This window comes from Polypterus senegalus, chromosome 9, assembly GCF_016835505.1.
Source record: "Polypterus senegalus isolate Bchr_013 chromosome 9, ASM1683550v1, whole genome shotgun sequence".
NCBI lineage: Eukaryota > Metazoa > Chordata > Cladistia > Polypteriformes > Polypteridae > Polypterus > Polypterus senegalus.
Window position 1 is genome coordinate 168,626,883 of NC_053162.1, and position 133,356 is coordinate 168,760,238.

The 133,356-nt window shown below is 42.8% G+C and overlaps 2 protein-coding genes across 3 annotated transcripts; one reads left to right on the forward strand and one right to left on the reverse strand.

Annotated features, from left to right (window-relative positions):
• Nucleotides 1-10,211: 10,211 nt before the first annotated feature.
• Nucleotides 10,212-27,747, forward strand: LOC120535019 (uncharacterized protein CXorf65 homolog). Of its 2 annotated transcripts, XM_039762521.1 has the most exons (6): nucleotides 10,212-10,311; nucleotides 14,312-14,398; nucleotides 17,655-17,771; nucleotides 26,155-26,229; nucleotides 26,757-26,867; nucleotides 27,293-27,741. In XM_039762521.1, exons 1-6 carry the CDS (start codon nucleotides 10,287-10,289, stop codon nucleotides 27,364-27,366), a joined length of 489 nt encoding a protein of 162 aa, XP_039618455.1. In that variant the 5' UTR covers nucleotides 10,212-10,286; the 3' UTR covers nucleotides 27,367-27,741. The 2 variants fall into 2 exon arrangements, with proteins under 2 accessions (XP_039618455.1, XP_039618456.1); XM_039762522.1 differs by lacking the exon at nucleotides 26,155-26,229 and having other exon boundaries at nucleotides 27,293-27,747.
• Nucleotides 27,748-81,040: 53,293 nt separating this feature from the next.
• On the reverse strand, nucleotides 81,041-120,440 carry LOC120535954 (potassium-transporting ATPase alpha chain 2-like). The gene is made up of 18 exons (XM_039764187.1): nucleotides 120,246-120,440; nucleotides 119,857-119,970; nucleotides 112,965-113,099; nucleotides 112,766-112,883; nucleotides 112,323-112,591; nucleotides 105,231-105,429; nucleotides 104,963-105,072; nucleotides 104,474-104,608; nucleotides 97,600-97,792; nucleotides 97,055-97,230; nucleotides 89,248-89,384; nucleotides 88,893-89,043; nucleotides 87,357-87,525; nucleotides 86,403-86,557; nucleotides 84,846-84,969; nucleotides 84,556-84,701; nucleotides 83,040-83,173; nucleotides 81,041-81,146 (listed from the first exon to the last, which is right to left on the reverse strand). Exons 1-18 carry the CDS (start codon nucleotides 120,345-120,347, stop codon nucleotides 81,041-81,043), a joined length of 2,673 nt encoding a protein of 890 aa, XP_039620121.1. The 5' UTR covers nucleotides 120,348-120,440.
• Between the last annotated feature and the right edge of the window lie 12,916 nt (nucleotides 120,441-133,356).

Consider the following 133,356-nt stretch of genomic DNA (forward strand, 5'->3'; position numbering starts at 1 on the left):
AAAGGAAGCTACAATTGAAGAGCTCAGAATAAAAAGGAGCATAGCTATGATTCCTTAGTTAAAAGATCCCATCAAAGCCATCATCGGTTGGGCAGAAAGTGGCAGAACAAAGAGAGACTTCAAATGCTTCTTAAACACACCGAGGGAGCTGGCAGTTTGAAAGGAGGTGGCCAGATGGTTCAGCTAGTTAGGACCTACATGTGAAGAGTCTGGATTGAGGTTTGAAGGCATTCACTAGCAGACCTCAGTGGTGTAGAAGGTGCACAGGACCTCACAAGTATCTCCATATATACATAAATGGTGACCCATTCAGATCTGTAGTCAAACATCACGGATTTGAAGTTAATATGTGCCACTCTTGGAAGCCAATGTAATGATCTTCATAGGAGAAGTGACATGTGCCCACCTTACCTGGTTGAATGCCAGATGTGCTCAAAAAATAAGCAGAAAACACAGAGAAAATGAATGAAAAATCATCCCTGAAAACAATGATACGTTTATTAAAAGAAAATTCTGAAAGCAGTAATGATAGACGGTCTCAAAAGCTTTCGGTAACAATAGGAGAGCGGTGACGTAAATGGTCTTATCAGCAGTTGACTTGGCTTCCTTCTTGAAATCACACAAGAGCCGATAATGGAAGAATGTGAACTTTGTGATGTCAGAGGCTGACTTTAAAGCTGATTGGCTGTCTGATGCTCCTCCAGGAACACAAGAAACCTGATGCTATCAGATCATCAACTGTGTGATGGAAGAAGAGGCTCTGTGTTGGACTGCAGGGAAGGGACCAGCAGGCCCAGTGACAGTGACTGGGGGTCTCAGGGTGGAGAACTGCATAAAAGACAAGAGGGAGTGGAAAATGCTACCAAAGGGGCTTCAACAAAGTACTAAGTAAAGGGTCTGAAAACGTGTCAGTGGGATATTTCAGTTTTAAACGTTCAATAAATTTGCTCAGATTTCTAAAATTCATTTGCTTTGTCATTCTTGGGTATCGAGTGTTGCTTCATGAGGGATAAATGAATTTGAACGAATTTAAAATAAGGCTGCAACATAAAAAAAATGTGTAAAAAGTAAAAGGGTTTCAATACTGAGTATTCTGTGAAAGCTGGAACTGAAGATTACTGGCACAATATTTCGGTTTCATGCAATCTTTCCTCTGGAAGAATGAGAAAGGCAGAGGAGGAAGATGATAAACCCTAGCCATTACATTCATCATAAAAGAAATAAAAGAAATGTTCCGAGGGGACCTGCCAAGTGTCAGAGACTGGAGACAAATGGCACCCAATACGGCAGGCGCTGTCCAAGGTGCTGTCCTGAAGCAGAAGGGAGACTCGCTGCTTGCACTGATGAGCTTAAACTGCAGGCGCTCAGCGAGGATTTTGGGTTTTCGGAATATAATACAGTATGATATCATTTCATTATGGTACCAAACTCAAGTTTGGACCTCCTTAGGCGCTTTGGAGAGTGTGATATGATGTGATGTGGTGTGCTGCTACTTCGGTTGTAATGAGGTGGACTGATCTTCCTGTTCAAATGGTGAAAGGCAGCACTTGAAAAACACCGTCCTGAATTTTCTGAGCTGCAGACTAGGCGTTGTTTCACCATTTTTTTTAGTTCTTTATAAATGTAAAATTCAATGAAGACTGTCGCTCAGTGTGCTCAGACAGTGGCGCAATCCGTTGCTATAGTAACAAGCATCTGTTCGCTTGTACGCCTAAAATAAACAGGAGAAATGTCGGGGTGCTTTCTCCGTGAATTCTGCCTGCTTGAAATATGTAATCTCTAAAAATACACCTCTGCTTTGTAAAAGATCACACTGATTCCCCCCCACCCACAAAACCTCTCTCACTCCCTCCAGCCCTCCAGCCCCCGGATGTGTCGGCCTGTTTTGCTGTCCTAGATTTCTTCATGACAACCTCGTCTCGGCTTCTGTATTGCATTACCCTGATTTCACGCTGCGCTGTCCCTCAGAACAGCTCCATAGAAGGTTCTGGAGGGCCCGCCCCGTGTGAATTGAGAATTTAATGCACTTGATACCCACAGGACAGAAAATAGAAGCTGATAAAAACAGCAGATTATTGTTAGCAATTAAAGCGAGCGACTGCAAGTCTGCTGGTTGAGTAATCATTGAAATTGTTAGTCGATCTAATATGGATTGGACTCCAATCTGTTTATTTATTTATGTATTTATTTATTTATTTAATTTATTTACGTACTTACTTACTTACTTACTTATTGATTTATTTTCTTTAACATCACAGTTCCAGCTCCAGGACAGACGTTCACATTTAATGTAGATTCACGTGTCTCTAGATTTTCTGTTTGAGCTACTCCGCCCCCCAGTGGGTTCATTTGAAAGCACTACTTGTTATAAAGGGGGAAAAAAAATCTCCAGTTTAACGTCTGTAAAATCCCCGGAGGCAGGAAGCTTTCAAGTTAAGTGGAGCAAACAGATGCAGCCTGAAAAGCACCGACTATAGCTGTAGTAATAGTAGTAGTAGTAGTAGTAATAATAGAGCATTGTCACGTGGTCAGAGTACAATGAAATTCTTACTCACGTGTCTAATATGAAATAGTTTTGTGCTTGCGTGCAACACAGCAGAACTGGAAGTGTTAAATGAACTCATATACTGTAGTGTAAAAGTAACACTTTAAAGAGTATGGAAACGAAATTCCCATGCATACACTTTAAGGTGTTAATTTAACACTAGTAATTATTTGTGTAAATGTTAACAACTCCAATACTGGTTGGACCCTGGTAGCACAACTTGAGAACCAACAAACACTCATTTCCGACCTCACAAACTCTCTGGACCCCTTCACTTTCTGAACAGTTTAGTTGCAGATGTAATGTTAAATGGACACATTTGCCGTTGTTGCCAATCAATCTACATTTGATAACCCATAGTTACAAAGTGAAAAGGTGTTTTTAGAAAGGCTGTATTAAAAGTCAAAAATTTAACTCTCTCATTAATGGATACGTATTCAAAACCTCAATTCAGTGCTTTGTAAAAGCCCCTTTGGCAGCAATCCCAGCTTCAAGTCTTCTTAGGGTAAGTCTCTACAAGCTTTGCGCACCTTGATTTGGATACTTTATTTCATTCTTCCAAGGAGATTTTTTCAGGCTCTGTTAGAGTGGATGGGAAGCGTCTGTGAACTGCCATCTTCAGGTCACTCTCTAAGTCTGGCCTTTGGCTGGGTCACTCAAATACACTCAGCCACATGTCCCAAAGCCACCATTATCTTGGCTGCACATGCACTTCAGGTTACTGTCGTAATGAAAGATGAGCCATCCGCCCAGTCAGTGGGACTTCAAGGACCTCACTGTATTTGGTTGCATTCACTCTTCCCTCGATTCTATCAAGTCTCCAGGTCCGCACACTCTTAGAAATTAAAGTGCCAGTGTGGCTCTTCAGAGTGATCCTATAGGGCCACAATTTTTGGTTCCTAAAAGAAACATCCATGCGAAAGTTCCAGAAGGGGTCTTTAGATCTAAGGTTCCATAGATAGCCGTGAATACATGATAACAAGTCTGTGAAATACAAATGGGCTTCAGATTTTACAAGGACTCTTGCACTACAATCACACAGACTAAGTTCAGCTATGTCCAAATATTTGGAAGCTTTTCAGAGCCCAAAGAACCAATCTCATAACCACTCCACCCTTCCCAGAATAAAATGGTTCTTTGTCGATCGAAGGTTTTATAGGGAACCACAGAATCCAGAACATGTCATTAGAGAACCAATATGTTTAGAGTTCCTGATGCTGCCACCACCATGCTTCACCCAATATGGAAGGTATTAGGCAGGTGAGGAGCAGTGCCTGGTCTTCAGACGTGCTTGTTATTTGTTTTTAACAAGTTAGACAAAGTACGCCTGGCACAACGCAGCATTCCGTTGTGTTCTCGGGTTGGGTTAGCTGTTTTGAAAGTTTGCGGCTCATTTATGTTTTGTTTACTTCATCAAGAAGATGTTATATGTAATAAACAATGTTGTCACAATGTCGCAGTTTTGTGTATGTGTGTGTGACGCATCACTAAGATCGCGGCCCTGCTGGCTACACGTTCACGCTTAAGCCGCGGGCACGCGCATGAGACTCTTTGGCCGTTTCAGGAGCTCTGATGGACCACTGAGCCCATACACTGAGCACCTGCTTGCGATCTGACATGCAAAAGGCAAATACTGTGTACAAAATATACATGTTGAACTGACCGCCCTCGTGTTAAATATGAAACGGGAAACGAATCGGCATTTAAAGGCAGGATTAGGAACCGCATAGGCTCAAGGTTGTGTTGAAACTGAAAAGGCCCCCTCACCTCACCTAAACTGGCACACTCGAATATTATGAGCATCAGGTTCGTCAATAATACATCAGGTATAGCCATTGAATTAAAAAGCAAACTCAAAATCTTTGTGTCGGGTTTACTCCACCTTTCGTTGTGTTCGTTTGTGTATTTTAATAATAAATTGATTGATGAGTGCAGCACCGCATCTGCGGGAAAATTGTTAGCGCAGGTAGCAAGCATCAATTAAACGTTTTAAGGCTTATTCCAATTTCTGAAAAGGCGACATGCAACTGCACATTTTAGGTTTGCATATTAGATACAGTGGGATTCCTTCGTCCCATGTAGGTTGGTGTCATTTGCTGCGCCTCATCTCCTGCAGTGGCCCCACTGTTAGCCGCATTGTCGTCCACGTCCATGCCGCTGTTACCGGACTGGCTTTAGAACTGGCGACATTAGCCTGGTCCTGACTTGACTATCTACATTCCTTTTTTGAAGGTGCCAAAGCGGCTGTTCGGAGCGTTGCCATGGGAAAAAACATTTTGTTTTGCATCCCAAAAGACCCACCCACTTTAAGGCTCAAGTAAGAACCTTTATTTATTTAGATTCGTAACTGGTTTCATAAATAGCCATGAACAGATAACAGATCAGTCAAACACCGATTTGAATTTGAATACTTACGTTACTGAGGACGGGGCGGTGCAGTGGTAGCGCTGCTGCCTCGCAATAAGAAGCCCAGTGTTTGCGTCCCCGGTCATCCCTGTGTGGAGTGTGCATGTTCTCCCCGTGTTTGCCTGGTTTCTTTTGGGTGCTCCGATTTCTTCCAATGAATTGGCGACACTAATTAGACCCTAGTGGGAGTGTGTGTTCGTCCTGGGACGGACTGCCCCCCTGTCCACGGCTTGTTTCTACCTTGCGCTAGCTGGGATTGATTTCAGCAGACCCCGCGGCCCTGTTCAAGGCTAAGCGGCTTAGAAAATGACTGCCAAGTGCAAGTTTTCTTTACTGTGCATTAGAGAACTGTGTTTCGTCCATACGTTAGGATCTTTTTAAAAGTTCTAAAAATCAATTTCATTTGTGGAGAAGCCTTCACAAAATGAAATGTTTCGATCTCAAGCACTGAAGAGCCACACCGCCCAGTAAAGTGTCATTAATGATTCAGGATTTTTTAAGAGTGTGGGCACTCACGTTTCTCTTTTCCCATTTCTTTTTTACGTCATGGTAACACGTCCAATGTACGATGTCATGAAAGTGATCTCTTGGACATCAGCTATGATCATATATTCCCAACCGACCACAGTGTGATTTAAAAGCTTTTTAATGGAGGTCTGGTTGGACATGTTTATAATCGTGAGGGTCGAAGTGGCCTGAGGGGCTTCTGTGAGAGCTAGGACATTTCCAGTTATTCAACATTTTTTTTCCTCATGTTAAGGACCTTTTGCCAGTAAGACCCCAGGGTGGGCACCTGAGTCATTCAGTTGGTATAGGATGAATGTAATAAACATATTCTTTGGGTATTGGCATATTTCAGTATACAATTCATTTGTGAGCTATATAATAAATAAAAATAGGCTTAAGTGACCAGAACATAAAAATAAGCAAAATCATAAAAAAGCAAGAAAAAAGAACAATTAATGTGACACACACATGCTTGTTACATTGCCCTCCTAATTTAAAATGGGCTCAGCTGTAGACATGCGCAGCTCCACGAGACAGCCGCTCCGCTGGACAGCCAATTGGATTGCAGGTTATTGTCACATGGCTTCTTTGACTTGCTTCAGATAACAATAACCCTCCCGCCCGACCCTAATCTTAACCATAGTGTAACCAGGTGTTATCAGTGACGTATAAGCGACAACCACCTCAATTGAGTGGAGCTCTCTGGTGGTCCACAGCTAGCACATCCATTTTGTAATTTCTGGAATGACACAAAAAAGGCAGAAAGTGGGAAATGCCAGCTTGTTTAATAGAGGCAGGAGTCCAGGTTAAAGTATAAAGTGGTTGGGATGGCCTGCAGGACTGAACTCTTAGACCACTTAGTTAAGCCTTGTATTATGAATTAGCAAAATGAATGGAACCTTAAAGGAGAACACATTAGCCTACGTGTTATTTGTATATTTTTAGAGTCACAGCCACATTATAATGCCAAGTCAACTATAAATCGTATGTCATATAAAGTAGCAGCGTAACTGACATTTTATTTACAACACATTTAAAACTCGGGATGCGCTGTGGTAGCGCGACGTGCCTCCTGAGTTTGCGTCCCGGTCCTCCCTGCGTGGAGTTCGCATGATCTGCTCGTGTCTGAGGACATGCAGGTTATGAGTTGGGTATGTATACACCGCCGGTGTGTGTGTGTCGTGTGTGTGTCGTGTGTGCATGGCCGGCGTCACCATTAAGGCGAATAAGGGATTTCGGGGGTGGAAGCCGAACCAGTCGCACGGGTTAGCTACCGAACAGTCGCTTAGCGCATGCACTAATAAGGTTTGGCCTAGGGCGCAAAATAACCGGCCCTGAGTGTTTGCGTTCACCTTGTGAAGGAATGGCGCCCTCTCCAGTGTTGTTCTTTCATTGCACCTTAGGCTTGCTTGGGACTTCAGCCCCCACGGCCCTGCTTATAATTAAGCTATTTTAGAAAACAGTACTGTGCATTTGTAATTTTTGAAAAGTGCACAAGTTTTGTTAACGATATGGAAATGACAGAAAGTTTTTTTTTTTTTTTTTGCCTTGTACTTGTGGAAAAACAAACACGTTCTTAAGTTTAAAAAATACATCGTACACATGGCATAATATTCAGGTGTTTTGAAAGATATGCAGTTTAGGTCCCTGATATTTGTATGTGTGTGTGCTGACTATAAGAGGAGGTGGCATCCTGTCCAGGAGTTGTTCCTATTTGCGCCTAGTGCTTGGGTTAGGCTACCACTCTCCTACATAGCCGCTCAGGATTTATGGGCTTAGAAAATGGATGGACTCATGGAAAGATATTTTTTATTTATTTCGTCATAGAGGCATTTTGGTAACACTTTAGTTTGGGTACTGCAAAACTTCATCAATTACTCATTTACTCTTATATTAACAAGACCTTGAGAAAGGCTTCTTTTAGTCTTAATTACGGTTTTAAGGTGTCAGTCAATAGGTTATTCAGCTCTCTGAATTAGGCATTTGATATGATAGTAAAATTATACTTATTTGAAGGATTCACGGGTCTTTTATTAATGTATGTGATATCACATATGTTTCACTTAAGCCAATTCTGACCGCTTCGAAGTGAATTGATTTTAATAGGCCACATTGCATAGACAGAATAAACGCTTTAAGATGCCTTATGTCATTAACAACAAAAGCCTTTCATAAGGTCTTATTGAGAGTTAAAGGAATAAAAATGCGTGTTTACAGTCCCTAAACTAAAGTGGTACTGGCATTTTTGTTTGTTAAATATTTTACCACGTGTTTGTGTCCGATGTGGTTGAGGTGTTCTCAGATCGCCCCTGCATCTGCGGTTTGTACAGGCGGAACTTTCAAGCGTAAGATGCGCGGGCACGCGAATTGGGACCCGCGCGCGCGCGACTTTGTGGTCATTTAAATAGCCGCTTGAGGATTTGTTTGTCGACAGGATCAGCAATCAGACGTGTAAAAGAGGGAACTACTTTATAAATAATATACAAACTTCAAGTGGCCTGTCTTAAGTTAAATGTAATTAATTTTAACAAACCCGTAATTGGTGTGTAGTACAGAAAGCTTCTCTGTTGAAATTCAGGTGTTGCTTATAGGATGAATCAAGTTCGTATTTTTGATTATTACGTAAGGGAAAAACAATCTCATTATTATTATTATTATTATTATTATTATTATTATTATTATTATTATTATATCCAAGGCGGCTTTCACGCTTAAAAATCCTCGTTCTAATGGCACTTTATGGTTCTTCACTGCAGGGTTCTGTGGATCCTCATAGAGCCATTGCTTAACAAAGCGCTATTTCGCTCTGGATAGGGTTCTTTGAATAAGAAGTTGGATCTTTACACTTTGGAAAACTTCCTAACATGCAGAACAAAGGAAAAAATTACATTTTAATGTATAGTGGGCAAAACAGCAGGACACGAAAAGATTAAGAAAACCTGAACTTAGCAGAGTTAGTGTATGCAGCAAGAGTCCTTAAATGGTGACTCATTGGTCATTCCACAGATCGGTTACCATCTCTTGGTTATTTAGTGTGTAGAGCCTGTTATGGATCTAAATCAATAAAAGTTATAAAGCAATAAAAGGTTCTTCCTGGGACCTTCACGTTGATGGGTCTTTTGGGAAGCAAAAATGGCTCCCGTATGACATCGCTCTGAAGAAGCACTCTGGCACCGTAATTTTAAAGAGTGTGTAAAGCTGCGTTTCTCAACCTTTTAAGTATTTGCGACCCGAGTTTTCATAACAGTTTTAATCGCGGCCCCCCCTAACGTTTTTTTTTTTTTTAATGGAGCCCACTAATACTAATCTGTTCTTTTTAAATTAATGATATATCATAGATGCGTATTTTATTATACCTACTTAACTTTACTTAACTCTATATTTATTTTTCTACTATCAGAATGTAGTTTAAGTTAATTTGTTTTGGTTTCAATAGATTCATTTTTCATATTTTTGATTCTTGTTTTCTTTTTTTCACATCTTCGCGCCCCCCTTTTTGTTCCTTCGCGCCCCCCTAGGTGGGCCCGCCCATATTTTGAGAACAATTGGTAAAGCAAGTTTAAATGTATACAAGAATGAAGGTGCAAGCACAAAAACAACAGAGAAAACGATAAAAATGTGAGCACAAGGGACTAAAACCACTGCTGTATGTAACCACACGACTGAGCCAAACATCAGTACCTTTAACTCTTGCTGTCCTAAGCAGATAGAAGCTAAGCAGATCCAGTACTTTCATTGAAAAGACGCTTGTTCAAAAGACACAAGTAGATTGGGTGCAGTACAAACAAAAATGGTCCACGGCTTTGGAGCAACAACGGGGAAGTATTGTCCAGTCAATAAGAAGGGGAGGAAGGACAGTGGACAGGGCAGATGTATAGAAGGGACGTTGAGAGACCAAGGACTGGAGTCACTGAGGAGCTGAGCCGGCCAGAGAACTGCAGGTCAACACACGAGTTCAGTACAAGAAGCCAGGGGAGAGACCGAAGCAGAAGATCGAGTAGCAGGAGTGAGATTTATTTTATGAACAAACATACAGTGATTCCTCCTGGGGACCCCAATTAAAACTTGACCTGTGGACTTTTACTGACCATTCACCCTTTCAAACTTCGATTAAAATCAACTTTTTGGATATCGGTGGGGGTCTTAAGAGTAGTTTTGGAATTCTTGATATCAGTGTGAATTGGTAGACGCCCGTTACTCGTATCAATGAATTTCGTCATCTGAGATATATGGGGTGGGGGGCGGGGGGGGATTGTTTGTCAGGTTGAGGGGAGGCAGTGTAGACTGCCATTGTAGTGAGGTGGATTTTACCATGATGTCTTCATAAATGAGGATGAGGTCATGCATGGCGCTAACTTTTGAAGTATTTTGTTCCCATAGGCGCGTTATCTTAAATGAGTTGTCTTTCCTCATAAAACATTTAGCTCACGCCCCCTGATCGCTTACAAACAACATACCGAGGTCAAAACCTTTGCCATTGGGACTACAGCTCATAAAGCGTCCACCCAGAACCGTAAAGGATCCTCCCGCACGCGCTTCCACCTGCAGACGAGTCTGCCGACACCCCTCCACCAGCCTGCTGCCCTCAAAGGAGCGGGGTGCACAAAGCCAATGGACCCACTCAGCTGTGCTGGCGGGGCATTAATAAGTTATGGCGTACTTGGCCGGCCCCGAGTGAACAAACACAACTTGACTTTATTGATTCACGCTCCCTGAACAAGCCGGGTCTTGTGCGGCAATGTAAACAGTGGGAATGGCCGGGAGCGGCTGAAGCAGAGAAGCGCGGCCAGGTGGACCAGACTGGCGGTTACACGGAGGGGGTCCCACGATGTTTATTACGGTGCTGTACGGGGGTGAGTAAAGGGGGCAGCGCTCTGGAGATCTTAATCGCTTTACCGTGAACTTATCTTTTTTATCAGTATTCTGGGCGCCAGATTACTAGACAGCGCTACCTTTGAAGGGGTTCTGCTGGTTACTCATTACCCGATGGCAGCTAATGGCCGTCAAGTCCAGTTCGAACAGGAGAACCCTGTTGACAGGCGCTCCCATTTCAGGCTGCAGATAAGGATCAAGAGCAGTCTGGCATACCCTCGTGTAACGCTAGCTGACTGCTTCGTTTCTTCCTTGTTTGAGCAAATCCTCGAGGCCCTCAGCTCTTTTCATTTTTGATTTCTTCTAAATCCTCTGCGGTCGCCCGGCGCTGCAGCCACGTCAGATAGCCATTTCCCCGTTATCGCTTTTCCTCGAGGGATGTGCGGTCAGGGGAGGATCTCATGAAAAGTAAAAAAAATAAAAACCTAATAATGATAACATTAAATTAATTTGTGCACTGGTTTGTGCTATAAATTTATTTTCTATATGATTTCAATTGTTTTGATCATTTTAAAAGTCAAAATCGCCGAATTGGCGCATTTCCTGTTCAAATACAGGGGAGAAACGTGAGGTGCAGCAGCGATGGGCCTCACCTCACCTCGGACTGCGCTCTCCCTCACACACTGGCTTGATACAAGCAAATTGGCGCGTGCCTGTTGCTGTCTCTCTGTAAGTCGCCAATATAATGTTTGCAGACACGTTAATCATACTCTCCACAGTCTGGCTAACATCTTTAATGAATGTGTGTGACGTATTTATTCTTGCTGATCGGACATAAAACCGCAGTGAAAAGGCACAAGATGAGTGAGGCAAACCGGCGCTTGTTGCTGCTGTTCTTCTGCGCAAAGGCGCCAAGAAGTTAGCGACATCAGAAAGTCACGTGCACTGCAGCAGTCCGTTTATTTTTATTTTTTGTTCTGACTGACTGCCAAAACGGAAGATTATATATCTAAGCTTAAAAAATTTCTCAAAACTGGACTTTCAGTCACAACAGGAAGTGATAAATAACGGAAGACCAATGTCAGAGCTAAAAGGTTTGCTTCAAACTAAGGGACAATTACATTTTGACCTTAAATAAAATATTCTTTTGTTTTTCTTATCCTTTTCTTGAACAGTCTGCATTAAAATTGATTACGGCATCAGAATTAAACGCTTTTAAAAATAACTTATTTCAATTAAGGTCAAAATTGAAATCCGTTTTTTTTTTTTGTTTTTTTTTTGTACACCACTCTATACTTTCATTTGTATTGAATGAGTATGAATTGTGGAATTGCAACGGCAAATTTACAACACATGGAGGGTGAGGAGCAAATGCGCTCTCTCCGCTCTCTCTCGCCAGCCAAATACTGGATGTACCTTAACTATGTGTGTGTAAAGAATGCTCACGAGATATGAAACATAACCAGTAGTCAATGTGCTGGCTGCCAACTGAAGAGTGAATAAGCTACTCTTTTGGGTTCACATATTTGCAAATCTGATTCTGAAGGAGTCGGTGCCTCACCGCACGTCACTGGCTTCCTCCGATAACTCAAACGCTCAAATTTTCGGTTCCTTCTGAACTGGTGCCCCGTGAGTGTGTGACGGACTGGCACCCAGTCCAGCAAACTGGTTCATCCTTGATGGCGGGTTAAGGAGGTGTGTGAATGTTGTATCAAGTTAAATACCTTCTAATGGCAAATCAGGATGTGGACTGTAGTTTGGTTTTAGTGGGGTCTTCTTCAGGTTTTTCTTTTTTTTACCGCCCTCTGCTGGATGGGAAAGACATCTGTTTTACAATTGCAAGATTAATGAGAATGTGCAACTAAAAAAGTTGTGCAAAGACAGTCAATACCAGTAAGACATTAGGAGGCTGACCATCAGATTGGGTAGAACGCGATGCTGTTTTGTTCAGTAATTCGAGTTTACAAAGGGGGCGTTTTATGATATAATTTAAATAACAATAATCAAGTCAAGTCAAGTTGGGGAGCATGCACTGGTATAGTTTGTTGCCGCACCCAACACATGATTAAACAGTTTGTGATCCCGGTTGGCAACCCCCCCAGTCAGACATGCGGTCCAGTCTCACCCTCTGGAAATGACCCTCTATCTTCTACTGCCAATTGTTACGTGAGTGACCGCTTAGACCGGTCCAGCCACTTGGGTTCCCAACAATGAGGATCTTACAAGGTGGATCACCCTCAGGGAAACGCGCCACATGGCCATAGTCTGTAATTGATGCTACCTCACAATGCTGGTGATGTGCCTCATTCAGGACTCCATGAGCAACACAAAGTCAAACCAGTGGTACCCAAGGATTTTCCGAAGAGACACAGAACTGCAGGAGTCCAGTCTTCATCTCAGGTCACTGGACAGTGTCCATGTCTCACAACAGAACAAGACAGGAAGCACCAGGACTATAAAGACTTGGTCCTTTGTCCTTTATCATAGATATCAAGTGCATTACACACCCCTTTATAGAGACCTCATGACCCCCCATGCTCTCCCAATCCATCTACTGACTGAAGAGTCACCAGAGACATGAATGTCACTGCCAAGGTAAGTAAACCTCTTGACGAGGTCGACACTCTCTCTATGACAGACATACTGCTGATGGCCATGCCCAAGAGCTCATTAAAGGCCTGCATCTTTGGTTAAATAACAATAATGATAGAAGATAATAATGCAATTCCACAAGTAATGATGAGCAGATACTGGTATGGCAGAACGAAACACACTGGGCCGATGGGAACACATCAGTCTCTGAGGCGCCCATTCCTGCTTTACACCTACGATTCTGGATAGCCCAGTTGTTGAAATTCTCATGTCGTCTTTGGGAACAAATCAATTTCTTCACGACTTCAGCTTTTTTAAGCAAATGTACCCTCTTAGTAGGTGAAATGAACCCTTCGGGTTGGGAACTTCTGCTCTAGCCTAATGAAACCAGGATTGAACTGTCTTGCTTCGGTTCCAAGTATCATGCCTGGAAGAAATCAGGCCCAGCTGGTCACCTGCGTAATGTCACTCCAGTGGTGAAGCAAGGTTGGTGGCAGCATCAGTGACCAGGTGGCGTGGGATTCATAAAAGCAGTGCTAATGTTTGTGATGCACCATCTGTTGGAATGGCCAACCCTGTGCATTTTATTACTAAAAATATTTGTGATTTGCCATCTGTTGGAGTGGCAACAGATTGAGGGTTGAGGGAATGCAAAATACACATCCTTAATGAAAAGCTGAGCTTCGGACCTCAAACTGAAGGTTCATCCTGCCAACAAGACAAAGCAAAGACAACCCAAGAGTGGCTTAGGGACAGCCTTGCAAATCTCCTTGAGTGACCCAAACAGAGCCCAGACTTGAACATCTCTGGAGAGACCTGGAAATAGCTCTCCACCGACGGTCACCATCTCACTTCGCAGAGCGTGAGAAGATCTATGGAGAAGAACGGCAGAGCGTCCTCAACATTCATGTTCGTGAAGTCTGACACCTCAAACCCAACAAGACTCCCAAGGTGCTTCAAGTAAGTTGTGAGTCGAGGGCCTGAATGCTGGTGTCAGTACGATCTTTACGTTTCTCATTTTTGATACATTTGCTAACATATCTAAAATCCTGTTTTCTCTTTGTCATTCTGGAACATTGAGTGTTGCTTGATGAGAGAAAAAAGTAATTTAAAGAATTTTAGCACAAGGCTGCAAGAGATTCCGAATACTTTGTGGAGGCACTGGGCACCAGTTAACTTAGGGATTTGGGCAAAATAAACCCAGCAGGGCATGAGGACAATATGCAAAATTCCAATCAGAGTGGCCAGACTTTGAACCCGAGACTCTGGAGGCAAACCACAGTGACAGCTGACTCTGAATAATAAATAATTTAAAAAGGCTGTTGTTGTAGACGCCGCGCTGCGAGAGGAAACAAGCACAGCTGTCAAAGGTGCGGACGACTGGCTTCTGTTTGTCTGAGGAGTGTGTGAAGTTTGATGTTTCATCTGTAAAATGTTTCCTCCTTTCAGATAATGAACAGGCCCTCTTTAATATCCACTGCAAGGCCATCAGCCTGCTGGAGTGCATTAGGAGCAGCTGTCAGTGTCAAAATGAAGGTAAGCCCGAGGCACAGCTCTGGGGACAAGTGACAGCCAGGCCAGGCGCCAGCACTTTGAGCTTGTGTGTTGTTGTTTTTTTTTAATTGATTTTAAGCTAGTAAAAATAAGTAAATAGATACATTAATAAATGAACAAAGATAAAGGGAGGTAAAGAAGGAATAGAACCTGCTTCCTCAATTTAAATGCGTATTCTAAAATGTCATTGATTAGATCCTGCCAGGTTTTGAAAGAGTTCTGCACAGATCCTCTAAGTGTGAAGTTGAGTTTTTCCAATTTCAAATAGAATAAAACATCAGTTACCCTCTGACTTAGAATAGGAGAGCTAGGATTCTTCCAATGGAGCAAGATAAGTCTAAGTGCCAATAGTGTAGTGAAGGCCATTCCAGTGTGTTTGTCCTTCTCCACTTTAAGCCCATCTGGAAGCCCACCAAACACGGCTGTTAGTGGATTAGGAGGGATTGAGACACCAAGGCTGTCTGAAAGGCATTTCAAGATTTTGGTCCCCAATGATGTTGATTTGGTGCAGGCCCTGAACATGTGGCCCAGTGAGGCTGGAACTCGATTGCAACATTCACAGGTGAGATTTGCCCTGGAAACATTTTGGACAATTTTACATGAGAGTGATGCACTCGATATGTAATTTTAAGTTGAATAAATCTATGCTTTGCGCATATGGAGCTCAAGTGAATTCTGTGCATTGCTACCTTCCACTCCTTTTCTGAGCTGTTGAGTGAGAGATCCTTTTTCGCTGTACTCTGGGATCTTTGAAAGGGAGGGACTGTAAACTAGTTTAAAATATAACGGAAATGCTGTCTGAATCCTCGAGACTGAGCAAAATTTTTTCCGATATAGAAGTAGGTGGGAGGTGAGGAAAATCAGGAAGATTCTTTTTAACAAGTTCCTAATTTGAAGGTAGCGAAAGAAATGTGTTGCTGGAAAGTTAAATTTGGAGTGTAATTGTTCGTAGGATGCAAAGACGTTATCTATGTACAGATCTGTAAGTGATTTAATCCTGGATGTTTTCCAGACATTAAAAACTGTACATTTGATGTTTGTGACCCTGAAAGATGGTCGGGCCGGGATGGGTGGCTCGGGAATAAGGAAGAAGCGAGTCACAGATGGGATTCATTATAGCAATGTTAATGTTTGTGAGGCTCCATCTGTTGGAATGACAAAACCTATACATTTTATTAATAAAAATGTTTGTCATGTGCCATCTGTTGGAGTGACAAATGCAGTGTACATCTCTCTTATATGCTATTTGATGTGGGATTCATAACAACAAATGTTTGTGATGTACCACCTGTTGGAGTGACAAACGCAGTGCATTTTATTGCTAAAAATGTTTGTGATACACTATCTTTTGGAATATCAGAGATACAGCAACCAGACAATTGTCCTTTTATTAAGGTGATTGTTTTTGTGTCCTTGACATTATTTGGATTTAGAGATGTCTCAAGAGTGATCTTTTTTAAACATAATAAACACACAACTAAATACTTTATAATGCAAAGCCCATCAGAACCAAAAGTAAACGAGGGGTTGCTTTAAGTGTACACCACTAGCCACGCCCACCACCAGCCACTGTCCCCAGTTCTGCACTTAGCTTCATCTCCTGATAATTGAAGAATGTCATTACCTGCAGGAAACCTTTAAGAAATCATAACAAGAATGAAGACAGTCCTGCTGTTTGCGTCAAAACGATTTCTAAATGAGTTCGGGTGTGGATGGACACTCCACAGCTTGATAAAGTATATTTAATTGCTCTGCCTGGTGATGCAACAAAAGTTACACCATTTACGATTAGGTATTACATTTAGATGGGCAATTCATCTGAAGAAGTGACCATAATAAAAGATATAATAAGATCAACATGTTCATCTATGGGCGGCACGGTGGCGCAGTGGGTAGCGCTGCTGTCTCGCAGTTCGGAGACCCGGGTTCGCCTCCCTGCGTGAAGTTTGCATGTTCTGCCAGTTCAAAGACATGCAGGTTAGGTGCATTGGTGATTCTAAATTGTCCCTAGTGTGTGTGTGTGTGCACCCTGCGGTGGGCTGGTGCCCTGCCCGGAGTTTGCTTCCTGCCTTGCGCCCTGTGTTGGCTGGGACTGGCTCCGGCAGACCTCTGTGACCCTGTAGTTAGGATATAGTGGGTTGGATAATGGATGGATGGATGTACATCTATGTAATTTGGTATTATTTTACCCCACAGACTTACTTTATATATTATGAGGTTTTGGTGCCCCATCCAGGGTTTATTCCAGCTTGTCACTCAATTCTGCCAGGACAGCTTTCATTCCTCATGACGCCAAATCGGCTTTGAACAGGTTCCACAACTGGGTGGATACAAAAATATTTAATTACTTAAAAAAAAACACGGAGGGGGGTCAGGGAGTTCAATTTTAGGGGGTACAGGGCCACAAGTGTTTGTTGGGGTTGTGGTGGCAGTCTGGGTGTTATATATTTCAAGTGAAATGAATGTAAGAATGAATTTGAACTCTTCAAGTGCTCAGTTGCAGAACATAAATAAAAAAGAGGATTGTCGGAGGGAACCATCCTCTGCTCTACTAGCTTATCTGCTTTGTTTCCTTCAATTGTACACTTTGGGTCTTGTCACCCAGGCAGATTTAAAGATACACAATACTAAATGCATTCATAAATAAATACAATTTTGACATCATTGTATATCAGTGTCATGATCTATGCTATTTAAACTCGTAATGTTTCCAGAGCAAGACAATCCTGGTGCTGTTTGTTATTCAAGGTTCCTCTTTTGTTATTAGTGACTTTCCTTTCTGCTATGATAGCTTTAGTTTTTTTTTTTCCAATCAAGATTGGTTAGGTGATATCATCTTTATTGCTTTTTACATTTTTTTACACCATTACCAAATACTCAAACAAAGACATGTAGTGTTTTCACTGGAATTGAAAGGCTTAAATTAGTTCTGTGGCTTTCTCGAGCTGTCACTTCACTCCATTAACAAGTGGGAAGGCTGACACTCATGTGACTGAGATTTCCTTTCTCCCCAATGTGAGACTCTCAATAATCTGTCAAGACATAGTTATAAAAATCTCCAAAATGTGTGCATTAAACTGAACACTTGTTCACACACCCTGGACTGACCTTTCAAAATGGAACTTTGAATTCATTCAGTTGGTAAGCCTGCTTAGGCAGACCCCAAAGAAAGTGACAGGGTTTAGGAATTTGAGCTTCTTCTAAAACGTCTTTTATTTGCTTTCTTGTCTCTGCGCAGTTGAGATTGACCTAGCTGACGAGACTGGGCAGGTGAAGAACCTCCTGCAGAATGGACACCGGTACGCCTCTGAAATCCTCACTGAGCGCCAGGAGTTTGTGCTTGTCAGCATAAGCAGTGAGTATCTCAGCTGGTCAAGGACAGCACCTTGGACAGTACCTGTGGCTTTGGGTGCCAGGTGTCTCCTATCTCTGATACTTGGCATGGCCCCCTTTGAAATAAATGACTAAGGACTTCTTATCTTTGTCCTCTGCCTTACTCACTCTTCCTGTGGCATGATGGCATGAAACCTGACTATTGTGCCAGTAAACTTCAGTGGCCGCTCTAGCATTTCGACTACAACACCTCATCATTTTTGCACTTTAAAATCACATGATGTCCTGCGCTGTAAGCTCCACACTGACTCTCTGACTCATACTGGGAGAATTGAATGTTTCTGATTAACCCATTTAGGCCTGTAGGGGGCGTCTCAGAAACCCAAAACCCAGATACAGCCACACTCCAGGCAGTCCCGGCTTCAAAGGGCTGTTTTATTTTATAACATACAAGCCATCCTCTGCCGCTGAAAACAGGACAGTGAGGAGGGCCCTGCCACTCCTGACTTCATGCTTCCCACTCCCCTCGGCCTGCAGTCTCTGTCTCGGATTAGCACACATACAGTGGTGTGAAAAACTATTTGCCCCCTTCCTGATTTCTTATTCTTTTGCATGTTTGTCACACAAAATGTTTCTGATCATCAAACACATTTAACCATTAGTCAAATATAACACAAGTAAACACAAAATGCAGTTTTTAAATGATGGTTTTATTATTTAGGGAGAAAAAATCCAAACCTACATGGCCCTGTGTGAAAAAGTAATTGCCCCCTTGTTAAAAAATAACCTAACTGTGGTGTATCACACCTGAGTTGAATTTCCGTAGCCACCCCCAGGCCTGATTACTGCCACACTTGTTTCAATCAAGAAATCACTTAAATAGGAGCTGCCTGACACAGAGAAGTAGACCAAAAGCACCTCAAAAGCTAGACATCATGCCAAGATCCAAAGAAATTCAGGAACAAATGAGAACAGAAGTAATTGAGAGCTATCAGTCTGGTAAAGGTTATAAAGCCATTTCTAAAGCTTTGGGACTCCAGCGAACCACAGTGAGAGCCATTATCCACAAATGGCAAAAACATGGAACAGTGGTGAACCTTCCCAGGAGTGGCCGGCCGACCAAAATTACCCCAAGAGCGCAGAGACGACTCATCCGAGAGGTCACAAAAGACACCAGGACAACGTCTAAAGAACTGCAGGCCTCACTTGCCTCAATTAAGGTCGGTGTTCACGACTCCACCATAAGAAAGAGACTGGGCAAAATCAGCCTGCATGGCAGATTTCCAAGATGCAAACCACTGTTAAGCAAAAAGAACATTAGGGCTCGTCTCAATTTTGCTAAGAAACATCTCAATGATTGCCAAGACTTTTGGGAAAATACCTTGTGGACTGATGAGACAAAAGTTGAACTTTTGGAAGGCAAATGTCCCGTTACATCTGGCGTAAAAGGAACACAGCATTTCAGAAAAAGAACATCATACCAACAGTAAAATATGGTGGTGGTAGTGTGATGGTCTGGGGTTGTTTTGCTGCTTCAGGACCTGGAAGGCTTGCTGTGATAGATGGAACCATGAATTCTACTGTCTACCAAAAATCCTGAAGGAGAATGTCCGGCCATCTGTTCGTCAACTCAAGCTGAAGCGATCTTGGGTGCTGCAACAGGACAATGACCCAAAACACACCAGAAAATCCACCTCTGAATGGCTGAAGAAAAACAAAATGAAGACTTTGGAGTGGCCTAGTCAAAGTCCTGACCTGAATCCAATTGAGATGCTATGGCATGACCTTAAAAAGGCGGTTCATGCTAGAAAACCCTCAAATAAAGCTGAATTACAACAATTCTGCAAAGATGAGTGGGCCAAAAGTCCTCCAGAGCGCTGTAAAAGACTCACTGCAAGTTATCGCAAACGCTTGATTGCAGTTATTACTGCTAAGGGTGGCCCAACCAGTTATTAGGTTCAGGGGGCAATTACTTTTTCACACAGGGCCATGTAGGTTTGGAGTTTTTTTCTCCTAAATAGTAAAACCATCATTTAAAAACTGCATTTTTTGTTTACTTGTGTTATATTTGACTGATGGTTAAATGTGTTTGATGATCAGAAACATTTTGTGTGACAAACATGCAAAAGAATAAGAAATCAGGAAGGGGGCAAATAGTTTTTCACACCACTGTATATCAGTCCTGCAAGTGAACTATGATTCTTCAAACAAATTCTATAAAAAAAAAAAAATCTAAATCCATCAAGTAGTTCTCTCATTCGCTAGCTAAGTGGAGGTAAGAAACGCCCCGAGGCTGGCACGTGAGTGAGGATGGCCCCATCCCCTCCCCTCTGCCCACTGTGTGTCTCTCTGATTCGCACAAGTAAATTGGTACCGCAAGTGAACTTTGATATTTAGCACAATGAGAGAAGTCACAAATTATAGAAAAAAACCTGATCTAAATCTGTTAAGTAGTTCTCTCATGAAAAGTGGACAGACAGACAGACTGACGTTGGATTTTATATAGTGTCACGCTTGGGTCACAGATTTGCACAGAGACACAGAAGGTCGTAGAAAAAAAGAAGGATTTTTATTCAGACATCGCAAACACATGAGCTTAAACGTGCTCCATGACAAGTCAGATATAACAGTTCCGCTAGGAGCAGAGAGAGATAAAAGCAAACAATCAATTCCCAAACTGACAGGCGCTGCGCAAGGCTTATAAGTCGGCGGAGTACCGCGCGAGGCTTGTATTACGCATTATAGTGCAAGGATAAGGAGCAATGTGTAGTCAGTGTTTCAGGGTTTGTGGTTTTCCCAGGGGCGTCTGTCTCTATTTGGAGTGCGATCAGCCCTCCAGCTCACAATAGAGAGAGAAAATTTGCACAGCAGGCTTCATCCACAATCCATCCATCCATCCATCCATTATCCAACCCGCTATATCCTAACTACAGGGTCACGAGGGTCTGCTGGAGCCAATCCCAGCCAACACAGGGCACAAGGCAGGAAACAAACCCTGGGCAGGGCGCCAGCCTACCACAGGGCACGCACACACACACACACACACCAAGCACACACTAGGGTCAATTTATAATCATAATCAATAATACATTATTTTCCCTGTTGTGCCCTTTCTCATCTACTCCTACCCTGGCAGGCATTGTCCACCTCCTCTCCCGACTCCAACTCTATGAGTGAGGTAAAGTGTCAGTCAGTCATTGTCCAACCTGCTATATCCAACTACAGAGTCACGGGGGTCTACTGGAGCCAATCCCAGCCAGCACAGGGCACAAGGCAGGAACAAACCCCGGACAGGTCACACACACACGCACACACACACACACCAAGCACATACTAGGGACAATTTAGGATCGCCAATGCACGTAACCTGCATGTCTTTGGACTGTGGGAGCAAACCCACGCAGACACAGGGAGAACATGCAAACTCCATGCAGGGAGGACCCAGGAAGCAAACCCGGGTCACCAAACTGTGAGGCAGCAGCGCTACCACTGCACCACCATGCTGCCCATGTGAGGTGAAGTGGCTCCATTTATGGTGGACCTGGGAGTACTTCCAGCACCGTGACATTGAGCTGAAACTGCTTAGAATATGGGCATCTATTCTCAGGTGGTACCTCCCTCTGGTGGCACCCATGGCGCCTAGCAGTGCTGATCAAAGGGTCTACAATTCCCAGGTTATCCTTTGAGTGTGTAGTAAAGGGATGCTGCCACCTAGCGCACTGGAGGAGTTTACAGCCCTTATAGGCAGTCTACTCCATTGTTCACCTTGGAAAAGGACCGCTAGACGTCCTGGCCAGGCAAGGAGCCATCATTCCTAGTCTAATAATAATAATAATTCTTTGCATTTATATAGTGCTTTTCTCACTATTGAAAGCACTCCATCCCTGCCTTCCTTTACACCAGACATGAATTTGCAGGTCTTATTTGTATTGATCGCTTTTTTATCTGGGTGGAAATGGACAACAGCTGTTAGTACTACCGCCTCCAACATCCTGGGTTCTGATCCAACACCCAGCTGTTGTTTGTATGGAGTTTGCATGTTCTTCCCATAACTCACTAGCAGTGCTGTTTGAAGCCCATTTGTAGCCCTAAGTGGGGTGGGTTGAAGTCGCCCCTCTTCGTGACTCCTTAGTATCCACATCGCACGCCCCTTCTGTAGCACAAACGACACCTCTTTGTGTATACGGAGGACTTTAAGGCGCCCCCTGGTGTACGGAGCGGGGAGCGGGTGCAGTTTTATAAACTGCGTCCAGCACTCAGCATCATCAGGTGTCGATGACCGAGGGCCGGGATGTGCAACGCATACACCTTCAGTCACACAAATGGCTTCCCTTTGTGTATGTACTGAAGACTTTAAATAGCGCAAGCCCTTAAACTGTTGACGCCTCTGGCCCCACCTTTTGACGCTGATTGGTCATTTGAATAATTTTAGTTTTGGCGCGATAAGCGCTCGGTTTCGAATCGAAATGCAATACAAATGGAGCGACCAATTCAATACGTCTGCTTTGCTTTTAGTTATGACTCGTGATATATGAACATAAATTAAACGGGAATACGTTTTTGTATTGCATTTTAAACTGACAAAAAAAAAAAAAAAACTGTGCTCCATATTGAAAAACAATCGATTGTTCGGTTGATTTGTTTTACATTGTGAGAGGATAAAACCAACCGTGTAAAATGTAATGTCCTGTCTGCATATGTATTGCATTTCAACGTAACACCATATTAAATGGCACAAATAATCTTCCATAATTAACCGCATTACACAACTGCGGAAAAAAACGTAATACTTAGAACGAAAAGGTACATTTACACTTTGCCTATACGTATTAGGAATATTTAGGTCCAAATCTGATTTGTTTTTTTAATACCGGTTCTACTGAAACCGTTAAAAACTACTCCTGCTTCCAGAATGGGAGGTGAGCTCGTTATTTTGTTGGGACGAAAACTTTTTATCTCCTTTTCTAATATTAAATTAATTTGACAATAACTTTTTCAGGTTTATAGGATCGTTATGGTCGCACTCACATGCTGTTAATCAACATGTAACAAGACTGCACTCTAAAGTACCAGAAAAAAATGAAATTTCAAGCTCTACGCGTGTTTCCTAAACTATTTTAACATTATTTGCATTGCATTATTAAAGAAGTTAATTAAACCTGTGCTACAAATATTTGCAGGAATTTAGCATGGCAGGTCAGATTTCCCATTTGTTCCCATTTTGTCTTTTCTCGCCCTGCCAACCCCAAAGTGAACAACTGCGGCTACTCTCACTTTTAAATGAACTCCCATTAAAGTCATTTCTTGGGACCACTCAAAAACTTCCCACCCCAAAGACGTATGGGTTACGAGACCTGGTGAAGTCTAAACTGAGTAAGTGGGAGTGTGCCCTGCGATGGACGGACATCACATCGCGTGTTGCCTCTAGCCCTTCCCTGAACCGTTATATTATTTTGCTGTTATCTGCCTCTTTCGCCCGATCCCCTTAGCTAGCGATCGCTGACCCTTTATTAATAATTTTTAATTCATTTTAATAGCGCCTTTAAAAGCCACTGCACAGTAGCCAATGAAGCTATAAGCAGCACACACCGATCTTCAAGCTAAGATTAGCGGCAATCAAGCGCGATGGAACGGAGCGTGCGGCGCTAACGTTCACGAAGTGTTTGCAATGCTGGCTCATCTTGCGTCACGTTGCGTTAAGTCGATAGTCTCTCTGCAGTCAGGGGCTGTTGAGCTGCCTAACTTACAACATTTTAAGCCTGCGATAGCTGATCCATTCTAAACAAGACCCCAGTTTGCGATCTCAGCTGCAGCTTACATACAGCATAATAAAAGACCCTTTATGAAGGCAGCCTTAGCCACTTCCGTAACTGAGGGCTAAGTGTATAAGCATACGCTGCGAGAAGACCGACTGGGCAAAAATGCACATCGCTGCAACTGAATGAAACAAAAATTGCTTCAAGTGCTTTATTGTACGTTAACATTCCTCCAGGTTACCACCAGGGGGAGGCATAAATGATTTCTTTTTCGGAACCATGTTGCAGTGAATGTACGTACACATATGTTTTGTGTTTTCATTTTTACTGGTATTTTTAAGACATTTTATGCTGTATTGTATCAATAAGGGTTTAAAAATAAAAATGTTGAAGTTAATATAACGTGATGTTAGAGTGGATTAGGCCGGTTTGAGACTGTTATGTTAATGAGTCATTTCTGAGAACACAGGATCCGATTATATTGTTCATTAAAGATTACTTTATTGTTTTAAATATTTTGACTATCCTAAAAAAAATCAGGCTGAGAAATCTCAACCATAAATTAAGTTGTCTAATCTGAACTCTCTACTGTTGATCCCACCTTATCCACTTTCGCCAACTCTAACTCCCTGCACCCTCACCATTCCTCTGACCTCCTTCTCATTCGCACAGGCAAGACGCAGTAACGACGTGATCGTGATCGGCTAGCGGGGTAGATGGCGCATGTGCTGTGTGACGTATAGTGGCTAAGGATTTGGACTTCAAGTCCTGAAGTCGTGGGTTCAAATCGTTGTGTGGACCCTAAGCAAGTCACTTCACCTGCCTGGGCTACAGTCGGAAAAAAAACCAAAAGAAAAGTAACACATTGCGGGTCAGATGTTGTAAAGCGCCTTGTATAAATGCGACAGTCAAATAATAAGTAGTACTAAAAAAGATTAAATTAACCAGAAGTGTGCACCGGGCATAATACGAAAGTGAGGTTTAGACATAACAAGTAAGCGTAAGAAAAATCTTTGAAAGACAACTGATGGAAAACACCGATGAACAGACAGTCCTGAATAGAACACCGCGGCAAGTAAACGGATAACAACAGGAACACAAATCGTGCGAATATCAACGACAAACGTGTGTACACGAAGCCACGAGTGTGAGGTCAGGTTTATACTTCACGCGACGCCGGAGGCTACTGCTAGGTAAACGTTTTAAGGGTTATACTTGCGCGCGTACTTTACGTAAATCTGGAAGAATCCACCAGGTGTCAGTGCAAGATATTAACACGGTGAGAAAACATTCGGTTTCGCTGTGTTGTAAATTGCCTGGAACATCCATTAAATTACGAGGACACCTTGCCGCAATATCTCTGAAAAGGATGTTTAATGATTACATCCATCAATCCAGGTATGTGCCCATTCCAGCTAGCATTGGGCACGAGGCAGATGTCATCAGCTCATGGCAAGGTGTATACAAGCACTCACATACATTAGTGTCATTTTAGTGTCACCAAATCTGCATATCTTTGGAAGGAAACCGGAGCGCACTGTGGAAACCCAGCAGGAAAACATGCAAACTCCAAGCAGAGAATATCATCGAGGCGACTCCCTGAGAGACAGCAGCGCTATACCGCTCCGCCACTGTGTCACCCCATGTGTGTAATTATTAACAGTATCCATTATTTAAACGAAATTATCGATTTATCTGTAAAATGTAACGCACATACTTTAAAGCATTTAATAATGAAAGCGATATCAAGTGTAAATCTCGATTCTAAATATGCAAAGAGTTGAAATACCATAAATGTAATGTGTTCTGTGTGGTGATGCTGCTTGACTCTGCTGTCAGTTCAGGAGGAAACCCCAGAAGCACATAGCGATTAACAACTGGGCCAGTTTTAACATGACGTTTACGATGGTCTACTTTAATGATAAAGTAAACTACGAGATTAAAGTGCGTTTGCACTGCTTGTGTTTATGTGGTTGGACAACATTCAGATATCTATCTTAGGGAGAATTTGGAAAACCTCAGCGTTAACAACCAAACATCAAAGCACTTGTACTAAACACGAGCTGATTAGATCATTTGAAGAGCTTGGTTAGCCGACTCTGTCTGTCTATCTGTCTGTCATATAGTGCCTTTCACATCTATCTATCTATCTATCTATCTATCTATCTATCTATCTATCTATCTATCTATCTATCTATCATATAGTGCCTTTCACATCTATCTATCTATCTATCTATCTATCTATCTATCTATCTATCTATCTATCTATCATATAGTGCCTATCACATCTATCTATCTATCTATCTATCTATCTATCTATCTATCTATCTATCTATCATATAGTGCCTTTCACAAATATCTATCTATCTATCTATCTATCTATCTATCTATCTATCTATCTATCTATCTATCTATCTATCTATCTATCTATCTATCATATAGTGCCTTTCACATCTATCTATCTATCTATCTATCTATCTATCTATCTATCTATCTATCTATCTATCTATCTATCTATCTATCTATCTATTTGATTTCCTATTGATTTTTTCTTATTTTCTTCCACACATTCCACGTGTGTTTCCATCCTCTCCTCTTTGTAGGGTCTGCTCCTCCATTTTCACGACACTGAGTTGTTTTTCCCTTCAGGACCCCCTGGCTCTCCTCAGCCCGTCTACACCTCGCTGCTCAATGATGAGAGTGTCATCAGCGCCAAGTTCCTTGGTAAGTGGTCTCTTTTCGGTGATCTTCCAGCACCCCTTGGTCGATATCTCAAATTTGCTGTGTCCCGTGTGGCGCCTGCCTGATCTCCCTGTGCTCAAGTGGCAGGTCTCCACTTTGTCCCCATAACCCTGAACTTGTGTTTTAGGTTGTTTCAGCATCTCTGGGTTGAGCTGGCATAGACAGTTTGTGTCCGCTGGTCATAAGGGTGCTGTTCACACAGAACACTGAATGAGAACTTCTGGGGTCTCTCGTCTTGTATGGCTCTCTATTCATGGCCTGTGTTTTTATTCACTGGCTTCTCCTGCTGTCTTTAGCCCGTGGGAGATGTTCACGTAAGTGTGGTGTGTGGACACAGGACAGTAGACTACAATGTGGGGCTCCAATGGCCACCCAGAGTTCACTGGGCCTAAGCAGCTGCACCAATTGGGAGAGCAACCATATAGAGTGGCAGAGCTGTGGAGCCATGGACTGGACCTTCAAGAGGCTGCTGAGGTGGAAATTAAAGTGCTTGTGTGTTTTCATTTTAGCCAAACTGGGAAGTAAGAATGGGGACAAGACGAGCGCACACAAAGCCAAAGGAAAGAAAGCGAACAGGAGGTCTCCAGCATCGCCCTCGGCCTCAGCCTCATTCCCGGAAGGTCAGTTTGTCTTCCTTCTTTTAGCATAAGGCTGTTGAGGCTCTTCTGAGAACTCAAGTTAATGGCACAGCTTAATGAGCGAGTCTAAATACCGGCCAGTTAAACAGTTTACAAATGTCTCTACGACTCGGGCTGTGGGGGCGTCTCCAGGGGGCTGCTGACGGGAAGAGAAAGCTCTTAGCCTTCTGTAAAGAGCGCTTTGAGAAACCAGAAAGGTGGAGGAGAAAACCACAGCAGAAGCGACGGCAGAAAGAGCATCAAAGGCCAGGAGAGGAAAGAGAATGGAGAAATGGGGAGAGGAGAGGAGAGGAGAGGAGACTTGACACTTGCTATTTCTATATATATTTGAAAGGCTCTATATAACCACACGATTAAGACAGTCATCTTGTTTTTTTGTTTCTTTCATATTTTAATTGTCATTTCAGTTCAGCACATCCCTCCACAGAGAAGTAAGACTTCCATGGCAGCCTCTGCCAGGACAAAACAGAGAAAAGACTGAGAGGAGACGTTTGAAACTGAGGAGAGGACTCATTAACAAGCAGGGCAGAAACAAACATCTGAACCGAACGGCCACAGCGCCATCACGTCTTCGAATATCCGTCAGTCTGACCAGTGGGGCTCTCATTGTGGCATCAGCATTCACGGCACTGGTGAAATAAAACAATCGCTAACGTCACGGCTGGAAAGGTCGAGTCACTGGGAGAACGGGGCCAATAATTCAATGGAAACAACAACTTTCTTTCTTTCTTTCTTTCTTTCTTTCTTTCTTTCTTTCTTTCTTTCCCTTTAATCATCACCACTTTATTTTCTTTCCTTTGTACGTGCTTCCTGTACTCATTCCAACTGTTAATTTCATTTTATTCTTTTTGTGTTGTTCTCTGTCTGTCTGCCTGTCTTTCTTTCTTTCTTTCTTTCTTTCCCTTTACCTATCCTTACTTTTAATTTATTTTTTTCATGCTGTAGTCAATTTAATGCTCCCTTTTCTTTTCTTTCTTTCTTTCCCTTTAATCATCCCCACTTTATTTTCTTTCCTTTGTATGTGCTCCTTGTACTCATTCCAACTGTTAATTTCATTTAATTCTTTTGTGTTGTACTCTTTCTTTCTTTCTTTTGCTTTACCCATCCTTACTTTTAATTTTTTTCATGTTGTAGTCAGATTAATGCCCCTCCTTTATTCTTTCTTTCTTTCTTTCCCTTTATTCATCCCCACTTTATTTTCTTTCCTTTGTACGTGCTCCTTGTACTCATTCCAACTGTTAATTTTATTTTGTTCTTTTTTGTTGTACTCTTTCTTTCTTTCTTTCTTTCCCTTTACCCATCCTTACTTTTAATTTATTTTTTTCATGTTGTAGTCAATTTAATGCCCCCTTTTCTTTTCTTTCTTTCTTTCCCTTTAATCATCCCCACTTTATTTTCTTTCCTTTGTACGTGCTTCCTGTACTCATTCCAACTGTTAATTTCATTTTATTCTTTTGTCTTGTACTCTTTCTTTCTTTCGCTTTACCCATCCTTACTTTTAATTTTTTTCATGTTGTAGTCAATTTAATGCCCCTCCTTTATTTTCTTTCTTTCTTTCTTTCTTTCCCTTTAATCATCCCCACTTTATTTTCTTTCCTTTGTACGTGCTCCTTGTACTCATTCCAACTGTTGATTTTATTTTGTTCTTTTTTGTTGTACTCTTTCTTTCTTTCTTTCTTTCTTTCTTTCTTTCTTTCTTTCTTTCTTTCTTTCCCTTTACCTATCCTTACTTTTAATTTATTTTTTCATGCTGTAGTCAGATTAATGCCCCTCCTTTATTCTTTCTTTCTTTCTTTCTTTCTTTCTTTCTTGTTCTGAACTCCATTTAATCATCCCTTTTTCATTTGTCTTGTTTGTTTTTGTATTTTATTTTCTTTCTTGCTGTTTTCCCATTGCTCATCCCTCCTCTGATTTTCTTTCTTTGGTGGTATGTTGAGATGCAGCATCACACACAAACAAAGGGCAGCCGAACACACAGCTCTGCCAGTGTTCCGATTTATTTGTGTTAGGATTCTGTTTGAATGTCTAAGAGACGAGTGGAAGGAAAAATACACCTGACATGAGAACAATCAAGAAGAGAACAGGCCATTCAGCCCCATAATGCTCTCCAGTCCTATCACTTATAGTCTTCCAAAAAAAAAAATCAAGTCAAGTTTTGAGGGTCTCTAAAGTCCTCCTGTTCATCACACTACTTGGTCTCTTTTTTCACATGACTGTGGTTCTCTGTGTGAAGTAAAAACTTCCTAATATGTGTGTAATATTTCCCCTTAACGAGTTTCCAACACTTTAAACACTTCACTCAGGTCTCCTCTTAATCATCCTTTGTTTAAACTGTAAAGGCTCAGCTCTTTTAATCTTTCCTCATAACTCATCCCCTGTAGCCCCTCAATCAGCCCAGTCGCTCTTCTTTGGATATTTTCCAGTACTGTTATGTTGTTTTTGTAGCTTGGAGACCAAAACTTCCCCCAGTACTCCAGATGAGGCCTCACCAGTGTGTTATAAACCTTGAGCGTCACCTCCTGTGACTTGTACTCCACACATCAAGGCGCTATATAACCTGATATTCTGTTAGCCTTCCTAATGGCTTCTGAACACTGTCTGGAAGTCGATAGCTTAGAGTCCACTACGACTCCACATAAGGTGGACTCTCGATTTTCTGACCGCCCATTGTGTATTCAAACCTTACATTTTTACTTCCTATGTGTAATACTTTACATTTACTGACATTAAATTTCATCTGCCACCAATCTGCCCAAGCCTGTATGCTGTCCAGTTCCTTCTGTGAAGATATAAGAGATCTGAGATGATCTGTCAATCCGCCCATTTTGGTATCATCTGCAAACTCAACCAGTGTGTTGTTTATGTTCTCATCCAAGTCATTGATTTCTATCAGTGCTTCCCAAACTCAGTCCTCTCCCTGTGGGTTTTTGTTCCAAGCTGTTTTTTTTTTTGTGTGTGTCTGAGTCAATTCTGCACCCATCTAAAAACATCACCCTAATCTGCCACTTCTTTTAGTTTGATGCCCAACCTCTCATGTGGCGCCTTATCAAATGCTTTCTGAAAGTCCAGATCAATAACATCATCTGCTCCACTTTGATTGTATCTTTTTGTTGCCTCCTCATAGAATTCTAGTATGTTATGTGGAATATTCGGACCCGGACACAAACAGGCAGACAGGGAATGTCCTTAACACACACGTTTTAACACGTGCACCAGTCACCATCAATCAGTCCTTCAGACTTCTTTCCTTTTCTCTCTCTTTCTGTCGCCTCCACTCCTCTCTTCCAAGCTCTGTCCACTTCCACCCGACTCTGGCTCCTTGAGTGGTGGCTGCAGGTTCCTCTTATAGCCCACCTGGAAGTGCTTCAGGTGCTAACCAGGCTGCACTTCAGGGTGTGGCTGCATCACAGCCCAGATGGGCTCGTTAAGTCGTTCAGCTCCTCTTCTGGCAGCATTTCCGGGTGTGGCGGAAGTGCTGTGAACCATAGTTCTGGAGCTGCCCAGGCGTCCCCTGGCAGTGGCCACGTTGCTCCACGGGGTTGAGCTCCTCAGGTCCCTGGCCCTGACACAATCCAGGGTGGCTGCCCTCTTCCATTCCAGGTAGAACACTGCCCTTCTCCCGGTCCTTCCCTTCTCGCAGCGTCCCAGTGGGTCAAGGTCCCTGGACATCTGTCACAGTTTCTAAAACACGACCTCCCTCTCCTGACCCCACGCTGACTGTTCCTAATACTTCCTGTCCTTGCCATGTGTCGCTCCATCTTATCCTTAATAATTCCTTCCATTAATTTTCCTGTGATGCACGTTAAGCTTACTGGCCTATAGTTGCTTAGATCTGTCCTGTCACCCTGTCATATATAATGGGATGATATTTGTCATTTTCCAGTCCTTCAGAATCTCCCCAGTGTGCAGTGACTTCCTAAAAAATACATGTCCTTAAGAACTCAAGAGTAAATATCATCTGGTCCTGGTGATTTGTGCCATTTCAGCCTGTTTAATCTGAGCAGCACGTCTCCCTCTACGATCTCCAAATCCCTCAGTACCTCCTTAGTAGTCCATGCAAGTGGATCTAAACTCTCTCTAGGTCTCTAGCCGTTATTCAGTAGTTGAAAAATTTTTTTTCACATATTTTTATTATTCATATGCCTTTAAATGGGACGAGAGGTTTTGAAAATTCAAAACTTTTTATAGTGTGCTTTATTGGATGTCTCTCTATTATAATAAAAGAATCTTGGGTCGAGACGTGATCTTCTCGTAAAGACACTTTGACGTCCCGCGAGACTAGACTTTACAACCTTAGGAAGCAAGACCCGTGAGACGGTGACTTTTGTACGTCACGCCCTACTTACAAACAATTCAAAACAAGATCGGGGACATCTAACCTCGCAGTTGTTAGAATGCTTTTGGCAGACACGCTTCATGTGCTCCCAGCTCTTAAAAATGTTATACAGTGGTGTGAAAAACTATTTGCCCCCTTCCTGATTTCTTATTCTTTTGCATGTTTGTCACACAAAATGTTTCTGATCATCAAACACATTTAACCATTAGTCAAATATAACACAAGTAAACACAAAATGCAGTTTTTAAATGATGGTTTTATTATTTAGGAGAAAAAAATCCAAACCTACATGGCCCTGTGTGAAAAGTAATTGCCCCTTGTTAAAAACTAACCTAACTGTGGTGTATCACACCTGAGTTCAATTTCCGTAGCCACCCCCAGGCCTGATTACTGCCACACCTGTTTCAATCAAGAAATCACTTAAATAGGAGCTGCCTGACACAGAGAAGTAGACCAAAAGCACCTCAAAAGCTAGACATCATGCCAAGATCCAAAGAAATTCAGGAACAAATGAGAACAGAAGTAATTGAGATCTATCAGTCTGGTAAAGGTTATAAAGCCATTTCTAAAGCTTTGGGACTCCAGTGAACCACAGTGAGAGCCATTATCCACAAATGGCAAAAACATGGAACAGTGGTGAACCTTCCCAGGAGTGGCCGGCCGACCAAAATTACCCCAAGAGCGCAGAGACGACTCATCCGAGAGGTCACAAAAGACCCCAGGACAACGTCTAAAGAACTGCAGGCCTCACTTGCCTCAATTAAGGTCAGTGTTCACGACTCCACCATAAGAAAGAGACTGGGCAAAATGGCCTGCATGGCAGATTTCCAAGACGCAAACCACTGTTAAGCAAAAAGAACATTAGGGCTCGTCTCAATTTTGCTAAGAAACATCTCAATGATTGCCAAGACTTTTGGGAAAATACCTTGTGGACTGATGAGACAAAAGTTGAACTTTTGGAAGGCAAATGTCCCGTTACATCTGGCGTAAAAGGAACACAGCATTTCAGAAAAGAACATCATACCAACAGTAAAATATGGTGGTGGTAGTGTGATGGTCTGGGGTTGTTTTGCTGCTTCAGGACCTGGAAGGCTTGCTGTGATAGATGGAACCATGAATTCTACTGTCTACCAAAAAATCCTGAAGGAGAATGTCCGGCCATCTGTTCGTCAACTCAAGCTGAAGCGATCTTGGGTGCTGCAACAGGACAATGACCCAAAACACACCAGCAAATCCACCTCTGAATGGCTGAAGAAAACAAAATGAAGACTTTGGAGTGGCCTAGTCAAAGTCCTGACCTGAATCCAATTGAGATGCTATGGCATGACCTTAAAAAGGCGGTTCATGCTAGAAAACCCTCAAATAAAGCTGAATTACAACAATTCTGCAAAGATGAGTGGGCCAAAATTCCTCCAGAGCGCTGTAAAAGACTCATTGCAAGTTATCGCAAACGCTTGATTGCAGTTATTGCTGCTAAGGGTGGCCCAACCAGTTATTAGGTTCAGGGGGCAATTACTTTTTCACACAGGGCCATGTAGGTTTGGATTTTTTTTCTCCCTAAATAATAAAAACCATCATTTAAAAACTGCATTTTGTGTTTACTTGTGTTATATTTGACTAATGGTTAAATGTGTTTGATGATCAGAAACATTTTGTGTGACAAACATGCAAAAGAATAAGAAATCAGGAAGGGGGCAATTAGTTTTTCACACCACTGTACATTCTAGGCAGCACATCAACGACAAAGCGATAAGAGACACGAAAGCATTGGAGAGACAAGAAGGCAAAAATGAATGCAGAAAAGAACAACAATAATCTATGTGCAAATTCAGAAAATAAGGAAAGTAACAATCAGCCCGGACCAAGTGGGATGGAAAAGCTCGTATGTCCAATCGGGGTCAGAAATTAAAGTTTTCATAAAGACGTTCAAAAACGTTGGTGCGATACACAAACAGAGGAGGTTAAAGATTATGAAAGAAGGCAGATTTGAGAGTATTAAAAAACTGATAGTAAAGATCGCATTAGCGCAAACAAACAGAAAATTTTACTGGGTGAAATAATGGAACAGCAAAAAGACATTGAAAATATGGACATGAGTGATATGTCAGAAGTATATAGATATTGTTTGGCTTTAAACTTTAAGTCGGAGACTTGTAGATCGTCTAATTTGTGTTGCCATCAGGGAAAAGTCGTGTTATTTTCCCAATGAAGAGGCCAATCTGCGAAGATTAAAAGATCTGTTGTTTGGTGAAAGTGAAATCCCGCGAGAGAAAATGTAAAGTCCTGCAAGACACGAGCTTACGCAAAGAGATTTCTGTCCACATAACCACTCACGCGGTTCAATCATTTCTCATTCGTGTGAATGCTATTGTCAGACACAGTTCATGTAGAGAGAAAGAAACGATATTCACTCACGGGCAGGATGCGTTGTCACGATGAAAATCCAAACACGGAATCAAAATTCAATGCGATATTGACGAAAAGGTAAAAGCGAAAAGAGATTGAATATATGGACATAGGTTATATGTCAGAAGTATGTAGATATTGTAAAGCTTTAAACTTTAATTCAAAGACATGTAGATTGTTGAATTTGTGTTGCCATCGGGGAAAAGTCGTTTTGCCTCCCAATGAAGAGGCGTATCCGCGAGAATTAAAAGATTTGTTGTTTGATGAAAGCACTACATGCAAAATATCCATCCATCGATTATCCAGCCCGCTGTAGTGGTCAAGTGCCGCTAAGATTCACGCCGTCAAGATGACGGTGATTTATTCATTTTTATAGAAGATCCCAAGTACGCTCCAAGCCTTGGCTCAGCCTGCACGCACTCACAAACAGAGACAACATACAGCACACTGGGAACTAACAGAAATTAAAGAACATAATGAAAACAAATAATATAAATAAAAACAATACCACCCCTGTACCCTTACAACGACATTACATTAAACATATAAACACAAACACCACCGGTAGGCCCCGTAAGGGTGAAGATGGATGGATGGTTCAGGAGCGCTCCTATACTTGCAGGAAAGCCGTGAATCCACAAACAGTCCTCAGCACACAGGTAGACAGACGATCCAGGCCCAACAACAAATACAATCTAAGACACAGTGATTAAATATGGCTGAATTAAAAGAAGGCAGTCCGACAGGTAAATTAAATACAAAATACAACAACAAAAAACACTTCCCACCTTCCCTTGGCCACCTGCCCTTCTTTTAAACTCTTCTGACCCCCTTTGACACCAACAGCCCCTGCAAGGACTTCTGGGAGATGCAGTTCTAATGAATAGTAGCACTGCTACACCACTATATCCTAACTACAGGGTCACGGGGGTCTGCTGGAGCTAATCTCAGCCAACACAGGGCGCAAGGCAGAAAATAAACCCCGTGCAGGGCGCCAGCCCACCGCAGGGCACACACACACACACACACACACACGCATACTAGGGATAATTTAGGATCATCAATGCACCTAACCTGCATGTCTTTGGACTGTGGGAGGAAACCCATGCAGACACGGGGAGAACATGCAAACTCTACACAGGGAGGACCCTTGAAGCAAACCCAGGTCTCCTTACTGTGAGGCAGCAGCGCTACCACTGCGCCACCGTGCCGCAGAGTCTACAATAATCTGTTCACGTTCGCATCCTTGTTTTTCTCTAGTGGGCACTAGCTCCCTGGTTGGAATAAGTTCTTTTGTAACTGCAGCGTCTTAAGTAACCCGAAACTATATAGATATGATATTAAAAGGTGATACCACTCCCATAGTGATACGGCGGTAAGAGAAAATAACTTTGCTTTGTTTAATGACAATTTACGCTGCATAACAGACGGAATGCCATGAAAAGACCTTGTGTAGAGTCTGCCTTTTTCATCTCAGCGTTGGAAGGATTTTCTGGATCGGATGACATTATCTGCCATCCGTCCATCGGCTTCAAAGGTGTGATGGGCGATGTTCCAAGGCTTTATACTCTTTCTTCATGTGCAGGCCCCCCACTTAGGTGAATCATGCCATGCCAAGCCAAACAATGCAAGGAGAGGCATGCTGACTCTGCCACACAGAAATAGTGCACGTTGCCCATTTGTCTTTGTCTATCTTGTCCTATGCTTGGCCTAGCAGCTCTAAATGCTGAGCCCCTTTGTTCTAAATCTGGCTCAGCTGTGCATGGAGAAAGGAAAGAAAAATAGATTTAAAATATTTGTACAGAGCACAGTGACATTAAACTTATATTCTGATTACAATCATTCAATGCTCAAAATGATTTGGGAGTCATACACTATGACAATCTGTGGTCCTGCACACAATTAAAGCTACGACAAGTTCAATTTCAAAGAAACCACAATTCGGTCAGGTCAGGTCAGGAAAACCGATTTTTTTTTCATTTTTATTACTATTTAATTTAATATTGTTTCTTTGTATCAGTATACTGCTGCTGGATTATGTGAATTTCCCCTTGGGATTAATAAAGTATCTATCTATCTATCTATCTATCTATCTATCTATCTATCTATCTATCTATCTATCTATCTATCTATCTATCTATCTATCTGTCTATCTATCTATCTAACATAGAATCGAATGTGTAGGTAACAATTCTCTTTAAATTCTATATCTGAATTGTATATCCGGTTAACCAAACCTGGGGGTGGGCAAGCAAAGCAAGCAGGGGGAAGAGCCCCTTTGTATTTTAATGAAGAAAACAATTCCTTGAAGAATAAGTACATCAGCCTTCAACAAAATGGGCCCACTGGGAGTTGAGTTGAAAAAGAGTTGAGAAAGACAGACGTGACAACGACAGGACGTGTTTTTTTTGTTACAGTGTCTATAAAACGCCTTCTCTCCCCCCTGGAGGTTTTCACATTTCCTTGATATCCATCATTAAAATCACAATGGGTTTTAATTTGGCTTTTTTATTGCCGAAATGAAGCCAGATCTCGGCAAAGTGGTCTACATTAATTACAAGTATAAAACACACAGATTAATTAATCACATTGGCATTCACTCCCTTTAATACACCACCCCTAAGTCAACCCCGGTGCTGCCCATTGGCCTTAGACAACCCAGAGTTTGTTCCATGGAGGTCACCTGTGTGAAGGTTTTCAATTGACGGGCCTGTAATTGCTCCTGAACGTGGAAGGTCCGACTTGTGGCAAGTCAGTATGGTGGGCTAACCTACACAATGAAGGCAGAAGAACACTTCAAGCAACAAGTCTGGAGATGGAGAGAAGAAAACCTCCTAGTTGCTGAATATCCAGCTAAATCAACCATGAAAAGCTGGGAAGCGTTTGCCACAGCTGGAGATCTGCCTGAGCAAGTTAGCCACAAAAACTGTTGTGTCCTCCCTGCACTGAAAGCACTTTGAGTAGGGAGAAATCCTCTATATAAATGTAAAGAATTATTATCATTATTATTATTATTATTATTACAAACTGAGTGCTCATGCAAGAAGATTAGCAAGGGAGGCCATCAGGAGAAACTTGTACCTCCGCCCCGGGAGAACAACTAAACCCTGGGACGCAGCACAATCAGAATGGCTCTAGAGATAAGCAGCTTGTTATTGAAATGTTTCGGGGTGACGTGACCAACGCTCATCCTTATTTTTGACCCCTCACCACATTCTTCATATCAGCATAACACGATAAGCGTTACAACGATGAAAGGAAAAAAAAAAAGAGAAAAAGATATATTTACATTTTGACAGAACAAACAGTTTAAGTGTTAAACCTGTAGCTTGTTTTCAAGCAAGATAACAAGCCAACGCTTCAGAGGAATGGCCTTCAAAAACAGCAAGGTGGCCGAGTCTGAGAGAGTCCAGATCTCAGTCCCATGGAGCATTTGTGTGGCTGGGACTTGACAAAGGCTGTTCACTCAGGATCAACATGTCCTCTCACCGAACTTGAGCCACTTTCCAAAGAAGAATGGAGGAAAGTGGCAGAGGTTATAAAAGAGGGAGAGACATACCATGGACACGGACTCAAGGCTGTCATGGTTGTCCTCTACTATACACTGACCTACTTATGAGATCAATGATACTCTGTTTTATATTTGTAACTAATGTAGACCAAGTGGCAGGGCTATCTGTTGTCATTTTGACATAAGCCAATCTTTTTCTATTTCCTTTTTGTGTCAAAAAAGCATGTTAGGATCACAAACCAAGCCAATACAGGATCTGGGGTGCTTCCCTGGACCTCCTTGCCTTCTCCTGGAATCACTTGTCTATGAAAGGAAAAAAAAAGGAGAAAAAGATATATTTACATATTGACAGAACAAACAGTTTAAGCGAATCCCCCCATCAAACAAGTAGACAAAAAATCAAAAAAACAACCTTCCACAGATTAGGGGGCGAGATATTCTCAGCTGAGATAACCCGGATTCCAAAGTGGTTCACTGTCCTGACAGTTCCCGAGCGAGGTATAATATTGGACGCCTCACAGAGTACGCCAGCAGCCGAGCTGATAACAAAAGAAAAAGGTTCTGTCCTACCGGTCCCAAAATGTCGATTGCCCCGGTCAAACCAAAAAAGTTCGTCTTCTTAGACGTGTCTAAAACAAACCAAAAACCTTCTTCCAGTGTTGAGAATTTTGATCAAGGATCAATAATTAGTTAGTTATTAATTATTAGTTTTGTGAGCTTAGCTATGAAAAGTTTAGGCCTGGAGCCATGTTATAAGGACACCATTTATTTTATTAAGGTAGGCCTCTTGCCTGCCTGTCCTTCTTACTTGCTTTTCTTTGAGTTTCTGCGAGTCAAACTGTGAGACGAGGTCATCATGTGCTCTCTCCGAGGAAGCAAGCAGGCAAACTTCATTTTGAGAAATGCAGGAGCCGAGCTTTTTTAAGACTAAACAAACTTCATGGAAGGTCTTTGCCTGTGTGAGTAAAGGGTAAGCATTTAAGCTAGAGTATAAAACTTATAAGCAATTAAATGGCATTTAGAAGCATTAGAGCTCATGAATACCTTAGGCAATAAAATTAAACACAATGTATTATGATATTAGTTAGTTTTGAACACTATAGGAACTTAAGAGTTGATTATTGAAAGCTAGGGGACTTTTTCCTGAACATGTGCCGTGACGTAAGCAGCAGGTTGGCCTCTGTCAGACCACCGGGCAGCTGTGTGCCATGACTTAACAGTACTGTTGTCTGCATTCATGGGCTTTCTATATTAGCAAGCAGACTATATATATTTTAAAGTAGCATTTGCAATATTTCTTTAAATATCTTAATAATAATAAGATATAGTAGTACATATGAGTGAGCTGAAAGAAGCAATTTTTAAAGGCTTGTCTTTTTTCTGTTCTCTCAAGCATGAAGCTCTGTGTCGTGTCAAGGTTGCTTTGCAGCTTAGCGCTTATCAGTGAAGCTGTGCGCTGCCGCTCTCTGGCACAGAGGCCTATTATGTTACCCTTAGCCTTACAGGACGCTAGTGCAACAAGTAATCATTTATTGAATTATTAATTAGGCAGTCCATTTAGTTTTTATCTATGGGGCCCCCCCTGATCTCAATTTAGTTGTTCCTCCACTTTAATTGTTAAGTTGGGAGTTGATTAACAACTGAAAGGCCATTGACCTTAACAGCCCAGGATTAGGCCTTAAGAATAAAGGAAGGGGTAATCAAATATGTCCTGCCAGCAAAAGTATTGTTATGGAAAGAAGACTGTTTTGGGGATGTCTTCAGGGGCAAGAATATTGTTATGAGAAGGTCTGGAACACCAGGTGAGTGGGGAAAACATCATGGGAAGCTCTATACAGTAGAAGTTGGGAAACTAGTCTGGAAAGGAAGCATTTTGAGATAAGAATTGCAATATATTCAGGGATCTCTGGACACTTGGGGCTGATTTCATGAATTGAGACAGGCTTTATGGGCTCTGCAATTGTTTTCTGTGCTGTGCTGTGCTGTAAAGTCTTAAATTCTGACTGCCTTTCTGAAGACTCTGCTTGTTTTTTCTGAAATTTCTCCACAACACCAGCAGGTGAAGTCTTGGCGTTAACTCGTTGCTTCTCCTTGCTCTACCATTCGATCTCTCTCTCTTTCTCCCCCTTCTTTTCCGGTTAAAGAGTCTTCTGCCCCAACCATCCTGTCCGTGCTGTGTCCTCCCCTTAATGACGTATTTCCCCAATTGCACCCTAAAGAGACACTAACTGACAATGGGACAATAGCACATGTGTCATCCACTACACACTGAAGGAGTTGCAAGTTACAGTGGGTAACATTAGATTGACTTTGCAGTCAGCAACTTTACCTCGGTGTTTCACCAGTCACAGCTCATGCAAGACTGGCAAAGAAAACACAAGACATTTGGGCTGGAGGACACATGGGAGGCTCAAATGTAAGTCTAATGTAAGAAGGCACCAAAAGTGAGCTTTGTAGCTGCCACCAGACTAAACACCACACTAGACTTACCAGGAGCGCAACATTTCCAGGATTAAGCATGATGGCGTCAGTGTCAGGCTCTGGAGATGCTTCTCTGCAGCAGGCCCTAGAAAGCTTGTGTTTGGTGGGGGGGTTATGGGATGGGGGGGAGGTTGGATGTAGAAACTAATGGAGAGGGAAAACCTGATGCAGTCTGCAAAAACCTGTAGCTTGTTTTCAAGCAAGTTAACAAGCCAACGCTTCAGAGGAATGGCCTTCAAAAACAGCAAGGTGGCCGAGTCAGAGAGAGTCCAGATCTCAGTCCCTTGGAGCATTTGTGTGGCTGGGACTTGAGAAAGGCTGTTCACTCAGGATCAACATGTCCTCTCACCAAACTTGAGCCACTTTCCAAAGAAGAATGGAGGAAGGTGGCAGAGGTTATAAAAGAGGGAGAGACATACCATGGACACGGACTCAAGGCTGTCATGGTTATCCTCTACTACACACTGACATACTTATGAGATCAATGATACTCTGTTTTATATTTGTAACTAATGTAGACCAAGTGGCAGGGCTATCTGTTGTCATTTTAACATAAGCCAATCTTTTTCTATTTCCTTTTTGTGTTAAAAAAGCATGTTAGGATCACAAACCAAGCCAATACAGGATCTGGGGTGCTTCCCTGGACCTCCTTGCCTTCTCCTGGAATCACTTGTCTACGTATCTGATGGGGTCTATGTGAACAAACATTCTTGCGTGATGAGAAGGTCCCAGGACATCTCAGATGCTGGGAAGTCTGACGAATCTTGCAAGCCCTAGTTATGCTTCTGATAAAGCTGAGAGAAGTCGGCTCCTTACTCTAGTGTCTGGTGTCAAGCATAAGAGGGACACATGGTGGCCTAATTCACCTTCTCCAGATCTCTTATTTCCATAAGCAAGAGTGAAGTGAGCACTAATGGGCAGAGATGGAAAGGGAGGAAAGGTTCATGAAAATTGCTGTAGCCCAGTGAAGCTACTGACACCCTGCTCCTTGACGTATTAGCTAACGTTGCTTATAGTGACGATCGTGTAGTGTGAAACACATTATTCAGTGCTTCCGTGCTGCTGCTTATGAACTCAGTTAGGTTATTAAATAGGTCAGGTAATAACACCACGTATCACCAAAAAATAGAATTGTTACTATTGTAACACGCTAGGTGGCACTGTTGCCCGATTAAACTCCGACAGATGCACAGGACACAGGTTAAAAGCACCAAGAAGATCTTTATTTATTTTCTCCTCCAAGCACCACAGCCACAATAAACACAACTAAATCAATAATCATAATCACAATTCCTCCACACCTCCCAGCAAGAGTTTTTCCAACTCCTCCTGACTCTGGCTCGCTGGCTGGGTTCACAGCAGTCCTTTAAATAGTGTCTGACCCGGAAGAAATTCCATCCTTCTGATCACATGACTTGTCCACACTTCCGGGTAGAATAGAGAACTTAAGTTTTCTTCTGCCTGGAAGTACTTCTGGGCTTCCATTCCTTGTAGAGTTCCTTGTAGTCCCAAGGTCTTCCTGCAGCATCTCCTGGCGGCATCCACGGTACCCAGCAGAGCTCTGAAGCCAAACTCCAGATCCCAGGGTGCCCTGCAGGAATCCAGGGCACCGCTATGCTGCAGGGAAATCTCCATCTAGCGTCCTGGGTAAGGCAGTGTCCCAAAGTTGCTGCCTTCCCACCATCCTTCCACTCTTTGGGCATCCTGGCCGTCCATCACATTATAAATAAGCCTGATATTGAGATGAACTGTTCTCTGCCTGCCAACCCAATGCACGATTTGGGGTTGCTCTTTGGACTTCCTGGTCTTCTCCTGGAATCTCCACAGTGCTACAATGAGACCCAATTATGGTGAGTTTAAAAGTCTATCACGGCTAAACTCGGCGAGCGACTGAGCGAAGGTCGGCTGCTGCACCGAAGGTTAAGAGGTTCATTAAAAGACCTCGAGGCTGACTGATTATCTATGCAATCAAATAAAGCCATAAATATCTCTGTGTCACAGTTGGAAAGGAAAAGAATTTCATATCAGCTGCACTAAGGGTGTGCCTCCCCGCTGGCAGTAGGACAGGTTTCAGAAAGGCCTGATTTTGTGGTAACAAGAAAGAAATGAATAAATAAATAGTACAGGCCTCTAAAGGGTTTGTGGAATGTCACCCCAAACCAAGGTGGAGCTGCACCTGTCAGATGGTGAGTTCTGAACAGACACCTGCAAAATGAATGTTTTGGGGCTGCGTGAATGAGCTCTGACAGATCATGGCAGTTGGGGTGGAAGTACTAAAAGGCAAGGATGGAACTTCAGGGGGCAGGGATGAACAGGGCTCAAAGTGTGACCTATCCTGACTGGTCCACCACAGTGATTTGGACTTGAGCGATCCTTCAGTGCAACACCTAACCTTCTCTACTGATGTGTAAGTAAAGTTGTGTAGGATGGAGACTGATGTAAAAGTGCCAGCCGTGCAGATCCTGCTCTGGCCCCCGACTCCTCTATTGTCCTCCTGCCTCTCAGCAGCACTGTTGTAGGCTGAACCTTGACAACAACTAACAACGGCTGAGGCTCCAGCACATGGACAGGGTGAGGCCGGAGTCCTAACTGAACTTTTGTTCTCTGCTTGCCAGCAGATGTTAACTCCTCTCCTCAAACTGGCGTAATGGAATGCTTTAGATCATTTAGATATGAAACAAGAGGAACTACGATAAAAGAGAACTCTTCTAACAGACATGTCAACTTGTTTATCCTTGAATTGTAAAATTGAAATGTCAACTGAGACTTCACCCTTGCAGTTGCTGCTTACCCAAACATTAATACTTGAATTAATCTGAGTGTTCTAATAAGCTGTTGTGGTTTATGTGCCGTCCTAAGTTCTCACAACAAAAAAGTTGACCAAGTTGGCGGACTGGCCACTTCTATCTACATGCTGACCCCCTCAGGAATCACTAATGTGCTAATACAGTGCTGCCAATTGTTGGAGTGACTTCAATTCCTTTTCCTTTCATTATCAACCTCTTTTCAGATTTCTTTTTTCTTTGTTTTTAAGGGACATTCTTTATCTCCTCCATATGTGTCTTGCATGTCCCTCTTTGCTTCGGTTAGGCAGGTAGATGAGGATGGTGGGGTGTGGCCAGGCAGTTAATTAACTTCTTGTGATTGGACAGGAGCACAGAGGATGCAGATGGGGCCAATCACATCACTCCTCTCTCTCTCTGTCTCAGAATTTGCAAACCCACCAGTGAAGCCCACTGGCAATTAACTAAATAGCCTCAATGGGCAGGAGATGGCATATTATATCCTCCTGGAAGCTTTTTCCATCTCCACATTGGCTTGCTGAAGCCCAGCCAAATGAACATCAGGTTCTTGGTCACCTCTCTTAGATAGATAGATAGATAGATAGATAGATAGATAGATAGATAGATAGATAGATAGATAGATAGATAGATAGATAGATAGATAGATAGATAGATAGATAGATAGATAGATAGATAGATTAAATAATACACACACACACCAGAAAGTCCTCAGTGTTGGTGCGTCAGGGAGAGGATGTGCAGCTTTGATCATAATCACTCAGTTTTGTTTCAATTTTCTCCTCCTCTATAACCTCCAGGGGGTCCAGAGTGCATCCCAAAACTGATCCCGCCCTTTTAATTAGCTTGTTGATTGGGAGGGCCTCTCTTAGGTGATGTTACTAGCCCAACACACCAAAATGCAGAAAATCCCACTGGCCATCACAGAGTTATAGTAGATGTGAAGGTTGTCACTTCTTGCATTAAAGGAGTACAATCACCTAAGGGAGAAGAGGCAGTTCTGCCTTCTCTTATATGGTTCCTCTGTGTTCTGAGACAAGCAAAACCTCTCATTAAATGTGGACCCCTCAAGTACTTGTAGCAGTGCACTGAATTGGGACCAGACATTGAGGCTCTTTGCTGAGGCAAATGTCAATAACCAGTTCCTTGATTTTGCTGAAGTTAAGTTGCAGACAATCTAAACACAGCTATCCAGAATGAAGAGGGCAGTCTATTGAGAAAGCTGAAGCCTTCCTGTGGATTCAGGAGGTCAGACTGCTTGGGGTGAGGCCAATTCCTTGCAGGGTATATGTAAAAGCTAAATACCATTGACTCACTCATCATGAAATTTCCCGAACCATGAGGACTTGGGACTTGAAATTTGGAATGGAGGTTACGCTTTGCCCATAGGTGCTGACTAAGAGACGGTTTTAAAAATGTCGTGGCCCAAGCGTGAAATTTCTTATAGTTTTTTAGACCCATTTGTATGTCTGTCCTCTTTTCACGAGAGAACTACTTAACAGATTTAAATAGTTTTTTTTTTTCTATAATTTGCTTGAACATTCCGTTGATTTTGCAACTTTCACAATATGTGCTATTTATCATAGTTCGATTGCGGTACCGATTTATTAGCGTGAGTCCGAGAGAGACTCAGCGGGCTGCACCGCCCTCCTCACTTATGCATCTTCCTCAGGGCGTAACCTTAACTTCGCTTAGTTAGCGAACATGAAAACAACTTAACGGAATGAAATCAGGTTTTTTTCTACAATTTGCTTGATCATTCCAGTTGATTTTGCGACTTCTGTCATTGTGCTAAGAATCACAGTTCTCTTGCAGGAGTCATATATTTCTTCCTAATCCAAGACAGAGGGGAGGGTGAAGAGTGATGTCAGGAGTAGAGAGCTGGGCAGGACCCTCCTCACTGTCCTGTTTCACTAATACACGGGATAAGCTGGGGATGGCTAGTATATATATATATATATATATATATATATATATATATATATATATATATATATATATATATATATATATATATATATATACTATAACTATATATATATATATAACTATATAATATATATATATATAGTTCCTGCCAAATAATAAAAAAAGTACATGACACATGTTTCTCCCTGTATATTTGTAGCTAGTAATCCACATAGGTTGAAAATGGATCACGTGTCTTAACATAGTTTTTAATTCCTATGCTTTCGACAACCTACCAGGTATCATAATCAGAGAAAAATGATTAGATAAAGAGGAATCAAAGGTGATATTTAGCATATCAGAGGGTGGGGGTTCAAAGGGTGGGACGGATCAATTAGATGGGTTTCAGAGGGTGTTGGTCAGAGTTTTATTATTTATATGTCCTTCTTTTTCATTCTGCATATGCTTGCTTCGTGTCCAGATGTCTGTTAAACATGTTTTTATTTGACAGCTCTCTGACACTTTTACACCCTCACAACCCCACCTTATTGAAACCTTGGACCCCCACATTTTCTACAAATCACCTGCTTGTCTAATCATTGTCTCTGATGATGACACCTGGCAGGTTGTCGAAAGCTTAGGAATAAAAAACTGATTTAAGAAGCGTGACTCATTGTCCCCATTTGTGAATTTTGAGCTAAAAATATGCAAACCGTATCACAGACCTTCACCTCCATATGTTATGTATTTATATTTAAACCAGTAACGGTGCACTGCTATAACGATAACGTGCAGTGAATCCACTTGACTTGATCATTCATAGTCTTCCTCCTCTTTCTCTGTACGTTTATCATTCGTTTGCTCAGAGGTTGATGCGCTTGCCACTTCCTGAGCAGCTCTTCTTTTCTCCACCCTAGCGGCCCACTGCTTCTCTTCTTTCGTTGGCGTCTTTTCATGTTAAAACTGATTAAGTCGGTGTTTGTGTTGTAATTACTTAGTACGTTTTCTTAAATTTTTCACTTAAGCTGGCACTTGAGGCAGATTGAAGACTTTGAAATGATTTAAGATATGAAGAGGTAGGGGAAGTGACGGGGAAGGTGATAGAGAATGAGAACGGCGCCCGTACGTATGCGCTTCATGGCACCCTGCTGCCCACTGCCGAGAGTTGATTCTACAATAAAATAAAATAAGAATAAAAAGGGGAATAACCTTGGAGGTCAATCATCACCCCGGAAGCGGATAGTAGACGTCACGTGGTATATGTGTACCAAATTTCAGGTCAATAGTTCAAACGGTTTGCGAGCTACAGGTGATTTAAAATCCTGGACAGACAAACGGACAGCCACGGTAGCATATTATATAAGAAGATTTATACTTTGTCTTCTGAATGTATTCAGACCCCTTCACTTTCTTTGCACTTTGTTTTGTTGCCGTCTTGTGCTAAGATCATTTTAATTCATTATCTTTCTTCCGCTATCCATTTGCTCTCAGCTATTTGTAGCACGGATTCCACAAGATGTTTAGAAACATTCTTTTGAGGTTCTGGTCCATGTTGACAGGATTGCATCCCACAGTTTCTGTAGACGTGTCAGCTGCACCTTCATGCCGGGAATCTCCCGTTCTTTCATGTCTCGAGGGTGTTCTGTCAGATTGGGAAGGCTACTGAAGACTACCAAACATGACACCATTTCTAGATGACTTTTGCTTGGTGACAGTGTGCATTACCATGCAGGAAGTAGCCATGAGAAGAAGGGTAAATTTTGGACATGAAGAGATGGATGCGCCTTCTCAGTAACAATAATCAATGGGCTGAGCAAACATTTGCCACGCCACTTACACCACCACCAGAAGGCTAGTTGACTGCATGGATTCCTGCTGTTGGTCTCAAATTCTGAGCCTACCATCTTTGTGCCTCACCAAACATCAAGATTCATCAGACCAGGGTATGTTTACTTCTTCAGGACAGGATCAGAGGGATTTCTTCAGTAAGGCGATATTTGGGGCGCCGTTCTAGAAAGTGCCACACAGTTGTGGAAATCTATAGGGTGGTGGGGTATCCAAATTCTCGTCAAGAATGCTCTCTCTTTTGTCAGCTGCCTCATGAGATGTTAGGCTAACAGCCACACTGAGTGTAGAAGTGTCAAGTCGATCATGTCATAAAGACGCCACACTAAATGAAGGTCTTTCACCTCATTGCCGGGCACAGGCCTGAACGATGGATCGCTGAAAAGCGGCCGCTCAGTCTGCCTCCAGCAAGCCGCAGCCAGTTTCTCGGGCGTCGCTTCTTAATGCACTTGAGTTCACGTGGAGAGGTGAGTGACAAGCCAGCCTGCTTTGTTCTTTGAGTGTTCTTTGTTCTTTGATAGGTCCGACCAGCATGCTGTGCTGGCACTCAGCCACTCAGTACCAGCAGCCCAGAAATGACTTTCTTATCTCAAATAGCTGTCAGGAGGCCTGTCATTGTCTTCTTTACATATAACCTTTGCCCCATTTTACTTTTAAAGTGGCATGTTGAAGAAGAGCAGCTTGAAAGGCACTCGATTTCTTTAAAAGGCAAGTCAGGGCAGGCAGTGACATCAACGGGCTCTGCTCAGTCACTCTGACAGCTCTTTCGCACGTGTAGATGCGTATTGTTTGAGTCTCAACGTACGCAACAACAATCTCTGTGTCGGTCAGGAGGCCAGCTGGTTATTAGCCGTGGTTGTACGGTCAGTTCTGAGAAATTCTACCTTGCAAGTTGGACCAACTCAGAATGCTTCATCACTCTATGGGGCCATGACAGACAATTAAAATGTCAGCTGTTCTTTGGAGTGGTTAGAAACCTTCCATTAAGCATTCTGTCCTAGAGTTACATCAGTGGGCATTCACCCTTGAACCTGCATGGAGCAAAACCCACAGGCATGGCTCCTGATTCAATCCAACATCAATGTATTGGTATACATGAATAAATAAATGATAAATAAATAAATAAATAAATAAATAAATAAATAAATAAATAAATAAATAATACACACACATACCAGAATGACATCAAAGAAAGACAATTTGTTTTGTTTAGAATTGACACCAAACAGTAAGTCTTGGTCTCATCAGACCACAGAATTGGGTTTCTGATAGTGTGAGAGTCGTTTAGGGGCAAACAAGACTTTCACATGACCTCTGGCCATTTTGCTATAAAGATAGATAGATAGATAGATAGATAGATAGATAGATAGATAGATAGATAGATAGATAGATAGATAGATAGATAGATAGATAGATAGATAGGCACTATACAATAGATAGATAGATAGATAGATAGATAGATAGATAGATAGATAGATAGATAGATAGATAGATAGATAGATGTGAAAGGCACTATATGATAGATAGATAGATAGATAGATAGATAGATAGATGAAAGGCACTATACAATAGATAGATAGATAGATAGATAGATAGATAGATAGATAGATAGATAGATAGATAGATAGATAGATAGATAGATAGATAGATAGTGTATGTTTGCCCTCTGATGGACTGGCGCCCTGTCCAGGGTTTATTCCTGCCTTGTGCCCAATACTCCCTGAGATAGGCTTCAGTGACCCCCTTCAGGATTAAGCGGGTAAGACTGTATGTTAGGTGCCAGTTAGATTCACCTCCTTTCTTGTAGCAGCTTTCTCTGCTCTAAATATTTCCGCCATGGTTACTGAAGGGGTACTCTACATAAGCAGGTTCAAACTACAATCTGAATTTTTAGTAAGAATTTCATGTCCCTAGGGAGTATGCGCCCCCTGCTGGACACAACAGTGTCTCCTCAGTTCTAGTCATGGCTACAGCATCCACAAGAGGACTCATGAGTTATAAATTTCAAAAAAGCAATCCATACTCCCATCCATTCTCCAAGCCCCCCAGTCCAAACTTTGGTTGAGGCGAACACCAGGAACAAAACAGGAGCAGGTCCGCAGTGAGACCACCAGCCCAGCACAGGGCTACAATAGACCAGCCTTTGCTCTGCAGATGTTTCTAGATTTTTAACACTGAATGTTCCCTACAGTTGACTGCTCACTCCACAGCCAATTATCGTTCATTTTGGTCTGCTAGATACCAATGGTTGGCCCAAGCAGCTTTGAGATCCGCCTCCAAAATAAAGTGATGGAGAAAGTGGGAAAGCCATGTAGCTCCTCTTAATTCTACCATTTATCAATAAGCTTCTACTTTATTACTTTTCACACAACTTCTCCATCATCAGACATCTCACATCACATTCTTCACAGGCGAGACCTCCCAGGACTTATACTGCATCCCATTGGGAGAGGAATGTCCAGAAATTCTGAGTTCCTAGTCAGAATTTTCAACTGAAACGCCTCCACAAGTCCAAGTTTGTCAGATTTCAGTTCATGACGTCAATCCAAAATGGCGACGTACACCACAAACTTCAGTTAAAAACTGTGGTGTTGTACTGTTTATGAGCAGCACTGCGGCCTGTTTGTGTCTCGTGACATCAGTCGTACACACTGCACTGTCCAACATCCATCTGTGGACTCGCTGCTACGGTATTTGGATACGTAATGCGTTGCTCAGTAGTTGTCTGTATTCCCAAAGAGCAAACACAACAATGGTTTTCCTGCATTGTTTTTCCAATTGTTTTGCTGGAATGTGGTCAACTCAAGTTTGAAGTCATTCCCAGGTCAAACACCCGACTTCTAAGGAAAATGAAATGCAGCATTAATTGTTGGATGTCCTTGAGAAGCGCATCATTACAATACAAATCTGTCATGGCATAAAATAATGTCTCTCTCAGTACATACACTATCTGGACACAAGTATCGGGAGACTCCTCGTAATTAATGACTTGTGGTGTTTCACTCAGACCCTCTGCCACAGCACCTCGCCATGCAGTCTCCGTCTACAGACATCTGGAGTCGTTCTGAAGAGCACCATGTCTTCAAGCCTGCTACTGTGCTAGGGTGCCACCATTGCAGTCAGACAATTTGTGAAATGTCATCCCTGCTGGATATTCCACGGTCAGCTGTAGGTAAGTGGAAGCATTTAGGAACAACAGCAGCTCAGTCATGAAGCAGGAGACCACGGAAAGCCACAGAGCAGGGTCAGAGACTACTAAAGTGTGTAAAAAGTTGCCAACGCTCTGCAGAGAAGAGTTCTAAACATCCACAGGCATTAACGTGAACACAAAAACTGTGCGGTGGGAGCTTCATGGAATGCAAGCCTCAGATTACCAAGTGCAATGCCTAGCGTCGGATGGAGTGGTGGAAAGCACACCGCTAGTGGACCCTGGAGCAGTGAAAACGTGACAAATGACGCTTCTCTATTGGGCTGATGGTATGCCAGGAGGACGTTAACCACCTGACTGCATTGTGCCAACTCTGAAGTTTGGTATAGGAGGGCTAATGGTGTGGGACCGTTTTTCAGGGTTTGGGCTCGGCCGCCATACTTCCAGTGAAGGGCAATCTTAATGCTTCAGCAAACCAAGACGTTCTGGACAACGCTACTTTGTGCATACAGTTTGGGGAAGGCCCTTTTCTAGTCCAGCATGACTGTGCCCCATAAAGACTCGGTTGGAGGAGTTTGGTATGGAAGAACCTGAGTGGCCCCTACAGAGAGCCCTGACCTCCACCCCATCAAACACCTTTGGGTTGAACTGGAATGGAGATTGTGAGCCAGGCCTTCTCGTCCAACATCAGTGCCTGACCTCACAAATGCCCTACAGAGTGAAGGGGCACAAATTCACTCAGTCTTGTGGAAAGCCTTCTGAGAAGAGTGGAGACTGTTAGAGCTGTAAATGGGGGGCCGACTTCCATATCAAACGCCCATTGGTGTAATAATCCCAATACTTTGTCCATATACCAGAACAAGACAAGGCTAAGGGACCAAAAGAATTCAAAGAGGAAGCAAAATGGGGAACCTGGTGTGAGAAGGATGTTTAGTGCCAAGGTTCAAGGGATTGAGCATGAGAAAGGATCACTACAAATGAAAGGAGTTGTTACATAGAATGAGAGAGCAAAAACTGAAGTGGGACCAGAGGAAGGAGTCAGTGAGGGACCCTGACTGCATCTACACACCATACTCTATCAGCAGCACTAGAGTTGAAAGAGCAGGGACAGAGTCCAAGGTCAAGGCCCAATGGACCTGACAAGAAATCAGACATCTTGTCCCTACCCCTGCCACCATAGCCAACCTGCAGACACCTCAGATACATTCAGGTGAATGCCAATGTGTACTTGTAATAATCAGTGGCATTTCTGGGATGATGCCCAGTGTGCCAGAGCTTCACTTAATCCATTTACATTTATTTGTTTAGCAGATGCTTTTGAAAGAGGCCAACATAATCGCGTAAACTTTTTCGACTGCTTGGGAACAAGAGTGACAGGACAAGGTTACAAAACTGATCGCTACAAGTGAAGAATTCAGAAATAAACACAAGCAAGTTATGCTTCAGTAGTTACAAGAACCCATCGAAGCCAACAATCAGACAGAAATTCACGGAATGAGAGTCTTCAAACACTTCTGGACCTCTCTAAGGGAGTTGGAATGTCGAATGGAGGTGCAATGCTCGTTCCACCAGCAAGGAGCCACATGTGAAAAGGAAATAATTTAGGAGCTTCCCTTATTGGTTCATAACAACCCCCAGCTTGGTGGTCTTATGCAATTTTTTTCCAATGTTTTATCATATCTCTCTATTATAAAAAAAATCTTGGAAGACTGAAAGGAGACGAGACGCGACTTTCTCAGAGAGACACTTTCACATCCTGCGAGACGAGACTTTGTGCCAAGAGATTTAACCACACCTGGCTGGAAATAAAAGACAAAGAGTAGATGACAAAGTAGAACAATATAAAGAATTCAAAAACGTTGGCGCGGCACACATGCAGAGCAGGTTAGAGATAATGGAAGTAAGAAAATTTGAAAGTCTCAATAAAAGGAAAGTAAAGATCACATTAGTGCAAAAAAACATAAATTATTACTTGGTGAAATTACAGAACAGCGAAAAGAGATTAAATATATGGACACAGGGGATATGACAGAAGTATGTAGACATTGTTTGATTTTAAACTTTAAGTCGGAGACTTGTAGATCGTCGAATTAGTGTTGCCATCAGGGAAAAATAGTGTTGCCTCCCAAAGAAAAAGCGTATCCATGAGAATTAACAGATTCATCGTTTGGTGAAAGTGAAATCCAAAAACACTACAGGCACAATATACGCACTGTCACGCACGAGCGCTTGGGGAGCAGCTTAATGATCCCTTTTGCATCGCGACAAGTCCTGCAGGGGGTTAACGGCAAAGTACTAATCTCTCTCTCTTTGCTTCCTCAGAAAGATCGGGACACTGCCGCCATAAAGATCGCCCAGAAGACTTTAAGAGACACACACTTCCGGGTTCCTTTCTAACCTCTGCTTCCCCATTGATGACATCATACTCCCATACTCCGCCACAATTCTCCCAGCATCCCACAGTTAATTTCCAGTCCTGTATTATAAACTGTCCGTCCTCCCTCCCATCAATGTCTTATGAGTTTTGTGCAACGAAGATGATTTTTGTTACAGTATACGGGGCTAAAAACTACAAACCATTATATGATTCTTGTCCCTTCATTACAGCATCTACAATAATCTGTTCACGGGCGCATCATTCAATGCTCAAAACGTAGATGTACACGATTCAGGATCATACGCGTTGAGAATCTGTGGTCCCACAACAATTAAAGCTACAACAAGTTTAATTTTGAAGAAACCATAATTTGGTCAGGTTTATATTTATGATCACGGAGAAGCGATACAACATAGAATCGAACGAGTAGGTAACAATTCCCATGAAAATAACAATCTCTTTAAACTGTATATCCGGATAACCAAACCTGGGGGTGGGCGAGCAAAGTGAATAGGGGGCGGAGCCCCTAGTATTATATATATATATATATATATATATATATATATATATATATATATATATATATATATATATATATATATATATATATATATATATATATATATATATATATATATATATATATATATATATATATATATATACTATATATATACAGTATATATATATATATGTATATTTATATTGTAAGACAACACAAAGATAATGTCAAAGTGTTGGGGCACCTTGTGACAATCCTGATGTAACTGAATGATCGGAAAAAATAGAAAAAAAAGTATTGTACACGCAAAACAAGTCTTCCTCTGACTGGCGTCCTCTCAGGGCTGTCTTAACAGCATCCTAGGGCCCCCAGGGCAAAGTAGTGCACTGAGACCCCTGTTTTGAAAGCAAAACAGAAAGATACATAGGCATCAGAAACATCATGGACCCCCGGCCAGTGCCCATTGTGCCCATAAGTTAAGATGGCCTGGGGTGACTGCCCAAGATGATGGCTTATCTAGTTCTGGCTGGAATGCAGGTGTGCAGACCCCAGAAGTGATGTCACAGATGGCGAGCCATCAGTCTTCTTTTCTGCAGAGGGAAGAAAAGAGAGGTCATTACCACACAGCGCCACCCCTGGATTGGCAGAGAATTACCATCACCCAAGCCTTTATTCAAGGTGGAGGTGGAATTATATCAGGGATCGGCTCTGAGGCCTTTCTTATTTGCAGTGGTGATGGACAGGTTGACAGAAGAGATTAGACAGGTGTTCCCGTGGACTATGATGTTTGCTGATGACATTGTGATCTGTAGCGATAGTAGGGAGCAGGTTGAGGAGATCCTGGAGAGGTGGAGATATGCTATAGAGAGGAGAGGAATGAAGGTCAGTAGTAACAAGACAGAATACATGTGTGTAAATGAGAGGGAGGTCAGTGGAATGGTGAGGATGTAGGGAGTAGAGTTGGTGAAAGTGGATGAGATTAAATACTTGGGATCAACAGTACAGAGTAATGGGGATTGTGGAAGAGAGGTGAAGAAGAGAGTGCAGGCTGGGTGGAGTGGGTGGAGAAGATTGTCAGGAGTGATTTGTGACAGATGGGTATCAGAAAGAGTGAAAGGGAAGGTCTACAGGATGGTAGTGAGACCAGCTATGTTATACGGGTTGGAGACGGTGGCACAGAACAAAAAGCAGGAGACAGACCTGGAGGTGGCAGAGTTAAAGATGCTAAGATTTGCACTGGGTGTGACGAGGATGGATAGGATTAGAAATGAGGACATTAGAGGGTCAGCTCAAGTTGGATGGTTGGGAGACAAAGTCAGAGAGGTGAGATTGCGTTGGTTTGGACATGTGCAGAGGAGAGATGCTGGGTATATCGGGAGAAGGATGATGAGGATGGAGCTACCAGGAAAGAGGAAAAGAGGAAGGCCTAAGCAAAGGTTTATGGATGTGGTGAGAGAGGACATGCAGGTGATGGGTGTGACAGAACAAGACAGAGAGGACAAGATGATATGGCTAAAGATTATCCGCTGTGGCAACCCCTAATGGGAGCAGCCAAAAGAAGAAGAAGGGTGGGATGACCAGGAACACCTCTTGGGATGGACAAATTGCCTTGTCATGTAAACCTGATCCGCATGTGTCCTAAGAAGCACCTCTGTGGATCTCCTCTGCCCACTGCTGTCTGGTTCTCTTTTGGTCTCCTCTGACCATCAAACCTTCTCCCATATCTTAACTGTGTGTTTCCTGTGCTTTTATGTGGACCTTCTTTAGAAAATGGCTTCTTTCTTGCTGCCCTGCAGTAGAGGCCTGTTTTATGGAGGGAGCTCTTGAAAGTGTGGACTCCCTGCACCTTCACTGCGGTTTTAGCCAAGCAGCATTGCAGACGTCTGAGAGGGACGGTGTTGGATTTTTAGTGGCTCCCCCTCACCAGTTGACGTCTTGCCACGATGTGTACTTTTGCGGGACGGGCTGTTCTAGAAAGAGTCGGGGGGCCGCAATGAAACTTCCACTTTCGGATGATGGATCCAACGGCGTGCAGCGGACAGTCTGACTCTTTTGTATTTTTTTTTGTTGCCTTTTCCTGCCTTGTGCATTTCAGTGATTTTGTTACTCACGTCAGCATAATGGCTTCATGTTTGCAGTGAATGTCCAACAAAGACTATGGGCTTTACAAAGGGGGCTTTCAACATCCAGAGAGACACAAAATCAGGATGACTGTCAAGGAGATCGAATACTTTTGTACACCACTGCCCATGTGGAATTTAAGTTGAATGAAAAGGGAATCAGCCGCTCTAATTCTAGACAAAGACATTCATTTAAGTACGCTGTGCTATGTTTTGGAAATGAAAGCATCCCCATTTTTTAATTTTAAAACTTCCTCATCTGATGGTGTGGCACCGCTCACTGTCCACGATTCAATGAAGTCCATTTAGCAAATCTTATTTTTTCTTTTTTTTGGAGTGAATCGCCACAGGCTCCCGGGACCCTTCTATGGATAAGCGAATCTGAAAAAAGGATTGACGGCTCGGATCACTTAAAGCTGACGTCTCATAAGTGAGGCAGCGTGTATTCCAAAGTATGCGGAAGCCTCCCTTCACGGTGGCACACTGGCACTGTCACACGTTTGACTTGGCAGCCATTGCTCTGCAGAGAGTGAGGCGAGCTTGACAGACAGGTATGGAGCGCAGTGATGCATCGGCACTGTCCTCAGCTCGTATGGCAAAGTATGTCCTTGGCCTGGCGCCATTACTGAAACCAAAAGGGGAATGAAAGATATGCGCTGCGCTCTCAACTTTGCCCTACTTTTCATTGAAGGAAACATTTTGATATTTTTGAAACCTTTCACCTGCTTCCATTTACACTTTTCATCCTTGTCATGTTTTGTTTCTTGGGCTCTTCTCGGGCTGTAACTCTGTGGAGACGTCAATGGTAAGAAATGGAAAAGAAAGAAAGAAAGAAAGGATGAGTAATGGAGTATTAAAAGAAAGAAAGAAGGAATGAGTAAACAGAGTATAAACAGAAAGAAAGAAAGAAAGAAAGAAAAAGGATGAGTAAGGGAGTATTAAAAGAAAGAAAGAAGGAATGAGTAAACAGAGTATAAACAGAAAGAAAAAAGAAAGAAAGAAAGAAAGAAGGGATGAGTACATAGAGTATAAATAGAAAGAAAGAAAGAAAGAAAGAAAGAAAGAAAAAGAAAAAAGAAAGAAAGAAAGAAAGAAGGGATGAGTACATAGAGTATAAATAGAAAGAAAGAAAGAAAGAAAGAAAGAAAAAAGAAGGGATGAGCAAGGGAATATTAAAAGAAAGAAAGAAAGAATGAGTAAATGGAGTATAAATAGAAAGAAAGAAAGAAAGAAAGAAGGGATGAGTAAGGGAGAATTAAAAGAAAGAAAGAATGAATTAGTAAATGGGCTATAAATAGAAAGAAAGAAAGAAAAAAAGAAAGAATGAATTTGAATTAAAATGTATTCATTGATATTCAACAAATCATTTACAATATCTGAAGTAAGGCAAACAAAGAAAACACCAACTCAGCACAAAAGGACAACAATACTTAATTCATATGTCAAATAAGACAAATCAACTCATTATCTTCAAGTTTACAAATGCCCTCATAAACTCACCGTATTTCCTCAAAAGAATTCACCTCTGCAGTCATTCTGTAGAATTTGAATTCCAAACACCACCTGGCGTTTACAAGCCTATGAAATATTGCCATCATATAATCTACAGTATATAAATAATTCACTAAGGCAAGACAACCATGGAAAGCACGTCAGCAGGGGCGTGGATTCACTAAGCCGGAGACAAGTGAGACACCTATGGCGCACGCAGGAAGTAGCCACGCCCACCAACTCCAAGACCATTGGATACGACGACAACTCGCAGGACTACGCCCACCAACTCGGACGCGACAACACAGAAAAAATGGCGTCATTTATATTCGTCTGTCATAGAGGCCACATGCAGTGCAGGTCAGGTTAATGTCATGCACCTCCGAGCTACGTTGATTGTTCATAGAGGCATGTTTCTCGCGGAGGTGAATCGCCATATGCAGCGTGTGAAACGGTTTGCGAGGGGTATCCCATGGGATCCTTAAAACAATCATTTACAACTGAGGTTAAAACACAATGAAGTAAGCAGTCTTTAAAAACCAAGTTTTCGGTTACGACGCACAACCGCGTGCACCGTAGCAAACTGTTTTACACGCTACATACAGCTATTCGCATTCACGACAAACATGCGTCTTCTTAGATGCTCCTGCAGGAACATGGAAGACGTTTTCCTGCCCACCAACGCTCATTTTTCACCGGCCGGCGTCTACCCTCGCTCCCTAGGCATTCACACTGCCTGCCCATTTGCCCGGACGCAAAAACTCACCGACCACCCAGTTAGTCCCTTTCATCTGTGATAAGAGTCCACATGCACGTCTGAGCCGCGCGGTGTTTGTTATGCCGCGGGTTCACTATTGTGTTGTATTTTGCTCTCTCCAGAGTTCCATCTTTTCATTCACTTACTGTTGTATTCTCACACCAACCCGTTTTAGACATCCGTGTCTTTCCAGAAGTATTTAGCATTCAATAAATAATTATGCATGAGATTGAGCGTGTGTCTACCTGGCGCAGAGAGGCGTGGGTAAGCCATTGAACCCCTTTCGGGCTGCAAACCGTGGAATTCCCACTAAGTGCGACTCATACGCTCCCACTGGTTGCGTCCCTACCCTTTGTACACACCCCCCTCCCACCTCGCTGCTACCGTGGTCGGCTGTCTTGGTGGATTATATATAGAAAAGCAGCCAAAACCACAGAGAGCAATGAAACGTCTACGTGAGTCACAGGTGCATCTGCACTGTACAAAGATGACAACGACTCGAGTGACGAGTTTGAGGTGGGCACATGAGCAGGCAGTGCATACTGAACGAGAAATCAGCAGACTAGCATGACGGAGGGAGCGAGTGGATGTCCTTCTCCTCTCCTCCCGTTCCACACTCCACGCCGTCCACCCTCATCCCTTCGTCTGGCAGGAGAAGGCGCGATGGCGGTCCGCCAGTTTTCAGTCACGGACGATTGTGTGTTGGTTCGTTCCGTGCATTGTTACAATGTTGCTTTTCCTGCTGATTTATTACATTACCGATTTTTCAATTGTTAATTTTCTCCCTGTGCTTAAAAAACATTAAAAAACCGGCCTGATTATGCGACATATGGTACGCCACGGGTTGGCTAGTATTGTTTATTTGACTTCACTTGCTCTTTTCTCGATTTAGAGTAAAGCCAAGCAAAATGAGCCCTTTTATTGGCTACCTGAAAGATTACAATATGCAAGCTTTCAAGGCAACTCAGGCCCCTTCTTCAGGCAAGATGTAATAAATGGCCAGCTTGGCCTGTCCGATGAGGAAATTTCCAATCTGACATTCATCTCAATTATTCTTATTTCCATTAACACCATACATAATAAGACAAGTTATGAGCTGTAAAAACTGAGTTAAGAACATTTAAAAGAGGCCGAAGTCTAGAACAATAGAGAAAACAATGGAAAACGCTGACTCCCTCTCTCTCTCCACTGAAAGGACATTGTGTCAGTGACTGAAGGTTCAAGCAGTGAGACATACGAATGAACAGCGATGATGCTATGCAACACAGAAAGAAAGAAAATATTTCAAGCTGAACAGGGATAGTGCAATGGGAACTGATATGATTGACTAAAATAGAAAGAAAGAAAGAAAGAAAGAAAGAAAGAAAGAAAGAAAGAAAGAAAGAAAGAATTTTAAGAGTAATGGGGTTAGAGCATGAGGATGCTGAAAGAAAGAAAGAAAGAAAGAAAGAAAGAGAAAATTCCTTCTTACTAGTACTCCTTACATTGTGCTGATGGCTGTTATGAAAAGCAGTGTTTGATGCACAGGTGCCCCCTATGGGCCAAAGAGCCACACCTTTCCTTGGCACAAAAAGAAGTTCCTTTTCCTTTCTTTCTTTCTTTCTTTCTTTCTTTCTTTCTTTCTTTCTTGCCCCCTCTCCCCCCCCCACACACACACAAACACACACCCCCACTCTGAGGAGGTCTTCTTTGTCTCCCCATTGGCTCAAGTTTCTCTCCTTCAGCTCTACCGCTGTCTCGCCATGTCTGGCTGTTACACAGATAAGGATCAGGGCTCCGTGGCACAAGCAGGTCACAGTAAAGTTCAACTGATAACCTGATGGCCACACTGGCCAATGTCAAGCCTCAGAACTGGCTGTCCCAGAGTGGAGCTGAACAGGTGAAGCACAGGACATGTCTGTTCTGGTCTGAGCTGGAGTGAACCAGAGCGGTCCTGTGGAGTTACTGGTGCCAGTAAAAATGCTTTAGATGTCACCATAGTGACAGAGAACCAGAAAAACATAAGAAATGCAACAAAACAGGGGAATCCATTCTGTCCATCAGGCTTGTCAGATTAGCTAATGGTTAACTTCTCCCAAAGTCTCAGGTAGCCTTTAAGGGCCATTGCTTTGTCCTCCTCAGATCTCAGGGAGACGCCCATTATAGGGAGGAGACCACACTAAGTAAAGACCCTCATCTTCTCCTAAACAGTGAATGAATTGTGGGTGTTTTCACAGAAATGTCCTCCCCTGGGGCTCGAGTCAGCAGCTGATTTTGTAACAATAAAGAAAATGGCAGCAGTTCTGCACTGCCTAGCAGCTACAACAATCGGCTGTGCCGAGGCCAAGAGGAATGTCAGCCAGCGTGAGCCTCGGGGACAAGGGAGGTAACATGTGAGATCACATAAATCACAACTTCACGTAAGCGTTTTGTTTTTTGACTCTGTTGTAATGTCTTTAAAAAGGCCCATTTCAGAATGGTGTGCCATGTAACACTCACTGTGTTCCTGTCCCTGTGGCTTTCTTCATGTCTGTCCTGGCTTTGTTTGCATTGTTATGTTAATACTGCATTCATTTCTTTAGTGGGACATTCGATTCAAAAGGATCTCTATGACATAAAGACTAATTACATGTAATGCCTTGAATTGGGACACCTGAAGGAGTCCCTGGTAGAGATGGTGGACTTCACCGATCCAGACGATCAAGGCTGTTAGTTCAATGCACAGGAAGGAGTGGAGGAAAGAGTTAGCCAGCCAGGGCCGTCAGAGTAGGAATAAAGAGACCACCACACCGGACACCTGCACAAGGCCAAGTGGAACTGCATTAATAGTGCGCAATGTCAGCTGTTCTGTTATTTCATAATTACACACTAGAGTTGCTTGTTTTGTGCTATTTGCTCCTTAAACTTACACTTTATCAAGTTTAGCAGCTTACAGCTTCTGTGGTAGAATGGGAACTGGTGAGCCAGAAGAACAGGGCCGATTGAAAGAGAAGTCAGACAGACAGACGGACGGAGGTGTGCTTTGGAGCTTAGTTATGTCATCGCCTTGGTGTTTGAAAATGAGATAGATAGATAGATAGATAGATAGATAGATAGATAGATAGATAGATAGATAGATGAAAGGCACTATATAATAGATAGATAGATAGATAGATAGATAGATAGATAGATAGATAGATAGATAGATAGATAGATAGATAGATAGATATGAAAGGCACTATATAATAGATAGATGTGAAAGGCACTATATGATTGATAGATAGATAGATTTGAAAGGCACTATATAATAGATAGATAGATAGATATAGATAGATAGATTTGAAAGGCACTATATGATAGATAGATAGATAGATAGATAGATAGATAGATAGATAGATAGATAGATAGATAGATAGATAGATAGATAGATAGAATAAAGAATGGGAACAAAACATTCTCTGACAGCAACTTCTCCCAACCATCCAGAAATAGTTTAGTGACCCACAATGCCTTTTCCAGCATGATGGAGCATTGATTCTGAAAGAATGTGCGGCTGCCATCAGTCAGGATTGGGCCCAGAAGTTGATTGACAGCTTGCCAGAGCGAATTGTGGAGGTCTTGAAAAAGAATGAAGGGCCAACACTGCAAATATCAACTCTGTGCATAAACTTCATGTAATTGTCAATAAAAGCCTTTGAATATTACGAAACGCTTGCAAATTTACTTCAGTAAACCACAGAAACATTACATGTAGATATTTTTATAACAGCTTTTAAATGTAGTGTTTTATTTCCTAAGTGTTACTGACTTTTCTAGTGCTTGCACACTTATTGTAATGGATGGCATTCAAGGACTGGCGTCCCTGCCAGGACGGACTCTCGTCTCTTACCTGGCTGGAAGGCCCAGTTGGCAAATATGCAGAGGTTGTTCCCTGCCTTAGCCAGGAGAATGGCAGAAGATGCCAGGACAAAAGTGGGCAGAGATGGACCAAAGAAAAATACCAGGCAGGGAGGCCACTGTGACAGAAGGAGTTTGGGAGATTTAACAGTCAAGAATACCAGTTCCCCCAGTACACTAGATGGCAGCATCCCTAGGTCAGGATTCCCACATGGACACCGACAGGGCATGCTGGGACCTGTAATCCTGTGGGTGAGCCCCGTTGTGTTTCAAGGGTTCAAAATTACAAAGCATTTTATTGAAATATAAAGTGGGGGCAACCAGTGGAAACTGCCAGGAGCAATCATCCCTACTTTATGGGGCTTCCATTGACCCGGAAGTGCTTCCATCAGGCTGTGTCCTAGCACTGGAAATCCTCCTGGGTCCAAGATAAAAGGAGCCACTTGACCTCATCCAGGCTAGTAGGAGCTGGGTGGAAGAGGACAATGCTTGCCTAGGAGGTGTGAGGAAAGAGAGAAGAAGGGTATTATATTACTGTGCCTTTATTGAAACCTTTTGATGGTATTTTTTATAATGAATATGTGTGTTTGCACCCGGGACTTATGTCTGTGCACACATTCAGATTGCATTTTTTTGGTAAAAACATTGCTGGATTTTGCAATTTATTCTGCTGAAACATATGTGTGCAATGTAAGTAATTTCTCTTAGTGTAAAAATTCTGAAATTGAAATGCTTGACCTTTATTTTAAGGTTTAGAACATAAATACTGAGTAAAGTGGCCATTTAAATCAAAGAAGGAGAACATTGACAGACATGAGGCTGAGTTTAAAGCAGAAGTTGCCAACTCCAGTCTTGGAGGACCACCGTAGCTGCAGATTTTCATTCAAACCCTTTTTTAAATGAGTGCCCTGTATGTGCTGCTCATTAACTTTTTGTGAATTCAGTTTAGTTGACTTGTTTGTTAAGATTTGTTCCCCTGATTTCTTTCATCGTTCCTCTGAATTGCTTCGTTTCTTTCCTTAAATGGCACCCAACAATTTAAGGGTGGAGTGGTGGCTCTGAGGCTGGTATCCAGAAGCTTGCCGGTTCAAATTCCTGTCACTGCCAAAAGAGATCCTACTCTGCTGGGCCCTTGAGCAAGGCCCTTAACCTGCAATTACTCCAGGGGTTCTGTACAATGGCTGACCCAGTGCTCTGACCCCAAGGGGTATGCAAAAACTAACAAATCCCTAATACTAGAAATTGTATAAGGCGAAATAAAGAACAAAAAATAAATAAATAAATAAAATAAAATGTGAAGTGAGGGAGCCAACAGAAGACCAACTAAGTCAGGGCCTCAAACTCCAACCAATTTCACTCCAGCCAGTTGTTGAATGAGGCACAAAGTCTTGTTGTTAATTAAACCCGTTCTTTAATTTTGTGGCTTGTTGCTGCTCTCGTGGTGCATTAGCAGACATTTGTGAAATTGTTGATTTTCTCTTTTCTAAGAGCACTGGTCAAATGTTTTGGTGAGCCGAGCAGATCAGCATTCCTTCATCTTTCTTTATTTTCAGATATTGCATGATGGACACCAGTTGTATTGGTTCATTTTGTATATCAATTTTGTCCATTCATCCATCCATTATCCGCTACAGTCAACCCTCGTTTATCACGGTTAATCCGTTCCAGACTCTGCCGCGATAAATTAATTTCCGCGAAGTAGGATTCTTTATTTATAAATCAAATATTTTGGCAGTTCGAGCATAGAAAGCCTGTTTACGACCTTCTAAATACATTTTCTAACATTATTAGAGCCCTCTAGACATGAAATAACACCCTTTAGTCAAATGTTTAAACTCCATGACAAGACAGAGATGACAGTCCCGTCTCACCATTAAAAGAATGTAAACATATCTTCCTCTTCAAAGGAGTGAGCGTCAGGAGCAGAGAATGTCAGACAGACAGACAGACAGACAGAGAAAAGCAAACAATCAAAAATCAATACGGGCTGTTTGGGCTTTCAAGTATGCGAGGCACCGCCGGACAAAGCAGCTACAAGGAAGGCAGCAATGTGAAGGAAGTCTTTCAGCATGTTTTAGAGGAGCGTCCGTATCCTCTAGGCCAGTGTGCGAACAGCCCCTCTGTTCACAACCCCTCCGTCAGGAGCAGAGAATGTCGGAGAGAGAGAGAGACAAGCAAACAATCAAAAATCAGTATGGGCTGTTAGAGCTTTGAAGTGTGCGAAGCATATTGTATATCATTGAGGAGTTTTATTTAATATGTAATATGTATGCTCTGATTGGGTAGCTTCTCAGCCATCTGCCAATAGCGTCCCTTGTATGAAATCAACTGGGCAAAGCAACTGAGGAAGCATGTACCATAAATTAAAAGACCCATTGTCTGCAGAAATCCGCGAACCAGCAAAAAATCTGTGATATATATTTAGATGTGCTTACATTTAAAATCTGCGATAGAGTTAAGCCGCGAAAGTCGAAGCGTGATATAGCGAGGGATCACTGTACATCCTAACTACAGGGTCACGGAGGTCTGCTGGAGTGAACCCCAGCTAAGACAGGGGGAAAGACAGAAAACAAACCCCAGGCAGGGTGCCAGCCCACCGTAGGGTACACACACACACACACACACATAGACCCACACCCACACACCAAGCACACACTAGGAACAATTTAGGACCACCAATACACCTAACCTGCATGTCTTTGGACTGTGAGAGGAAACCGGACCACCCAGAAGAAACCCACGCAGACACGGGGAGAACATGCAAACTCCATGCAGGGAGGACCCGGGAAGTGAACCCAGGTCTCCTTACTGCGAGGCAGCAGTGCTGCACTCTGCGCCACCATGCTGCCCCTCATTAATGTTTGGCTGCAAATTAAAGAAAAAAGAAACAATTAAGGGGGCTGAGTCTTCAAGAGCAAGTCAATTGAAATGAATTCTAAAGAAGTTAATTAGCAGCATAAACATGTCACTCATTAAGGAAAGGGTTGGGATGAAAACCTGCAGCCACTGTGGTCCTCCAGGACTGGAGTTGGCAAACCCTGAGTTAAAGGGTTAAGCTACAGATATGCAAAGACTGCATCGGTGAGGCCACTACTGGAAAAAAACAATACAATAAACCCCCCAAATGACAAAGTAAAACTAAATTGGGGGGAGACTGATAGCCTTGCTCACTTTACTCAGCACGTTTTTCAGGCTTGTGGCCTTTTTCTACAGGTCCATTCTTCAATAAACTGCCTTCCTTGCGACTTTCTGAGCAGACACATCAGTAACAGGTGGGTGCCGGGAAAGTCATCCTCTACTTTTACTGTCAATAAACTCTAAAAATGTGCTGATGGGGCAGTGCTGTAACTGTCAGGCTGGGACTGTGTCGAGGACCTGCTCTTCACTGCAATCGCCGTGTCACCGGCCCCACCTCACTTAGTGCGTGCGTGTGCACACTCAACCGGATTAAGGTGAGTTACCCGCTTAAAGGAGAAACCTGGTAATCCGCATTTACATGCATAAGAACTCTTCTGGAGTTCTCCTTCAAGGCAAAACGCTCCGATGTCATGAAATTGCGCACAAAAGTTAAAAGCCATCATTGGACATCATGAATGCGAAAATAAGCCAGACGTCAGCATTCATTTTCTTCTGTTTTGTAAATATGTTTAGTCAAAGTGACACTTTATTAAACACACACAAGTACGTACGCAAACCGATAGTACAGTTGTGCTTGAAAGTTTGTGAACCCTTTAGAATCTTCTATATTTCTGCATAAATATGACCTAAAACATCATCAGATTTTCACTCAAGTCCTAAAAGTACATAAAGAGAAACCAGTTAAACAAATGAGACAAAAATATTATACTTGGTCATTTATTTATTAAGGAAAATGATCGAATATTACATATTTGTAAGTGGCAAAAGTATGTGAACCTTTGCTTTCATTATCTGGTGTGACCCCCCAATAACTGCAACTAAACGTTTCCGGTAACTTCAAATCATTCCTGCACACCGGCTTGGAGGAGTTTTAGCCAAATCCTCCGTACAGAACAGCTTCAACTCTGGGATGTTGGTGGGTTTCCTCACATGAACTGCTCGCTTCAAGTCCTTCCACAACATTTCGATTGGATTAAGGTCAGGACATTGACTTGGCCATTCCAAAACATTAACTTTATTCTTCTTTAGCCATTCTTTGGTAGAACGACTTGTGTGCTTAGGTTCGTTGTCTTGCTGCATGACCCACCTTCTCTTGAGATTCAGTTCATGGACAGATGTCCTGACATTTTCCTTTAGAATTCTCTCATATAATTCAGAATTCATTGTTCCATCAATAAAGGCAAGCCGTCCTGGCCCAGATGCAGCAAAACAGGCCCAAACCATGATACTACCACCACCATGTTTCACAGATGGGATAAGGTTCTTATGCTGGAATGCTGTGTTTTCCTTTCTTCAAACATAACGTATTTCATTTAAACCAAAAAGTTCTATTTTAGTCTCATCCGTCCTCAAAACATCCTTCCAGTAGCCTTCTGGTTTGTCCACGTGATCTTTAGCAAACTGCAGATAAGCAGCAATGTTTTTTTTGGAGAGCAGTGGCTTTCACCTTGCAACCCTGCCATGCACACCATTGTTGTTCAGTGTTCTCCTGATGGTGGACTCATGAACATGAACATTAGCCAATGTGAGAGAGGCCTTCAGTTGCTTAGAAGTTACCCTGAGGTCCTTTGTGACCTCGCCGACTATTACATGCCTTGTTCTTGGAGTGATCTTTGTTGGTCGACCACTCCTGGGGCCTCATGTATAAACGGTGCGTATGCACAGAAATGTTGCGTAAGAACTTTTCCACGTATCAAATCGCGATGTATAAAACCTACACTTGGTGTAAAGCCACGCACTTTTCCACGGTACCTCATGCCTTGTCGTACGCAAGTTCTCCGCTCGGTTTTGCAAACTGGCGGCACCCAGCGTCAAAGCAATGGTACTGTTCTTGTGTGATTACTCATTATTTTCATGACGCGGCTTTATAAATACACAGAAACTAACGCATATTGTTTATTAGTGTAACGCATCTGATTGTAATTAACTCGTAACAATATAATGGTCCAGGGAACAGCCATAGTATTCCAAATACCATAACTGCTTTAGCGTTGTTACTCTCACTTCTTCTTCTTCTTCTTCTTTCAGCTCCTCCCGTTAGGAGTTGCCACAGCGGATCATCTTTTCCATATTACTCTCACTGCACGACTCCGAGTATTTATATCACTGTATCTGAGTGTGAATCACAGCAGCAGCTGATCGGAAAGAGAATTATCGGTATACAGCTTTAAGGACACGCTGTCTCAGCCACTGCAAAATGTTTTAAAGCCTTTCCTGTACGGACCTCGCGGTTCAGAAACAGTTTAATCCCAAGAACTTTAAATGCACTCAATCAATTGCTCCTTGTAGAACGGTTTGTACTTATAAGTACAATCACCCCACTGTAAACTTGCACTACAGTTATAATATCTCACAACCTGGGCCACTTTATAAAGCGTATTTACATATGATGACGATATCATTTTTAAGGTGAAATGCAGCAAAATATGTTTGTTAAATTATACACATAAAACTTTAACTTCATTTAAATAATCTATATTCTTCACTGGGAGTGTCGTGAAGGATAGAATAATTAAACATGTACTACGAAGATATTTCAATGTTCTTTAAACGTTTTGAAGAATCGGCGCTAAGCTTACAGATGGCTTAACGTCTATTACAGAGCTGATTGTGTGGCGATCGGTTACTTGGGGAAAGAAAAGCAAGGACTGCTTGCGGCTACGCCAATATATATTGAATATAAAACAGAAAGAGAAAATAACAACACAGCTAAAAAGCATGCGACAAATTTCGACAAAAGATAAATGCTTGTCATGAGCACGAGGCTCATGAAACACATGTTTAATAACGTGCTTTAGCTCCTATCATCATGAAAATGACATCACGTATACATCTCAGTATTTTAGTTATTCAGAGAGCTGTAATATCACAAATGTAATGGACTCTGTGTCCAGTTGGAGGAAGAGAGCCAGTTTAAGAAGCAAGTAGTGATTCACACACATAGATCACATACGAGTAGAAGATCAAATACAAAACAAAGCATTTAACGTGCTACTTTAATTACGATGTGATTTGAGAAACTGGTTAATTAAACGATTTTAAGATGAAGTTTATAATGTTCTACTAAATGACAAAATAAACTACGTGATTAAAGTGGAAATGTCGAGATTGAAGTTGACATTTCGTGCTTTTTCCCCACCGTGTGCCTTTTTCTCTGTACCCTAATAAACTTTCATATGACACTCAGACAGTGGGCTTACAACTCTTCTTTTCACGGCAACTTTGATATGTGACTTCTTTTTTATTTCCGGCACTGTGCGATTTTGTGAATGTGAGCTTTCAAGTTTCTCCAACACGCTATGTCACTCGATCAACTTCATTTTGTTGATTATACCACGGTTTATTTGAACAAATAGTATGTTTTTCCTTTGCCTCCACTTGGTATTCGCTGAAATTCTTATATTTTCCCCGTGCTTTTCCCATTGTCTTTTCACAGAAGGCTGCGCTTAAGGGCGATTTATATTGATTTGCATATTCAAATAGGCGTAATTCTGGGAGGATTTGGGGCGTTACATAATGCGCGTGCACGAGCGTTAGTTTTCACGCTGATCGGGATTTATGTAGCGGAAGAACGTGGAAGTTGGAGTACGCACAGATTCCTGCATCTGGATTTTTCTGTGCGTAAGCACATTTCGGCTTTTGTGCTTACGCCATGTTATAGTGCGAGTTCTACGCACGGCGTTATACATGAGGCCCCTGGTCTTGAATATCCTTCATTTGTACACAATCTGTCTGACTGTGGATTGGTGGAGTCCAAACTCTTTAGAGATGGTTTAGTAACCTTTTCCAGCCTGATGAGCATCAACAACTCTTTTTGTGAGGTCCTCAGAAATCTCCTTTGTTTGTGCCATGATACACTTCCACAAACATGTGTTGTGAAGAGCAGACTTTGATAGATGCTGTTCTTTAAATAACACAGGGTGCCCACTCACACTTAATTGTCATCTCATTGATTGACAACACCAGACACCTGACACCTCACCTTCAAACTAACTGATCATCCTAGAGGTTCACATACTTTTGCCACTTACAAATATGTAATATTCCATCATTTTCCTCAATAAATAAATGACCAAGTATAATATTTTTGTCTCATTTGTTTAACTGGTTTCTCTTTATCTACTTTTAGGACTTGAGTGAAAATCGGATGATGTTTTAGGTCATATTTATGCAGAAATATAGAAGATTCTAAAGGATTGACAAACTTTCAAGCACAACTGTAAATATTCATAAACCAATAGTGCTCACAATATGTAAACTAATAATTTTCACAGAAAAAAAGTATGATTTATGTCTTGTTTGGATTCTCAAAGTTTTGTGTTTGACTCTGGGAGTAAATCCCGCAAAGGAGCGGAACCTGTGCTTCCTGCTTTGATGCTGGAATAGTGGGAACACACAGGGTTGGATTTCCCATAAGGCCAATTAGGTCATGGTCTTGGGCGCAGCAGTCAGTGGGGGTGTATATACAGAAGAAATAACAACCAAATATTTACAAATTTTTCAATATTATTTTGAAAAGGCCATAAAAAATGCTGTTCTCCCCGTGTCTGTGTGGGTTTCTTCCGGGTACTCCGGTTTCCTCCCACAGTCCAAAGACATGCAGGTTAGGTGCACTGGCGATTCTAAATTGTCCCTAGTATGTGCTTGGTGTGTGTGTGCGTGTGCCCTGTGGTGGGCTGGCCCCCTGCCTGGGGTTTGTTCCTGCCTTGCATTCTGTGTTGTCTGGGATTGGCTCCAGCAGACCCTTGTGACCCTATAGTTAGGATATAGCGGGTTGGATAATAATTGTTCAATATATTATTACAGCGTTTCTCAACCTTTAAGTATTTGCGTACCCGAGTTTTTATAACAGTTTTATTCGCGCCCCCATAACATTTTTTTGCAATGTAGATGCATATTTTATTATAACTACTTAACTTTAATTGACATTTATCTAACTCTATATTTATTTTTCTAGTATCAGAGTGTAGTTTAAGTTAATTTGTTTTGGTTTCAACAGATGTTTTTTTCATATTTTTTATTCTTGTTTTCTTTTTTTCACATCTTTGCGCCCCCCATTTTGTTACTTTGTGCCCCCCTAGGGGGGCCCGCCTCACAGGTTGAGAACCACTGTATTATTAATTTGATTTGTTTTGATGGTTCTTTAATGCACATAATATAAAAATATAATAATTATCTTTCGGTTTACTCCTCAAATATCCATCCCCATGTCTGAGTATACGAGAAAGTCGAGGGGAGACGACTCTCTGTCTTTTTTTTTTATACTTAAATAAAATAAGCAATGCGTTAGGATACTCGTTACATTAAAAAGTACTGTACATATCTCACGATACTTTTAGCGTGCTCCACTGCTCTCGAGATTGTGTTGTTGAGTTTAGCACTGTACGTTCAGCCCATCAACAAGAATTCAATGATTTCCAAAATTGAGGAGACAGATTAGCCAGGAGAAGGTCTAATGCGATCGCCCAAACATTCGCCTCTGGAAATGGATTTTATCAACGCGTCTACTCGTGGCTGCTAAAAGCGACAGGAGAGACATTAAATGAGCGGACTGACACAACGATACGGTCATTGTCATGGACTGACAGGGCGCAATGGACATGCGCAGACTACAAAATCCTTAACAGTAACCCAATTATGTGTTTACATGGCCACACAATTGGATTATTAGCGGAGAAATCTACGTTAATCAGGTTTCTCAGAGATCAATTCTCTAATTACAGTAACGGTTTACATGGCATTGTAGAAATCAGGCTTCTGTGAATAATTGGGTTATAAAACCTCATGTAAACGCGCTAAATGTCACCCGCAGGTCACTGGCAACATCACTCGGGCTTCTAAAAAGGCTGCTTTAACCTTTATACGACTCATCGGACATCAGGCTTTTTTTTTTTTTTTTGCTGAGACTTGGTTGTTTAACTTTTATTTATTTATTTATTTATGAGTTGGAGGGGGAGTTTAAAAGACTGTCCAGACACACACAGACCTGCGCTCCCACTCTGCGCATTCACTCCACAGTCAGCCTGGCTCTTCTCAATCATTTGCCTCTTCCGTGGCGATCTCTGTTAAAGGTCTTCGTTTGTTTCCGATGTCCTGGTCTCATTTTTAGCGCAGCATCCTCTTGACCTCACCTTCTCCGTCTCGTTTCATTCACTTTCTTCACAGGGCTTTCCACAGGCGCATGCAACACAAATAACGGACACACCTCTAGCCTCAACCGACGCTTCTTTATCAGTTCCAGTCAGGCACTGCACCGGAGGCGCTTCTAACGAAGTGTTTGAGGACTGATCAGTCGCAACACCCGTTTCTGCCTCAGACCTGTTGAAAACAATCTTACAAACATCCATACTTTCACATTTCAGTTCACTTTCATACTTAATCTCGTCGTTCTCCGAGTTTACCTCAGCCGATTTCTCCTCTGCCGGAATGTAGCGACCTGACGTTTCATGGTGACGTCTTATGTCCCGGTCTGAGCAATTAGAGTTTCAGCGATGGAGCCATCAGCTTTAAATCGAAGTGTGACATTTATGTCACTGCATGTTATGTAAAATCATGAACATTTGCCTCTAAAATGAAACAATGCGCTTCAGTTCTTGTATGCTGCAGACTAAAGGTTTTATCATTGTGACTTCCCACTTAACCATAGTGTTTCAGTTGTTCATACAAAATATCATGTTGATAAGTCAACATACAAGCGCCATTAATCACTAATCCTTCTTCCAAAACTGTATTAACGTTCTTCACCCCCTTCACAAAATCCTCCAGTGATATTTCGATTCTGAAGACAGAACGCACATTTTTGTAGCCTATCGATTCCCTACACACCGTTCAGCTGACACCAGCGAGTCTACCAAAAATCTAAACCTCGTTTTGGCATGAAAGATTCTTTAACTATTCAGGTGATAAACCAGGCAGTGCGGTCTTCAACATGGCCATGTCGAAAGACACCAAAACCGCGTTTTAGCGACAGGAAATAGCAAATGTACAGTGAAAACACAACTAAAGAACAGAGAGTAAAGTGAAAAATAAAAGGACAAACTTACACGGAGACATCCACTTCAGCTTGCAAACACCACGACTCAGACACGCCCACTCTAGACCAGTGTAATCGAGCAACAAAACGGCAGAGAGAGAAATAGAGATATGAAAGTCACTATATGAGGACAAACAGATAGATAGATAGATAGATAGATAGATAGATAGATAGATAGATAGATAGATAGATAGATAGATAGATAGATAATGATAGATAATGAAAATCATCTATGTGATAGACACCTAGACAGACAGATTTTGCTGTAGTTTCACTGTCTGGTGAGGTCTGTATATGCACACTAAGCACACTTTACTTCATAATTCATTGACTGCCCTGTACCTCCATCTATCCGTTCATTCACTGAAGTCACTTTTTCCAGTTTAGGGTTACCAGTGTAAGCTTGAATGTGCACACAGGGGCACACCTATTCCTGCCCACGGACTCCTGCAGGCTTCATTTAAAGTCACACATTAATTTATACTCCCATTTTTAGGGCAGGGATGACAAACTGGGCTAATCTCCACGGACATTTGGGAACATACAATCTCCACGTAGACTGCCAGGTTGCAGTAGTCCTGTATTCATCCATCCGTCTTCCAACCCGCTAAATCCGAATACAGGGCCACGGGGGTCTGCTGGAGCCAATCCCAGCCAACAAACGACACAAGGCAGGAACCAATCCTGGGCAGGGTGCCAACCCACCACAGGACACACACAAAGGCCAATTTAGAATCACCAATTAGTGCTGTATTAAAGTAATGAAGTAATAATATAGTGAAGTGTAGCTACCTGGTGTTATTCCAATATAGTTTAAATGGAAGTGTTCAATTTCGTGAAATATGAAAGGCACTATATAAAAGATAGATAGATAGATAGATAGATAGATAGATAGATAGATAGATAGATAGATAGATAGATAGATAGATAGATAGATAGATAGATAGATAGATAGATAGATAGATAGATAGAAGAATGAATAACGAATGGGAGCAAAACATCCTCCGACAGCACCTTCTCCCAACCATCCAAGAACAGTTTGGTGACCCACAATGCCTTTTCCAGCATGATGGAGCACCGGGCCATAAGGCAAAAGTGACATCTAAGTGGCTCGGGGAAAAAAAACATTGAAATTTTGGGTCCATGGCCAGGAATCTCCCCACTGAGAACTTGTGGTCAATCCTCATATTGTATTAAAGATTTATCCAACTAAGAATCCAAACCAAGGATTTTCCAACTCTTTATTCACTTATTTATCTAATTTATATACACATTAGCTCCAACACAGCAAGCAATTTCAGAGGTTTACAAAGGTTAGTTGTAATTTCAAGTGTACACTGGCATTAGGACTGCAGATTTCTTCCATGAATGACAGAGGTGTGGTTCTCTCTTTGGGTGACTAAAACAAATTTTCTTCTGCAGTCTGTAGAGGTTATGAAAGCAGGGATCCACCAGCACAGGCCCAGATTTTCTAAAAGTACATGTTTTTCTCCCACCAACCTGCAGAAAACAAGAAGACACGGACACTAAGCTCAGGTTCTTTCATCTTTTCAGTTAAAGACGATGCCTAAGACACAGTGGTGTAGCAGACAGCAGTCATTCATTTGTAATGCTGGTGTTCATTTCCTTCAAAGGCAGCCCCCTGCAGGTGTGAGGTAGCCACACTAACTTTACGAATGTTTATTAAGATTATTAGCTTCTGCTTTTGCCAGATTACTTGTAAATATGGTGTCACCACCCTTTTTCATGTCCAATCTTAATGGCTCTAGACTGTGATGCACTCCAAAGCACTTCCTGTTGAATTATAAATGTGACATCCTGTTGTGTCCAAGTGAATGAATTAAAATATAAAATCTAAACATCTGACCCCCTAATTGTGACTTAGTATGGGGCTTGTGGTTTCTTGTGCCCTGCGTATCCCCCACCAATGGGGCACCTTTGAAGGTGTGAGTTGTGCCATCAGCTGCCCCTCATGCTGGCAGAGAGCATCCTGAAGGCAGAAACAGCAGGACGACTTTGGGGTAGTAGAGGAACAACTGAACACATGCATCTCATCATAAAGTACAACACACAGATCAAGAACAAGGTGGCTTACTTCCAGGGTATCTGCGAATGCCCAGCTTCCGCATTTCATCATAGATCCAGATTAGTATGGCATAAGGTGAAGACACAAACCAGTACTGGAATCTGTGAAAGACATACAAAAAAAATAAATTACATCATCTTCAACATCCTCTTGGACAACATGTGGGCACAAAATGAAAAATTGTGGGCTGGAAACAAGGTGCCAGTACATGTTTCTAGAGTTAGGACTGTCAAGCGTACAGAGTCCAGTGACATTCTGACTTGCATGTGCTGATTAATATGAAACCCATCACAACCCTCTGGTCCTTTCAGAATAAGTCACCGTGTGCTAGCCAAGCTGCTTGGGAGACCCCCACAGAAGAAGTGATTGGCCTTCTTCAGCTCCAGGCATTGCTTTGTCTTCACTCGGTGGTTGGGAGCCATATTTTAAACAAGATGCCAACTCCACAACTTTCACGCCTGATTTCTTTTATGCTTTGCTGTGTAATGACAAGACAACATGACCAACTACAAAACAGACCGGTCACTGTCATCTGTGTGCGTTCAAGATGATACCAATGCTGTAGAAAATGCCAAACAGTCAGAGGCTGAGGGGTCCTTATAGGCCAAGCAATCTCGAGACGGACACGTCCATCCAGGTGACTGACAGAACTTGAATGAATATCCAAATGGTTTCCCCCAGAATGGCTAAAGGGCCTGATATACTCCAGAAATTATGCAAATGGCCTCGTCTGGGTCTATTGAAGAACATTTTATGCTTTTGGAGAGCATTTTGACTGCCCAGAGGCATAGCCTTTAATAAATTTTCAATAAGACTAGGGGGCTCTGCCCCCTGCTCACTTTGCTCGCCCACCCCCCGGGTTTGGCTTACCGGATAATACAATTTAAAGAGATTGTTATTTTCATGGGAATTGTTACATATGCATTATTTTCACATTTACTTTAAAACCTTTGGAAAAATAAATTTGGAATTAACTTTTCTTCAAGATCGCATTGAATTTTGATTCTGTGTTTGGACTTACATCGTGACAACGTGACGTGTAACTGCCTGTGAGTGAATGTCGTTTCTTTCTCTCTATTAAATAAAATGACATTGTCGAATGTTTGTCCATGCTCTGTCTTCTTCGCTTAGTCGTTGATGTGTCATCTTGAACGTACAGTATAAAATTATTGTCAGTAAGTCATTCATTGTCCAACCTGCTTTACCCTAACACAGGGTCATGGGGTCTGCTGGAGCCAATCCCAGCCAACACAGGGCACAAGGCAGGAACAAATCCCGAGCAGGGCACCAGCCCACCACAGGGCACACACACTAGGGATCGCCAATGCACCCAACCTGTGTGTCTTTGGACTGTGGGAGGAAACCCACGCAGACACGGGGAGAACATGCAAACTCCACGCAGGGAGGACACGGGAATAGAACCCAGGTCTCCTTACTGCAAGGCAGCAGTGCCACCACTATGCCACCGTGCCGCCCTATAAAATTATTGTCCTGATAAAATTCATATGAGCTGAAAGAGCAGGAGGTGTGTCTAACAAAGCAACCACACGAATGAGGTTTGTTGACAGGTGGTCTTGTTTGAAAATTGTTGTAACAGGGCGTGACTTGAAGGAATCTCATGTTAAAAGTCTCCCTCTCACGGGACTTCATACCACAACAACGGTTTTGGAATATTTTAATTCTCGCTGGCAACACAAATTAGACGATCTACAAGTCTCCGACGTAAGGTTTAAATCAAACAATTTATTTGATCTCTTTTCGCTGTTCTGTTATTTCATTGAGTAATAATTTACGTTTGTTTGCGCTAATACGATATCCTGTTTTTGAGACTTTGGAATTTTCGTACTTCCATTATCTCTCACCTGTTCAGCATGTGTATTGCGACAACATTTTGGAATTCTTTATGAATTCAAGGCTATTCCTAATCTTTCCCCTACATATCTCACAGCTCCTACAAGTCATTAAACCCTCTCGTATGCTCAGATCCTCTTCTTCCATCAACTTGAATAATCCACCAGCACGTCTTGTCACGATGGGATATCGAGCATTTAGCAGATCGACACCTTCCTTATGGAACTCATTACCTGCTTATCTTAGGAATATGACTACCCTTCACCAATTTCAGGCTAATCTTAAAACTCATCTAATCAAAATTGCTTATTCACTGTAATTGTTACTGGTGTTTTATCTGATGTTTTATTTGGATTTTAAATTTTGTAGTCATTGAATGTTTATTTTTTTATCTGATTGTAGAGTGACCTTGAGTTTTTTGAAAGGCGCTTCAAATAAAATGTATTATTATTATTATGATGTTCTACTTTGTCATTTACTCTTTGTCCCTTATTTCCGACCCCGGATGTGGTTAAATCTCTTTCTCGTAGGATGTATAACGCTGCTCACGATGTGAATGGGTTGGTCTGGACGCATGCTACGGACTTGCGGTCGGATCAGCTGCTGGCGAGCTGCGTGTTCTGCTGGTCGCGCTGCCTGTACAGCAGCTGTCCTTTTGTCTCGCGGGACGTTAAAGTGTCTTCCGAGAAGATCGCGTCTCATCTCCATCGTCTCGTTTTTCTGTTATAATAGAGAGAAAATAGACAGAAAAACACTTATCCATAAATTACAAGCCAGTTAAACCCATGTCAGATTAGACGACTTTTCCAGAGATTTTTGGTGGTAGCCTTCATTTACATAATCAGAGGCCCTCACATTAAGAATATCCTTTAACGTGACAATACCCAACGACTGAGACCAACTAGTTTGCGACAGGCTAGGATGCAAACAAACAGGTTTGTTTTATTTTGTTAGGCGAAGGGGCGAGTTGTGTACACCAGAGAGCTGACAACCAAAGGAATCAATGAACGCTCATCCAGAAGGAAAAATGCATAAATTGCATTGAGGAGGAGTAAGGAACACACGTGTGTTTAAACCTCAAATAATAATGAAGCTGGTCTGTCTGATGTCTGGTATTTTAGATACCTTAACAGAATGAAAAAAAAAAAGAATTAAAGAGCAGATGTTGATGCTGAGGTGGCACGGTGGCGCAGTGGTAGCGCTACTGCCTCGCAGTTAGCAGACCCGGGTTTGGTTCCCGGGTCCACCCTGCGTGGAGTGTTCATGTTCTCCCCGTGTCCGGTATTCCGGCTTCCTCCCACATTCTAAATTGTCCCTGGTGCATGCTTGCCTGCCCGGGGTTTGATTCCCTGTGTTGGCTGGGTTTGGCTCCAGCAGACCCCCATGACCCTGTAGTTAGGATATAGCGGGTTGGATAATGGATGGATGTTGCTGCTGAGCTGTTAACCCTTCATAAAGCTCCAGAGGGTGATCGGTCGGTAAATGTGCCACGGACTGGTCGTGTATTTGACATGGTACAGCGACGAGATCTCTACAGATGTGATATTCCCTGCACGTAATGAGACCTCGGCTTTAGCCCTGTGCAGTCTTGTTTTCTTTATTGTTTTCTTTATTCGGTATTCAGCTACAGGGAACAGTTTACAGCTGAAGCAATTAACGGCATCATTTGATTTTGAATAATGCAGCCCTTCTGTTTCCACAATTTCACCATTCCTTAACGTTCTTGAAAGTGTCTGAGGCTACACTTTGTACGACTCTCACTTTTCGCAAACTCAAAGATTTGACCTTAGTGATGGCGCATTTACATGCGCTTCAACAACCTAACTATTGACAGAAACCTGATTTCTAGAATGTCGTGTAAACCCTTATTCCGATTACAGAGAAAGGGTTATTGACCTCTCAGAAAAAAACTATTTTAACAAAGGTAGATATGCGGCCCATAACCGGTAGGGTTACTGTTAGGGATTTTGAGTCTATGCATGTCCGTTACACTCCTGCCAGCCTGCGCATGTTATTCGCTAGTAGAACAGTCCAGAAAATGCATTTGAACTGTCAAATATTTGAATGGTCGCATTACTCCTTCTCCTGGACTAAATAATCCGTGTCAGTGTTTCAGAAATTAACACAAAATGTATGTTGATGCGCTGAACGTATAGTGCTAAACTCAGCAACAGTTTCAATAAAAGTGGGGTGAAACGTTAAAAGTAACGTGCCTTACGTAGTCGGATTACATTTTAAAATAACTAATATCCAAACGCAATGCCTATTTACTTTCTCGTATACATAGTCAGTCTAGAGAAAGTATAGGAATCGTGAAAAAAAATTCACTTCGAGATTTTGATTAATCTTGACGTTTTAGACCTTCCTGAGTCCAAAAATATCATTTTTTGAAATTCTGTCTGTCTGTCTTTCTGCCTGTCTGTGTGTCAACATGATAACTGGAATCCTCTTTTTTTCTAGGTCAATGTGATTTTGTACACCTTATATCAAAAATAAGGACTTTTGGGCCACACCCGTATACTTTAAATGAATACTTTTGCAAATGTTCAATTAAACTATGGCTAGAATTACAGATAGATGATTCAGGTTTTGATAGATAGATAGATAGATAGATAGATAGATAGATAGATAGATAGATAGATAGATAGATAGATAGATAGATAGTTTATTAATCCCAAGGGGAAATTCACATAATCCAGCAGCAGTATACTGATACAAGGAAACAATATTAAATTAAATAGTAATAAAAATGAAAAAAATTAAAATAAAATTAATGTTAGCATTTACTCCCCCGGGTGGAATTGAAGAGTCGCATAGTGTGGGGCAGGAACGATCTCCTCAGTCTGTCAGTGGAGCAGTATAGATATTTATAATGATAAAAAGAAAGCAGATATGAAATTTGAGAAAAAGAAATACTCCACCGGAAGTAGTATTTTATTCAAACCACCGTCCAGATTTTTTGTATCATGAAAATATAAATGTGTACAAGTGTAAATTATGCATCATCAGTTTAACAATAACGTGTAAACATTGAACATGCCATGTAAATATAAAGATGTAATGGGAACAATAAGCTGCTTACGTCCCCATCGTGTTCCTGGTAATATACATTTAATTTTATATTTTAGTTTTATTTCCGCCATCATTATCATAATTAAATGTAGCTAAATGCAGTTTTACCTTTAGCAACAAATATTATATAATAGTAACACTTTTTCTGTTTTTAGGTGATTATAACTCTTTTTACTTTGCCCGTAATCCAATACATACGTAATCAGTTAAAAAAATCCCACCACCGTTTTCGACCTCCCGAATTGCGAAAATATAATTTAAGTATAAAGTTTGATTATAAATCGATATAAATGATTGTGCATCGATATTATCAATTAGTAGCGATGAGAAACAAAGACCTATGATATTTGAGAAATACTGAGTAACTGGAAGTGGTTCTAATGACCATTCACTTATCTCAGCATACGAGAAAGTCGAGGGGAGCGCAATCCCAATTTTTATTTCAATAACATCACCGGCTGTATGGGAAGAACACACAAAGTGGATCCTTTTAAGAGTGAGCTACGTGTAGTCCCGTAACAGAAACCTATAAATAAATTGACAATTTGACTAATCATTTTTAGAAAACACACACAAAAAATGATCACAGTTTGGCAGGAGTATTTTCTGATTCATGGTGGCTGACGATGACGTTTAAATATTTTTTTGCGCGGTGTAATGACATTGCAGCGTTTTGTCAAAGGAGAACTCCTGGGGCCTCATGTATAAACGGTGCGTACGCACAGAAATGTTGCGTAAGAACTTTTCCACGTTCAAATCGCGATGTATAAAACCTACACTTGGCGTAAAGCCACACACATTTCCACGGTACCTCATACCTTGTCGTACGCAAGTTCTCCGCTCGGTTTTGCAGACTGGCGGCACCCAGCGTTAAAGCAGTGCTACTGTTCCTGTGTGGTTACTCATTATTTTCCTGACGCGGCTTTATAAATACACTGAAACTAACCGCATATTGTTTATTAGTGTAATGCATCTGATTGTAATTAACTCATAACAATATAATGGTCCAGGGAACAGCCATAGTATTCCAAATACCATAACTGCTTCAGCGTTGTTACTCTCACTGCACCTTCTTCTTCTTCTTTCAGCTGCTCCCGTTAGGAGTTGCCACAGCAGATCATCTTTTTCCATATTTCTCTCACTGCACCACTCGGAGTATTTATATCACTGTATCTGAGTGTGAATCACAGCAGCAGCTGATCGGAAAGAGAATTATCGGTATACAGTTTCATGGACACGCTGTCTCAGCCACTGCAAAACGTTTCAAAGCCTTTCCTGTACGGACCTCGCAGTTCAGAAACAGTTTCATGTCGTGCAATCACCCCACTGTAAACTTGCACTACAGTTAAAATATTACACAACCTGCGCCACTTTATTAAGCACATATTTACATATGATGACAATATCATTTTTAAGATGAAATGCAGCAAAATATGTTTATGATATTATACAGATAAAACTTTAACTTCATTTAAATAATCTATATTCTTCACTGGGAGTGTCTTTAAGGGTAGAATAATTAAACATGTACTACGAAGATATTTCAATGTTCTTTAAACGTTTTGAAGAATCGGCGCTAAGCTTACAGATGGCTTAACTTCTATTACAGAGCTGATTGTGTGGCGATCGGTTACTTGGGGAAAGAAAAGCAAGGACTGCAGGGGCGGCCACGCCAATATACTGTATATTGAATATAAAACAGAAACAGAAAATAATGACACAGCTAAAAAAGCAGCGGCAAATTTCGACAAAAGTTAAACACTTGCGTCATGAGCACGAGGCGACTATGCAGTGTCCGTAATGGACGTGACCATCCGCAGTGCATAAGATACCTTACTGACATTGGCGGGCGAAGGGGCCACTGATTCTTTCTCTGCCCAGTGCCGCCACAAGCCTAGAGCCGCCCCTGAGTACTACTGCAATAAATAATTTCAATGAAGGTCGCACACAATCACTGCGCCGTGAAACCCATGTTTAATAACATACTTTTAACTCCTATCATCATGAAAATGATATCACGTATACATCTCAGTATTTTAGTTATTCAGAGAGCTGTAATATCACGAATGTAATGGATTCTGTGTCCAGTTGGAGGAAGAGAGTCGGTTTAAGAAGCAAGTAGTGATTCACACACATAGATCACATAGAAGATCAAATACAAAACAAAGCATTTAACGTGCTACTTTAATTATGATGTGATTTGAGAAACTGGTTAATTAAACGATTTTAAGATGAAGTTTATGATTTCTACTTTAATGACAAAATAAACTACATGATTAAAGTGGAAATGTCGAGATTGAAGTTGACATTTCGTGCTTTTTTCCCACTCTGTGCCTTTTTTTTCTCTGTACCCTAATAAGTTTTCATATGACACTCAGACAGTGGGCTACAACTCGCCTTTTCACGGTGGCTTTGATATCTGAGCTTTCAAGTTTCTCCAACACGCTATGTCACTCGATCAACTTCCTTTTGTTGATTATACCACGGTTTATTTGAACAAATAGTATGTTTTTCCTTTGCCTCCACTTGGTATTCGCTGAAATTCTAATATTCTTTTCACAGAAGGCTGAGCTTAAGGGCGATTTATATTGATTTGCATATTCAAAGAGGCGTAATTCTGGGAGGAGTTGGGGCGGGACAGAAGGCGCGTGCACGAGCGTTAGTTTTCACGCTGACCGGGATTTATGTAGCAGAAGAACATGGAAGTTGGAGTACGCACAGATTCCTGCATCTGGATTTTTCTGTGCGTAAACACAGTTCGGCTTTTGTGCTTACGCCATGTTATAGTGCGAGTTCTACGCACGGCGTTATACATGAGGCCCCAAATGACTACCTGCATATGTAAATGTGGAGTTTTAAGAAATCCGGTTTCTACCTTAATCGGGTTATTTACCTTAACCCGTTCATGTTTGAGCAAGTAAACGCGCTCACTGTTTTGACGCGTCTCGGTTTCTTCAGCGTGGTTTGGGATTCAGCATTCAAAGTCCAAGTCAAAAAGGGCAGGCGGAAACTTCTCATCATTGACACTGACTATCTTTATTTGTGATGTTGAGATGTCAAGTTCTGATCAACGGGGTCCACTGTTTTTGACTGACTTGTCACTGTTGTTGTGCCGTGTTACAGTTATGTACTCTTTGTTTATGGCTGAATCGTTTTATTTACCAGCTATCGTCCAACAGTTCACTCACACTGCATTACTCAATCGCAGGTGTAGACGTTAATGTTGTTATCAGCTTTGCTTTTCTTGTATTCGGACTCTACAGTCTTTTACTCATTGTCTGGTTGTTAAAATTCAATGTCATCCAATGGTTTCCATTTCTTGTATGGCACGGATTGCAGCAGCGCGTCTCTCAAACTGCTTACGTCGCTTTTTCGGTATTCCGCATCAGACGACTATCGGATTATAATACCAGCCAGCCCACCCAACAAACTCTGGTTTACCTGAGGGGGCAAAACCGCAGTGCATCATACATTCCAGGACAGTAGGACAGGAAAGCAGCAATGATGAGTTGGGAGGCCAGACCAAAAAGAAGGACCTTGTTGCTGTAGAAATAAATGAATGCAAGTCAATGGATGAAAGAAGAAACCCGATTCTGTGCTTAATTTACAATAATTCATCATTAAAGTACGTCCAGGGCCACATCACATCACTGAGGCTCTCACTTGGTTAGGTGAGTGGAGTTCATTCTGTGATGTGTGTTTTTCAGTCCTTATTGTTCATCTTTATACTCCTTAATTCAACTCAAAAATGTACTTTTGTATAGCACACTTCATTTAATGCAGTCACAGACAGCTTTGACAAGTTCTCCAGTAAACACATTTACAGACTTTACTACACGTCACTTGTTCAGATGATGCTGCACTTATGGGGAGTATTGATAAGGGGGACTGGAACAGAGGAGAGGAGCTGAGGGGAGAATTTTGAGAAATGTCAGCAACTCAACATCAGCAAAGCCAAGACACTGCACCAAAGACCCTCTATGTCTGGGCACTGTTCAAGAAGTAAAAGTGGAGGTAGTCCACTCCTACAAGTACTTGGTGGTCCACATCAGTGACAGGTTAGACTGCTCTTGGAACACAGAAGAACAATATAAGGAGGGGCAGAGCAGACTTGTTTCTCTTAGGACTTGGCATTCCTTTAATGTGGGAAGTGACATCCTTCACATCTTCCATAACTTTGTGATGGCCAGCCTGTGGTGTGCTGGGCTGGTAGCATCACTTCAAGAATCAGCAAACTAATTTAAAGGGCAGGCTCAGTTTTAGGATGCACTCTGGACCCCCTGGAGGTCATAGTGAAAGAGTAAAATAAAACAAAACTGAATGCCATTAAAAACAATGCTGAACATCTTCTGTGTGACACACAAACACTCAGGACGTTCAGCCAATGAATCATTCAGTAGAAGAGTGTGAAGAAACACAATAAGGAGGCTTCTTGATACTGATAGCAATACGTCTCCATGGGACTGGGACTGCCAAGACAGAACTTATCTTTCTCTTTAGTCATTTCAGTTTGTGTTCAGATCATATAGTGTGTGTGTGTGTGTGTGTGTAGATCTATCTATCTATCTATCTATTGTGGAGCCAACCCAGACACAGACAGGTGGACATGTTGTTTCTCAACCACCACACATTTATTTACAATATTTACAGACAAGTTCAATGGTCACTAAGACCCAAATTAGTGCACAATACCCCAATATTCTCAGTCCTGGCCACAATGCCACTCTTCGGGCCGCCTCCACACCTCTGTGCTTCGTCCTGCCTCCTCCCGACTCCAGCCCTGAATGAATAGAGACGGCCCCTTTTATACAGTCCCCGGATGAGCCCCAGGTGTTCCCGGCATTCCTCCTCTGGTCACGCCCCAGCGTGGCGGAAGTGCTGGCTGTCCTCCTGGCAGCTCTCCGGGTGCCGTCATAAATCTTCCCCCCAGCACTTCCTGGTGTGGCGGAAGTGCTGGGGTAACAGGTCCCCAAGGCATTGGGGCGCCTCCTGACGGTGACCACGGGTCCCTACAGGGTGGAGCTTCCATGCTCTGTACCCGTGGCTCCCAGAGCAACCAGGAAGGTGGCCCCCACCTGATCCAGGGTGAGCTCTGACCCTCTTCCGGTCCCTCAGGGCGTCCCGGCCGGGTCGTTGCCCCTGACATCCCTGACACTATCTATCTATCTATCATATAGTGCGTCTTTCACATCTATCCATCTGGCGGTGAGTGTGCCCAAGTGTACGACTGGTGTCCACTTCACCTACGATTCCCACCCTGAACTTTCAACTCAGTTTCTAGCCGTTCCCCTTTCACCCACCACATGAAATGGATGGCGATGGTTCCTTTTGGCAGAGCCCCCCCACCTGAACATTCCCAAGCTCACTTAAAGAGGTTTGACATTAAGAGATGACTGACATAATTGAAGCCTAAGAGCTCTACAGTATAATACCTACCGCAACATTCCCTGTTGGAAAATGGAGTTCATTCTTGTTTTCCGAATAATCAGATCAGCCAGTTGAGAAATGACAATACTAACGAAAAAGGCGGTGTAGCATTCCGACTCCTGGTACCGGCGCTGCTCATATGTCTGTTTAGAAAAATCACAGAAACAGTCAAGCCCCCCCTAATCTGATGCAGGGTGGCAGTGGACCCTGGAAACACATAAACATTCTCAAGCCCACAATTTGCTGCTGTCAATGAGCAAGAAATCTTAGCAGTGCAGCAGTTTCAAATGAACTTCTTGTATGACTTCCTATATTCAGTATAGCTTCACTTGATAAGGTGTCACAGATTTTAAACTTTTTGTTTGCAGTGGTTGGGTATTGGAGGAGGCACGGGGACAAACAAGGAGCGATCTTTTGCCTGAGACGTTACTGGTGGCACACCAGGAGCGATGGGTTCAACTGTAATAGGAAGGATACACTCAGAGCACTGGCTAGGATATGACAGGACCTGAGGCACAACAGGACTGGGCTGGCATTTCTAGGCAATTAGAACTTATGATGTTCATTTGCTGGGCTGGCATTTCAAGGAGATGTTGGCAATGTGCCATTTGGCTGGGGTGGCGTTTAAGACACACAATGAGTTGATTGTTGGTTAACATAAGAAGGTGCCACAGGGAGATGTAAAAGAGGCATTTGTTGTGATGGTATTTGGACACATTGGGAGGCAGTTGCAAAGGAAGGGTTTGGAAATGTGGCAAAGCTGGGCATTTAAGAAGACACAGGGACACACCAGGAGCTACCAAATGTAGGACATGTTACAAAAGGCACATCAGAAGCCATGGGTTCAAGTAGGATATGAAGGACACACTGAGAGAACTGGCTAGGATATGACGAGACCTGAGGCACAACAGGACTGGGCTGACATTTCTAGACAATTTGAACGTATGATGTTCATTTGCGGGGTTGGCATTTAAAGGAGAGATGTGCAATGGGCTGGCATTTAGTCCACACAAGGAGTCGATGTAGGGGTAATATATGAAGATGGGCATACTGGATAAGGAAAAGGTTGGAGAATAGTCAATTCTAGGCCGGCAAATGGAGATTCAGAGATAATCTGGGAGCCATGGGTTTGGGAAATGAAGAGGCTGGATACACTGGGCATGGCAAAGGACTGCAGACACAAGAGTGTCTGGCATATGGGCATAGTAAAGGACTGGCATAGAGAGCCATTCTTATAGTCAGCAGATAGGCTGTAACATGAGGAAGATTTAGCAATACTTCATGATGCTATTGTATGAGGCATGAATGGGCTTAAGAAATGTCAACAGATGGTAGCTTAGCTGGCATATGAAAGCATTTGAGAGAAGCCAAATCTGGTGTAGCATATGGAAACACACCAGTGCCTTCAGGTCTGACTGGCATATAAGTGAGATTCACTAGAGCTCTGGGAGTCACTGTCTGCGATGTGATTAAAGAAGGATGATCCTAAATGAAGTGAGCACTGTTTCTTTTATTTCATATTTACCCATTCTTGGCCATAGCTGTCTTCCAGATCTTGATCATTTTTATCCTCCCAAGAAACTCGTATATTGATGAGGCGTGCGGGCAAAAAACCTTGCTGGGCCAGTACAGTGAAATAACAGAAGAACGCTCCTACGGACTGAATCATGCCTAGAAAGGAAAATTGAGAAACATTGATAATCAAGTAACAGGAGGCTGGTGGGATTGTCTTTGACTCATTGCTACCCCTTGTCCAAATATTCTCCAGCTAGACTGGGGCCGTCTGGCAGGGAGGACATGTAACTGTGGACTCACCGATCTGAGAGTAGGAGTAGAGGGCAAGCTGCCAGTTCACCAGGCGGTCTCTCTTTGGGTGACGGGGCTTCCTGTTCATGATGTCAGTCTCCCCTTTCTCGTAGGCCAGCGAGACAGATGGAATCTGCAGGGCAGAGGAGCCAAGTCAGTCGCAGACGTGGAGGGAAAATGGGAAATTAGTCACTATTTTCAAAAATGTTAAAGAAAATGGTAATAAAGGTGCAAGTGCTGTGGAGCTGACGATACTGTGGAATATTTAAAGGCTGTCATGAATTGAATCAGAACGAGTTTAATTAGGCTCTGGCCAGAAACACTTCTGACTGCATTTTCAATTGGCCTCTATTTGGGGGATTGGTGTGGGGTGGGGTGGTCACTTGAACTGGGAATAGTAAGTCTTACTTTGGTTACTGTATTTAAGGGCATAGGCAATAAATTCATTTCTATTTCATATGTTATATCTGACAGGGGAAATGACCAATCACAATCCGCAGTGCCATTTTAGTGTTGGCAGCAGCCAATAAGATGTCTTTCTAAATGAGTCCTCTTCTAGGCCAAAGCACCAGCTCATTGAACCAGAGATCAGTTGAGGTTCTTGTGCTATATATTGCCGTGAGTCCACAGCTTTAGTCTCCTTCTGACTGATGGACCACATCCAGCTGATTTATAGTCAGGACTGGACAGCGATGAAGTGGTGAGTGCTTCTTCCTTATGGATCCAGTGGCCTTGGTTATGGATCCTACACCCTGTTGTCTTCATAGAGTTCTATTTTCCCTATGTCTGTGTGGACTTTCCTCCCACATCACGGAGATGAGCAGGTTAGGTTTATTGGTGACTCTAAACTGGTCCCGTATGGTCATGTCCATGTGTACCCCTTACAGTGCACTTGCACCTCCTCCTCCTCATGCATATCTTGCAGGAACCAAAAAAAACAGCCCTCACATCGGCCACTAATCCTCCATCAGCAAGACTCAAAATTGGGCTACTGAGTTACTCAACAGCTTCTGGTGTTATTGGACTAAAGCAGAATTCCCTTGGTTAAGAAGGCCAGCAGCATAATCCAAAGATCTCAAGTTCACACCTTAATGCTGCCATCTCAGAGAGGACTAGTAGCTGAGAAGATAAAGGGCATGTGAAGCAGGAGGACTGAGTACAGCAGAGGCTGAGATGGGGTTAGGCTGAGGGTTAGTGAGAGCTTGGGGCTATGCAAGGGGCACCAGTGCAGATAGAAAACCTGACCGGCTGATGAAGTTCTCCTTTAGCATAGGTGGATAAACCCCCTGGCTTAATGATTCAGGGACTCATGTGAGGGCATGCAGGACCCTAACCAATTTCTTGCCCATGAGAATGCCAGATAGACACCAGGGCCTTCTGTGACCCTGCACTGAATAAAGCGGATTTGAGAATGCCATGCTTAAGTTCCAGTATGGTCCTCAAATTGCTTTCCTCCTGTCTCTCTGTTTGGTTTCAACTCAGTTTCCTGCCATCCCACTTTTGCCCACCACATAAGTGTAAGACTCACAGAATTTCAAAGTATCTGAGCTGGTTCATGCTACTCACAATGTCGGTACCCAAATCAATGAAGAGGATGGTGATGGTTCCTATTGGCAGGGGGCAGCTGACAATGATGTAGATGAGAAAAGGACAGAGCTCAGCTATATTCTTTGTCAGGGTGTATGAGATTGCCTTCTTCAAGTTGTCAAAAATCAAGCGACCTGTGGAGAGAAGTGAAAGGGGAAGCCAGGTGAGGCGACAGTAAGCTGTGTGGCATGTGTCTGATGAGCCCACCTTACATGTCCATATAGAAAAATCATCAGTCACTAATCAGGACCAAGGCTACCGGAAACACATGCTTGTGCTGAAACCAAGGTGTTGGCCTTAATGTTGTTTGTACAACCCCTATGCTGTTGTCTATAATGTCCTTTTGGGTTATATACTGCCTTGGATGTTACTTTTTAGTTGTTGTGAAGAATCTCTTGAGGTTGACTTGAGTTACACATCACCGTGCAGCTCAGAAAGAGCACACTGCTCAACAGAGCGAGCTTCTCTGGGGTGTTGTCCTTCCACAGGCACATGCCATTGACTTCACTAACAAACATCCTCATGCAACTGTGCATCAATCTGAAAAAGTGATACAAGGTCACTGATCTCGACCTGCACCTTCCCACCTGAGGTGGTTCAAAATCAAACCAGCTACCAAGAGGTTCTCTGTCTTTGCTATTTGCAGATTTAATACTTGCTCACATACAGTGGACAGTTCATTGTGAAGTTTTTAAGGCCACAATGAACAAAGTAAACTAAAAACTCAGTATGTATATACAGCAATGGTCACTTGGAAGTTAATTTTGGAGAAGTTGGTGAAGACAGAGGGTTTGGGGTCAGGACACTACAAAGTGCATATAAAAACAAGTCAATCTGATCAGTAAGTGCTGTTAATTACAGCATTTCAATATAAACTCCATTCAGATGGCCTTGAACCTCTGACCAGAATGGACTTTATCTTAAACAGTTTACCTTCTTCCACACCAGTGACAATTGAGGCAAAATTATCATCCATAAGGATCATGTCAGCTGCATTTTTGGCTGCATCAGAACCAGCAATCCCCATGGCGATGCCAATATTTGCTTTCTTTAGTGCAGGGGAGTCATTAACACCATCCCCGGTGACTGCAACAATGGCACCCTGAAAAGAAACAGAAAGCAAAATATTGACCTCAAAATGCCAGCCAATGAAAACAGAAATGGACTGTGAGGTTCTCACGAGAAAGAAAATCAATGCAGAATGGTCAGGAGGGGCAGATTTGGACCATTGAAGTATCTGGCCATAATCCCATCCATTGCCTATGCCCAGTTTGCCCAGATCAGGATGATGGAAGCTGGATCCCATCTTGGCAGCACCGGGCACCAGGCAGGACCAAACCCTGGACTGTGTGTCAGAAGTTAAGTAACTCAGTTCAGAAATATCAAGAGGATTTTGAGCCAGGCAGCTATGGAACACAAAAGGCAAGTGACTACATCCAGAAAATAAACAAGAGGATTTTGAGTCAGATTAGAGAAAAAATGAATGCAGTTTAACATACTACAAAGGCAAGTGAGCCCATGCAGAAAAAACAAGAGGATTTTGAATTGAGCTAGACAGAAGATGAATGTAGTTTTACATTCTACAAAAGCAAATGACTGTATCAGAAAAATTGATAGGATTTTGAATTGGGGTAGAGAAAGACAAGTGACCCCAGACAGAATAACCAAGAGGATTTTGAATTGGGGTAGAGAAAAACTGAATTTAGTTTAACATACTACAAAGGAAAGTGACTCCATACAGAAAATTCAAGAGGATTTTGAGGAAGTCTAGATATAAGAAGAATGTAGTCTAACATACTATAAATAAAAGTGATGGTCTAACTGAAGCTGCTTTGGTTTTCAGTGTCTATAATAGTTAAGCTCAGTAGTCTGTGTTCCATATTCACAAGAAATAACTACTAACATACCATTTTGTTAAGTCTATAAGTAAATAAAAAGTGATACCGAGCCACATGGTGGTGCAGAAGTTAGTACTCCTGCCTCAAAGCCTCATAAATTATTATTTCTATTATAGCACATGTTATATTTCAAATGCAGCTGAAAGTGTACTACTTTTATGACTACTATGATTATAATTATAATTACTATTGCTAGTAGTATAAGAAAAACAAACATCTTATTGCATCTCATCTCATTTCATCTTCTGAAACCACTTCTCCTGGTGAGGATCACAGTGGAATCAGGTCAAGCAGGTCAGCTCAGACTTCCTTGTCCTCATCTACAGATTCCATCTCTTCATGGAAACTCCCAGTCATTCTCAAACCAGCCCAAAAATATAATCCCTCCAGCCTGTTCTGGGTCTCCACCAATTGGAAGATGCCTGAAGCAGTTCCATGGGGCACTGCCCAGGGAGCATCTTTACAACATGCCCAAACTAATGAAAAACATCCATTTATTATTTTAGTAGCGAACTGAATAGGTGACAAGATAATAAAAATGGCTATCAAATAGTGGCAAGAGGAGCCATACCATACGCTGGCAGCCTTCGACAATGACGAGCTTCTGCTGAGGTGAAGTGCGAGCGAACACAATCTCCCCATGGTTCCTCAGGATCTCGTCGAGATCGCTATCCGTCATGTCTTTTAGCTGCATTCCGTTCACAACAGCTGCTCTGGCATCTCTGCAGGAGAAAAGCACAGTGGTGGTTATAACATCAACATACTGTAGGCGATCTGCAGGATCAGCAAAGTGGACTAAATCCTGTCCATGTAAAAGATAAGATGAAAACCGGCTTCATATCTCACAGGCTTTGTGATTATGAGCCCACACTTCATCTGGCACCCTTCCCACACCCAGTGGACAGAGTTTGACAGAGTGCACTCACTTCTTGTTCACTTGAGAAATAGGAATGTTCAAGCGCCTGGCAATTTCATCCACTGTCTCGCTGCCTTCTGAAATGATGCCAACACTCTTTGCAATTGCCTGGGCAGTAATGGGATGGTCTCCAGTCACCATAATCACCTGTCATAAGAGAATTATAAAATGTGCAAAGACAGACAGAAGCACAAGAAAGAAAAGAATAGAATATAACAATAGAATAAGAAGAAACCACAATAACACAAAACACACACACCACTGCCGAGCGAGTTCAGTTTTAGGTGACATTCTCGATCTGGTTTAGGTCCACATTAAACTTTTGCCTTACACAGTAATGTAGGGGTTGGAGCCGAATCTGAATATGGTATTCGTATAAGCACAAATAATTGGATTTTTATGAATATTTATCACATACAAATTTTTTGCCCTTTATTTGTATTTGGAAAAAATAACGTGACATCAAATCGGCACTTTCTGTGTCACCCTGCTTGTGCTAAAGCTGCAATCCCTGCTGACATGAGCACGCGGCGAAGCTCCGCTTTCGCTTTGAGTTATACATTGTACTTTGCAACGTCACTTTCAATATTTTTTGGACATGCAATATGTGACGTGAATTTTGACTGGCAGTGTAACAGGTTAGTTCACCTACATGCTGGCTCCACAGTCACCATTTGTGTCACACGGCTGCAAATAGAGTGGTAATTTATATGTATACTTGTATCTATTTAATTTCTTTTTTGACCGGGAGGATATTAACATATATGGTTATACGTGTTTGTTGCTAGGTATAACTCAATAAAGTGTATTTAAATAAAAAAAATCTTTATAATTATTGTATTTTATTCAAGAACACCGTAACAACCAAATATAAGGCATGCAAAATTGAAAAAAGTAAACTCATGGGCCATTTATTCTCACTCCTTAAAAAATACAAAATGAACTGAACATGAATGAGTTCAAAACAGAAATAGTGGACTATGAACGTGAATGGATTCATTTTAATCTGTGTGAACTGAACTTTGAGCTCGTTCTTCTGAGGCGTGAACTTGCACAACACTGTGTTCCAAGAGCACTGATGAAGCAAAAGTGTCATACAGGATCAGCGGCTGCGCCTACCAGATGATGGGTTTGTAGGGTAGGATATAATCAATGTATAGTTTTCAATTGTGTCTACTGGTGGTCAGGATCTTTTGAAGAATTTTTTAATGTTCACAATGACCAACTCTTGGCGAGAACACCAAGCCAATTAAAAACAGCAGGAAGAGCTTTGAGAGATGCTTTGATAGGTAGAAGGGATATCGTCTTGTATTTTGATGAGTGGGACGAGGCCAAAGAGAAAAGAAGATGGGTGGAAAAGGGATGAGGTTAATGGGACTCCGCACGACAGCTAAAGCAAAAAGAAGAAAGAACTGAAAGGAACTGCATATCTGAACTCAAGTGATTGGAATGTCTTGATTCTACCATCAACAGACACATCGCAGAGTGTGCGAACAGCAACATGGGATGGCTGGCAATATTCAAAGCAGCTTTATGGAAGAGCTGATTGAGGCTATGCCATCGCAGAGATACGCCCAAAAGCTTCTCAACATGACGTCAGACATGGACAGTGTAAGAAATGATGGGATGAAATGTGGTGGCCTTTGCTTTAATCTTATTGGAAATAAATGGATTGGCAGAAAGGGAGTAGGGAGCAGTACAACTGATTTCAGATGGAAGTCACAGTGGTGGATATGTGGGTGAATGGAGCCAAATCCAGATTGGTCTGATGGTGAATGCCACATGATACACTTCTACAGTAGGCCAGAAAGAGAGACCCCCTCCATCTGATCTTGATCGCATCAATGTTGCGTGTCTGACTAAGGGAGAACATTACTTAATTTAGGTGTTGTAAACTGAGCTGGGAGATATTTCAGGTAAGGATGACAGAGGTGATCAGGTATGGTTGCTATATTCAATGATTATGGTGCTAGACAATGGCGTTTATTGTATGTTGATTAGCACGTGCAAGCAAGAATTTCTCTGTACTCAGTACATGTGATAATAAGGACCCTCCCAACCTATGAAAAGACATGTGGAGCCATTAGACCATCTAGAAGGTGCAATGCAGCAACTACCAGGCTTATCTGTGAATATGAGACACCATTTACCAAGCGATTGGGCTTCCTTCTTTTAAGCAGAACAAAGTATGGAAGCCTGGCACCAGCAGCCATTTTAAGTCTCCAAAATCTGAAGGCCCTGGTGAACATCCATTGTATAAGACCCGTTACATCTCCTGTCATATGATGGGAACATCAATGGCAACAGCCCTGTCTCTTGGGTTAGGGTAACTGGGTGGCTGCTCTGGCTCTATGACTAGAGTGGGGATGCTAGGGTGGTCTACAAACCAATGTGAGAGAGTTGATGTGTCTAAAATCATTTCTCCACAAGGCTTGTTTAGTCCTTTAGGAATAGTTTGATTACTTGTGAAATTTTGGCCTTATTGTGAGTCATTTAAAGGTTGCTCCATTCTGAACATTTTATTTGTATTGCTACTGTTTACATACAGTTATGCTGGAAAGTTTGTGAACCCTTTAGAATTTTCTATATTTCTGCATACATATGATCTAAAACATCATCCGATTTTCACTCAAGTCCTAAAAGTAGATAAAGAGAAACCAGTTAAACAAATAAGACAAAAATATTATACTTGGTCATTTATTTATTGAGGAAAATGATTGAATATTACATATTTGTGAGTGGCAAAAGTATGTGAACCTCTAGGATTAGCAGTTAGTTTGAAGGTGAAATTCCAGTCAGGAGTTTTCAATCAATAGGATGCCAATCAAGTGTGAGTGGGCACCCTGTGTTATTTAAAGAACAGCATCTATCAAAGTCTGCTCTTCACAACACATGTTTGTGGAAGTGTATCATGGCACGAACAAAGGAGATTTCTGAGGACCTCAGAATAAGAGTTGTTGATGCTCATCAGGCTGGAAAAGGTTACAAAACCATCTCTAAAGAGTTTGGACTCCACCAATCCACAGTCAGACAGATTGTGTACAAATGGAGGAAATTCAAGACCATTGTTACCCTCCTAAGGAATGGTCGTCCAACAAATATCACTCCAAGAACAAGGCGTGTCATAGTCGGCGAGGTCACAAAGGACCCCAGGGTAACTTCTAAGCAACTAAAGGCCTCTCTTACATTGGCTAATGTTCATGTTTATTAGTCCACCATCAAGAGAACACTGAACAACAATGGTGTGCATGGCAGGGTTGCAAGGAGAAAGCCACTGCTCTCCAAAAAACATTGCTGCTCGTCTGCAGTTTGCTAAAGATCACGTGGACAAACCAGAAGGCTATTGGAAGAATGTTTTGTGGACGGATGAGACCAAAATAGAACTTTTTGGTTTTAATGAAATACGTTATGTCTGGAGAAAGGAAAACACAGCATTCCAGCATAAGAACCTTATCCCATCTGTGAAACATGGTGGTGGTAGTATCATGGTTTGGGCCTGTTTTGCTGCATCTGGGCCAGGACGGCTTGCCTTCATTGATGGAACAATGAATTCTGAATTATATCAGAGAATTCTAAAGGAAAATGTCAGGACATCTGTCCATGAACTGAATCTCAAGAGAAGGTGGGTCATGCAGCAAGACAACGACCCTAAGCACACAAGTCGTTCTACCAAAGAATGGTTAAAGAAGAATAAAGTTAATGTTTTGGAATGGCCAAGTCAAAGTCCTGACCTTAATCCAATCGAAATGTTGTGGAAGGACTTGAAGCGAGCAGTTCATGTGAGGAAACCCACCAACATCCCAGAGTTGAAGCTGTTCTGTACGGAGGAATGGGCTAAAACTCCTCCAAGCCGGTGTGCAGGAATGATTAGAAGTTACCAGAAACGTTTAGTTGCAGTTATTGGGGGGTCACACCAGATAATGAAAGCAAAGGTTCACATACTTTTGCCACTCACAAATATGTACTATTCGATCATTTTCCTTAATAAATAAATGACCAAGTATAATATTTTTGTCTCATTTGTTTAACTGGTTTCTCTTTATCTACTTTTAGGACTTGAGTGAAAATCGGATGATGTTTTAGGTCATATTTATGCAGAAATACAGAAAATTCTAAAGGGTTCACAAACTTTCAAGCACAACTGTACTCTTGTGTGCAGTTCTTCATGTGATTTGAAACAATGAAAACAATTAAACAGAGAACATTCTAGTGCTAAGGTGGAGCTCCAAAAACATTCTAGTAGTAAATGGAAGTTTCCAAGACATTCTAGAATTAAGCAGAAATTCAAAGAACATTGTAGTAGTGAATGGTGCTTTCCAAAACATTGAGTAAAAATTTCAAGAACATTTTGGTAAGTAGAAGTTTCCAGAACATTCTAGCATTGAGTAACAATTTCAAGAACATTTTAGTAGTAAGTGGAAGTTCCCAGAACATTCCAGTACTGAATAAAAATTTCATGAACATCCTAGTAGTGAATGAAAGTTTCCAGAACATTCAAGCATTGAATAGAAATTTCAATAACATGCTAGTAGTAAGTGGATGTTTTTAGAACATTCTAGCATTAGGGAGGAGGTTCAAGAACATTCTAGTAGTAAATTATGATTTCTATTTTAGCCCTTTTTGATGTCAAAGTCTCAGTAGAAACAAAGGAAAAGATGGTGCAAAGCCTACAGTTGCCACCATTACCAGACCTTCGCCAGCATCGCCAGCTGTCAAATGAATGTGAACATGTGAAGTTGGAGGACCTGGTAACAATAAAGAACAACATCCTTCTATGAAGTCCTTACAGAGAAAAACAAAGAAAGGTCTCAAATGTTTCTCAATAAATCACTAGATTTGATTTCATACTGACTGGCCTTTCCAGCAGCTCCGTGTTTATGTGAATTTCCCTTTGGGATTAATAAAGTATCTATCTATCTATCTATCTATCTATCTACCTATCTACCTATTATATACTATAGTGCCTTTCACATCTATCTATCTATCTATCTATCTGTCTATCTATCTATCTATCTATCATATAGTGCCTTTCACATCTATCTATCTATCTATCTATCTATCTATCTGTCTATCTATCTATCATATAGTGCCTTTCACATCTATCTATCTATCTATCTATCTATCTATCTATCTATCTATCTATCTATCTATCTATCTATCTATCATATAGTGCCTTTCACGTCTATCTATCTATCTATTATACACTATAGTGCCTTTCATATCTGTCTGTTATATAGTTTGGCTTGTGCCTCCTCCAGACCGCGAGGGGGCGTCCGTCCTGGTTCTATTGGGAGCCACGGGTCGAGGGCATGGAAGCCCTACCCTGTAGGGGCCCGTGGTTGCCGCCAGGCGGCGCCCCGATGCCGGTTGATCCCATGCAGTCGCCGGCCGGAGCTGGAGCCCGGCCGGGCGCCTGGAGGGCGAGAGGAGGGCTTGTGCCTCCTCCACACGCAGGCGTCCGTCCTGGTTCTGTTGGGGGCCACGGGTTGAGGGCATGGAAGCCCTTCCCTGTAGGGGCCCGTGGTCACCGCCAGGCGGCGCTCCGATGCCGGTTTATCCCGCACGGTCCGCGGCTGGGGCTGGAGCCCGGCGGGGCGCTTGGAGGACAAGAGGAGGCGAGTGCCTCCTCCAGACAGAGTGGGGGCGTCCGTCCTGGTTAGGCAAGGGGCCTCGGGTACAGGGCTTTGAAGCCCAGCCCTGTAGGAACCCGTGGCCACCGCCAGGCGGCGCCCCGGTGCCTAATTATTCCGGGAGCCCGGCACTTCCGCCACACCAGGAAGTGCCGGAAGACTTTGTGTGGCGCCCGGAGAGCTGCCAGGAAGGCAGCCGACACTTCCGCCACGCTGGGGCGTGGCCAAGGAACAGATGGCGGAAGCACCTGGGGCTCATCCGGGAGCCTTATTTAAGGGGCCGCCTCCCTCCAGTCAGTGGTGGAAGTCGGGAGGAAGCAGGCGGAACTGGAGAGAGAGGGCGGAGGCGCCAGGAAGGCACAAAAGACTGTGGGCCTGGATTTGGGGAGATCGGTGCGAGAAGGCACTGGGGGTGCACGTGAGCACAAACTTTGTAAATAATATTGTAAATAAATGGTGTGTGGTGACAATATGATGTCCGTCTGTCTGTGCCGGGGCCAGGTTTCACAAGTGTATTTCATTTCTATCTTTCTATCTATCTATCTATCTGTTATATAGTTTCTTTCATCGATCTATCTATCTATCTATCTCTCTATCTGTCATATAGTGCCTTTCATATCTATCTGTCTAGAAGAATGGCTCAAAGAATGTTGTGAACTGTTTGCAACAAATGATGGTATTGAAAGAGGAATAAATCTCATCGAAAAGTACAGTTTGACATACTGACAAAGGACGAGGAACAGAAACAGTTTATTCTTCAAATGGTAACAATTCCAGCTTCACTGCAGAAAGTGCTAATGTTGTAGAGCTACAAGTGGGGAGCAGTTGTCTGCCGTTCAGCTCAGATGACTTCCTGGACCAGTACAAATATGAATGAGGTGGCAGAGCTCACGTGAAATCCAAATGAAACTACACACACGGCACGCACTTGGACTGAGTAAATGAAAACAGCAAAACCTCAAGTTTAGAATTAAATAGCTTCAAAAAGACACAGAAAGGTCGTCGCCTGTATTCAAGTGAAGTGGGCCCTGTTTGAACTGGTTTGAGCACACACCAGCGAGGACGAACACAAGCTACTGGTTTGAGCACACACCAGCGAGGACGAACACAAGCTACTGGTTTGAGCACACACCAGCGAGGACGAACACAAGCTACTGGGCCATTTGTTCACTTAAAGGTAGGCACAGTAATTTATGCCAGGAGAAAATCATTCACAAGACATTGTGCTATTGTCGTCATTGTCACCCCCCCACTGTGGAGGACTGCACTCGATTTGAAAAAGCTGAATGCAGAGAGTCCTGGTGCAGAAAGAACAGGTGTGTATGTCAAAATTGGATTTGATTTTTGTTTCTGACCTGCCAATGGCTGTCACTAACGCTCCTAATGGAGGTGTAGTGTACACTTCATGTAGTGTTGTGTGTATCGTCTGCCCATTCTGTCCATATTTTTGTGGTTTGCCCTTTTCGATTCTAAACTTGTGGTGTTGCCGGATTAAATTATCATTTATCAGCTATCCCGAGCAGTGGGCGGTGGTGAAGCTCCCACTTTTTTAATATTTCAATCTCAATGGCCTATGGCAAGTCGAATTAGTCAAGTCAGTCATCTTCCAACCCGCTATATCCCAACTACAGGGTCATGGGAGTCTGCTGGAGCCAATCCCAGCCAACACAGGGCACAAGGCAGGAAACAAACGTGGGCAAGGTGCCAGCCCACTGCAGGGTACGCACACACACTAGGGACAATTTAGGATCGCCAATGCACCTAACCTGCATGTCTTTGGACTGTGGGAGGAAACCCACGCAGTCACAGGGAGAATGGAAGCAAACCCATGTCTCCATACTGCGAGGCAGCAGAGCTACCACTGTGCCACTGTGCCGCCTCAAGTCGAATTAACATTTAGAGATAACTCAAAATGAATTTCACATATCTTAACATGCAATTTATGTTTTAAGGTATCTCCAGATCATTTCCAGATATCTCAAACTACGTTCCTTTACATTTTAAGATACTGTATTTGCAATACATTTAGAGATGGCACTGCCATCATTTGCATGCTACTGACTTGGCAAAAAAAAAAAACTATGCATCACTAACCACTGCACTGCCTTGCCTTCCTTGGCCCTTTCCTTTTTGCAGTACACTCTTGATAGGACGAAGATGACAAACAGCTTGGTACGTGCCACCTACCTTGATCCCGGCACTGCGGCATTTGCTGACGGCATCAGGCACCGTGGACCGAGGTGGATCAATCATGGACAGGAGGCCAGCAAAGCAGAGGTTGCTGGTTGGGAAGTTCATGCTCTCGACGTCAAAGGGGTACGAGTCGGGAAACTCATCCTCAGGAAGCAACAGGTGGCAGAAACCTGGAGGAAGAAATTGGAACAGGAAAACTGTTGAAACAATGCCTGACATGGTGGTGTGTGTGAAGAGGTCTGCTGGGTCATAGAGAAGTGACTCTGCTTTACGTTACACAAATTTAGAGCGTGGGGATTGTATTGGACCGATTCACGTGATGCCATGCAGCACCGTTATGAGAAATCAGTGCCTTCAAAGCATCCTGAGGAAGCTAAAGATGGCGAGGTGTCTTCTTCATCAGCATGTCACGTGGGTGAAACAGATTTCACTCACAGAGGTGTGGCCAGTCAGCCAAAACAGCAGGCATCAGCTTTTCAGCCAATTTAAAATGAATACTGCAGGACGGGCTGTACCCCCTTGACACCAGGCAGAATTACCAAGAACACGTTCTCCCATTCCTCCAAGCTCCATGTAGGCTGTCTGGAAGGTCTCCTTAAAGCTGTCATCCAGCGGCACCTCCTTGCCATTTAACATGACGGTAGAACAGCGGTCCAGGATTCGCTCTGGAGCCCCTTTCATCACCAGAAGAAAGCGCTTGTCGTGAGGGTCATCTGTTTCATGTATGGAAAGCTACGGAGCAAAGAAAGAAAATGGATAAAACAGAGGGCTCCATGTACTGAGATTTACACAGACCTGTGCAGATCTTGGGATATAAAGCTGAAAGATAAAATTGCCATTTTGAATTTGAAGACACTATATTTAAATAAATAAATAAATGTTTTAAATGTTTTGTCACACACATGTGCCTGGGAGATAACGTGTAGGCTTGTCAACTTGTAATTCCACCCGAGCCAGGGGATGGCGCTGCCTTGTCTCGTCTCCTAACCTCTGCACATCTGGCGGCATATGACATCACTTCCAGTCCTGAACCTGCCCCTTCCGCCTCACTGCCTTTATAACCAGCGGCACTGCCATCTTCCCCCAGTTTAATGATAGACCTGCATCCGTGAAGACGTTACTCATAAAACACATTAAAACCTGTGCTGATTATACAGTGGAACCACGGTTTAAGAGTAACTTGGTTTACGAGTGTTTTGCAAGACGAGCAAAAATTTTTAATAAATTTTGACTTGATAAACGAGCGATGTCTTGCAATACGAGTAGTATGGATACACTTTGTCTGCTGAGCGTCATGGGATCACAACTGAGCTGATGGTGGTTCTCTCTCTCTCTCTTCTTATCTCGCTCGCTCATCGCGTCTTTTTCTCTCTCTCCTTATCTCGCTCGCTCGCCCAGTGCGTCTTTTTCTCTCTCTCTCTCCTATTCTTGCTCGCCCAGCGCTTCTCTCCATTTAGAGCGCTTCTCTCTCTCTTCTTATCTCGCTCGCCCAGCGCCTCTCTCTGTTTACTACAGCATTGTGACTGTGTGTGTGCGCTGTGAAGTGCGAGTCCTCATCTTGCTCCCCAAAACACGAAGCTGAGTCTCAGTACTTTAACATCAGCTGAATAAACACCGGTTTATTCAGTTTGAAACAGCAACAGCGCTGTTATTTATTGCAGCGGGATCTTTATAATGTTCCTTGATCTTTTTGGATGCGCTTATACGGCGAACTGCTACAGCGCTGGGAGACTGCGATTGCTTTGGGACACTCTTCAGCGTGTCGTCCCGTTGGGTGGAATTCCACATGAGTTTAGAAACTCACACCAGCCATGATTCTTTTTAAAGGTAAATTGCAGGTTAATTTGTATTATGTATTTTACTTTATATTTTGTATTAATCCTTTTTATATGAATAGTTTTGGGTTGTGGAACGAATCATCTGAATTTCCATTATTTCTTATGGGGAAATTCGCTTTGATATACGAGTGTTTTGGATTGCGAGCACGTTTCCGGAACGAATTATGCTCGCAAACCGAGGTTCCACTGTATTTGCTCTTTGATATACCGGGTTTGCCTGAGTGTGCCCCCCCAAACCCTTATCATTTTTTGGTGTTTCATTTGACACAAAGTTTGGTTCAAATGAACTGTGATGAACTACACTGTGGTGTCCAATAATTTATGACCCAAATACATTTGTGCCTTCTCTCGTTTTCGTTTCTCTGACTACATCTATGACGTCATTCTTTCTTCTAATTTATGGTACTCGTAGTTTAAAAATGATCAGAAGGTGTACAACTTAATAGCTAAAGAAGAGTAGACAACAAGAGATGGCACAGATAAAGGAGGAGGATCAAAGCTGTTAGGCAGAGCCATCCAGCATATCTTCTTATATAATACTCCAGCGTTTCTCAACCTTTAAGTATTTGTGACCCGAGTTTTCATAACCGTTTTAATCGCGTCCCCCCTAACATTTTTTTGAAGTGTAGATGCATATTTTATTATACCTACTTAACTTTTATCAACATTTATCTAACTCTATATTTATTGTTCTAGTATCAGAATGTAGTTTAAGTTAATTTGTTTTGGCTTCAACAGATGTTTCTTTTCAGATTTTTGATTCTTGTTTTCTTTTTTTCACTTCTTCATGCCCCCCTTTTTTATTACTTCGCGCCCCCCTAAGGGGGGCCCACAGGTTAAGAACCACTGTATTACTCTATACTGTGGCTATCCGTTTGTCTGTCCAGGATTTTAAATTAAAATGATCTTAGCACAAGACGGCAACAAAACAAAGTGCAAAGAAAGTGAAGGGGTCTGAATACATTCAGAAGACAAAGTATAAATCTTTCTATATAATACCACGGCTCTCCGTTTGTCTGTCCAGGATTTTAAATCGCCTGTAGCGGAGTGGTGGTTCTGAGGCTAAGGATCTGCACTGGTATCCTGAAGGTTGCCGGTTTGAATCCTTGTCACTGCCAAAAGAGATCCTACTCTGCTGGGCCCTTGAGCAAGGCCCTTAACCTGCAATTGCTCCAGGGGCGCTGTGCAATGGCTGACCCTGCGCTCTGACCCCAAGGGGCATGTGAAAACTAACAAATTCCTAATACAAGAAATTATATAAGCTCGCAAACCATTGACCTGAAATTTGGTACACATATATTCTATGTGACGCCTACTATCCACTTTCGGCTTGATAATTGACCTCCAAGGTTAGTCCACTTTTTATTTTATTGTAGAATCAACTCTCGCCAGTGGCCAGCAGGGCGGCACAGGCGTACGGGTGCCATTCTCATTCCCTACCACATTCCCTGTCACGTCCCCTACCTCTTCATATCTTAAATCATTCTTGAGGCAGATTGGTGACTTAATTGCCAGCTTAAGTGAAAAATTAAAGAAAACATACTAAGTAATTGCAACATAAACATGGACTTAATCAGTTTTAACGTGGAAAGGCACCGATGAAAGAAGAGGAGAAGCGGGCTGCAAGGGTGGAGGAAAGAAGATCTGCTCAGGAAGCAGCAAGCGCATCAACCTCTGAGCAAACGAATGATAAACGTACAGAGAAAGAGGAGGAAAACTAGGAATGATCAAGTAAAGTGTATTCACTGCATGTTATCGTACAGTGCACCATTACTGGTTATATCATAATATCATAAGGTCTGGAGTTCCACCTGGATTAATGAGATAAACAAAGGGCTGTCTGAGTGACTCAAAAAAAGAAAAAGTGATTTCAGAGGCAGAGAGGCGTCAGATAAAGAGACGTGTGTCAGTCGTAGGTGTAGGTTACATCCAGGGGCACAGTGAAGGTGATTCAGCCTTTATGTGTCCAGATTATTCTCATTGACCAAGGTGGCCTTAGGTTTACATTACATCTAAGGTTATATATCCCATGTGTTGTTCTCACCGTAGCTAGTGAGTCCCGAGGTGGAGTAATGAGAGGCATCTCTCCTAATCAATGCTTATGTGGATTGGGTCTAACTTTGTGGAGGTGAAGTTTGGAGTGCGAGTGCAGAGCAATCCAATAGCTAACTTGGTGAGTTCCATTCATCGCATTATAATAAAGCAATGCTATGTGGGCAAACACAGTTCATATTTTAGAGCAAAACAAGATCATGAAGCCAAGCTGACATCTGGGAAACTCTCTGCATCTTTACATGCTTACTAAAATGATACTGAAGCACCAAAATACACCAAACTGAGAGACTACAGGAAGCAACCTCAGAAAAGGATTTTGGGGTTATGTTGGCACATCGTCTAAGCAATGTGCAGAAGCAAATTGAAAGGAAAATAAAACATTAGGTTATATCATGAAGACCATTGAATAGAAACTAAGGAACGTTACACTAAGGTTATCTAAGGCACTTGAGAGACCCCATCTGGAGTCCCGTGTGCAGTTCTGGTCATCACACAGCAAGAAAGACAAAGCAGCTCTTGAATCAGAGGAGGACAACCAGGAGCATCATGGGACTTAAAGACATGGCCTACTGTGACAGATTCAGGTCAGGATTAAACCTGCTTAGTCTGTGCAGAGGAGACTCCGTGGGGACCTCATCTAGGGCTACGTAATTCTCAAACACATTGATAAAGCAGCTCCAGCAGAGCTCTTTGAACTTAACACTGAATCACAAACTCGAAGACAGAAGTGGAAATTACGGGTAAGTGCATTTAGGACAGAAGTCAGGAAGAACCTCTTTATGCAAAGAATTGTGAGAATCTGAAACAAACTGCTGAGACATGGAGATGAAACAAAGGCCTTGACAACCTTTAAGAAATATTGGGAGATATCGGGACAGCTTAGCTATTAGCCAAACAAATGAGTGGCAAATAGACTGAATGGCATCCTGTGATTTGTCAAATGTATTCTGCTGTTATGAGCGCTTTTATTAAAAAGTGTAAGACAGAGTTTACATAAGGTGAAAAACAAATATATAAAACAGAAAGAAACTACTACCCAGCATCTCACTGGACCAAAAACATACTCATACTGGCCTGCTTACTCACCGCTGTCTCCCTCTGCGTCTGTCACTGCCCTCTTTGCCTTCATCTCCAATCACTACATCTGCCATTGGCAGCAGAAGGTTCTAAAGTCCCCTATGAAGTTCAGGTCCAACCCAGCCCTGGGACTACTTCTGATGGCCACCAGGGCAAACTGCAGTTTGGTGACAGCAACTGACCTGGTGCTTTTTTATTCAAATTTTACATTAACTTGGGACTGGCTGACATATCTTAGCAGCACACCTGTTTGAGGCATCCCCTCTAACATTTCATCTATTAGACTAAGAAATACTGTTAAATGGAGTCTCCCTTGAAAATCTTGACGATGCCAGATAAACATGTAATGAAATGTGGGCTCTGAGTATTCACAATGGCAATGCCAGTCAGCCTCTTCACTCTCTACTCCATATGTAGATAAGGCACAATATGATAGATAGATAGATAGATTTAAAAGGCACTACAGTATACACTCACCTAAAGGATTATTAGGAACACCATACTAATACGGTGTTTGACCCCCTTTCGCCTTCAGAACTGCCTTAATTCTACGTGGCATTGATTCAACAAGGTGCTGAAAGCATTCTTTAGAAATGTTGGCCCATATTGATAGGATAGCATCTTGCAGTTGATGGAGATTTGTGGGATGCACATCCAGGGCACGAAGCTCCCGTTCCACCACATCCCAAAGATGCTCTATTGGGTTGAGATCTGGTGACTGTGGGGGCCATTTTAGTACAGTGAACTCATTGTCATGTTCAAGAAACCAATTTGAAATGATTCGAGCTTTGTGACACGGTGCATTATCCTGCTGGAAGTAGCCATCAGAGGATGGGTACATGGTGGTCATGAAGGGATGGACATGGTCAGAAACAATGCTCAGGTAGCCCGTGGCATTTAAACGATGCCCAATTTGCACTAAGGGGCCTAAAGTGTGCCAAGAAAACATCCCCCACACCATTACACCACCACCACCAGCCTGCACAGTGGTAACAAGGCATGATGGATCCATGTTCTCATTCTGTTTACGCCAAATTCTGACTCTACCATTTGAATATCTCAACAGAAATCGAGACTCACCAGACCAGGCAACATTTTTGCAGTCTTCAACTGTCCAATTTTGGTGAGCTCGTGCAAATTGTAGCCTCTTTTTCCTATTTGTAGTGGAGATGAGTGGTACCCTGTGGGGTCTTCTGCTGTTGTAGCCCATCCGCCTCAAGGTTGTGCGTGTTGTGGCTTCACAAATGCTTTGCTGCATACCTCGGTTGTAACGAGTGGTTATTTCAGTCAAAGTTGCTCTTCTATCAGCTTGAATCAGTCGGCCCATTCTCCTCTGACCTCTAGCATCAACAAGGCATTTTTGCCCACAGGACTGACGCATACTGGATGTTTTTCCCTTTTCACACCATTCTTTGTAAACCCTAGAAATGGTTGTGCATGAAAATCCCAGTAACTGAGCAGATTGTGAAATACTCAGACCGGCCCGTCTGGCACCAACAACCATGCCACGCTCAAAATTGCTTAAATCACCTTTCTTTCCCATTCTGACATTCAGTTTGGAGATCAGGAGATTGTCTTGACCAGGACCACACCCCTAAATGCATTGAAGCAACTGCCATGTGATTGGTTGATTAGATAATTGCATTAATGAGAAATTGAACAGGTGTTCCTAATAATCCAATAGGTGAGTGTATAATAGATAAATACATAGAGACAGAGGTGAAAGGCACTATATAATAGAAAGATAGAGAGAGAGAGAGAAATTAAAGGCACTATATAATAGATAGATAGCCAGGTGGAGCCCTCCCTGTAGCATGCAGGTGCCCCGAATGCCAGCAGGGCATCATGAACATTAGAATGTTCATTCACAGCCCTGCTGGATACCATGGGGGCCGCTAGAGGACGTTGTAGGGAGGAACAAAGAGTATTTGTCTTACACCCCGGAAGTACGTCCGAGTCACATGGACAAGAGGAATGACGTGCTTCCGGGTTGAAGAAGAAGGACTTTTTATATGACCCAGAAGTGTTCCTAGTCACGTGGACAGAGAGAGCGAAACAATTCCGGGTCAAGGACTATAAAGGATTGTGAGAAATCCTCAGACGACAAGCTGAGCTGTGTGGAAGGGTGGCAATGTGTCTGAGATTAGGAGGATTGGTTTATTGTGCATTATTGAATTATTGTATGAGTATTGTGGAGAAGAGGGTGCTTTGTGCACTTTATACTAATAAAAAGTCATTATTTTGGACTTTTATCTGGAATCTGGCGTATTTTCCGAGGGTTCAAGAGGACGAGAGTGCCCTCTATCTGTCACAATAGATAGATAGATAGATAGATAGATAGACACTTTATAATAGACTTTCCCCACAACAAGACTAATCCATGGACATAAGGGAGATAATAAAGGTCCAGTGGGATGTTGGGTCCCAGAATGTTGGGTTCTACCTGAAACTTGTTGGTTGAGTTGAAGGGGATTTCACAGACTTTCTTGTTTTTCTCTCTGTATGCCATCACGTTTCCATAGACGACCTCAGAGAATTTGAGGAGGGCCGTCTCAGAAGCATCTCCCATTACGGCTCTCTGTAAGACCGAGACAGAAGAACAGACAGTGACAGTTTGAAAAGCAGGAGCAATATGGGCTGTGGTCCCATTGACGTGTCTTACGTGGACGCCCTGTTAAAGTCAAATAGCCTGATCCCTCTTTCCTTTACATCCCACCCAAGAACAGGTTCATATGACTATTGTTGTCTATTGGAAAATCGCCTTCCACTTCCCAACCTCAATTAGCTCAACCGTCTGATCTCCCAGTAGTCCAAACAAATACAAATACTCTGAGTCAACTATGCCATCAGGTAGAGGCCGACCTTAACTCTTTGCTATGAATGTGAGATCAGTGGAACTAACAATGGGATTACCTGAAGTACTTGAACTGACCTTCATAATGGGGACATCCTCTTGCTTGGCAAGGAATTCGGCCCGATTACAGAGGGCCACAATCCGGGACAGGTGTTTCCATGTGACTGAGCTTTGATCGAAGCTTTGATCTAGAAATACAACAGAAGGAGAAGACACCACTTGTATCATTCTGGTTTATCTCTTTCGATGAGTACCTTCATTGGATTGATCTCTTTAGAAACTTTCAAGCTGCCAGTCTAAACAGCAAATAAACCATTAAAAAGTTCCCTGGGCTGAAGATGCCTACTCTTTTGATCTTCACTGGTGTCTGCTGACACGATCTCATTGTCAAACCACAAGTGAGCCACCGTCATTCGGTTCTGGGTGAGGGTTCCTGTTTTGTCGGAGCAGATGATGGAGGTCGAGCCCAGGGTCTCCACAGCTTCCAGATTTTTCACCAGGCAGTTCTTTTTTGCCATTCGCTTGGCTGTCAAGGACAGACTGACCTGAAAGAAGACAAGCACCAGGTCACCAAGGAGAACCCCTTTCACTCCTTTCAATATCAAAGCATTCTTTACTAATGTTCACTATCAAGAACAGAATTACAAACACACAGGTGACCATAGGTACATTGGTGTCACACGTACTGACATGTACACATCAGACGAAGAGGAACTGGCACACAGTGTATATGTGCTTGTGGGCTGTAATCAGCCATGTTCTGACTCTTCTCTTTATTTCATTTTGGTTTGTCTTTACGTTTTTTTAAACCCCTCATTCTGAATCTAACACCAGTTTTGGGATCACAGTCTGATTTTTGGTGTTTTTGACTGTTTTGGTTATTGGCCATGCAGTCATCAGGACATCATCATATTGAGAGAGATGTGTGTGTGTATGTCCTCATAGGTGGTGGGCCACCGGTAATGACATGATGAGTTATAAGGTCGCCATTTCAGCATTTCCTCATTCAAGGCTACACTTCATGTCAGCTCTTAGATGTTGCTATTGGGCACATAATACTGGGACAATTTCAGCTTGTCGTTCGGGATAGTCGATTTCAATTCCAGGGCCATTAAAAAGTCTAAAGTTCTGAGCCAGCGCGGTGACACTAAGTGTGAGGATGATCTAACTTCATCCCATGTCCATTGACGTCACTCTAAACATGAATATTAACATCACGACACACCCATTAATATTAATCGTCAATGATCAGAAGTTGAATGAATATACTGAGTAAAGGACCAAGAGCAGCACGACAGAGTTGGAGACAGGGTAAGAGTTAGGAATTAAGATGCTGGTGGGCTGGTTGAAGCTTTCACTTGAGGCTGGAAAGGAACAGAAATATAAGATGGCCTAGACAAGACATAAAAGACATCCATTAAAATAAATATCCAGGAGGTAAGGAGTCCAGAATGAGCTTGGTCTGGATTAAGTGGGTTAGAAAATGACATGAAATACTTCTTTTGTTGCTTATTGATTCATTTATTTATGCCAGTGATGCCACAGGCAACACCAAATATGGCTCAAAATGTAAACTGTCACTTTCACTAACTAACGTTGAGAGGGTGGGCTCTAATGAGTACTGTTGTTTGGTTGGTGAATCATCAGTAGGGTCGCCCATCAATCACTGGCTGTCAAGTGCTACTTTTAGAGGTACACACTACACGTCAGACGCAGTTTCTCCGGAGGAGCAATGGATTCAGGACTTGTTGAATTAAAGCAGCTGCTTGGCGTGGTCATTCTGGACAACACTTCATTGTAACTCGTGTCGACCACCGACTAGCACAGCCATAACTTTGAGTTGTGTTTTGCCTGCTTTGGGAGCCATTTATGAGTGTGTGTGTGTCTAAATGTATCCAGCAGGGCAAGAGTTTTGCCAGAGATTGCAGCCTTTACTAAAGCAACAATATACATACATAAAGATTGTGGCGGATGGCCGGGGTCCATGCCCGGCCGGGATGCCCCTTCGCTATATGTTCAGGGGGAGCAGCCATGGACTGAGCAATAGCTCCCCCTGGATGCTAGATGGAAGCCAAGGGGTTAATGCGGTGCCCCAGTTTCCCACAGGACCCCATGGGAATTGGAGTTGGGTGCAGCCCTTTTAGGTCCCGCAGGCGCTGCCAGGGGGTGCTGCAGCTGGGACTCCTAAGCCCTTATAGGCAGCGTATTCGCCACACCTGAAAGTGCAGCCAGAACTTGGCAGTCAACCACCATGGAGCACTTCCGGGTGGACTATAAAAGGGGCCAGCAGCCACCACTCAATGGCCAGAGGAGGGCAGAGCTTGGAGGAGGAGGAGGAGGAGGGGTGGTGCTGGTGCAAAAAATGAGCGTTTTGTGCTTGTGTGTGTACTTGTGGGACTGTGTTGTGCCTGTGGGGATCACGAGGAACACATGCTCCACAGGTGAAGAAAAATAAAAGCTCTTTGTTTGTACAAGTGCCTAAGGTGTGAGTCTGTGTAGGGTCAGGCACCTATATAGCGCCTTCTTTGTGAATTGTGACATTTCCTTAAAAAGTGCAGCAAAAAAGTATTTGACGTCCAGGGGTGCATTAACCCCCAAGTATGTGGTGATTTAAGGGTTAATCTGTGGTGAACATCTGCAGTGAAACAATACTGTGTGAGGTGTTGTTTAAAAAGTAAAATAAGTGTATTGTGTTCTGGAGTGCCATTCATCCATTCATTTTCCAACCTGCTATATCCTAACACAGGGTGACGGGGGTCTGCTGGAGCCTTTCTCAGTCAACACAGGGTTCGAAGCAGGAGTAAATCCCGGGCAGGGTGCCAGCCCACCACAGGTCACACACACACACCAAGCACACACTAGGGACAATTTAGAATCGCCAATGCACCTAACCTGCATGTCTTTGGACTGTGGAAGGAAACCGGAGCACGAGAGGAAACCTATGCAGACACAGGGAGAACATGAAAAATCCACGCACGGAGGACCCGGGAGGCGAACCCAGGTCTCCTTACTGCGAGGCAGCAGAGCTACCACTATGTCACCATGCCGCCCTGTTCTGGAGTGCCATCCATCCATCCATTATCCAACCTGCTATATCCTAACTACAGGGTCACGTGGGTCTGCTGGAGCCAATCCCAGTCAACACAGGGTGCAAGGCAGGAAACAAAGCCCGGGCAGGGCACCAGCCCACTGCAGGTTCTGGAGTGCCAGATCTTCAATTTTTTTTAATAACAGATGCCTATATTTGTGTTATATTTTGCTCAGACAAACAAGATGAACTAAACTAACAGGGGCAATTAACATCAAATTATCTTCTCTTCCTGAATTGTACCTGTAGTCTGTCACCTTTAAACATCTGTGCAAATGAAGCAGAAGACTAGGAAGTGGCTGTGATGCCTCAAACCATTTTAACACCAGCAAAACCAAGGAGCTGGTGGTGGATTTTAGGAGGCCCAGGCCCCTCATGGACCCCTCGATCATCAGAGGTGACTGTGTGCAGAGGGTGCAGAACTATAAATACCTGGGAGTGCAGCTGGATGACAAATTGGACTGGACTGCCAATACTGATGCTCTATGTAAGAAAGGTCAGAGGAGATTATACTTTCTGAGAAGGTTGGCATCCTTCAACATCTGCAGTAAGATGCTGCAGATGTTCTACTAGACGGTTGTGGCGAGTGCCCTCTTCTACGCGGTGGTGTGCTGGGGTGGCAGCATAAAGTTGAAAGACGCCTCACGCCTGGACAAACTTGTTAAGAAGGCAGGCTGTATTGTAGGATTAAAGTTGGACAGTTTAACATCTGTGGCAGAGCGACGGGCACTAAGCAAACTCCTGTCAATCATGAAGAATCCACTGAACAGTGTCATCTCCAGGCAGAGGAGTAGCTTCAGTGACAGACTTTTGTCACCATCCTGCTCCACTGACATACTGAGGAGATCGTTCCTCCCCCACACTATACGACTCTTCAATTCCACCCGGGGGAGTAAATGCTAACATTAATTAAAGTTATTGTCTGCTTTTTTTTTTTTTTTCATTTTTATTACTATTTAATTTAATATTGTTTCTTTGTATCAGTATACTGCTGCTGGATTGTGTGAATTTCCCCTTGGGATTAATAAAGTATCTATCTATCTATCTATCTATCTATCTATCTATGCCTTTCACATCTATCTATCTATCTATCTATCTATCTATCTATCTATCTATCTATCTATCTATCATATAGTGCCTTTCACTATCTATCTATCTATCTATCTATCTATCTATCTATCTATCTATCTATCTATCTATCTATCTATCTATCTATCTATCTATCTATCTATCTATCTATCTATCTATCTATCTATCTATCTATCTATCTATCTATCTATCGATTATTGTATCACAGATCAGACACTCTGAGCAAAGTCATCCATCATATGGTCAGCCAACTTATCACTTGGAAACAGAGATCGCCAAGCCTCATGTCACAAAGCTGCACTTGAAAATTTAATATAAATATGGCTTGTCTGATGGACCTAAAGGAAGAAGAAACAGCGAGGACAAAAAGGACAGTAAAGGGCAAAGGCAACATCAGAAGTGGGGACTGAGATACATGCGACCATTTCATCTGAACGTCAGCAAAACATCTTATGGATAACACAGATCGATCACTATGTCAAAAGCCGCCCTAGGGCAACATCCAATCCTTGACATTTTCCGTAAGTTATTTTTAAAGACTTTATCCAGACTCCTACTATCAGTTTTATTTTCTATCACACCTTGTTATATTTGTCCCAATACAGAATCCAAAAATCGTTTTCAAAAAACAGAGCAGAGGTTCAAAATATCCAGAAGGCATGAAATGTAATATCAAAGCACGAAAATACACAAGAAACACTCCACGCTGTAGTGCATTTGTAATGAACCTCCAGAAACTGTGGAAGGCCCTCCTACTATAGATAGGGAAGGGGGCCGTTCTGGATGGTGATTGGCAGGTTGGACCGCCCCTTGGAGAACCACCCACAAAACACAAGGGGCATAACCTAGGCCATCTCCACTAATAATAAAGAAACACAAAGAAAAATGTACATCTAGATATCTCTCTATATATAAAATCCAATGTCTGTCTGTCTTTCTGTCTGTCGGCTTTTCAGGAGAGATCTACTTCACGGATTTAGATCGGGTTTTTTTCTAGAATTTGCTTGAACATTCTGGTGGATTTTGCAACTTTTCTCATTGTGCTAAGTACCATAGTTTACCTACAGAAGCGATTCATTCGTGCAAATCCGAGACAGAGGCTGTTGGCCGAGGGGAATGGGAAGCGTGACGTCAGGAGAGGGGGGCCGGGCAGGACCCTCCTCACTCATGAGCCAGTCTCCGTTTGAGTTGCTCTACCTCTGCTTTTTGCTGTGTATTTTGCCTCCGCTTAGCTAGCGATACCTGTTTCTTTATTGATCTTTAAAGTTTGTCCTGTTCTACTACTACGCGGGCGGAGCTGCGGGGGACAGGTAGTATAATATATAAAAGCCAACGTCTGTCTGTATGTCTGTCTGCTTTTCACGAGAGAACTACTTAATGGATTTAGTTCAGTTTTTTTTCCATAATTTGCTTGAACATTCCTGTTGATTTTGTGATTTCTCTCATCTCACAGAAGTTTCATAGTTCGCTTGCGGTTCCAATTTATTTGTGCAAATCTGAAAGAGACAAAGCAGGCCGAGGGGAGGGGGAAGCGGGTAGGGCCCTCCTCACTCACACGCCAGCCTCAGGGCATATGTTACCTCCGCTTGGTTACTTAACAGATTTAAATTAGGCTTTTTTCTATAATTTGCTTGAACATTCCGGTTGATTTTGTGACTTCTCTCATCGTGCTAAGTATCATAGTTCTCGTGCAGGGCCAAGAGAAGAGGAAGCGTGACATTAGGAGTGGGGAGCCGGGCAGGACCCTCCTTCATTGTTGTGCCAGTCTCCGTTCGAATCACTCTACCTCTGCGTTTTGCAGTGTACTTTGCCTCCGCTTTGCTAGAGATACCTGTTTGTTTATTGATCTTTAAAGTTTGTCCTGTTTTACTGCCGCGGGGATGGGTAGTATAATATATAAAATTCAACGTCTGTCTGTCTGTCTGTCCACTTTTCACGAGAGAACTAATTAATGGATTTAGTTTGAGTTTTTTTCCATAATTTGCTTGAACATTCTGGTTGATTTTGTGTCTTCTCTCATCGCACTGAGTATCATAGTTTGCTTGCGGTTCCGATTTATTTGTGCAAATCTGAGAGAGACGCAGCAGGCCGAGGGGAGGGGGAAGCGGGCAGGGCCCTCCTCACTCACACGCCAGCCTCAGGGCGTATGTTACCTCCGCTTAGTTACTTAACGGAGTTAAATCAGGCTTTTTTCTATAATTTGCTTGAACATTCTGGTTGATTTTGTGACTTCTCTCATCGTGCTAAGTATCATAGTTCTCGTGCAGGGCCAAGGGAAGGGGAAGCATTATGTCAGGAGTGGCGAGCTCCACAAGACCCTCCTCATTGATGTGCCAGTCTCCGTTCGAGTCGCTCTACTTCTCACCACGTTTTGCTGTGTACTTTGCCTCCACTTTGCTAGCATTACCTGTTTGTTTATTGATCTTTAAAGTTTGTCCTGTTTTACTGCTAAGCGGGCGGAGCTGCGGGGATGGGTAGCATAATATATAAAATCCAACGTCTGTCTATCTGTCCGCTTTTCATGAGAGAACTACTTAACGGATTTAGATTGGGTTTTTTACTAGAATTTGCTTGAACATTCCGGTTGATTTTGCGACTTCTCTCATCACGCTGAGTATCATAGTTCGCTTGCTGAACCGATTTATTTGCGCGAGTCCGACAGAGTGACTATGGACCGAAGGGAGGATATCGATGCTTGAATGGAACATTGCAGGGCGACTGAGAATTAGGCTTTCACCTGAGACGTGTATGTGTTTCTGTCTTAAGTCTTAAGTCTTAAGGTGCCAGAGTACACCACCTTAGTAACGGACTTGGCAAATCCCACAGAACCCATGATTATACACAAGGCAAAGCCTTTATTACTGAAATAATGAAAGCAGGATACTTTACTTTTACTCGTATTTAAGAGGTATTTTTTAACCTACATATTTCGTATTTCAGAAAAAGTAAAAAAGAAGTACTTTCCCTCAGTTATCATTTCTGGCTGCTTACTTATAACCCTGCTGTTGCGTCTGAATTCGGATGAAGTGCAGTTGTTTCCTAAGTGAAGGGTAACATTTCTAAGAACTATTGTGCTCATTTTAAGGTGTCCCAATCTGGATCATCATGTAGCTCTGTAGATATAAGCCATGGAAGTCCCTAGCACAGGGTCCCAAGTGTCTCCCAGAGAACAAAAGGCAGAAGCTCTGATGCGAGTAGTACAGTCCATCCGTTGACCCCTATCAATTACGAACAACAACCCGACTTGTAGAAATGACTTACTGTGACTGTGGCGATTAGACCCTCTGGCACGTTAGCTACAATGATACCAATGAGAAAGACAATGGCATCCATTATTTTGTAGCCCATGCCAAGAGAGATAACGAAGAAGATGACCCCGACGGAGCAAGCAAAACCTCCGACGATGTGCACGAAATGTTCAATTTCAACGGCGATAGGTGTCTTCTCGTCGCCCACTCCAGAGGCCAGACATGCAATCCTGCCGATGATCGTCTGGTCACCGGTACTGATCACAAGGCCTGTGGCTGTTCCTGTCAAGGATGATATGGGTGAACAAGGAATTACCTATCAGTGTCTCGGGAGCAATACAGGAGGTGGCTACGACAACAGGTCTATGCATATTAATCATCTACTTCACCAGGAGTAGACACTTGTGACCATTAAAAGGAAAGTAGAGGATGGCACAGAAAAGAGAGAGAACTAACCTTCGAGGCAGGTCGTGGAGTAGAAGCCGATGTTCTTTGTTTCCAGGGGGTTTTCGTGAGTGAGTTCCGGAGAACGGCTCTGGGGTTCAGATTCTCCTGTCAGGCTGGAGTTGTCGACCTTTGAGGGGAAAAAAATCATGTCACTTGACTGATCCGCCATTGAAGCAAGAGCCACCACAGACGTTGATCATTTGTTCACCTTGCAACCCTGGGCAGAAATGACCCGCACATCTGCTGGTATCCGGTCGCCACCTTTGATTTCCACCAGGTCTCCCACAACGAGCTCACTGGCCAGAATCTGTTTCTTCTCTCCATCTCTCCAGACCAAGGCTTGCTGTAGGAAGAGCACACAAAAGGGGTTTGTGCATTAAGGGCTTTGGTTGGTAGGGATGGGGGGGGGCGACTATAATGGGATTAAAAAAAATGCTCCAAAATTAAAATACACAAATGAGAAATGAACCAAGATAAGGAGTGCAGAAAGCAGGGTCATCACTAGCTTCAGCACTTACTGCGGGCTTAGCCCCCAAACCGATAAAGCATTCGCTCTGTCGATGAGCATTTTCACAATGCCGAAATGGAAGGGTCAGGGGCTACAGCAGCGGAAGCCCACCCAAACTGTACAAAGTGTTTTTGAACCGTCATTTATTAATATCCTTTTTTGCTGTTGTATATTTAGAATATCTAGTCATGTTATAAATATATGTTATGTCCTTTAAGGATAAGCTTAGCCTAAACTGGAAATTGAAAAGAAACAAACAGTTTCCTGACGAGTTATCTTACATTCCTAGTGAAAGAGTGTTGAAAAGAGCCATCTTATCCAGGACTGATAAGAGCCACTGCATTACTTTGACATTTACTTCATCTTCCCCTCCAGAACTGTGAGCAGATTCTGTTAAGTGCTTATTCAGAAAGTGAAATTTGTGGTTGAGTTGGCGGGAGTTGGGGGGTTAGGTGGTGCAAAACTGCCACTTCTGACATAATTTACAAGCGATCATTTCTGAATACAAGCGGACACTTCTGACATGCTTTAGAAGCACCAAGTTCACTCTGATGTGACGTCACAGTACAGATTTAGTTGTGTCAGCTCCAAATATCAGAGAAGGGGGAACTTTAGGTCCTTCACCACGAAAGCCTGAAAGGCACAGGATCAGATTAAGAGCCTCTGGAAGGAGAAACGGTTTTTGAGTATGCCTTCCCCCTCTAGGAAGAACGCTTGAGCCTCAGTGATGAGAATAAAAAGTTACATGATGAGCTGGTGGAGAGGTAGAGACAATGCGTTTACATTAGATTTAATAACCTGGTTATTCACATTTCAAATATTAAATGCATACCCTTACTCCAGTTATAGAAACCAGGGTATTGTTCTCTGAGAAACTGGGCTAACACATGTGGATATCTCGAGGAGAAGCCTGGTTATGTGGTCATGTAAACCCTTAAAGCAGGTTGCAGTTGAGGATTTTGTTATCTGTGCATGTCTGTGAAGCTGGATATGTCATTCACCAGTTACATCATCAGAAGCATTTGGACATGGCAAGCAGAAGCAACAAGAAAAGAATGGATAGCAGCCAATCTAGGAAGTTATGGAGTGACACCAAAACCACCCTAATGCCGAACCACATGAAGGAATTTAATATTTGGACTAGAAGGATGAAAGTAAAGCAATGGTTAAAAAATATACAATTGGGCAATCATATTATTCCTATTCCTAATCAAAATAACCTGTTTTACAACCTAAGTTTTACAACCCCTCAGCTTTTCCTGTTTCTCTTCAAATTTAATCAGTTGAAATGCAATTAGAACATCAGAACAATCGAGATGTGAAGAGGCAATTGAGCCCAACAAAGCTCACCAGTCCTATCCACTTATTTCTTCAAAAAAAAACATCAAGTCGAGTTTTGAAAGTCCCTAAAGTCTTAGTGTCTCCCACACTACCAGGTAGTTTATTCCAAGTGTCTATCATTCTTTGTATAAAGAAAAACTTCCTAATGTTTGTGTGAAATTTACCCTTAAAAAGTTTTCAACCATGTCCTCATGTTCTTGATTAACTCATTTCAAAATAACAGTATTGATCCACTGCACTCATTCCCTTCATAACTTTAAACACTTCACTCAGGTCTCCTCTTAATCTTCCTTTGTTTAAACTGTAAAGGCTCAGCTCTTTTAATCTTTCCTCATAACTCATCCCCTGTAGCCCTTCAATCACCCCAGTCGCTCTTCTCTGGACCTTTTCATCACTGCTATGTCCTTTTTGTAGCCTGGAGACCAAAACTGCACACAGTACTCCAGATGAGGCCTCACCAGTGTGTTATAAAGCTTGAGCGTCACCCCCTGTGACTTGTACTCCACACATCAAGGCGCTATATAACCTGACATTCCGTTAGCCTTCTTAATGGCTTCTGAACATTGTTGGGAAGTCGATAGCTTAGAGTCCACTATGACTCCTAAATCCTTCTCATAAGGACTGCCCATTGTGTATCCAAACCTCACATTTGTACTTCCTTTGTGTAATTCCGTACATTTACTGACATTAAATTTCATCTGCCACCAATCTGCCCAAACCTGTCAGCTGTCTAAGTCCTTCTGTGATGATATCACGGATTGCAAATTATCTGCTAATCCACCTATCTTGGTATCATCTGCAAAATTAACCAGCTTCTTACTTATATTGCTAAATAAATCATTTCTATATATTAAAAATAGCAGCAGCCCCAGCATTGCCCCCTGCTGGTCACCACTCTTAACATCAGCCATGAATGAATGACCTAAAATGGTATACAGGTAAGCAGTATATGTTTAAATTAGAGTTTAGGTTAGCAAAAACTGAAAAAAGGAAATTTCAGAATATTACAAATGGGCCTTCTTCAGGGAACAACGAATAGGTTACAAATTACAGATGTTCTGCTGCAGTTCAAGTAACTAAAGCCCAGCAAGTTAAAGCAAACAATTTGTGCAGGTGTCTCAACTTGTGCTGATTACTTAAAAACCCTCAGTCTGTCTTAAAGCAGAGTTGGTACAGACTCTGGTACTACACCTTCATGAAGAACCAACTGGAAAATATTACACTGTAGAAAGTTGTCAATTCCAGTTATCATCATCTTCTTCTTCTTCTTCTTCTTTTTCTTCTTCTTCTAAAGTGGTGAGGCGGCCTTCTGCTGCTATGCACCTAAAATCTGGAATAGCCTGCCAATAGGAATTCGCCAGGCTAATACAGTAGAGCAGTTTAAAACACTGCTGAAAACATATTAGTTTAACATGGCTTTTCTATAACTTCATTTTAATCTTAATTTAACTTAATCCTGATACTCTATATGTTCAATTTCATCATAATAACTATTCATGGTGGCTCTAAAATCCGTACTGACCCCTACTCTCTTTTCTGTTTCTTTTTTAGGTTTCTTTGTGGTGGTGGCCTGCGCCACCTCCACCTACTCAAAGCTTCATGATGCTCCAACAATGATGGACGGATTAAAAGGCAGAAGTCTACGTGACCATCATCATCATCAAGCCCTTCTGTGAGAATCCTAAATCCAAAGAGGACTGTTTCATTTATGTTAGGTAGAATGCCCAGAGGGGACTGGGCGGTCTCATGGTCTGGAATCCCTACAGATTTTATTTTTTCTCCAGCCGTCTGGAGTTTTTTTTTGTTTTTCTGTCCCCCCTGGCCATTGAACCTTACTCTTATTCGATGTTAATTAATGTTGATTTATTTTGTTTTATAATTGTGTCTTTCATTTTTCTATTCTTTAATATGTAAAGCACTTTGAGCTACTGTTTGTATGAAAATGTGCTATATAAATAAATGTTGTTGTTGTTGCTGTTGTTCTTCCGGTTGCTCCCGTTAGGGGTTGCCACAGCACATCATCCTCATCCATATCTTTCTGTCCTCTCCATCTTGTTCTGTCACACCCATCACCTGCATGTCCTCTCTCACCACATCCATAAACCTCCTCTTAGGCCTTCCTTTTTTCCTCTTCCCTGGCAGCTCTATCTTTAATATCCTTCTCCCAATATACCCAGCATCTCTCCTCTGCACATGTCCAAACCAACACAATCTTGCCCCTCTGACTTTGTCTCCCAACCGTCCGTTCGGAGCTGACCCTCTAATGTCCTTGTTTCTAATCCTTTTCATCCTCGTTACACCCAAAGCAAATCTTTGCATCTTTAACTCTGCCACCTCCAGCTCTGTCTCCTGCTTTCTGGTCAGTGCCACCGTCTCCAGCCTATATAACATAGCTGGTCTCACTACCGTCCTGTAGACTTTCCCTTTCACTCTTGCTGATACTCGTCTATCACAGATTACTCCTAACACTCTTCTCCACCCTTTCCACGCCGCCTGCACTCTCTCCTTCACCTCTCTTCCACAATCCCCATTACTCTGTACTGTTGATCCAAAGTATTTAAACTCATCCATCTTCGCCAACTCTACCACCTCACCCTTACCATTCCACTGACCTCCCTCTCATTCACACACGTTTTCTGTCATTCCTACTGACCTTCATTCCTCTCCTCTCCAGAGCATATTTCCACCTCTCCAGGGTCTCCTCAACCTGCTCCCTACTATCGCTACAGATCACAATGTCATCAGCAAACATCATAGTCCATGGGGACTCCTGTCCAATCTCGTCTGTCAGCCTGTCCATCACCATTGCAAATAAGAAAGGGCTCAGAGCCAATCCCTGATATAATCCCACCTCCAACTTGAATGTATTCGTCACTCCTACCGCAGACCTCACCACTGTCACACTTCCCTCGTACATATCCTGTACAACTCTTACATACTTCTCTGCCACTCCTGACTTCCTCATACAATACCACAGCTCCTCCCGAGGCACCCTGTCATATGCTTTCTCTAGGTCCACAAAAACACAATGCAACTCCTTCTGACTTTCTCAATACTTCTCCATTAATATCCTCAGAGCAAACATCGCATCTGTGGTGATCTTTCCATACTGCTGCACACTAATCATCACCTCATTTCTTAACCTAGCTTCCACTACTCTCTCCCATAACTTCATGCTGTGGCTCATCAATTTTATTCCCCTGTAGTTACTGCAGTCTTGCACATCCCCCTTATTCTTAAATATCGCCACCAGTACACTTCTTCTCCACTCCTCAGGTATCCTCTCACTTACCAAGATTCCATTAAACAATCTGGTTACAAATTCCACTGCCATCTCTCCTAAACACCTCCATGCTTCCACAGGTATGTCATCTGGACCAACGGCCTTTCCATTTTTCATCCTCTTCATACCATCCATAATCCTTCTCATAGGCCTTCCTCTTTTCCTTTTTCCTGGCAGCTCTATCACTTTTCCTCACTTTGGAAAACCAAATCCAAGCCAGGATCCTTTAGGAGAGGCTCATCGGAGGCCATGCATACCCAAGTGTCTCTGGGGTTCTTGGAGGTCCATCTTTTCATGCAAAGCGCCAGAATAAATTTAACTCTGCTTTGCACATGGATGGGAAAGACTTCAGTTGAAATGAAAACACATGGGGTAATGGAGCAAATTTTGTTTGTGGTGAAACACCAGTTGTTTTTCAAAGTGAAAGTTTTAAGTGAGAATTCAGTTTTGAGCAAATCATTATGCAGATGATGCCTTCCGTCTGATCATCTGACTGTGACTATTAGCACACACCAAAGTGATTCACTGCTGGGATGAGGATCAGCACCTCCAAGTCTGAGGTCATGGTTCTGTCTCAGAACAATAGTGGATTGTTCTTGTCAGGTCAGGGGGGAGCAACTGCAACTTAGTGGAAGAGTTCAAGTATCTTGAGATTTTATTCACAAGTGATGGAAGAAGGGAATGTGAGATTGACAAGCAGATTGAAGGGATAGTAGCTGTTCTCGGGACGCTGACCTGTCTATGGTGGTAGAGCAGGAGTCTTGGTTTACTGGTCGATCTACAGCCCTGTCTTCACCTATGCTCATAAGCTCTGGGTAATGACTGCATAAAGGAGATTGCGAGTGCAAGTGGCAGAAATGAGGTTTCTTCATAGGGTGGGACGAAACTCCCTGATGAGGTAAGAAGCTCAGGGATTCGGGAGGGCCTCAGAGTAGAGTCGCTGCACCTCTCAATTGGGAGGAACTAGTTAAGGTGGTTTGGGTAAATTGTACGAATTCCCGCTAGGCCCGCTAGTGGGAGAAGGCACTGCAACAGACCCAGGGCATTCTGGAGGGATTATATATATGCCTGGGAATTCCCAAGGAAAAGCTAGAATCCATAGCTGAGGACAGGGATTTCTGGACTGACCTGCTTGGCCTGCTACCATCACAGCCATTAATAGGAAAAAGATGAGTTGAGAATTACGTAAATCTAATGTGTTCAGATATTTTGCATTGTTTAAGTTTGTATTTTCCATTACTTTATTCCATATATATATATATATATATATATATATATATATATATATATATATATATATATATATATATATATATATATATATATAAATTTCACACATATATAATATTATATATTTCATTTATATTTTCACATGGAACTTGATTCTGCAGTTTTGTTTTTTTTTTTGTTTGTCTGATTCAGTTTGACAATATTCTTATTTTTTCAGGCCATATTGATACGTGGCACCATTTTGTTTCCTCGTGGCTGCTACTTTTTTTGGTAGATTTTCTGTGCACCATTGACACCCAATTACTATGCAAGAACGACCACGTGACATGTGATGTCATCACTGAAATGGTATAAAGTTCAACGCAGCACACTTCCAGGTCACCCGAGATCACGGATTCCTTTGCAAGTCAGTGTGCTTCTTTAGTGATTAGGGTGATAAATTATTAGCAGACCAATTTTAATGCTGAATTAGTCAGCATTTTGGGTTTTTGTGAAACAAATTCTGATCTTCTGGTTTTTAGTCTTCTCATTAGACTGTTTTGTCTACCAGAACTTCTATCCATTTTTTGGCCCTCTGTCTTTATAGCAGAAAATCAAATTAGTAGTGGCTAACATAATAATTCAGAAATTCCCATAATCACTACAGCTTTCCTCGCTGATCCTTCCCTCAGATTTAGCTCAAGTTAAATTCCTCAAGGAGTGTCCCAGTGGAGCAGAAATGAAGGAAAAGTTCAGTACCTGAGGGACCATGTTTCGGAAGCTGGCCATGATGTTAGTGCTTTTAGCTTCCTGGAAGTAGGCAAAGCATCCAGTCAGGATGACAACACCGGCCAACACCACTCCAAGGTAGAGCTGGAGAAAGAAGAGGGAAGTGTGATATGATATGACACAATGTGAGGCCTTCTCAGTTTACATTAACCAAGGTTTTCAGCCATGGCAAACAGGACATTGGTGATCCCCCCACATAGAGTATGTATATAAAAGGGCTCTTTCCCTTAGGTCAAGACAGGCGGTCATCTCCACCACTCACCCCAAGACAAAGAGGCCTCAGCACGAGTCAAGACTCACAACAGTGAGAGACCACCAATCATCACTCCCACCTTCACGAAGAGCAGGAAGACACTTACGTTATCTCTGGGGACATCAGGCGCTTGAGAAACCTGAACTCCATACGCGATCCAGCAGAGGACAGCTCCAGCCCAAAGCAAGAGTGAGAAGCCACTGATCATCTGCCGGAGGAACTTCACAATTTCAGGGGTGCCTTTGGGAGGGGTGAGTACGTTGGGACCATCTCGGGCCAGAACCTCTGCCGCTTTTGCACTAGTGAGACCCTGAGGGGAAATGCATTCAAAGTTACATACTGGGCATTATGAAGCAAGAAGATAACAAAACATGACATTCTCAAAGACATTTAATCCAGCTCAGAGTCACAAGTGGCCAGAACCTGTTCTGGAAGGACCAAGAGTGAGGTGGAACCAACCCATCACAGACCACAAGCATGGAGATGCTCACTCATACAAGAGCAATCAACTATTAACAGAACATACCCAGCTCTGGAAGAACAGGAAGGTTCAACATGGAGAGCAACCTATCACTGGAGCCAAAGCCACCACACTGTACCCAATACTGCTAACCAAGGTTCTCTGAATATACTGTAATAAAGTTACACACTCCTAATGACAATAAGAGAATCGATTTAAAGGGTCATGGTGGGATAATGGATCACATGTCTGTGATCTCTCAGCTCACCTGGAAGAAGATCCCTGACCAACCTCCACCAGTCCATCTGCATTTGCCAGCCACTGCACTGCAAAAGACCCAAAGACCCTCCCAGTGGTTTCAAAAGACCTATGAAGACCTCCCTGTCAAAGATGAATACTGAAAGCTGCACAGGTATTGTCCTGAGAATAGTTAGCTTCCATAACATCTCCTTTGCTGCCATTAAATGGGGTATCTAACCTTGAACCCTCTCTCTCTCTCTTACTCTATCTTATATTTTACAATATCAGAACATTAGAAGTGTTTTTAACAAAAATAGAAAATGAAGATCGTCTGTGGCGACCTCTAACAGAAGCAGCTGAAAGACAAAGAAGAAGTAGAAGAAGAAGAGGTCCATTCAGCCCAACAAGCTTTTCAGTTCAATTTTCAGAGATGGTCCAAAATAACATCAGGTTGACATATGAAGGTTCCTAAAGTCCTACTCTCTTCACCAGACTACTCGTTCATCTGTTCCTTGTGTCTGTGGACTTCCTCTAGTGCTGCTAAGTCTTTTTGTAATATGGAGACCAAAACGAAAACCAGTACTTCATGTGAAGCCTCGAACGTGTGTCATAAAGCTGAAGAATAACCCCAGTTGTGGACCCTTAGCCACCCAGGAGGCCTCGACCATGGAAGGACTGGGGGAGAGAATATTTTCAAGAAAAATGCAGGGGGGAATATTTTTCCCCCCTGCACCAGCAGAGGGCAGCAACCTTGGCTTCTTACCGTGGGTCATGAGTATGGAAGCTCAACCCTGCTGGGGCCCGTGGCCACCACCAGGGGGTGCCTGGACACTTTGTAGGGCCCTATTTGGCAATACCTTTGCCACACCCAGAAGTGCTGCTGCAAGATGGTTGTTGGGCACTTGAACTCCTTCCGGCTGCCTTGTAAAAGCAGCCAGTCACCACCTGTCAATGGCCTAAGCCGGGAGGAAGAGGATGAAGCTCGTGATGGAGGAGTGGAAGCAGAAGGACTGCCTGGAGAGAGAGGGGACTGTGTTGTGCTCTGTGCACTGTGCTGTGTGGACCAAACCTGTGCCCTGTCTGTCAGAGTCGGAGTCAGGGCGGCTGTACCCTAATTGGACTTAATTGTACTCCTCATGTCTGGGCACTTGGCAACCTAACGTCCTATCAGGCTTGTTGATTGCTCCTGTTCACAGTCCGGGTGGCCAGTGGATAGGGACGAGTCCGATATGACTCCTAGGACCTTCTCACAAGAAGGACTTTCAACTTTCAGGCCTCCCACTATACATTCAGAAATCACATTTCTACTTCTGACATATTAACACTTGACATTTACATTTAACGTCATCTGCTACGAGATGCTGTCCACGTCCTGGCGTAACAGTTTAGTTGATTCTATAACATCTGCCAGTCCGCCTGGCTTGGTATTTACATATCACATATACAGTACAATACACATAGACAATGTCATGTGAACTTAGTGAAGGCTCTGAGTGCTTTGTCAAACCTCTGCCCCCATACGTGTGACGATCGGCACATACTGTGCTCCTCACCTTTGACAGTCAGCACATACTTGTGATCCTCTTGTGTCCGCAGGGGCTCTCACTTTCGCCTATAGGCCACCCTCCCATGTATTTTGAAAGCTCTGATGCTTTTCCTACCCAACCAGTTTGGGCCGCACAGATGGATTTATTTTTAGCAGCTGCACACTCAGGTAACATAATGCGTCCACAAGGCTCCGAAATTCCTCTCAAAAGCCTGCCTTGCTCGACCTGCTTAGCGAGTCCATGTGTCTTATTGGAATGGAAAGGAGACGTTCTTGAAATTCTCGGCATGTGGAGCCCATTTTTTGGGGACATGCCTGTGAGCTGCAACACATACTAAGCACACGCACAGCACGCTCGTCTAATGAGCACGTGGGAGGCTCCATTCATTTTAAACTTCGGAGAAGATGTCAGGTCTGTCACTCTGCAGCTTCAGCCTGGCTGTCATCTGCATTATATCAGTGTTAAAAACTAAGGGTGGGTAGTGTGCCCCTAGTCAAAGGTGGGTAGAGTTTCCCCTAATTAAGGGTGGATAATGTTGCCCCTAATTAGAGGTGGGAAGTGTTGCCCTTAATTAGAGGTGGTTAGTGTTGCCCCTAATTAAAGGTGGGTAGTGTTTCACCTAAATAAAAGTGGTTAGTGTTGCCCTTAATTAGAGGTGGTTAGTGTTGCCCCTAATTAAAGGTGGGTAGTGTTGCCCTTAATTAGAGGTGGGTAGTGTTTCACCTAAATAAAGGTGGGTAGCGTTTCCCCTGAATAAAGGTGGGTATTGTTGCCCCTAAATAAAGGTGGGTAGTGTTGCCCAAATGCTCCATTATCTCAGGGTTCAATTCCCACACGTGGTCGCTATCTATGTGAAGCTTGCATGTTCTCTTGGTGTCTTTGTACCTTTTCCTCTAACTGTCCCTGTATGTGCGTGAATGCGCCCTATGGTCAACTGGTTGGTTTCTGACATGCACCCATCCCCAGTGACCCTGAACTGGCTTGAGAATGTTATGTAATGATTATTAACTTTCATTCGACACAATGGCCTGTGAGTGAGGAGATGAATGAGCTGGTATCCCAGCTGGAATGATTGGTAGCACCTTCCTTGGATGAGAAACCAGAATGACGGGCCACACTGGCAATGAAGAGAGAGCTTATGCAGAGACAGAAGAGCAAACAGTAAAGGGATACATTCATTAGAGTGCCTTCATGATCATGGCAGAGAGCGTCTTTTACTTTTTACACATTATTCCATCTTGATGTTTGCCACCCAGGCTAACGACTGGCATTCACTGAGCCTTAACACCTCACAACTGAAGGTTATAGTCTGGGTGAAGTTTGCCCAGAGTGCCCACCTGTCAGTGGGTTTTCCTCTTCCGTTCCTTAAGAGATAAGCATGTCAGACAACTCTAAACAAATAAATAAATGAGGGTCTGTGGGGTAAAGTATGCTCTTTGATTGGCTGGCATTACCGTCCAGGGGTGTCTCCTGCCCTGTGCTCACCATGTGCATTCACACGCACACACAAAACCGAGATAAGGTGAGGAAGCCAGGTAAGGTAGAACTCTGCTTTCTTACAGAGCCCCCCATTTATAAGTGTGAGCCCACCTCCTTCAGCCAAACCTAAACAACATTAAAGATCACCAGCCATTGCCATGACCCCCATGTCTCCCGAGTCTGAATGTTACTTTTAAAAGTGACTTAGTTTCCAAAAAAAAGTAATTACAGATGTTAGTTATTTATTAAAAGAAGTAATTGCACACATTAGCCATGTATCATAAAATGTAATCTTTGTAATCGCTTGTATGAAGAGCCACACATCTGACTGGCCAGCATTTCTTATTAAATCCTCAGCTCATAAATGAAGCGGGCCAGAAACGGTCAAGCGTCGCCATTTTCTTGGGTTTTATAAATAAGTTTAACCCTTCATGTGCTGTGAAGTAACTCCCATCCACCCCCTTTTCTACATCCTCGACCTACGGGCCCCCCTGCTGATTGAACCCGGGCCTCCATGTCACCTGCTCAGCAAGCTGTTTCAAATAGTGGGCTGGCAACCAAACTGACGGCTGATTTTTTGGGTTTCTGCTAGCAGATACTGTTAGTGGTGCCCGCCTCTGCCTGGCTGTGCCACTGAGCCCCGGGGGAGCAGCGGTGTACCCATCCATGGGCTTCACGACTTGTGTCCAGTGCTGCTGGCACAATTATAACGCTGCCGTTGTCATTTAAATAAGCGCTTCATTAGGTTACTTTAAAAGTCTTAATGCGTTACCCTCAACACTAGCACTGTACAGATGACCCCTGAAATTCACAGGAGTTACGTTCCTAGAGCACCTGTGAATTGTGAAAAACCGTAAATTTTGAATCTGGTAAAAAAAAAAGCCTATTTTTATGGTTTAAACCCTAAATATGCCCCAAAACACTTTCATTTTATTTCAAACTCAGCCCAATACATTACCCTAAATAAAAGAATGTAAAGGTAACCCCGTATACTGCACAGTACTGTACTGCTCTGTCTCCCGCAGTGTCAAATACCGACGTTACCGCTATATGTATTGTAATTTATGCAAGCGCGTTTTCTTTGGTATAAATAGGGTAAATACATAATAATTTAATATAATAAAAATACAGTAAAGTGTATGGGTACTCACCAACAATGAATGATATTGATTGAAGATGATGATGATGATGATTTAGCTGTGCAGTACGCTGAAGGTATGTAATGAAGATAATGACTGCACAGCAAAGCAGAGCATTTACAGCTCCTCAGGTGGCTACTGCAGTATAACGTTTTAGTTCCAGGAGCAAATCCAGCAGTTCAACCTTCTCCTGGAGTGTCTTAGACTTTTTCTGGCGCTGAGGTTCATTGCCAGAAGCCTTAGAAGGTTCAGGGCATTTGGGTGGCATCTTAGGGCTTTAAGAAGAATAAAACCAAAAACACGAGAACGCTCAGCGAAACACTCGAGATAGCGTCACACGGTAAACTGTTAGGATACGGGAATGCTGGGCTGAATCTGCTGAAGACGTGTCACAGAACAGCAGCCAATCAGCAGCAAGGAGAAATGAATAACGCTCTCGGATTGGCTACTTTCACCATCCCAAGCCACCTTTTCCTCTACAGTTGCTTTGTGTTCTCTCTACAGTACACTATTGCCACTAAAAAAGCTGTAAAAATCAGGATATCTGCGGCTGCCGCTAAAAATTATTAGTTAGGTTCTAAGGAAAAATCCGCAAATGACTGAACTGCGACTGCACGGGGATCTACTGTACATTCAGCTCATCAATGTAAACGTAGCGATTTCTGAAATTTTGAGACAGATCATTTTAACCGCATTTGCCTCTGGAAATTTCTCTGGTGGACACTTTCAGTGTTTCCGACCCGTGGCCGCTGTAAGCCCATGTGAAGCTGACAGAGTGCAGTCATCATGTGCAGACTACTGGACTGTAACCCAGTTTAGGGTTTACATGGCCACACATCTCATCTGCAAACCTGGTCACTCCGAGACCAATAGCCCAGTCTCTCTTTCTGGAATTAGGGTGTGCAAGGCATTTTTGAAAACGGGGTTGGAATGGATGACCAGAATTTAAGTCGGGGTCCTGCTGTAAAACCTGCCGGCACACCAAATTCCCCCCCTTGAATTGAATTGAAGCTTCGCACCTTCAACTCCCGTCACTTCTGCATGGCACTGGCGCAGGCTGCTTGTGTTTGTTACATTTCAGATAGCGTTCTTGCTCCATGTGTCTTGTGGGCCATCCCCCAAAAGGCGGAGCCACCTACCCATCCCCCGCAGAACCTCCCTCTGCCCTCCCACAGGTCCTGGCAGTTCACTGAGAATGTGCTACGGTGACTGGTGAGCATCACATTGTTTGTGCTGTGGTTTGCTATTTTGATTCTCAGCGTTTTGACCATTTTGCTCTGTTTTTTGACTTTCTCATGAGATTGTATATTGGGACTTGTTCACCTTGCTTGGCCCTTGCTGGAAGTGATGTTTTTGCCTTGGTGTCTCCCACAGTTCCTGCCAGTTCATCATCAATGCACTCTGGGAGCTCGGGGAGTTGTTGCTCTTTAGACTTTTTTGTGTTGTTTTTATTTTTTTTTTTCCTCACTATATGGAACTTGTTGGAGGTTTCATGCCAAGAAAGATTACCACAGATGCAATGTTTACTCTGAGCATGTTGATGGAGAAGTTGAGAGAAGGAGCTACATTGTGTCTTTGTGGACCTGGCGAAAGCATATGACAGGGTGCATCGAGAGGAGCTGTGGTATTGTATGAGGAAGTCGGAGTGGCAGAGAAGTACGTAAGAGTTGTACACGATATGTACGAGGGAAGTGTGACAGTGGTGAGGTCTGCGGTAGGAGTGACGGAGGTGTTACTACATCAGGGATCGGCTCAGAGGCCTTTCTTATTTGCAATGGTGATGGACAGGTTGACAGATGAGATTAGACAGGAGTCCCCGTGAACTATGATGTTTGCTGATGACATTGTGATCTGTAGCAAGAGTAGGGAGCAGGTTGAGGAGACCCTGGAGAGGTGGAGGTATGCTCTAGAGAGGAGAGGAATGAAGGTCAGTAGGACCACCAAGACAGAATACATGTGTGTGAATGAGAGGGAGGTCAGTGGAATGGTTAGGATGCAGGGAGTAGAGTTGGAGAAGGTGGATGAGTTTAAATAATTGGAATCAACAGTACAGAGTAATGGGGATTGTGGAAGAGACGTGAAGAAGAGAGTGAAGGCTGGGTGGAATGGGTGGAGAAGAGTGTCAGGAGTAATTTGTGACAGACGGGTATCAGTAAGAGTGAAAGGGAAGGTCTACAGGACGGTAATGAGACCAGCTATGTTATATGTGCTGGAGATGGTGGCACTGACCAGAAAGCAGGAGACAGAGCTGGTGGTGGCAGAGTTAAAGATGTTAAGATCTGCATTGGGTGCGATGAGGATGGATAGGATTAGAAATGAGGACATTAGAGGGTCAGCTTAGGTGGGACGGTTGGGAGACAAAGAGAGAGGCGAGATTGTGTTGGTTTGGACATGTGCAGAGGAGAGATGCTGGGTATATTGGGAGAAGGATGCTAAGGATAGAGGTGCCAGGGAAGAGGAAAAGAGGAAGGCCTAAGAGAAGGTTTATGGATGTGGTGAGAGAGGACATTCAGGTGATGGGTGTAACAGAACAAGATGCAGAGGACAGAAAGATATGGATGAGGATGATGTGCTGTGGCAATCACTAACGAGAGCAGCCAAAAGAAGAAGAAGAGGAAGAAGATGGAATTTGTTGGAAATTTTGACATTTTGCTCTGCTCTTGACCATTCTTGGAATGTATTTTTTGTGACTTGTTATATTCAATTCACTTTTGCCATTGTGCTCTTCAGAGCTTCACAATATTACACAGCGTCATTTCTACAAATGTCAACCTTTTTATTTTTAGAAAGTTTTTTTGTGTTTGCCAGTTTATCTAGCCAGGGTTTGGAAGTATATCCCCCTCTAGTGGAAGTGATTTTTTGGGACTCTCGGTCACAACAATAAACTGTTGGGCCTTAGCCAAGTTTCCTGCCATGGACCCCCTTAAACGGGCATGCTGAGGCTGGCTTTTAGTCTCACTGCTTATGCAAAAGACTCCCTGCAGCTGGGAGAGAGCAGAGTGAGCACTTGGGGCACCACAGCCGGTGTGGGGACACCCGACTAAATGACAAGAGACACATACATACATTAGATATAAACTGCTCAAAAGAATGAAAGGAAAACTTTGAAAACACATCAGAACTCAATGGGAAATCAAATCCTGCTGGCTCTCTCTACTTATATGGACTGGGTAATGAGTTAGGATGGCACATCGTTTGATGGAAATGAAAATGATCAGAGGGCAGATTTCAAAGACACCCCGAAAATCAAAGGGAAAAAATTTTGCGGCTGGCAGGCGAGTCCATTTGGACGAAATGTCATTGCAGCAACTCCAAATCATACTCAGTAGTTTGTATGCCCAACCTCATGTGCTTGTATGCATTTGTGACAACTTCAGGGTTTGGGGTGGGTGGCATGCTCTTAAAAGAGATGACAGATGGTGTCCTGGGGGATCTCCTCCCAGATCTGGACCAGGGCATCACTGAGCTACTGGACAGTCTGAGGTGTCAGATGGACCCAAACATAATGTCCCACCCAGAGGTGTTGTATTGGATTGAGGTCAGGCGAGTGAGTGTGGGGGCCAGTCAATGGCATCAACTCCTTCATCCTCCAGGAACTGCCTTCATACTCTAGTCACATGAGGCTGGGCACTGTCATGCACCAGGAGGAACCCAGGACACAGTGCACCAGCATAGGGTCTGACAATGGGTCCAAGGATTTCATCCTGATATCTAATGGCAGTCAAGGTGCTGTTGTCTAGCCTGTAGAGGTATGTGTGTCCCTACATGGATATGCCTCCCCAGATATACCATCACTGACCCACCACCAAACCAGTCATGCTGAATGATGTTACAGGCATCATAACGTTCTCCACGGCTTCTCCAGACCCTTTCACGTCTGTCACATGTGCTCAGGGTGAACCTGCTCTCAGCTGTGAAAAGCACAGGGCGCCAGTGGTGGACCTGCCAATTCTGGTATTCTATGGCAAATGCCAATCAAGCTCCACGGTGCCAGGTGGGCAGTGAGCATAGCGCAAACAGAGGCGCTTGTTGCATGCAAATGCTCATTTTGGAACAAAGTGCCTTGGACTGCTGAGACAAAAATGGAGTAATTTAGTCAGAACAAAAAGCGCTTTGCATGGTGGAAAAAGAACACCACATTGCAAGATAAACACCTGCTACCTACTGTCAAATTTGGAGGAGGTTCCATCATGCTGTGGGGCTGTGTGGCCAGTTCAGGGACTGGGGTCCTTGTTAAAGTCGAGGGTCGGATGAATTCAACCCAATATCAACAAATTCTTCAGGATAATGTTCAAGCTTGGGTCACAAAGTTGAAGTTACTCAGGGGTTGGATATTCCAACAAGACAATGACCCAAAACGCAGTTCGAAATCTACAAAGACATTTATGCAGAGGGAGTACAATGTTCTGGAATGGCCGTCACAGTTCCCTGACTTCAATATCATCGAAAATCTATGGGATGATTTGAAGCAGGCTGTCCATGCTCAGCAGCTATTAAATTGAACTGAACTGGAGAGATTTTGTATGGAAGAAGGGTCAGAAATACCTCCATCCAGAATCAAGACACTCCTCAAAGGCTATAGGAGGACAGAGTCTAGAGGCTCAAAGGAGCAAAAGGAGGCTCAACTAAGTATTAATGTCATATCTCTGTTGGGGTGCCCACATTTATTCACCTGTCTAATTTTGTAATGATGCATATTACATAATTTCTGTTAATCCAATAAACTTAATGTCACTGCTGAAATGCTACTGTTTCCATAAGGCATGTCATCTATTAAGAGGACGTTGCTACTTTGAAAACTCAGCCAATGATAAACAAAAATCCAAAGAATTAAGAGGGGTTCCCAAACTTTTTCATATGACTGTATGTATACGCACACATAAAAACTCAAAGCCTAAGCCTTACATATACTGTATATTATCATATCCTACATCCATCCACCCATTTTCTAACCCGCTGAATCCGAACACAGGGTCACGGGGGTCTGCTGGAGCCAATCCCAGCCAACACAGGGCACAAGGCAGGAACCAATCCCAGGCAGGGTGCCAACCCACCGCAGGACACACACAAACACACCAAGCACACACTAGGGCCAATTTAGAATCGCCAATTCACCTAACCTGCATGTCTTTGGATTGTGGGAGGAAACCGGAGCGCCCGGAGGAAACCCACGCAGACACGGGGAGAACATGCAAACTCCACGCAGGGAGGACCCAGGAAGCGAACCCAGGTCTCCTAACTGCGAGGCAGCAGCGCTACCACTGCACCACCATGCCGCCTCATATCCTACATCTTAGACAAATTCCCTCAGGGATTTCTAAAGTGTACCAAATTGTTATCCCCCCAAAAAATTATGTATATATAATTGAATATTTCTGGTGGGCAAAAATTAGGTAGGAGGGTCCCAAAATAGGTTTAGGTTCCCAAAAATGCTAGAAATGACAGTGCCTCTGATAAAGGTGCACACAGGATGAAGGACAGGCTTTAAAGCCCCTCGTGCTGCCGGACCCACTTTATAGGCTCAGCCCCCTTTGCTGCCGGACCGCCACACAGTGGAGGCACCCGAGAAAGCAGGCTGGCCTATGCTGAGACAGGATTGACGCAAAGGGAAACCTCAATGGCCTTACACTCAGGTATTTGGCCGACTTGCTTATTGGTTGCTTTTCTTTTGTTTTTCCAGGTGTAGCCCAGGCAGGTGAAGTGACTTGCTCAGGGCTACCCAGTGTCACTGGGGGAGTTTGAGGCCATCGCCCCAGGGTTTGAGTCCTGAAGCCTTCACCACTACATCCCCCTGCCGTTGCCCCATGTTCTGCAGCACTCGCTCTACAGAGCCCTTCATGTTGTTATCATTAAAGTGACTTACAACACAGTGGGCTACAATTCTTTTGATTTAAAGGGCAGGGGTCTCTGCTGGCTGGGATCACTTTGTGGTGGTATCAAATGCCCCAAGTCCTTTGAAAACTACTTGCTAAAAATGGATTTAGTTCCATCAAAAGCTCATTGGTGAAGACTCCGTGTTCTTTAGAGCTCATTTCCATATGAAGTTTGCGTAAAGCTGACATCTGAAACTGGAGCCCCAGCCACACTAAGGGGAACTCCCGGACTGATGGAAGCCCACAGCATTACAGCCATCAACTGGTATTCACCCAGGCATCAGGAAGCTCCGTTCTGAGAAGGACTGCAGTGTGTCGGCTCACACCAGTCACAGCAGGACTGAGCTGCACAGGACCGGTTTAAAAGCAGACAAAGCGCATCAATTACTGAGAGGTAGCTGAGGAGCCGCCAAGGGAAAACACCCAGCCAAGTGCCCTCCTGGCAAGGAGCCCAACCAGCAGAGCAAAAATAATGGGAGCGGGAGAAGGCCACAGGTGACAAACGTCAAAGGCCACAGGTGACAAAGCTATTTAATATCGTCCTCCAGGTACAAAAGCAATGAGGAAAAGTGTGTGACTGAGAAGGAAGGGATCATAGCCAGCAGTCACAAGGGTCTCTAGCAAGTGGCAGGTCTGAGACCTTTGACCAGAAGTGGGTCGCACATGTCAAAGTACGCACAGTCATTAACGAGGACAACAGTGACAAGGGACATTGGAAAGGAGCTTGTCACACAGGACAACACTGCCATGTAAAGGTAAGGGGAAATATGTGAAGAAGAACAAGCAGAAGAACCCTTGTGACAAAGTGCCCAGAGCCAAACCAGACCTACCAAAAGGACCACTTGGGACAAGCAAAGTCCTCTATCTATTTTATATAGTGCCTTTCATGTCTATTTCATATCACTCATTTCTTTACAAGCCAACTACTTTATAGAGTTTCTAACTATTATATAGTGGATCTATTATATAGTGCTTGTCATGTCTATATATTATAAAGTGCCTTTCATATCTATCTATCTATCTATCTATCTATCTATCTATCTATCTATTATATAGTGCCTTTCACATCTATCTATCTATCTATCTATCTATCTATCTATCTATCTATTATAAAGTGCCTTTCATATCTATCTATCTATCTATCTATCTATCTATCTATTATATAGTGCCTTTCACATCTATCTATCTATCTATCTATCTATCTATCTATCTATCTATCTATCTATCTATTATATAGTGCCTTTCACATCTATCTATCTATCTCTATTATATAGTGCCTTTCACATCTATCTATCTAAAAGTAGGTCACAAGTGCTAAGACCCCATAACAAATAAAAGCTCATAAGTGACAATGTGATCAAAGCCATTAAAGACAAAGTGACATCAGCCACCAACAACCTACAGTGACACACGACCAACTGACTGAAGTCGTCATTGAGCAGCAAGTCCCTTGTCAGAAAGTCAACAAGGTCAGCATGGCGAGTGTCAAGCAGAGGTCACATGTTGCCCAGTCAGCCAGTGGGCAATCAAGAATAAAAAAGTCACCAAGACCATGAGCAGGGCCATTAGGTCTCGGGTGACAGCACAAGCAGCTCTCTTCAGAAAGACAAGCAGGACCCCTGTGCCAAATGGTTCAAAGCTTTTGCTGAGCAGTGTTCACAGATGTCACATTCAGCAGGGTCTTCAACTTTCTGAGGTGACCTTTGACAGAATGGCCAGTGCTGCTGTATTATTAAGTTATTACAGCCGGCTGTGTTCGTTTTGCTTTATTCTGCGGTTTTCTCTCTACTTGTTATTTAGTTTTTGTAATTTGACCCTGGGTTTGAGATCAGGGAGTGTATTCATCAATAAAACCTGCCAATATTGTTTTTTCAGGAAATTCAGATTTGATCACAGGTGATACCCATTGCACCAGCAGTGCCATCAACAAAGAGACATGAGCGTTGCCACCATCACTAGTATGCTGTCCATTTTGAGCCATGTCCACCTCAGACGGTCACACCATGCAGGAGCAGAACGTGTTGAAGCCAGTCTCATAAATTCAGTAAAGTTCAGTCAGATTCTTATCTTTAAAGGTTAGGCAGATGAATCTTTGGGTCCCCAGTGAGGAGCCACACAGCACTGATACCAGTAAGGCAGCAGGACATGAAGAAGAATTCAAATAGAAGTCACACTTACGGTTACAAGATTTGTTTCGTATTTATCAGTAAGTTCTTCCAGAGTCAGTTTGTGATCATCCTACAAGATAAAAAAAAATAATAATCACAGTCACGATTAGCTAAGGGTGTAGAGCCTTATGCATTCACCAGGTTAAAAACCAAAAACTTCCTAATCAGCCTAAACTGCTCTTGCCAGAGCGGACATTCAGCGAGGTCTACCAGCGTCACAGCCCTTCAGTAGGCGACTTGAATTCCTTACTTTTAATGGCTTCTGATGTTGTCACACCTCAACACGTGGCTCCAAGGAAAATCAAATAAAA

Bases quoted from the DNA above. Each gene is read 5' to 3' on its own strand.
- LOC120535019 (XM_039762521.1), top strand. From the start codon at position 10,287: ATGTTTATTACGGTGCTGTACGGGG. The intron at 26,230-26,756 runs GTAAGTGGTCTC...TTTTCATTTTAG, and splicing joins CATCAGCGCCAAGTTCCTTG to CCAAACTGGGAAGTAAGAAT. The intron at 26,868-27,292 runs GTCAGTTTGTCT...TTGTCATTTCAG, and splicing joins CTCAGCCTCATTCCCGGAAG to TTCAGCACATCCCTCCACAG.
- LOC120535954 (XM_039764187.1), bottom strand. From the start codon at position 120,347: ATGATCAGTGGCTTCTCACTCTTGCTTTGGGCTGGAGCTGTCCTCTGC. The intron at 113,100-119,856 runs GTACTGAACTTT...CTCTTCCTACAG, and splicing joins TCCGAAACATGGTCCCTCAG to CAAGCCTTGGTCTGGAGAGA. The intron at 112,884-112,964 runs GTGAACAAATGA...TTCCCCTCAAAG, and splicing joins TTTCTGCCCAGGGTTGCAAG to GTCGACAACTCCAGCCTGAC.